The sequence below is a fragment of the Ostrinia furnacalis genome, unplaced genomic scaffold (genome assembly GCF_004193835.3).
Source record: "Ostrinia furnacalis isolate ACB-3 unplaced genomic scaffold, ASM419383v2 OfSCF5758, whole genome shotgun sequence".
In the NCBI taxonomy this organism is placed as follows: Eukaryota; Metazoa; Arthropoda; class Insecta; order Lepidoptera; family Crambidae; genus Ostrinia; species Ostrinia furnacalis.
Window position 1 is genome coordinate 443,391 of NW_021135997.1, and position 144,179 is coordinate 587,569.

The window sequence follows — 144,179 nt, forward strand, 5'->3', positions numbered from 1 at the left end:
GCATAATTAACTCAGTTCCAGTGTTCGTTTGTAAAGTACCTAGTAATTAAAACTTTCGTACCTAATTAACTAATATTCAACTAATATTCTACTAACTAGCCGTGAATCATTTACGCTCTATGTAGATACAGGATGTACATTTACCTATGCAGCATATAAAAAAAACCGGCCAAGTGCGAGTCGGGCTCGCACACCGAGGGTTCCGCCGTACAAACGTAGCGGTTTACAATTTATGACGTATTAAATCAAATTACTTACTTGATTCCGTTGCGAGTAGTGGCACAAAATATGCGGTATGATTTTTTTTTATTTATTTATTTTTCCTATATTTGCAATATAGGTAGGTACTATCGGGGACTCTTCCGCCTGACCACTTTGTAGAAATTTTAGCGTAAGCGCATCGCTCCGGTCACGTGCTCACCCCGTCTCTAATTGGTTACGCATTTTACTATATTTTTACTACGACCAATAAGAGACAATCAGGGCTTAGGTTGCAATACGAAATACCATTGTGCACTTTATTGTCATACGGTTNCTTCAATGATTGGTTTCGTGTATTGAAAAATGTGTCAAATTTCGCGGAGAATACTTTAAAAAGCAATAAATACATTTTTAAATAGTAATGTTGTTTCACTTCCTTGATTCCCGAAATTTTCAGTGCCGCCCTCGTATACTTTCAATTTTTATTTTATAAAAAAATATTCACCACAGCACCAAATATCACAATGGTTCCAGACTGGAACTGGTCTATAATGGTGCTTGATTAATAAAGTAATTGCAAACATACTGTAATTTGTATAGCATTATTTCTATAATATTGTGTTTAATTTTGAAAGGTCTGAGCCCAATGAGGAAAAAGGTAGGTAATAGAATAATTGTTAGAATTATTGTAGAGCAGTAGAAACTTAAAAAAATGTTTCTTCTAGAATATCCTTATCGAACATGACGGCAGATGTGAATGTTGGGCTGGTGCTGGAAGACGACGCCTTCTCGTTTGTGAACCCTGGTATAGACTTCATGCATGACGAGGTTCTGGTCAAGGTAATTTCGACATGATAAAGTTCAATGATAGGCCTGCCATAATTTATATTTTCTCCAAATATTTTACATTCTGATTTTGCACTAGTCATAAGTCTATTCATATAATGAATTTTATTTTTATTTGTAAAAAGAAATATTTTTTATAAGTGAAAATGTGAATAAACCAACTACTTATAATTAAGGTTTGAATCAAATTTGAAATGGTTGATTAATTAATTTTTAATTCTTGCAATAGCTGTCGTGGCCTTCGCCACAAAAGAGCGGGGGCTATGACTTCGCTACGACAGAACAATTGGCAAAACATATTGGTAAGTTTTTATTACAACCTTTAGGGCTCCTGCACACGACGCCGCCACCGCGCCGTCGCCGCGCCGCTACACTGTTTATAGGTACGCGCCGCGTGAACACCGCTGCCGCGCCGCGGGCGAAATTATGCTTTGATGGCGCGGTGGCGGCGCGGCGGCGGTTTTACTCGGTGCGTATGAACAGTGCAAAGGCGCGGCGACGGCGCGGCGGCGGCGCGGTAGCGGCGTCGTGTGCAGGAGCGCTTATTACCCTTTTTCTGTGATGCGGGTTTCGGCAAGCGTGCGGAACTGGTCCACTTTTCACGGACGGGGACCAGTTACACGCACACGGAATTGCCGAAAACCACGTCACAAGAAAAAGGCACTATTATAGAGGTCTTATTTTATTCGAATTAAGGCAAGAACCTACTAAGTTATGCGCGACAGTAATATTAATGTATTCTTTTAGTTTCGTTTCCTCTACGATGCTAAAAGTGACAATCGTGCCTAATTCGAGGCCATGTTAACACCATATTATGTCGTTAACTCGCTCCTGCGCCTACGGTAGAGATAAGTAACACGATGTATAATGGCAACGCCCCACTTGCATCTGCTTATGAGAGCGATAATGATGTGTTTATTGTTGTTACTCCACTGGTGTTAATAAACTTGTGAGAGAGATAGTAAACGGTATTGTATGGCACATACAACTTTATTGGATATCTACTAATTTTTTTCCCCATCCTCTCTGAATAATAATTCGATTTTACTATACAAACTTTCATTGCCCTATTTTATTACCTTTACGATCTATTTTTAGGACAAAAGAGTCCCACCCTCAGATCATATTCCCTTCTATGATCTGAGGTCCCACCTAACTCTATTGCCCAAATTATCAAAATTGGTCTAGCTAGAAAACTTCGCATTGATAATAATACATCATCGTGGATCGTTTCATGCACGAAGACGCGCCCCACCATTCTTCCGCTAATGTTTGAGTGTTATCGGTCACGCTAAATCATCCATTATCTTGCCACATTATTGGAATAAAGAATATAAATTCCAGACGACTTACCGCTCACGGCGGCGATATCATTGCCGCTATACGCGCTGCTCCGGGACAAACTGCAAAGGCACCTCGCGGTGGTGCTGAGACAGGCCACCAGCGTCTCTGAGGTCGTCTGCTGCAACCCCAGCCTTCTGGAAGCTTACAGGTAATAACGGTTGCCATTCATTACTCTTCCCGCGGGTGTCGTAAGAGGCGACTTAGGGACTACATATCAAACAGAAAACGGGCAGCAGCACTCTCTGAAAAACATCAATCTTTTAAACTGCGATCTCCAACCTGCCTGCCAAGCGTGGAGATTATGGCAAAACCCTCCACTATAGTGGAGGAGGCTCATAGTCTAGCAGTGGAGAGTAAAGGGCTGTTGATGATGATTCATTACCATTATAAAGATAATGGTTCGCGTACCTGACTATACCTGAGGTCGCGGGTTCGACTCTTGCCCAGTACAAACATTTGTGCGCATGGAGACATTTGTTTGTATTGGTCTGGGTGTTTTCCTAAGAAAAAAGTATTTAAGTAAATTTTTACATTGTCTGGTAATATTTGGTAGTATTTTATATATTTCTTGATATTGTTAAGCATAAGTTAAACATAACTTTAACATTAACTAGCGATCATGCTTCGTCATTAAACATAATAATATGACATAAAAAAGTGGCTTTCCTAACTGAAGGACACGACTGTTACCGCGACGACCGCTGCACTGTGACCTACTTTTTCAGTCGACCATATCAATTCTGTGGCTTTTTATTTAGTTGTCATAATAATTAAAATCATTACTTCACTTGCAAACAGTCTAGTTGTTAATGAACTACCTAATTAGTTTTCTGAGATAAAAACATATGACAAAAATCATGTGAATCGCTGCGTTCACTTTGACCGGTCCGGTATCAGATACATCTCTAGCTTGAAAAACCTTCGACTTCGAGGTATCGAATTTCGAATACGCAAATGATTCAAAGACGAAAGTTGTTCGTACTAGAGGTACTAACCGTTACCCGCAAAATTAGGTGTGAAAGCAAGACAGACATACAGAGTTACTTTCGCATTTATAATATTAGTATAGATTAAAGTCCGGTCGCCGAGCATAGTATATAATTTCGTCCAATGACCCCAAGCTATCCATCCTTTCGCTCGCGCGTAATTCGTCGCGAAAGAAATAAAATTACACGCGGGCGAGAAGGGTGAGTAAAGCCTGGTCCATGAGCACTGAGCACGTAGAATTTTGTCCAATGACCCCAAGCTGCCCATCCTTATCGCTCGCGCGTAATTATATTGCTGTCGCGACTGTGCGACGGGCGCCCGCAGTGAGTGTGCGACCAGGCTTTAGCTTGAGGTCATTGGACGAAATTCTGTCTGCTCGGCGACCGGACTTTAGTATAGTATAGAGATAATTTTATGGTCGTAGCGACATGGCGGCGTGCCTGGCCGAGAGCGGCAACAAGGTGGTGGACATGGTGCTGATCAACATGCGGCGCACGCTACTGCAGAGCTGTCACGAGGTGCTCGAGCTGCCGCCTCTGCATGCCACCTTCATGCACAAAGTAAGGCCTTCTTCATGGCATCCTGTTTGCAGTTTCTCCCAAAACCCGATCTATTCGAATTGGTTCGAACTTCAAACTTTAAAATGCTGCAAAATAGCACTATTGGCTCCGTGCACGATTACAGCGCCAACTAGCGTCCACAACTTTGTGGGCTCTGTCACATTGACATTTAGGTCGTATATTTGTGAAAAAATATCGAAATGAAAAAATAACAAATAGTCCAGTCATTACGTACATTCAAAAAAGAAAATGAATTTGCGCTTCTAATTTTTTAATATGTTGTAGGGGATACCTAGAAAAGCTTAACTTGAGATTGTCGACCAAGCTTTCCTAGGAGCTTTCGCCGCCATGTTGAAAAAGGGGGTAAAATTTGTTTTTTGGCAATAACTCGGCTATCCGATGAGACTCGAAAATTTTTGTAGGACACTTTTTGTAGCTTTCTTTCTGCTCTACAATAACGCCCGAACCATTTTTAGCGTATCATGCATCGTTATCGAGATATCGATCGATAAAGTCAAAAATTTTGGACACAAATTATTTCGGAATAATTAAATAATTAACGTCAGATACGTACAACATAACTTCGAAGGAAAAGTTGCAATCATATTCGACGGTTATCCGACTGATATGACACTCGCTGGAACGAAAACTTCGGAAAGAGTACGACGTTCGAGAAAAAACCAATCGCCGGAGTTCACATTCGATGAGACAACTACTCCAAAAGTTAGCCAGGAGAAGTTTCTCACAAGGGATCAAAACAAGAACCAACTAATACAAATGCTTTGCCGTTACTTAAAAAAAAGTAATTAAAAGTAATTAAATTTTACTTTTTAATTAATTATTTAATTATTTCGGAATTTTTCATATTTATTTAGACCTGAAAAAAAAAGAAAAAAACAAAAATTGTGTCCAAAATTTTTGACTTTATCGATCGATATCTCGATAACGATGCATGATACGCTAAAAATGGTTCGGGCGTTATTGTAGAGCACAAAGAAAGCTACAAAAAGTGTCCTACAAAAATTTTCGAGTCTCATCGGATAGCCGAGTTATTGCCTTAAATATCGTTTTCAGATCGAAATGAGTATCGTTTTGAAGACCGGGTTTGTGAGAGTTACAATATCAAATTCCAACCACAAACCGTATTTAAAGGAAAGTTGTTGGTATTGGCTGGACAAGTCCGAGATGTAGAAGAATTAAGAACAAAACAAGGGCAGAGTTCAATAATTCACGCTCTCATCATAAGGCAAACATCTGTGCACAACAACTACTGTGACTCATTTTTGTACTACCACGTTGTATAGTTTAGTTATTTCCAAATTGTAAACGGCTATTAAAACAGCCCTATCGAAATACAGTCCACTCTTTTATTTAAGTTCCCAGTAGGACCCTTTTCATGCGATTAATTAATGATATTAAAATGTATTATGTAGAATCGCTTTGCCATTGACAGATACATCTGATGACAGAGCTAACATTATTTCTACTTTTGACCACCATGAGCGCTGCGATAGATTATGTCCCCCCCACCTAGTACTTCGCACCCAGCGAATAGTCTATCCAATATAGCTTGATTAGAATGACAGCTGCCATCAAAAGTAACGACATAACTTTGTAGTAGCGATCAATGAGAGCTAAATATTGGCGGACAAGAAATAATTCACGTCTGACCTACAAACAATATTTTCGACGACAGTGCTTCCAATAAGAATGTTAATTTCGTGTAAATGTAGCGTTAAATTACACCAATAAGTAGTAATTCGAAATTATAAAAATCAAGCTAGAGTATTAACGACGTCTCTACAAGGTTATCTCGAGTTACAAAAATGTTAGTGTTGGGACATATCGACAAATGTCATATTAAATTAAAACTATTATAGTCTATCCAATATAGCTTGATTAGAATGACAGCTGCCATCAAAAGTAACGACATAACTTTGTAGTAGCGATCAATGAGAGCTAAATATTGGCGGACAAGAAATAATTCACGTCTGACCTACAAACAATATTTTCGACGACAGTGCTTCCAATAAAAATGTTAATTTCGTGTAAATGTAGCGTTAAATTACACCAATAAGTAGTAATTCGAAATTATAAAAATCAAGCTAGAGTATTAACGACGTCTCTACAAGGTTATCTCGAGTTACAAAAATGTTAGTGTTGGGACATATCGACAAATGTCATATTAAATTAAAACTATTTTTTAACATATTTAACAAAAAAAATTTCTAACTAATTTTTTAACATATTTAAGTCAAGTTGTACGTTTTTCTAAATGTTCACTATTAAAAACCAAAAAACATTTCATTCTTAAATAATCAAACATCGGAAATCAATCACCGGTAATTTTTTGGGTATTCATAGCACCGTTGCTCTAGAAGAGATGCCCACCGCCCTCTAGCGAGAGGAAAAAACCACTGAAGAACACTGATGATAATGACTACGACTTAAGTTGTACACCCTTGACATGAATTTTAAATTTTACTGTCTTTAAATTTAAATCATAATTGTCATTTTTATGAATAAAGATATGAAGAAAAATTGGGTGCATTTTTTTATATCATTTTTTCGAAAACTTATCGATACATCTATGTGAACCGTACGAAACATACACAGCACTAGTCACATTCGTTTGACAGCCGTCATTCTAATCAAGCTATATTGGATAGACTATAAAGTACGGCCAACTAGCAGCGATACAAAAGGTCGATACGACTGTCGAGTTGACAATATATTCTGTCTCTTCCTATCTTGTGTATTTGTCGTAATGTCTCGTTCTCCCGCCAAAATATGTCAAAGTCAGACGGGTTCACCCATGACTTTGGGTTTGTTTACATTTGGTATCGCTTCTCGTTGGCCGTACTTTAATTTCTATTGCAATAAGTGCGTGCGTGTGTAATGTACAGCGTCTTTTTTAGATCCTGGATAAAAAGAAGTTGCAATAGTAATGAGTTTTCCCTGTATCCAGAATTCCAGATTAATTTTTTTTATCTTTATGTATTTATTTTAGATATAAAAAAAATAATGGATCTGGTATTCTGGATACAGGAAAAAATTCTCAGCTTTTCTCGCGTCATTTCTTCGATTTTACCCGATAAGCCCATACGTTTGTCGTCTTAATCATCGATAAGATTTTATCATGGCGCCCATCCTATCCCGGCTTATATCTGATACCACCTCGTAGAAGTTAGTAAATACTTAAGTAATGATTAATCTTTTGACAGATTAATATTTTGATTCTCCTAGTGCTTATTATGTTCCAGATAGGGTCGATATCGTTTATAGGCAAGTTCGAAACCGACACGGGCTGGGTCAAGAACCTGGCCACCATCAACCGCGTGAGTGACGTCAGCGTCAGCCGCCCCGACCCCGTCAAGACTTGCTTTCATTTCACGCTAAGGATAAAGGACTTACAGGTATGGACATGTAGAAATTAGAACAGACGCTGACTAAGAGAGAAGCCACGCGGTGCGGTCGCGGCGCGGCGCCGGAGCGGTGTCGCTGCGGCGTCCTGCATATAAAAATCAATGATATGCCAGACGGTGCGTTCCGGCGCCGCACCGCAGGCACACCGCACTTAGATTGAGCGAGACGGGGGTCCATATTCAGTTGCATAAAAAATATTGACATAATTTAAGAGTGCGTAAAGTTTTTTGGCATACTCATCATTTCGCATAACATTCATACAGAATAAATCATAAGGCATAATTTTTTTGACATAACCACTTTTATTATAATAATATTTTAGTATATATTTTTTCTGTATACTTGTTTTTTTAATAACGATTTCTAAGCATAACATTTATTGGCATCTAAACCAATGCCATAAATATTACCATTCATAATATACAAAATACCATAATGTTAACAAATATGAAACATAAAAACGTTATACATATAAAATATTAGTTAACAAATATAAATAGACAAGCAAGCATGCAAACAAGCATGCAAGCAAGCAGCAAGAATGCAATCAAACAGCAAGCACGCAATCATGCAAGCAAGCTGCAAGGAAGCATGCATGCAAACAAGGATGCAAACAAGCAAGCCTGCAAACAAGCAGCAAGCATGCAAGCAATCAATTAAGCAAGTAAGCAAGCAAGCAGCAAGCATTCAATCAAGCAGCAAGCATGCAAGCAAGCAGCAAGGAAGCATGCATGCAAGCAAGGATGCAAGCAAGCAAGGATGCAAGCAAGCAAGCATGCAAGCAAGCATTAGGATTGCCTTATCTCCGGCGCTGCGGGAAGTGCGGTCCTTCCGCTCTGGCGTAACATATACCCGGCATGCCATGCTCACTTCCGCAGCTTCGGCTTGCTGGTCGCCTTTGGCGAGCGAGCGAGGACCGCACTCCCTCCGCGCCTCCGGCTTTTAAATTACACTCTAGTATAGGGCAGACTAGTACCACGTGGAAGAGACCACGGCCAGTCGGGATCTACATAATTCCAGACCAGGCAAGCTTAATGTTGTAAAAGAAATGTGGACTGTATAATATGTGCGTTATAATAATAGATAAGAGGAATTCGAGACAAACAGAATGTATTTTCACGAGCTTAAGTTTTTTAAGAGACAGGTCAAAAATGAAGAACAAAAATGACAATGACACAGAGAATTTAGTTTTACAAATCTATAGGCCGAAAGAGTATAAAGGTGGAAGGAGGATCGTTCGCAACATCACAAATACATAATTATTTACTCTTCAATGTTGGTTGCTCTTATAGACAATATTTATGACTTTAAATGTTATAAATAATTACATTATGTTTATCGTATTTTATTAAAAACAAACTTTAGGAATATAAAAATTATGTTCTTTACATTTATGATTATTTAAATTATGGTATTGAAAATTAGAGAAAGTTATTGTTATGCCTAAGAAACCATTATGCATTTAGAAAACTATGCATATCAAAGTTTATGCGAAAAAACTTTATGCAAATACTGTTATGCCAAACTAAATTATGATGAAAAATGTTATGCGTCTGAGAGGGCACCCCTTCTCACCAAGGCTGGGTTGCATTGCATCCCCTTACTTACTTAATCAAACTTTAAGAGTCTGTCAAACTCCATACAAAAACATCGGTTATCGTCAAAAAGCTACGGTCAAAGATAAGTGAAATCTTTGCGGTGCAGCGCCGAAACTCCTCGTGTACTTGGCTCTTATGTGATCTGAAAATTTTAATGCTAGATTTAAACAATTTAGTATTATGATTAAGTAAGTGACTTTTTAGTCTTGAGCTACTTATCTGTCTGTATCTTATGGGTTCCTATTGTCATTTCAGATCGGCTACGACGACTACCGGATAAAGGCGATGGGCGTGTCTTGTAGCGGGCGGCTCGCGGCTGCCTTCGCGCACAGCTCCTTGCACGTGGCGCTGACGGTCGGGCTCGCGCGTTGGGAGCCCTACGCGCAATTAGATGACCTACGCGTGCAGCATATGGAGTGAGTTTCTGATATTTCTCGCTTATTCCCATCGTGTCGTATAGTGCCGAATTGCAGAATGAACATGGACAAGACAAAAATCATGTCTAATGTCCGTATTGCATGCACCCACTCTATTGAAGGTTGGAGACTATACACTCGAAGTTGTTGACAATTATGTATACCTGGGACAAACAGTCCAGTTAGGTAGGGTCAACTTCAAGAAAGAGGTCAATCGTTGAATCCAACTTAGCTGGGCAGCGTTCGGGAAGCTACGTGACATACGTCCAAAATACCGCAGTGTCTCAAGACAAAAGTCTTTGATCAGTGTGTGTTGCCAGTGATGGTATTTGGATCTGAAACGTGGTCGCTTACTATGGGCCATACACCCAAAGGGCGATGGAGCGGGCTATGCTTGGAGTTTCCCTGCGTGATCGAATCAGAAATGAGGAGATCAGTAGGAGAACCAAAGTAACCGACATAGCTCGCAGAATTGCTAAAATCAAGTGCCAGTGGGCGGGGCACATAGCTCATAGAGACGATGGCCGTTGGGACAGAAAAGTTCTCGAGTGGCGACCACGGGTTGGAAGACGTAGCGTGGGCAGGCCTCCTACTAGGTGGACCGACGATCTGGTAAAGGTCGCGGGAAGAGCCTGGATGCGGGCAGCGCAGGACCGTGCATTGTGGAAAACCTTGGAGGAGGCCTTTGTCCAGCGGTGGACGTCATTTGGCTGAAACGAACGATATCGTTCGCCGCGCTTGCTTGGGCGAAGCGTGCCACGCCAGTTGCAATCATTGCCATTTCATCCAACTGCAATCGTTGTTAGACCTTCCAGCAAGGTGCTTCTTCTTGCTAAATGTTTGTCTCGAAGCGCTGATAGGGCATAAAAAGAATGGGACACGTATAGGCTCCTTTAATAGCATTTGGCGATTTGTAAGTACTAATTTAATTAGTCTATACAAATAAAGATAATTTTGATTTTGAACACTAAAGTACGCTCTTAGCAGATATAGTCTGGTCTGTGAGCATGTAGAATTTTATCCAATGACCCCAAGCTACCCATCCTTATCACTCGCGCGTAATTATGTTGCTATCGCGCTCGCACACCCACTGCGGGTGCCAGTCGCACAGTCGCGACAGCAATATAATTACGCGCGAGCGATAAGGATGGGTAGCTAGGGGTCATTGGACAAAATTATATGTGCTCACAGACCGGGCTTTAGCTTGTATTGTGAGGTCCATAGACTTGGAGGCTCGCTATTTTTGCCATAGCTTCATTCAAATGATTTCCCGTCTGTCCCAGCTCAATGGACCTGCACATCACGGGTCTGGGCCCGCTGAGCGGCGTGTGCCCACTGGTGGGCGCGTGGGCACGCGGCGCGGGCGTGGCTCAGGCGGCGCCGGCTCTGGCCAGGCAGCTGCAACGGGAGTTACACGCGGCGCTCGCTGAACTACCGTTATGGGACATGCTGCACGGGAAGCAGTGAGCTGTGAGATGCTAACCATTCATTAATAATTCACTAGTTGCAACACTTAACACAAGGCAATAAAGTTCAATATAATTTAGTTAGTATTATCAGGCCTGTTCATCTCCGCGAGTTTGCATCGAAAACAAAACACGCGCGACTACCCCTCCTGAGATACCAAATCGACAGGACAATCACGCACGCACGTACGTATTCTTCACCCATTTGCATTGTAAAGACAATAAACCATAATGTAAAAACGGTGGTGCAATTAATACTCTACAGTATTTTTTAACTGCCTGAATAATATTAGAAACACAAAATATAATTCATGCTTATTCATGTATTTCCTCCGCCATTTTTCGCAGTTTGGCACCTCACGTCACACATCATTTTACCGAAGTCAGCCCTATGTCTTCGGCGCAGTACCGATCACTGACGTTTGTCAACAAAATGGTGCTCGACTCTTGAGACAAGCTAAATTACACCATATTGTTAACGACATTGAGCATACATTTTTTTAAATACCTTCGCGAAAAAAATCTTCTGTACGAAGTACTTATTATTATTCTGTGGTATTATAGATAATGCCATCCACGAATACGCTTTTCGCCAATTTTTGGTCGACAGATGCGCGGTGTTATTTGCAAAATTATTGTAGTGTGCGTGTGCACTCATGGATAATAATTAGCGTGGACGCGACTTCGTGGATGGCACTATCTATACCACTGACTGGTTAAAGATTAAAATCCACGAACAGGACGACACGTGTTTCAAGCGTTCTGTAAGATATTTAATATACCCTTAAACAGTTGGCGCTCGCGAGGCAGCTGCAACGAGAGTTACATGCAGCGCTCGCTGAACTACCGCTGTGGGACATGCTGCACGGGAAGCAGTGAGCTGTGAGATGCTAACCTTTAAGCAGCGTCCAAACGAGCATAGTTTACGACGCGTTTCTTGAGTCTACACTAAAGTTCAGTGTGAACTTCACAACGACGTAAAATGTGTTGGAATTTGAAATCACGCTACAAAAATTACGCTCTTTGGCGTTAGATTTTTCACTAATTTAAGTCCTTGACAAGGAAACTTGGACGTACAGAGAATTAGGGGGGTATAATAGCTCTATTTATAATACAATCCACTGCTCTCATTTCGACGTTTCCATGTTGAGTTCCCTACATTTTGGTCCTTCGAGCCGGACACACCTATGAACCAGAATGGGGAACCCTGCATAAAAGAAAACCCACCCCCTGCAGACGCCCATATAAAGCAATAATATCGTCAATGACTGGTTAAAGATTAAAACCCATGCGCACCACGTTTAAAGTGCGTTTTTCAAGCAATCGGAATGCCTTTTTTAAATTTAACAGAGCAGAAAACGCGACGTGCATATACAGTGCCTACAACCCGGCCGAGTAAACTGCGCACTTGGCAGCTTGGGTTGTATAACAAACACCATGTGCATTGGCCCTTAGGGCAAACAGAACGCGTTCCTAGCGCTAAAGCTATACGAAACTCATGTCCTGATACCGTTTTTGAGACAACCTGTATTTGATGTGTTCACCTCCGAATTTCAATCTTAGGCGAATTTATGGAATAATCGTACTGATAAATTATTTTGATTTCGTCGTATTGTTAAATGTTTTTTTTTTCTTTCTTGTTACGTAACTTGTGTTACTTTTATATTATTTTGTGAAAATCATTTCTTATGTATATTTTGGTTTTATTTTTAGTTAAATTCCTATGTATGAGTGAGTATAAGTAATTAATTATATTTTTTGTTTTTGTAGTAATTTATATTAAAAAATATAACGTAAGCAATAATTTTCATATGACTGTTTATTATTTAGTAAATAGAATCACTTAGTGCCTTTTTACATAACTGAAAGCCATATATTTAAAATGTCTTATACCTACTAGAGTTGTGTATATTTTTGACTATTTTAAATGGATTGGATAAATGTATATTCCGCTCTTTAATGATCGTACACGCAGCTCGCATTACATAAATTGTAAGATATTTTTTTGATATTTTTATGTCAAATGTTAGTACTAGACTAGACATGTTACCATCTTGATGTTTGAATCTGAAGGTTTTCTTTGTAATTCTAAGTCTTCTGTAAATGCTTCCACACTGCCTTGTAACAGTTAAAACTTCACATTAATTACACAATATATTTTCACTTTATTATACATTTTTGTTTGATATACATCTGAATGAATCAAAACAAAAACCACTTTCTAGCTTTTTTACTGTAATCATGAAGGCAGTGTCAGTACTTGAACCATGAAATTCCTTTTGGATAATAGTATTGGTTGTGAAAACTTTTATCTTTTGAGACTGTTGTAATGTATTTTTACTGCAATTTCGTTAAATAAAATTTGTTTATAAAATGAAACTTTTTTTTTATTACACAAACGTTGTAATGCTCAAAATTTACGCCTTTTTATGGCCAATTAGAAATGACGTTTCGGGGATTTCGGATATGTAAGTTGCTATCGCATATTCGCTCTATAGGTAGTGCTTAAGAGTAGGCGCACACCGTTGATTTTTAGTTGGCCGATAGTTGTGCCCGATTTTAAATTGCATGAAGAATCGGCCAAATCGAATCGGCGTAGTGTGCGCACTCCCATACATGCCCATACTGATCAACTGCCCGACTAAACTATCGGCCGACGAAAAATCAACGGTGTGCGCCTACTCTAACTCAGTGCCTGAGGTATATAAGCGGCACGGGAAGGTGTTTTTGAGGCGTCAATGTCAGCGTTTGTATAGTTCCAAAATACTGGACTGTCCTGTCGATGTCATTAACAGTGGGGCGCCACCGTCAATACCGGATCGCTGGTTCCGATTTTTGCCATGTTGGAAACCATATAGTTGAACGATGGTAGCGCCCCCCTGTCATTGAGTTTGGTGGGACAGTTCAGCGTGGGTCATCTATATGCTCTGTCACGTCATAATATGTCAATGTAACTCCTCCCGTACTGCTCCCATACCTCAGGCACTTACTGAGTTTAGCGATAGACCTATAGTTGTGAGTGAGAGTGATAAACCATACACCACCATTGAGGACAGCCTGCAGAACAGCTAGGAGTGAGTAGAAAATATGTGCAAGTGCCAGCCACCAATGAATGACCATGTAAAATGACAAAAAAGATTTGAAACACTTTTCAATTTTACTTTTTTTTTTCAAACTGGCAGCAAACTGTTTGACTTTTATATAAATATCTCCTGTATATTCCTCATTTTCCTGATCATTAATTCCTTTCCAAATTCCGAAAGTAGGCATTTTTCCTTTTAATTCCCGTTTCCCCGTTTTTAACTCGACACTGGCAAGAGGCATAGCATTGCCATAAAAAAAAAAAAAAAAATACTGTTTGACTTGACATACGTTATTGGGACTTTGTCTGTGGGAGTGTTAGTTTCTACACGTGTTTTGACAAATATTTTGTGTTATCGTAATTGTTTTTCCAAATTTACCATATTTTCGTTAAGTTAACCTTAGTTATAGTCTTAATTAAGGTGGTGGTCGATTGTTTTACGGGTAAGTACCGTTCTTAGGAATGGAACCTTGCCCCCCTGATCCTCCTGATCCTCCAGATAGGGCCGCAACCCCTATGGAGCTTTCCCCTCCTCTTTTCACCCAAACGGGGACAAAAAGACGATCGGAAGTGGAATCCACTTCGGACGTAGAACCTGCCAAGAGACCTAGTACAACTCCAACTTTGCTAACCTCTTCTAGCAGCCAACCAATATACACTCATCCATCTTTGGTAATTGCCCCCAAAATTTATGACGACCAGGACAAAGGTCCCTTCATTGTACATGTGTCCAGATTGGAATCTGAAACCTCCCAGGGATCTTACATACACCCAATGAGATTCGGTCAATTCCTCGTGAAAAACAAAATTCCTAACATNGAAGACATACGTTATTGTGACGTTTAGAAGAATGGTCTCTTCGCCGTTTTATGGTTTTGATTAATCCTATTATTTATCAGTGTTTTATATCAAACAATGTTATTCAAGACAGACTGCTCATCTGCTGATTAGTTTTATCATATTATGAGGTATATCCAGTATTTATTTACTTTGAACTTATTGTGTCAAATCAATTTTATTTAATATTTTTTCGTTACAGCGTTGTCTGCATTCTTTTCGATCGAGGTTGAATTTTGGTAAAACAAATCAAAGATAAACAGCAATCATGGGTCTGGTACAGTCAGTATTTTGTTCCATGACATTTTGCGTTGAAAGGTAAGCAAACTTGTACAAAACAAGAGGAAACATCAAGCGGAATTATTGCACTGCCAAAGTCTTTAATATTCCGTAGAGAATAAGGGCGATCTTAAGGTCAACATATCACGCCTGGTGTATCCTTGTGAACAAACATACATAAATTGGCAGAAAGAGCCTGTTCTCTACTTAAACCAACTTGTATTTCATTTTCAGAGTATTAACCTGGACTTGTTGTGCATTCGTGCTGATGCTTCTCATGTTCACAATTATTTTACTAATGATATACGGTATATCAGTGGGCTATCATTACGCTCAGAAAGAACTGGCGTCCTTTGCAAGTAAGTTTGGACATAATTTAAAAAAATATCAGTTAATAGTCCTCGCGTTTATCTGTAAATACCAAAACCTGTGGTTTTGTTTGAATAAACAACTATCGCCTCAATATAATAACCAATAGCTACTTACATGCCCCCTGCCGCGTGCTGCACTGTAGCAGGCCTGGCTCACTCCGCGCGGTAATCGAGGCTCAGAGCCCCGATTACGGTAATATTTAAAGTCTACAATCCAGACACGCTTCTCGATTCTGCGATACGATTGGTCGTTCAACAGCGTACGTCAGCTGTTTTGACCAATCGTATCGCAGAATCAGAAACGCGTCTGGATTGTAGACGTTATAAAAGTTACCGTAATCGGGGCTCTGATTTGTCCAATATCAGGTGTCAGACAATCACACAACATAGATTCCGTTTTACGTTAATTTTGCGTTCCGTTCTACAGAGTAAAATGTCTAAAAATAAATCCTAAAGCATAAAGTTAAAGGAAATAAAACACTATGTAAAAGTAAATATCCCGTTTTGAAACGGCTAATTGGTATAGTGTAAATATTTGTATTGTAAATATCCTCTCTTGTTATGAAATGAAAAATAACTATTTCTTTTTAATTTTGTAAGTGTAAATATCCTGTTCTGAAATGAACACTTATATTTGAAGCTGCTTTACTTGGGAGAATATCCCGTTTTGATTAAGATTCAAGTGACGAAAGTGAGTATTCAGCACTAAGAACAAGACTGCATACTCAGTTTAATAAATAATAAAAATGTAAATATCCCCTTTTGAATAGACACTCCTCAATTGCTAAGGGATTTTGCAACAAAACACTTAGGTAAACAGATATTTACCCACCCGACGTTTCAACTCGGTTGCACGTATCATAGTCGCAGGCAGACTGAAGAGATGCGGCGTCGTCTGCTCGGGCGCGATGAATTTTCTTCACCCACCCGCATTTGCACAATATTTTTGTCAATGGTACATTTCGTAGCAGTGATAATTTATAGAAAATGCAACTTTTACTGCTACCCACATAAACTTGCTTACCACTTACGACAATGTAACGTGCTTGACAATCGCGGCACCCTATAGAAATTGCTGCCAAGCAGGCTATATTACCAAAAGTGACAAAATAATATTTTTCCAGTGTCTTCGAGATCGACAACAGAGCCGACGATGCTTCGCGCCGGGCCGGAGTCGCAGCCCGTGGTGCGCCTCGTGGCCGTCAACCGATCCGAAGTCGAACACGCACCACATCCACTTCTTGGTATGAAGGAGGATTATAATCATTTTTTTACATATTTCACCTTCTGCTATTTACGTAGCAAAGTTTATTGATGCCTTTTATCACATTCTACTCAAACGTTGTCTGCTTCCATTTAGCTAGTTTTGCGATATCCGTCCCTGCTTAGTGTGATTTATACAAAATAATTTCGCGCTCTGAATGGAATATTGCTCGATCTGGTTTGCATACGGGTTTAAAGCGTGCTTTTTTGATAGTTGGTAATAATATGAATTTAATGTTTCCAGAGGTGTATCAAACCAAGAAACCAGGAGAAAGTCTTTTCATGGAATCCACGGAGACACCGATTGTCGTTTTGGAAACTGAAAGGTAGTGTCTGATTGTTTTAACGCATGGTCGCATTAATATTAAGATTTAAAGCATAGTTAACATGTCGCATGGGTCGTCTGTTACATGATTTATGTCACCATTTGGAGTCTCTTAACGGCCGTTGTAACTACCACTACCGACAGTGTAGACATGATAATAGCTAGCGACAAAGGCTAGAACTCGGTCGGGAGTTGTTTTTCTGATCCGAGACAATCTGCTTTTTTCTGGTCCCATAAGTTTTGTGTGTTTCTATAGGCCACCAAAGGAGCCAGAGCTGCTGCCCCACGAACGGGAATTGGCGCGAAAGTTGATAGGCCGCTTCCGTCGCTCGCGGAACAACACCACCAGCGAGCCCTTCCTGCGGCCTTTGAGAAACAGTTCGGAGCCCGCGCCACTTCAGCTATTAACCTGACCTCGTTGAAGAGAAATTTACTGTTTCTCTGTACGAAATGACCTGAATGAGAACTCGATGCTAGCGAAGCACATCAATAAAACTTAAGCATTTTTACAACATGTTTAATTTATATCCCAATGCATACAACTGTCATTTTGATATGAAATTCGTAAAATTTGTTCGATCTGATATGAAATTCGTAAGGTTTGTTCGATTTGTGATGGCAATTTCTTGGAGGAGACCTTCGTTGGTGTTATTTTGAGGGGTGGGGCCATCAATGTCGCGGCGAGACAGGCGGTGAGCGAACCCTCGCTTGATGGCCTTGTCTACGGATCGCATCACATGGCCCGGTGTTCTTTCTGGGCCCGACCGCAAAGCGCCAGCTGCCTTGGCAGCCTTTGCTATAAAATACATGAGAATGTATGTTAATATTATGAATATATGAATAGGACAAAGATCTTTTTGAGCTGATTTAATCATTTAAATCAGCTCAAAAAGATCTTTGTCCTAATAAATATGTAATATAACTTTTTAAGCTTACCCATAGCTTCCACAGAATTGGATACAAAACAGTAATGGTACCCGATACCGATTCCCATGACCATTACAGTTATGATTGTGAACAGAAGACAACAAGTTAACATGGCACATACTGTGCATAGAGAGATTCTGCAAACAAGGACTTATCGGATGAAGGGTCTCATCTTAAAACAAAAATCTCAACACAAAACCAAGCTTACCTTTCTAAAGCATCTAAGACGATTGAAACGAATGAACTGAGAGAACAACACACACAACCCATTTTGTGAGACTAACATTAATGTTACAGGAATTTAAGAACTACCTACGTCTGAGAAATCATGAGGATTTAGATTTTCTACATCCCCAAGAACATAACAATAAGGATTACAAGTTCATCATTTAAAAATAACCGAATTGATGAAACACATAATCCAAAACGTCTATCTTCTATCGAATTGACAACTTTTCCGTCAATTAATTTAATTTTTTTTGCAATTTTTCTTTTACAGAATAAAGAATAGAAGTAAGTAGAGAATACCAGGTATTCTCATTCTCAAAAGTTTATTGGCAAAAAACTGTGAAAGTTATTTTTCTTTTAACGGATTTTAGCAATACAATAATCCGTTACCCTATGCTATGCATATCCACCTTTCTGCAGTCGGGTAAGAACATTCCGGTGCGGTGTTTTCTGCGTGAGGTACTGGCGGTACGCACCCTCTCCTTCATACAAAATGTGCTCGAAGTATTTTTTTTTTGGAGCTCGGAAATCAACGACGGCACATCACTAGTGTCAATGTCAACAAACTGTCAATCTCAACGTGTTACCAACTGTCAAATTTGTTGAAAATATGGCAGATGAAAACATTCCGCAAAAGAAAGAAGAATCTAAAAAAAAGCACTTTAAACGCCCCAATAAAAATTATGCTGTGAAAAAACGACTACCAGTAAGACCAATCGAAGGAAACAATGTTATATTCATTACCAAAAAAACTAATTTTAAGGTAAGTTCACTTTGTCCCATTAAAACACACGGCATATGTGAGTAAGAATAAAATGTAAGAACTTACTCTATTCAACTTCTTTTTAGGCACAGCTAGATAAATGCTGCGATCTTCTAACAAAGGGTGAAAAGGAAATCATATTACACGGTCTTGGAGCTGCTATTCAGAGATGCTGTAACTTGGCATTGCAACTGGAGATATTATTCTCTGGGACTTGTCAAATTGAAGTCAACACTGGCACTGTAGATTTAGTTGGTAAGTTTATTGTTCAATATTTGCTAGGATATTATTCATGTTTGATGTGCAAAACTCTAAACTATCAAACATTTATACAGATGATCTGGAACCACTGTCTGATGAACTGGATTTCGGCGCGCAAGTGAGGCACTCGTCATCTATCCACATTAGGGTATTCCGGACTGCAATGCTTGGTGCAAATCAAAGTTAATAAACATAGAAATGTTTTTTAAATTGAATGAAATTGTGCAATGGATTGGACTGACTGTGTTTGAGATATGGATAAACTTGATAACTATAACTATATTCTCAGTGCTATTAGCATTAAAGGTAGATGGAGTGGTAAATAGTGCTTGGTGGACCATATTTGCACCTTTGTTTGTAAGTGATGCAATGAATGCGTACTTCTGCTGTATTGTATGTATTAGAATGAATCTAGAGAACTCCTACAAAGCTTCTATGTATAGAGCATCTTGGAGTGCAATATTTCTAGGTTTAACCTTTGTTTTTAAGTTTTTATTGTGTAGAAAGCTACAGGGAGATTCAGCCATAGAATACAGTGAAGTATTTGCACCTTTGTTCATATTACTTCAGTTAATAGCAGTAAGAGCATGCCAATTACATCAATGAGTACTAAATGATATTGTCATTTTAAATAAAAAAATTTCATAATCTCAAACTAATTTTTTATTTAAATTATCTTGAGTATCAGAGTATCAATTTTGAAACATAAAGCTTTATGAAAATCATTATAATAGTATTAGATCAATCAATGTTATATTTGCCTATCAGCAGAAAAAATTAACGAAACATACTAAACAGTCCTCCTCTTGCTTTCTTCTCATCTCCACCAAAATTGAAATTAAAATTGTTTCCTTGAGTGTGGCCACTTAAATCAGGCTTAGTATCTGTAGTTGCAGATTGACCAAAAAAGGAAAGTCCTGTTTTTCTTAGACCTACATAATTTTAAAATGTAATAATGTTAATTTAATTTCATTCATCAACAAAGATAGGTTTACTTTACACAATTGTAATAATAATCTTCAATAAGAATATTTTACCTGAGAGAAAATTAGGAACTTCTTGTGAACCCACATCAATATTATCTGAACCCATTGCCATAGGAAGATCTGCTTTTGGAGACAGTAGCAAACTTGAATCTAGAAAAGACATCATAAATTACCCATACTTTATACATAAAACACAATGATCATAAGATTTAATTAATCTTACCAATGCACTGTGGAAAGTCTGCATCACCCTCTTCAAATCCTGTTGTACTTATAGAGACATTCAGAGAGTCAGGTATACCCTGAGTACCATGGCTAAACAGCAACCCAGCAACAGACCTTTCCTTAGGGGTGGGTTTCAACTAAAAATTACATTAAATTACATGTAAATATTTTGCAAACATTTTCCTGACAGGTCTTCTAGAGAAGAGAGAGAATCTATAAACCACAGTAACATTTATTAACCCTATCGATTTTTGAAAGTTTGGAGGGATTTGAGTAATAAATTGCAACCTTGGGACTTGATACAACAATGTCATCTACATCCATGGCATTCTCAATGACTTCATTGATTTTAATATCTTGTTTATTAGGTGGTTCTTCTTCATTATCACATTCCTTTGTAGTTTTTTCTCTTTCTATAGCTTCAGTATTTTCAACTATTTTATCATCATCTTTTTCAATACTAGCCTTACTTGGTTGAAAGAACTTAGATGTTATAATTTTTTCATCATTATTCTGAAAAAAAAAGCGCGAGTTCATTTAATATTCCTAATAATAATATGTAATAATTTTATTTATTCTACTTTTTGTACAATTTTCATCATAATAATCACCATTTGCATTAACTTATTCTTAGCATACACAAATTGTGGTGACAAATCCAAGTTATGTTTTCTCATTATCATGTCTTTTATTTTGATGTAGCTTTCTTCACTAGTTAAACTTATATTAACTTGGCTATCTACAGTCTCATTTGCTTCATTTTCCTCCAACGACTTTTCTTTCATTTCGTCTTCACACACTTTACTAGTAATTTCTTGTGAAAGTGGCACATCAAATGTTACTTTTTTCCTGCTAACTGCTTCTTGCGAATTCTTGAAAGTCTGACTTAACTTTCCTGGCGATTGTTCTGACATAGACATGTGCACTATTACCTCTACTTGCTGTTGAGAGTTGTTAAAAATCTTTTCCTGTAATAATTGTTTCAATTACGTAAATATTATCTATAAACCCTAAAATCTAGAAAGAAGTAAATCTAAAATGTACCTGAGTTAAATCCAAAAACTGTGTAGGTGGTATTAATATATTGCTATCCGATTTATTCTTAGTTAAATCAATTTCTTCTATTATTTCACTATCCTGCATGTTTAAACATTAAAAATTTACGAAAATCAATAAATAATCATTATAATTAACCGTAAACCCTAGTATCAGTTACCTTATCGTTTCCTGCTTTAAGCTCTTGTTCATTATCTTTTGCAACATCTCTTCCAATCATATCAACTCCCTTCAACTTATCAATTTGAACTTTCGATACTAGATTGTAAGTATCAACTCTATCAAGTTTAACATCCTCCAGAATATTAATAAGTCTTCTATTAGAGAAATGATCATCTTTCTTTTCGGTTTCGGAATCAATTCTATGGTTATTGAAAAATATTGAGAACTCATCATCCTTCTTAATCCGTTTGCTGGATATTTCGGAAACTAATTCTATATGATCTACTCTTTTTCCCGAAGAACTATTCAGAGCTTCAACTTTCCTTATTTTAATCTAAAATATAGAAAGATTATTGTTTGTTATACAGTGTGTCCGGGCATGTAGTGATCAAACTTAAAAGGCGAAATCTAGGGACAATTTTATCGATAAAAATACTTCAAATTTGGGGCTTGACCCTTTTATCGCAAAATTACAAGGATTTAAGTTATTAATTTTTAGTTTTCACCTCTTCCTTCAAAAACAAGTGAAAGCGTGGGTAGCTTAACATTAATAAGCAAATATTTTATATCATTTGATAGCCAATAAAATTATCTTTTAGTAGAAGTAGAAAACAAACACAAGTTTTATAAATTTTATGGGAGTAAGAATGGATTTATTTAGAAAAATACATGATATTTTTCACTTCTTTTTCAGTTCTTTTCCAACACAAGAAAAACCAGGTCGTTAAAGTATGTTTTATTTGCATTGTATTATTAGTGTTTGAGCTATTCTACAAAACGAATGTAAGTTTATTAGTCTACGTTTATTAGTTTCGACGCAATTGTTGAACAAAGATACCCATGCCCAGCGGTTTCCATAGTAATCGGAATAGGTTGTGTGATTCTTTCAGGCAGTGCATTTTCGCATGTCGCGTGCGCTATGGAAACCGCTGGGAAGGGGTATCTTTGTTCAACAATTACGTCAAAACTAATAGACGTAGACTAATAAATTTACATTCGTTTTGTAGAATAGCTCAAATACTAATAATAAAATGCAAATAAAACATACCTTAACGACCTGGTTTTTCTTGTGTTGGGAAATAACTGAAAAAGATGTGAAAAAAATCATGTTTATTTCTAATTAAATCCATTCTTACATCCTTAAAATGTATGAAACTTGTATCTGTTTTCTACTTCTACTAATAGATAATTTTATTGGCTATCGCATGATATAATTTTTTTGTTTATAAATGTTAAACTACCCACGCTATCGCTTGTTTTTGAAGGAAGAGGTGAAAACTTAAAATTAAAAACTTAAATCCTTGTAAATATGCGAGAAATGGGTCAAGCCCCAAATTTAAAGTATTTTCACCGATAAAATTGTCCATAGATTACGCCCTTAAAGTTTGATCACTACATGCCCGGACACACTGTATAGGTAAGAGATATTTATTGTCTCTATTATTAATTTAAACATCAGTGGATCGTTACCTCGTCCAGTTTTGCACTCAGCACATCAAAATCCGAATTTATAAACTGCAAACGCGGCATCTATACAACAAAAATTAAGTGTAAGCTAAGTACACGAAGAAAAAATACAAGATACTGCGAATTAATATATTACGAAAATTTTTGCTGACCATTAACGTGTCACGTTCATTGTTTTGGTAGATATTTAGCCAGCCGTCGTCTACCGTTATTTCACGTCTGTTTTCTGCCGTCACCGGCTCTTTCTCCTTTGGAATGGGAACATTAGGATTGTTTGCCAATTCATGGTCTTTTAGAAAACTTTCGATTTCGCTGGTCATGTTATTTATGGCTGTAGACTTTTCCTGTAATATTTTAACGCTATTTGGTAATTCGTAGACCATGTATTCTGCTAATTTAACAATACGTTCACGGTCTAATTTGGCCAGCAATTGTTTTTTGGTTTCATATTCTTTACTCAATTTTTGTGATTGATTTCCTAGAGCCACGATGTTATCTTTTAATATTTGAGTGTTATTTGTCGCAGCGAGCAATTTCTGCACATAGGGAATACTCTCATATCTTTTTTTAGCCTGCATCCAAAGGTCTTCATATTTCTTCTCGCCGTTGGTAATACGTTCTTCAATTTCCAATTTGCGTTCTTTAGCTAGCAATACTTCTTTTTTTAGTTCTACGTTTGAAGTTTTGATTGTTTCGTGAGCTTTGATTAAACTGAAAAATTGGCAATTAATTGATATTATAAATGCTTAGGGAGGCCTATGTTCAGCAGTGGATGGCCTATGGCTGAAATGATGATGATAATTGATAAATGCGTAAGTAAGTAAATAAATATATCTGTCAGGTAATTGAGGTAATGATTTCCCGCCTAATTGGCTGAAAAGTAAAGTTTCTGTTTGAAACCAATTAATATTTTTAAGTAGGTAACAGATCTGTTAATTTTATGTAATTACCTACTCTTAAAAGTGTGCGAGAGTGAGAATACTAAGTAATATTTTTACGACCGACTAAATAAACTTTCTGCGACAGACTGTCGACCAACGCGACGACTAGGCGAGCAGTACTTACTTAGGTAAAAGGGCAGAGGAGGTGTACTGTGTACATTTATATTTTATTTCACTTAACTAAAATATAGCCACCACACCACAAGTAGGTATTCTGTTTGTCTTACCTTTTGATTTCTAATTCAGCTTGTTTTATTTCTGTTTGCAGTTTCAAATTGCTGCTATTAACGAAATTACAAATCTCCTTTTGACGTTCAGATTGCTTTCTCAATTTATCAACTAAAAATCCTTGAGCTAAAATGTAATTATACATGCATTAAAATTACAAAATAACTCGATTAATAGGTAACACATGAAAAGGTAGAGCATAAATTTCGTTGCACGAATGAACTTACCCTTTATGCACTGGCTTGACAGTGTAATTTTAATTTGAGATTCACCAACTTCAGTTGATATTTTCTCTAAAGCTTGAACTTCGCTTGAATCTGCCATTTTTTAATTATTCGCGCAAATTATATGTGCATTTGAAAATTAATCACGAAAAATAAAGCGGAAGCGGAGTATCTGCCGCGAGACTGATTTGGCGGGAAACCATACTTTTTTTTAAGTAACCCTACAGAGTCAGGTCCAGGAATCACTTGAAGTAAATCCTCATTATGTAGTTTTTCTTTTTTACATTGATAAAGATATAAATGATATAAATCCTTAGGGGAGGCCTTTGTCCAGAAGTAGACGTCATAAGGTTTAAAGAACATTAAAATTTATTTCTCATTAACCTTCCTATACCCGCGCGTTGGTCTCTCAGACCGACGAACTAATAATTCGAAGTTTTTTCAAAAAGTATTAACTCTATGACTTTGCGGTTTTTAGTAGCTTCATGATTTGTGGCCTGCCATTGTTTAGTGTTGGGCGATCGCTGCTACCAAGTGTATGTGTGTCACTTTTTGCTGTTATTCGGTCTGGGAGACCGACGCGGGTATACGTGTAACTACTTCAGGTATGTTACTATTGTTTTATTTTACAATATTACTCAATAAAATGCATTGTCATATTTTAGTGGCGTTTCATATCAATTAAATATTACTGTATTTTATTATTACTAATTTGTTTTAACCATTTTTGTCGTCTTAATGAACGAAGAAAGGATAAGGGCGCTGTTAGAATGTAAAGATTCGGACTCCAACTAAGATGACCAGAGTGACAGTGATGAGGTGGTGGATGATTTAGAAGTGCAGGAGAAGAACACCTATTCTGAGCAAAAGGGTGATTTGTCACATGCAAAAAGTATTATTGTCATTATACGAGCATAAAGTTATGGTATGTTCCGGTTATTATTCCATTGAAACCACTAGTGATAAATACTGTTTTGTTCTTTTATATTACTAAGGATACTTCCATTAACTATATTTTATAGTAATTTTTTAGGCTTCAAAAGAAAAAAAGTTTATTTTTGTTATTAAATTTAGACTGATGTAAAATTTTGTGTAAATTTTAAGTCTGATTTAAAGGCTGATTAAACCAAAATATCTATAAATATAAAATTTGTTTTAATTTTTTTATGCAATTAATACCTTAACGTATAATTTAAAGCAAATTATAGTACAATACAGTACACAATTATACTATAAAACACGAGCTCAACTTTCGGTCTGAGAGACCGTGCGCGGGTATATGTGTAATGCTTTTTGGCGCGGGTATACGAAGGTTAAAAACCTTACAGTCACATGAGAAATTAACAAATTTTATGTAGGTAGGTAATTTATAAGGCCGAAACATAAATGTTTGAATAGGGTATTTGCCACCACCAATCAATTAACGTACCTACTTTTTAAAACTGTCAAAACGAAACTCCCAAAGATTTTGTATGGCAATACTAGCCAGTGACGTCACTAAATTTGACAACTCAAACAACTTTTTCGATTACAATGCAACCAAAAATCTAAATTTACAGCTAATTTAAAATGAATTAAGTTTTTAAAACCAGAATGTAGTGCCTTTTAAAAAAAATGCGCTTTAGAATTATTAGCGAGTGGTGGCAAATACCCAATTATTCTGTGCTGGCTGAACGAACGAACGAAAGGTATAAAATTCAATTCTTAACAAAATAAAAAAACTCGCTCTTGATGTCGATGGCTGCTATTTAATATATCTAAATAAAATTGTGTTTGATTAAATGAAAATAAAACGAAAAAATTAAATGTTATAAAATGTAAAGATGTTCCCATAAGTTCACATTAAAAAAAATGATGTTCTCTCCATTCCTCGTAAAGATCTATCTACAGTCTATAGCTGCGTTGCGTTGCTTTATGTATATTGTATGGTACAGATGGATGAAAAGTAGTGTAAATAAAACCAATAATTTAATACCTAAAATTTATTTAACAAAATAGTGTCATACAGTTATTTAAAATAACAGACATAAATGATAATTTGCAATACAACCTAGCATCCTAATTAAACCAGGTACTTTTCATAAATTTATCACTCTAATAAAAATAAAGTAAAGGACAAACAATGACGAATGCAGCACGAAGGAATGTTGGCTAACACTATGGTCAATCGCTGCGGACCGCCCGCCCGCTCAGACTCGCTAAAGGCCCCTGCACACAGTTGCGATCTCAGTCCACACATAATATTCGAACGAGCACGCAACATACAGAAGGTTGGCGGCCGCAACGATCTAGTTATCGCAGCTGTGTGCAACCACCTTTATGGAACATCTCTCGTACGAAACGAGAATATTTACAACCGCTTCACTTCCCATCAACACCAGACTGCATACTGACACTCCATTACAAATATATTTACACAAACAAACGCTCATTCTCACTTACAATTTCCATAATACTGTTTGCGAAATTATAACTGTTGTCACATGCGTGTGAGGTGTGCTATTTTAGGTACAAAACAATGTTTGGCACACTCATTCCGCAAAATATACTAAATTTGTCTTTGTTAGTTACATTCTGGAAAAGCAGTTACTACTTAAATTACAATAATGGCTCACAAACAACGGTTTGGATGTCAGATAAATATGTTTAAGTCTAGTACTTCAAATCTACTTCAAGAGCACTAGACTCCTAACAGTTGTTCTTTGAATTATTTCTAGTAAGTATTACTTTGGCTTCATTGACTGGGAACAATTAGTACCTTTGTGATCGAACACGATAATGTTATCAATGACGACGGCGAGTGTGCGGGTCAATGTTAATTCATTTTAACAAACGTGTGAAACTAAATGCAAACCGAAAAGGGTTAATCGCAAAATCTACAATCTTTGTGTATTCCAATCATAGGTATAAAAGAATTCAATAAACCGACAGGGAATGTCTATGCAATAATTAGGTAAAATAATTTACAGAACCAACTCATAGACAAAGTAAAGCGACTCGGACAAATCAAAAGCACGTCAATCTGGAATAACTTAATAGTAATACTTAAAAATACGAGATATAAGAATACCTACTGGGTCCCACTTTGAAAGTATAATATGTTAAACGTAAAATTAAAATATTTTGTACCGCCAACATTCACTTGGTGCAACGGTCGCCGGACGGTCCCACAGGGGGAGCCTCGACGGCGAGCGCAAAGCGAACGGAACACCTGCGGACGTCCGCCCTGTGCGAACGCGCGGCGACAGTTTCCCGATAAAATTACATACATCAGTCGAACAGTTTAAAATTTCCGAAGAGAACGGTTCCGACTCAGGCGCCCCTCGAGGTCGTCTCGGCGGGCGCGCCGGCGCGGGGTCGGCGTCGGAGCCCCTCAGAATTCGTCCGAAAGGTTGGTTTTTAGTTTTTTCTAGTGCGGCCCGCCCGGCTCATTAGCTGTAGGGCTGCGGCGGGAGGATCTCGGTGAGCAGGCGCTTGAGGCTGTCGACGCCGGTGAGGAAGCCGCAGTCGGGCCCGTGGTGCGGCGTGGCGGTGGCCAGCGGCGACTCGGCGGCGGCGCCGGCGTAGGCGGTGTGCGCGAAGTCGATCATGCGGATGTCCACGCGCGCCTCGGGCGGCGGCGCGGGCCACGTGCGCGCGCGCTTGCGCTCCGCCTCCGCCTCCGCCGCCGCCTCCGCCTCCGCCTCCGCCTCGCCGCGCCACGACTCGCTGCTCGTGGACGAGTACGCCATCCAGCTGTCCGTCGAGTCCGGGCTGGGCGGCTGCCGGCGCGGCGAGTGACCGGCCACCTCGCCCTGGGAACGAAGGTACGCTCAATGAATGATAACGCTAGTAGTGAGTACCTTAGTCTCATATCAATGCAGGAGGCGACATGTCGTGCGATTTTTGTCTAATGTCGCGCGACATTCGACACTCATGAAAATATCAGGTTTCACGCTTAACCTGCACGTGATACGTTCTGCTACATGGTGCGTATCCGTGCAGAACCGACATACGGCAAGATAATTTCGTGCATGACTAGAATGATTGCACATGACTCGACTCGGGCCCGCTCTTGCGGTCAGATCCGGTGTTCGGTGTGTAAATAGGCCACTTTTGTGCAAGCGCAATAATATTTACTTCAACGGAGAAAGCGTGGAAAATTTTAATTACGAGTATTTTCAACTCGAAACACATGTCATATGACATGCTAAGTGCACGGACGATTTATTTTCGATATGATCAACAAATGTCTTTCCTGTTGTTACACAAAATGACTCACTTGTTATCAACTAAAAAGTTTTGACGATCGGCCAGTGTTCGTATCCATATATTTATTTGACTAACATTGACGTCAACGCATACCAAAATTATAGAAAAGATATCTTCGCATAAGTGCTATTATATATACTGCGGGCAGCGCAGGACCGTTCATTGTGGAAAACCTTGGGGGAGGCCTTTGTCCAGCAGTGGACGTCATTTGGCTGAAAACGAAGTGCTATTACCACGCAATTAAATTTTGTGGGATTTTGAGAGACAGTTCTGTTCTATTCTTACCTCTCCCTCCTCATATCCTCCCATGGTCTCCTCAGAGTGCGGGCGGAAGGGCTCGCGCGCGGGCGCGTCAGTCGAGATCTCGTCGTGCAGCGTGGACATATCAAAGTGTCCCGGCGCCGGCAGCTCCGCGGAACTACTTGACGCGTCCGCATCGTACTCCGCACCGGGCGCCTCCGCTGGCCGCAGGTCGCCCTCGTACACAATCAGCAGCGAGCTGCGGACATATAATTTGGTTACCTTTTGCACCAACCGACCGTGAAGGAGGTCACGAGATTAGCTTGTGTACGCTACGATGCACTCTGTTGGGCATTTCTCGATCTCAGAAGCTGCTCGGTCGGTCAATGTTTTTATCTCAAATTAATTATCGAACACGATTCTTCTGATTAAATTCGCTGCTGTTTCAAGAACCTTAGTCTATAGTTTTCATTGTCTCCTTCCTTGGAATACAAGAGTCACCCATAATTTGAAACCCGATTTTATAACTCTGAATTCAGTCAATATTGATTTGTGAAGTTCGCTCATTACATACAACGTAAAATTTTTAAGTTATCAATATTTAGTACATAAGCCCTCAATGTTACTGTTTGTTGTCCCAAAGAAAGATAAAAAAAATGGTTGATTGTCAATTCCAATCAATCTTCATACAAAGCAAGATAATACCCAATAATGACTGAGAATAATGATTTTAAAAATTAGATCCCAAACGGGACAAATCGGAATCTAAATTCAAATTCAAATTATTTATTGCATGTCACATGGGTAAGGGTTGACAGGAACATAATATTGAACATGTGACGCCCAGTGAAGGCGTTGCAAAAACTTAAAAATAACATTAAATAAAATAGAGAATTATTACCTAAAATAAAATTAAATAAACATTAAAATTATAAAATCAAATAAACATTAAAATTAGAAAACTAAATACTATTAAATTATACAATTACATTATTATTATTATTATATAAACAAAGACAGACCATTGCAAATAAACAATTATTCTATTCTATTCTATTCTACATAATATTTTCATTAAAAAAATCTACATGGAATATCAGTGAGCACTCACCAGGAGTAGAACCTGTAGCTGGTTTGCTTGGCGATGGCACGCCGCAGTGCATCCAAGTCGCGCAGCACGCGGCGCACGACCCGCGCGCGTATCCCCGCGCCGCCCGCGAAGAAGTCTCGCAGCGCCTCGCGAAGCCCCGCCTCCGATAATGCGCGGCCCCAGTACTTGTCGCGGCGCACGCACGCGCCCGTCTCAGGCACGAACACCTAAGGGAAGAAAGAAAGAAACATTTATTACGATGAACGAGAGAAACACTTAGAAAGAAACACTTATACATGACAGAGAAAGTATACAGAAAAAAAGACAGAAATAGCACATAAATATTACAAGGAAATAAAAAATGAACTGAGCAGTGCTATCCTGTCGCAACAGCGCACGGTGGATCGAGCCCATACAAGGTGTTGGACATGGCGCTTTAAATGCAACTACTTAAAACAAGATTGATTTGCATAAAAATTGAAAGATGAGACTTCATTCTATCAAATATCATTAATATCAAGTCATGATCTACTATCACAGCTATGTGGTGCGACCGTAAAGTGAACAAAGTCAAAATCATGGATTTTCTGACTTCTGTTTGTATTGTCAATATATCCAATTTCGTTCACTGGTTTTATGCTAGTACTTAATAATGTATTAGTTTATACCTTTATCTTAATCTGTTTGTTAAAATGAGTGCCTAAAAAACTTCTAGCTTGGCTATTTTGACGTAATTTTAAAAGGTATTTTTTTAAATGAAAACTGCGTGTTTTAGTTGACATCTTGGGCGATCTTTAACAAACCATGAATGAGAGATGATAGATGACAATGTGGGCGATATTATTACTCAGTTTTTGGACCCTTGTTCATCCATATTTTGGAGAAAATCACAAAAAACTAAATAAAAGCGCCTTATTTTTCCGCATAGCAAAATTAACTTAGGTAAAATTCGTTACACTAAAATAATGTCAGGTAAACCAAAGATGTTTATTTTGGTTTATGAGTTATTTATCGTGTGCAATTCAGTAAAAAATACTCATTAAAATGGAAAACCTCAAGGCAAATAGAGATTTGTATGCATTATTAAAAACCACGATGAAAGATCGCGCTAGTTCTTTAGCTAGGATACTAGAGCTGTTTTCCCATACACTCTCTTCAGATAAACAGAGGTAAGTACTAACGTAGTTAATACTTTATGAACATAAAGAAATACTATAAAACAGACATAGTAAAAAAATCACACTGTCATCATCTCAAAAGATTGTCGTCGTTGAATTTAGTACATACCATACATACATTTTGTATGTATTTTTTTCTTAATTTATGATTGTGTTAGGTAGGTACTAAGTTACACATTTTATTTATCAGATAACTATCGAAAAAAATCAATAATTTCATTGACACTGTTTGTCGCAAGAAGAAGCAGTGTCATTATAATGAGAACCAGTTTTTAGCTACAAACGTATATTGGCGTATATAAACGTATAATCTGTTGATTGGAGTCAGTTTTGTAGTCCGCCAAGTTCCTATAAAATCGAACAAAGTGATTGTGTGCAATGAAAAATCAGGCGTTTACAAAAAAAAATCTTTCATAATTTTAACACTTAATGAGAATAAATTTAGAGTATTGTTAGATTATGTATCTAACAGTTAACAGAATATGAAATCAAGCTCGACAAAATCGAACAAACTGATTGTGTGCAATGAAAAATCAGGCGTTTACAAAAATATTTCTTTAAAAATTTTAACACTTAATGAGAATAAATTTAGAGTATTGTTAGATTATGTTACTCTTTAAATATGGAAATAGACCAAAATGAGTGAGTATTTGCTTTTCATTGAACAATAAATACAAGTTTTTCATCACTATATTTTAAGAATTTTTTTCACTTATATTAATTGCCATCTAATAAGTAAAACCTATCACATTAGAAAGATAAACTTATCAACCTTACACTGTAAAAATTTGAAGTTACTACGTTGACGCAATCTCATTTTATTTTAAAAACACTGAGTAAGGAAGCGATGTCCAACGCTTTGTATGGGCTCGATCCAGTGTGCAGCGATGCCCATCGCAATGGGACTCCACTCTGCATATGCCGTGGCCCACGGTGGGGAAGGCCACGACGCTGGTTTTCAGTGGGCCCCATGCCGAGTGGAAGTCACGGACACTAACCTAAGGGACACAACTTATTAGAGACGCCGGATATTAGAAAATATCGATAGTGTAGCGACTATTGTACCTTATTACACCCTAGACTTTTTGATCGCTCCGGAAATCGAATTTCTTCATAGAGCGAATAGCTCCATACAAAACGCCGAAACGAAGGCCTTTCGATTTGACAACTATCAAGTTTTACCACGTCTACGGTTTAATACTGTTGAAACTGTTGCAAGTTAGATAGTTTTACCTTATTTTGTGCTTTCGATTGACCAGTTCAAAGTGGCCTGAATCCAATGGTTATGAAGCTTTGCAAGATTGCAAGAGCAACCTTTATAAGATTACCACCTTGGCGGCCATCTGAGGTAAGGGAGCATACCAAGGAACTGTCCGCCCATAAAGTAGACTTTATAAAGGTTGCAACCTGCCAATCTGGAAATCATTGGGGTTGCCTATGTTCAGCAATGAACGTCCTGTGGCTGAAAGGATGATATTAAGGAAGGAGTAAACCTTGTAAGTCTAAAAGTGTTTTGTTACCTGCATGCCACAGAGCCTGACGCCCAGCGTGGCCGAGGTGCTGGCAGCGCATTTGGCGATCTGCTTGGTGCGCTTCTCGGCAGACGCATCGTCGCCGTGCTGCCGCGTGCCCATCTTCAGATCTAGCACGCACGGCCGCCGGTACGACGACGTTATGTTCTCCATCATCAGGAAATCTGGATGAACAGAAAAAAGATGGTAAGACTCAGATGTTCTGCAGTTTAACAATCAAGCGTGAAATGTTATAGATCAGAAACTTACACTGCTTATTTGAATTGTCCATGTGTGCAATGCTCTTAAGCACTTCGCTTGCATTGCCATTGCGGTGAACTTTAAATCTGCAATAGGAAAAGTGGCGGTTATAGTCACGGCTCGCAGTCACCAAGTTTGGCCATCGAACATATAGATGTAGGAGCTAATTGAAACACAGAGTAGGTGTTATCTGTTATATTGTTACATTGCAATCAAATTTATATTATTACCACGACTCCACGACGCAAGTCATCGGAGGCTCGCAGAGTGTGAATGGGTCGTGCATCGCTCACGCGTTAGTGGGATAGTCATGTAAGTATTGCGATCGTATGAATTAATGGCGACGTCGGGCGTCGGTCCGGCGTACGTCAAAGCTTCTGAAATATGATAAAGGACACATGACAAGTGTCAAGGAGTGTCAGCCTTGGCGGCGCGGCGGGGCCGGATACGCACTTGAACACGTCGTCGCGCTTGCGCTTGCCGCCCAGCGACTGCTTGCGGCCGTTCTCGTCGCGGAAACATGGCGAGTACCGCTTGTCCAATTTGGTGCTTCCCGTGTTAGAAGCCTGCATCACGCCTGAAACAAACAGCTTCTTCATCAGCGAGGGGACCACAGCGCACAACACGATAAACACTAATCTCATTTCTATATTTGATCAACAATTCACTCGCTTCCAAAGCGGAGCGCACAAGAATCAGTTTATCAAGTTAAAAATGAATCATTTACTTTCACATGAAAGATGTAAAGCGATAGAAGATTGAGGACACTCAAGCTATGCCCAGCCGGGGCTTGAACCCGGATCTCTGGAAGTTCCAGCGTGCTATTTACACCACTGGGATGTTTGAGTTCTGTAATCTACTATCTACGTTGTAAAGTCAATATTAACTTACTATAGTGCAAGTTGCCAGCGTTAAATCTGATGGAAAAAAAGTGATAAAGTTTGACGTTTTATAAGAGGGTTTGTATATCTTTTGTGGTGTGTCTCGTGTAACAGATGGGCAGTGTGTTTCTGGATTAAAATGTAGTGTGGCAAACTGTCAGTGTCGCTGAGTTTGCGTTTCGTGTGAGTGTGGTGTTGAATGCGTATGTAGTTTAAGTAAAGGTTTACAAACCCAAAATGTAAATTTACCGCTAGGGCGCAATTAGGGGCGGTCGAGTGGTGGTGTGCCGGCGCCGCTCCGCCCGCCGCCGCGCCGCAGCCCTTGCGACAACAAGGAAACTAATATTGTGTCCTGACCCTGCCGGCGCGCCCGCGCAAACCCGCCGCCCCGCACCCTCACCCCTCACCGCGACCCGCGCCGCCTGCGCCGCCCGCGGTCAACTGACCGAGGCTACTACGCAAAACTTACGTAATTCCATTACGTTTTGAACTTTTACCAATGTTTTGCTAAAATATTTACATAATAGAGCGAGTTCTCGCAACTTGTTTACTGAATAACAAAATGAAAATTATGAATCAATTCAACTCATAAATAGTAAAAACAGGTATGTATTTGTAAGATACTTACCCACTTTTATCTCTATGCTCTATACCTAAGTCTAACTCTTCTAGTAAAGATACCATAATATTTATTTGCAAATATAATTTCCTGAGTGTTTGAATGCGGATCTATTTATGAGTATTGATAAGGAGTTAATTAAATTGAAATCTAAATGATTCATCAATCGATTTTGATAAAACAATGGAAATACCAATGTACTGAAATAATTTAAGTATGTATGTACAGTCACGGAATGAAAAGGTTCGTCAGTTTTCAAATTGATTCCTTCAACGAATCGCGAGCACATATTACCTTTTGAAACTATGTTACAGAATAATCTCGAGTTAGAGAAAATAATCTTTAACTGTTCGTCAGTAAAGTTCAAAATTATTCAGATCAAAGTTGTTTGAAAATTTATCTTGTCAAGAAGATTATTATGATTGATAAACTAAAACCTTCTTGTTGGTTCAACCTGCCATTATTATTTATATTAAATAAAAAAAACTATTGTCAATTGGTCAATGTCATCATTGCATTGCACTGATGGGATAGAAAAATAAACAAGCAAAACCTTATTTGTTAGCAAACGTCATATTTATTTAAATGTTAGCAGCACTGTTTCTTGCACTGTTATGTTGGCAGGTTTGACTCTTACAGTACCTAGTGCAAGCGAAAACCGACACTAAGGTGACGAACCTTTTCATTCTGCGACTGTACGTACAAATATTATTTACAGTGTATAATTGAATAAATAAAAATAACAACAGTAAAAGTTCAATACATCATAATGCACAATATTGGCCAACTGGTAACATGTAATAAATTCTATGAACTTTTTTATCACAATATTTCATATTTTTTTTTACAATTAAAAACGTTAAGCAGTCTTTCTAGCCATATTGTGCATGTGGAAAATCGGTAAGATGATGCGTTTTAACGCAAGTTTTTTAGAAATAAATAAATAGTTTATTATCACTTGGTTATTGGGTGTGAGGTGCGTTCAACGTCATAGACAAATCAGAGAGAAATTTTGAAAAAATGGAGAGCCATTATTAAATTTTAATTGCCAAAAATTATCTAAACATAAGTAGGTACATATAACGTAAACATTTTCATTATCATAGCGTAGTATTTTTGTTGTTTAATCTAAAAATATTTTCACAATAATAATCAGTGCAAAATGTAACATCGACAAGAGAAAACACTGACGACTACATAGAAAGTAGTCGTTATCGCCCATATATTAGCGGTCGGCGGGTTTGTATGACATCAATAAGCACACGTCTCTACCATCCACATTCTCTATAATGTAATGATGATCACGATTACGAGCAGCAAGGAAAACATCATTGTATATTTTTAATCATTTACAGTCACCTGAACTAACAAGTAGCATGAAAATAGATTAGATACCGATATTGCGTACATTATTCTAATGCTGACGCAAGTCTTAACAATCTCATCACACCATAATTATTATTCACCAAGCCAGCAAATCAACACAATAAAAATGTGTCACTGACGTTATTTTAACTCATTTAGATAAGCCTTATTTTCAACCTTATCTAGCGCGATAAATTAGATTAAATCATAATAAACGAAAAACAAAGTTTCCTTAGTGCTCCAAATGCAATAACATAAAACAACACAAATTGACATCTAAATAAAAAACAGACAACGTCATTATTGTAAAAGAAAAATAAAATGTAAGATGCAATGAATGATTATGAGGCATTCAACGAATCGTAAAAAGCGTACCGAGCATTATAAAAGTAACTTGTAGGGCATCAAAATGATTCTCACCTTTGTATCGGGGCACAAAGTTCTGGATGTCCTCGGGAATGTTCTGATAGAAATGCAACTCGCGTATGTTGAGCGGTTTGATGACGGTGCTGTCGTTTAGCACCAGCAATCGCGTGTGCCCGCCCACCTGTGGGCAAACAACACCAATGTCAGTTTGCTTTCAGTGACAAATTCATGAGAACCACCCTTTATTGTTTGTATTGTTAGTGATAGTGAATAGTAGGTGTGCATTTTATAATCTTAGCTGACGGCCCTCGTAAAGGTTAGAGATGCGGAGGTTCTGGATCAATTCCACCCTGATACCTTTTTAAATTTTGCCTTGGTGGCTTATTAAGTTTAGTTTATTAGTTGTTCCTATAAAGAAACGAGATATTGTCTGCATTTGTATCGCAGCTTGTACAGATACATTTGCCCATAAGGGAGTCGTCGTCTATATTGCGATTTATGTCCTGACAAAGCTATGCTTAAAGCCGATGGGACATCAGGCTAAACACTGCATCTTATCACAAAATATTTATGTAGTTGTAATAAGGGTGACTTTGCTACTAATATGCAATCGATTGTACCAGCTGTGGTACGCATGCACCGGGGCGCACCAATCAGTCTCGCCCAGTAAAACTGTCACAATCTCATTATACTAATTGGGCGAAAATGAAAAATTGCAAAAGCGTGAATCGAATTATAGTCATATCTGCCAAATCCAATGTTTTATCGTTAATGAACTACTTAAGTTTTGTTTGCATGATAATAGAATGAACGATGATGCCTGCTTCGGACATATTTATAGAATGTATTTTTTTAACTTGCTAGAATCGTGGAATGTTACATTAAAAGCTCTCTCTTTGATCCGGTAGCTAATCGTAATTCACAACAACACAGTGTAATGGAAGCTTTGACCACGGCCACGGTACAAACAACTTATTTTCAGCATACTCGTCTATTATTAACGAGACAGGTATAACAAGCTCCGTTCTAGTTAGCCTCCATACATTAAAGTAACATGACGTCATAACAATAAACATTTCAGTCTAAGTAGCTTCATTAGGCAGATACTATGTTAGATAAATCGACGACGTAATGTATTGACGCTGTGTCTAGTCTATTAAACGATGTAACATGAATGACACTGATTACAACAATGTTTATTAAAGGTTGTAATTTACATAAAGTCAGCGTCAAATAGTTCTTGACACCCCAAAGTGGCCAAAACTTACAAACAACCAAAATAAGTTATTTTTAAAATCTGTTTCGATTTGAGCGTTTTCGTATGCGAAATCGAAATTCGAGAATATTCCATGTTACCTATAGGGTTAGGTTTAAACTTGATAAACTATCAGTCCGTAAAGAAAACATTTCAGATAGCATAGCATTGATATCGAATCAATCAATATTTCATTGTTCCAGTTTGTCGTATCTAATGAATCTTTTCCAGATTAGTGTAGGTTTGGGAAACCCAATGTAAACATGTGCTCGTACTGTCAATAAACTTTATTCATTGTTATTGACTGATAAAGTCACGCCACTGATTATGAAATGAACAATGACCTTCAACTATCGAATTATTTTAAGCGTTGTGATACTTTTTTCGGCTCTATCAAGGTCGAAATCTATGAAAACTTCAGTTTGCTACTTGCTATTGCAACCAATAAATAAATAATTAAATATAATCGCATAAATTATAGAGCCAATAACAGATATTCTATACATTGTAATATTATTGCTTGTAAACAAGTTTAAACTGCAACTTGAATCTGTTTGTGAGCTGCATGGCAGGCAAATGGACAAAAAAGTAGTTGTCATGCTGTTTTCGATTGTAATAGCGTGTACACAAGTGTGCATTGACTCGATGGGGTGCTGTTCTTTGTTTGCAGACTCACACACCGAAAGCGGTGCAGCACGCGACTCGGCGTAGGGCACTAGCGATCGGATATCATGCCACGGGGAAAATAAAAAATATCCGAGACGTTGACCCGGGCACGCACGGCGGGCCCGCGGCGCGTCGACCCCAACAGTGGTCTGACTGAGGTCTAAAACACCGTTGTTTTTGTTTAGAAGGATTTAACAGAAGAGTTAATGTTACTACTTGAAACATTTGAAAATTGTTGGCGTTATTGATACTAAGAACTATCAAGACAAGTAACAAATACATTTCATGTAAAATCTGCATCATTCATCAATGATCCATCAAAGAATTTCACTTGCATGTGATCAACTTCCTGACACGTAGAGATTAATAATTCAAATGTTGTCTGACTCAGTCAAATACTTTCGTGATTCCAACCCTAGAAATGCCAACATACCGATGGCCGGCATGCAGGAAGCCTGAGATTTATTGAGTCTTTTTATATCTTACAACAGGAGTTTCTGTTCCAAATTGTCTCGCGACAATTTTCCGGCAGTATGGACTGAATACTTATGATATTAATGACAAAACTAACACGCGATCAACAATTAAACTTGACAAAAGCCAGAGCAATTCGTCATCTTTGATAAATTGCACCACACGCATCAAATGGTACGCTTAGCGTAGCGCACCTGCTCTGCAGATTTCATTCCGGCACGCTCCGTTAGTCATGCAGACCACGATTGCATTGAGTATTGTCGGAACAGTTATTAATACCGGCCTACAGCAGTTGTCTTGGCAACAATCGGCGTCGCCGGAGTATGACAGGCGCGATCACGCCGTGGGCCATGTCATGGTTCCAAGCGATCTCTAGACTGTAACGAACCGGTCTATTGCCGGAGCGCGCCAGCTTATACTCGCGTAAGGTTAAAACGTTACGTTACCCCACGCACATTGCTCAGTTTCACAACCCAGCGATAGTCCCAGATATGACATGGCCAGTTACTGCAATGTTTCAAGTTTTTAGTCAGTTTCAGGTTAGATTTATCGAAGCAAAATCACACAGTTTATCAGCGTGTATGGAATATTACAAATCTACAACGGATGACGACACCTGTCCTTATATTTACATTGTTCATATCGCTGTTGGTACTAGATTGTGGATTATTTAATTCAACGTGTATATTGCTCCGTTTATCAGTTGAGTACGTAATCCACGCTAGACACATTGGAATATTTCAGGAAAATGTAACCTAACTACCATAAAATACAGTCACGTAAAAGTCAGACTTGATGATGTCTATGAAGCGATAATGTAGAACAGGCAAAAAACACGAATATTTTCCACTTTAGGCAAACTCAGTTACATCCCAAATGACCATACATTCATTAAACTAGATTTTTATGATCATCATTCATGATTCTTCCTAGATTTCCACCGAAATTACGATCAATGGAGTAATGACATGCTCAACTGCTGCTTTAGCGGCAGTTATGTGACGTCATGCCCATCGTCCGTGCTACTAGGGGCCGCCGAGCGCGCTTGCGATCAACGCCGCGACGCGACGCTCCTTGCTGCAGCCGAGAGAGTGCACCACACTTCGAGCTCACCTGATTGTGGAGAGGCAATACGTCGACCTCATGCCCGTCGTCGGGCGACAGCGGCGAGTGCGCTACTGGGGGCGGCTGGGCTCGCTTGCGGTCGGCGCCGCGCCGCTCCGGCTCGCCCATGCCCCAGCCGAGAGAGTGCACCACACTTCGAGCTCACCTGATTGTGGAGAGGCAATACGTCGACCTCATGCCCGTCGTCGGGCGACAGCGGCGAGTGCGCTACTGGGGGCGGCTGGGCTCGCTTGCGGTCGGCGCCGCGCCGCTCCGGCTCGCCCATGCCCCAGCCAAGAGAGTACACCATTACTTCGGCCAAGCCACCGCCACCGCTGTCCACCTGAAAGAGAACAAAAGCTCTAAATAAGAAGGTGTGACAACTGCCATGAGCCCCTGTAAAAATTTACTCTTCGATAGATGATCTTTCCAAAAAAATACATTTTCGAGTTCGAAAATCCCAAATAAGCTAAAATAAATTCGTAGTTTCCTCGGGAAACTTCCTCCTTTAAAACATTGCAGTCATTTTTCAAAATACGCTTATGGAAAGCTCTTGCCCTACCTATTCTTCAATGACAGAAATGTCAAATCTTTTGTAAAGAAATTAGTAATGAACTCTACCCACTAATTGCTAGTAATCAATCATTATGTGACAAGTGTAACTTACCTAAAACACATTTAGATTTGAATTTATTTTAATAGCTATTGCCATTAACATAAAGAGGCTCAGAGCCACGCCTCTGTCCTACTTTTAACTTATTAATGCACTAATTACATTAACAAATATTATGTTTGTAAATTAATGAATACTTATCATCGAATTTACGCGTTTAATCAAAGTGTATCATACGCATACTCATTTAGATTGCAATGGCTCTACATTTTACTTTTCTTACTATATTTCTCTGTAACTCTATATCTTTAACTTTATATTCAGCTCCAGTATCTAATATCATTCATTTATATTGTTTTTCTTTAAGCAAATGTTTAACCAAATAAAACCAAACACTCTACGACTTTCTTATAACAACATCAAGCCGTGATCGCCGCATGAACATATATTAATAAGTTCACATCACTGACCTACTGTAATCAACGTTATGATTCAAAGTCACTGATGTAAGATTAGCATATGTTTACATAACACAGTCAAACAAGTGAATGTATCAGTTACACGCGGTGAAATCCAACCCATTGTCAGTAGGGTCACGATTGGAAAACTCAAGTTCAATTTGATATGACCTTTTTCAATTGGCGGTTAGATTGGTTTTATAACAAAGAGAGAGTTCAGTGGTATCCACGGGTCTGCGAGCGCTGAGAACTAGTTGCAATCGGTGGACGGCAGGTCAGGGAACCGGGGCGCGTGAGTGGTTGTGATTGGCGCGCTGCTCGCACAACTCACTCATTTTGTTTTTAGCCTGCGCCTGCGCCGGACAAGGGCACGCCGAGAAACCATTCTAGGATGCACCGCCTTTGGCAATCATGCAAATAAAAAGGTGGTTCCCCAATTCAGGAAATCCTGAACGTTACGAAAGGTGATGATTGAAGCAAAATATTTTTACGTAAACTGACAAACTCCGCATCAACTCGTTCAAGCAAACATGTTTTGTTATATTTCACGTTCATTGCCAATGACCACGTGGTCAGCTTCCTCCTGTATATCATCGAGGAGCGTTTGTGACGCACGAGCATTCGGGTCGGAGGCAGACGTCGGGCCCGCGGTTGCGTCGGCCGACGTCTCTGCTCCGAGCGCCTGCCAGCGCTTCGGCGTCACCAAATTAGAAGCGCTCCATGGGTATTTGTGACGCGCAAGCCCCGCCCCGGTTCTCGCCTGCTACGAAGTCAGCGAACCAGAGTGCAACACGCCATACGTCAAAACAGGGAACAACGGATATAGAACACTGAAAATAAACGAAGGAATCAAAACAATAATAACCCAGAAACAACCCGATGACTCAAAATATAAAGTTTGTAGAGAGATAGTAACAAGTAAAGGCCATAAACAAACAAATCACATGGTGGGCGCAGCCACGTAGTAAGCTGTAGTTTCAGAACTTACGTAAAATATCAGGAGACTTCCAAAAGTTCAAAATAAATAAACTCGAAATAACTACAACTTCGCCACTCGCCAGATGTTTAATATCTCGTTTCAGGTACCTATTACGAATGCTTTTATCGTATTCGAGCAAGAGCCACGAACAGTGGACATTTGAAAATGTAAGATAATAAGGTCATTCGAGTCAAGAACCGGATAGGGCCAGTTCCAAGAAGATATGAACTCGATGTTGCAAACAGTGTTAAAATTAAATAGTAATAGTGACAACAGCTGTCGCGATATGCGTATTTACCTAAAAGACGTATTGTCTGACGTCACACAACTTTGTTGATTCATTTGTGACTTGGTAAAACAATGTTTTTACAATAACAGATATGATAATTAATTCTGACTGGGCATCAGCCTAGCCGGCCTACTCGATTAAGTAAAGAAAAATACACCTAATAAGGAAATGGACACAATGACCAACGAAGCAAATCAGTGAAAACCAAGGTTATTTAGCTTCTGTTGTTGTTAGTAATTGATTTCCAGTTAACTAACTGACAAGTTATTTACTTAGGTTTAATCAGTTTTCTTCAGTAACTTTATACTTTAACTGTACGTTGATCATTAAAATTCGACCCTGCAAACGCAGCATTCAAATATTTGTGGTATTCAGCGTACGAGTATTTCGGTGAATAACATTGACATCTGCTTGCGAGTCGAGTTTCTGAGCTCACAAAGCCACATCCACAACAATTTTGATTATGAAATTCCGCGGAAAATATACACAGAGAATCTATGAAATGCAATTTTCATCTGCTGGAATTTATCAAAGGGTGCGACAGTAGTGTAGTGCGTGAGATATAGGTCACTGCTAGGTCAGTGGGTCGAACGCGCATACATGTGTGTATATTTCAATCCAGGATCCAGGCACCACGCTCTTGAATTAGGGAACAAGGTGCACACGCCATTTTGAAAACCCACGCGAAATAGTCACGCTTACGAGACATCAGCTGCACGTTATGAAATGTCAACCTCTGCCAACTAGCGCGTAATGGAAATCCTGGAACTATGTGATAGAAACAAATCTGCGGAACAAACATTATACGAGCAATAAGGTGAATCACGCAAACCGAATCAATACTCGCACCTATTAAAATTACTGGGCGGCGCCAAGTTATTAAAAGCGTTTTATTTATAACTGGACTTCACTAGATAGTCGGAAATAAAATGGCAAGGAAAGTCATTGTACTTTTTTCGAGTGCTATTTTTAAATATACTGCCGACAGATAAAATTCGCTCATCAAGTCATCCTTGGCGAGAATCAGGGCGATGTTGTTCGTTTTGTCCGCTGTGATATTGTCTGAATGAAAGCCAGCGGCAGCCAAATGCCTGACTCATCATTTTCATTCATGGAAACATATTTTCCTACGGCACAGTTCTGAATTAAACTATTAATCACACTGAATACGAAGAAAATCAGACTGAAAATGTAATCAACAATCGCCATCTCAGCATTCCTCAGAGCCAAAGTGCAATATCATCGCTTGAATTTACAGTAAAACAAAAAGCAATATTCAAACAATGGCATGTCCAAAACATAAAACTAGCTTTAATGGTTTTTAATGCTCCGATAAAATACTTTCTTTCATACCTTGAGCTTGACCTATTGAAGGTCGCATGAGCCGGAAGTTGCCGGCCGAATTATGTAATTAAGTCTGAAATTCTAAAATGGCTTTGGCGCTAATCAAGAACCAGATTTTTTTTATATGTGTTCGCTGTTCATAGTTGCAATGTTACTTTGATGTATCTATTAATGCTCTACAATTTTAAGTTGTTATGATGTGAAAATCTTTCTTTACAATATTCTACAGTGACGTATTGAAAGTACTTTACAGTGAATGATTATACAGGGTGTTTGGCGCATCGTGTGCCAAAATGATTTGGCGGATAGAAGGGGCCATTTCCTATATTTTCAGCCCCCATAACACGTTCCATGCCAGGCGGCTACTTTTAAATTATTTTTTTTTTGTAATTTCACCAAAATACCCAAATCGCATCGTTTAATTTCGATTTAAAAAAAAACTACTAGGCGTAGCCTCAAAGTAAATATTTTGTTTTGACGTGCATTGATGTAGGGTTGCATCAAATCTAAATTTACTGGCAAATATCATCTAGTTTTTTTTAAATTCAGCTTTAAAGCTTTCCGAAAAGTTAAAAATGGACTGAACATTTAAGTTTATATGGCTATAATTTTTTTTTTTTAAAGAGATAGCGATCTTCTGATTTTATCAAAACTTCTGTAGTCTATCCCCATTCAAACGGTATACTAATCTTGTTTAAATAATAACAACAACTTCACAAATTCCTTAAATTAGTGCATTGACTCTACTCGGACTGATTTGCGAAATTTGTGTTTATAGCCCCTTTTTGTGTGAATAGCACGTTAAACACCTAACAGGTAAAAATTATTTATCTTATGCAATGTAAAAACCTTTTTCCTATCGTTTTTCAATGTGGATTTCTTGAAATTATAGACGATAATAATTATTTTGATCGTTTATTAATTTGTTCAAAATGTCCGCCTCGGCAACGTATAGGTACACTCACGACATCTTCTTTTAATTTCGACTGTTGTCGTATGCAGCCACATTTCTCTTTTTATTACTACAAAGGCGTTTTCTATTCGTTGTTGTAGTTCTTCTATTGTTTGAATCCGTTACGTACACCAGTTCTTTAGTTTGTCCCCAGACGTAAAAATCTAACGGAGTTAGGTCTGGGGAACGTGCAGGCCACTGTATAGGGCCATCTCTTCCAATCCACGAATAGAAAACGCCTTTGTAGTAATAAAAAGAGAAATGTGGTTGCATACGACAACAGTCAAAATTAGTATACGTAGCCGAGGCGGTTATTTTGAACAAAATTTGTAATAATTAATAAACGATCAAAATAATAATTTTCGTCTTTAATTTCAAGAAATCCACATTGAAAAACGATAGGGAAAAGGTTTTTACATTGCATAAGATAAATAATTTTTACCTGTTAGGTGTTGTACGTGCTATTCACACAAAAAGGGGCTATAAACACAAATTTCGCAAATCAGTCCGAGTAGAGTCAATGCACTAATTTAAGGAATTTGTGAAGTTGTTGTTATTATTTAAACAAGATTAGTATACCGTTTGAATGGGGATAGACTACAGAAGTTTTGATAAAATCAGAAGATCGCTCTCTCTTTTTAAAAAAAAATTATAGCCATGTAAACTTAAATATTCAGTCCATTTTTAACTTTTCGGAAAACTTTAAAGCTGAATTTTAAAAAAACTAGATGATATTTGCCAGTAAATTTAAATTTGATGCAACCCTACATCAATGCACGTCAAAACAAAATATTTACTTTGAGGCTACGCCTAGTAGTTTTTTTTTTAAATCGAAATTAAATGATGCGATTTGGGTACTTTGGTGAATTTATTAAAAAAAATAATATAAAAGTAGCCGCCTGGCATGGAACCTGTTATGGGGGCTGAAAATATAGGAAATGGCCCCTTCTATACGCCAAATCATTTTGGCACACGATGCGCCAAACACCCTGTAGAATTTTATGGACATTATTTCTCAGTTAATTTCATTAGTTTTGTCATGTGAAATATTTTCTATGAGCCGCTTTAGACGTAAATTTTGATGGTACGAGAATGGCATTGCAAATGGGTTATAACAATAAAAATAGAATCGAACGCGTAAACAGATTAAATTCCGTTCAGACGCGTGTGTGGAGCAGTCTAGTAGTAAAACCAGAAACTATAATGGTCTGTCACGTGGGACAGCATGCGCTCAGCGTGGAATCACACGCCAATCGCTGTGTGTGCCAGCCATCAATTACTTAACGATATTACTATATTCAGACGATTGTTAATTAGCGCATCAAGTTATACGTCACGTGCCGGCCGATGCTTGCAACTGGGACGAAAGGCCTGATATGCCCGATCAATTAGACGTAAATCAGGTTTATTCGAGGACAGAAGCCGTTGCAGAATATTAATTATTGAGGTCTCAATTCTGTTTCTGGTATGGTACGAGTAACCAGATAAAGGAGAAAATAGCATACAATCTGGCTAATGGAGACGCACAGCAGTTGCATAGACACACAGTTTGTTATCAGGAAGTGTGAGCTGTTATTAAGTGTAATTGTTATGGCACCGCTTCATCTGTTACGAAATCAAGGCGGAACAAAGCAAGAGGTTTTGTTGTTGAAAATTTCATGGAGCTTTCTAGTGCTCCACGGACGAACAGCTTACGACACAAGCGAGGCAGCGCCAGCGGTCGCAGTATAGGTCCCCGGCGCAGGCGCACTTTCACTGCGTCTGTGAATGCGCGTGCGTCGCCAACATGCAGCAGAACTGGCGCCGCTGAACGTGACCTTACACTTTCGACAGCTGTTTCAACAAACCCGCTCGGAAAGTCATACCAATACCCCCGTGCATCAACCGGAGACCAGTCGGCGAGTTCAATGCGGCGAAACGACGCGATTTGTGCACGACAGGAAAAGCAAACCGTGCGGTGCGTCAAGCGACTTGAATATAAATTTGCTTTTAACAAACACCTATTTCACTGTAACAACAAACGACGAAATCAGACAATAGCACAGGTTTGGACTGGTAATGAAATGTATATTCAATACGAAATGGTGTTTGAACAAACTGAAATCTGCCAATCAAAGAGCGACACTTTTGACCCTGAGAGAAAAACAGAATCTTTGAAAATTGACTATACTGAAATACAACCGTATGTTTTTCAGACTCGTTTATAGAAGCCACAGTGAATCAAAAGCATTCGTTCCATATAATACTACTTACATAGATGACCTAAAAACGTATGTAGGTAGTTACTCATAAAAGAAAATAAACAAACCAGCTTTCAATACGTGATGACAAGTCGGTGATAGACAGGCATGATTCGAGTACATCGTCAATTGTAATTGTAAATATATTCTTTACGCAAGCTTTGACCTTCACAAACATATTATAGTAAATACATTACACATTTAACCTACTTCTAACAAAATGTAGACTACTTCTGAACAACACCAATAAAAAAATCAACTTATAGTGGGCGTGCAGTAACTAAGTAGTAATGAGATAAATGGTGAAGGAGTTTAATATTGAATACAAAGAAGAACGGTCACGCCCCATACAAAAAAAACCCAGACCCGACAGAAACGAGACATACCTCAGTTTTTTTGTCATGTCTTAATTAGTTAAATTATATATTTTTTATATTCGAAATCTATGTATAACACCAAAATATTACCCTTTGTTTTTGTTCAGGCGTTATACAAAAACTAATACAAAATGCCTATTTATCACCAAAATTGGTAAATGTATGTACTTAAATGTCTATTACAGCTGCTATGGAATGTATCTAGGTAACCTGGAGATACAACCGGATTATACAGGGTGGTTATACATTTGGAACGATAAGAGATCTCACTCGATTATTTCTAAACTATACAAGATATCGAAAAACAAGTTACTGATTCTGAAAGTGCTTCACGAGCTCTTTCAAATTGTACCAATAATAGGTTACAGATTATGGAAGCTGGTAACATTGAATTTATGGATTTTGTAACTTCTCGTTTCCACCCTGTATAATCCGGCTGCATCTCCAGGTCACCTAGATACATTCCATAGCAGCTGTAATAGACATTTAGGTAGATACATTTACCAATGTTGGTGATAAATAGGCATTTTGTATTAGTTTTTGTATAACGCCTGAACAAAAACAAAGGGTAATATTTTGGTGTTATACATAGATTTCGAATATAAAAAATATATAATTTAACTAATTAAGACATGACAAAAAACTGAGGTATGTCTCGTTTCTGTCGGGCCTGGGTCACAGATGACCGTTCTTCTTTGTTTACAAAACAAAAAACAACATTGGGAATATAAATAAACATAATATTGTAAACTTTTTAAGGAACTCGTGACACAAATAGCATTCAGCAGCAATTTTAAAATAATTGTTATAATATGAGTAGTAACCAGTTACAAGCTGGCCTTACTAAAAATTCACTCATGGTTTCCCCTTATTTACAACAGCTCTTCTGGTCCACGGCCTGAGCATTTGTTGTGCATAAACTACTGTTAGGTTATATTAAGGCAGTTATAAATTACTTGTCAGTTGTAAAAGTGACTAAACCAACATTTTATTATCATTGCAGAATTTAGGGCCAAAATAATTTTCTGTTGCCCGCATATATACATGGTGACGGTGGAAATTGAGGAAATGAACCCAAAAAGGTTACGGGAAATACACAACTCTTACAATTTGAAGGCAAAAGTTATAAATAAAGATCTTTATGTGATGAGGCAAATAGAGGTTCCAATTAACATATCCGGATTGTGTTTTGTTTAGCACGTATTTAACGGCCCACTTAACAATGCGGAGTTGAGCGTAAACGTAGTTATGTTTTCGCGAGTTGTGTCAACTCGTGGCAGAGGCGTCTTCGTCACGTTATACACGTGTAGCGAATGGTTGGAATGGAACATCAAATTGATTCGGCAGTTACGGCGGAGTCGAGGTCGTGCGAGATAAGAGCGGGCGTTTCGAGAGCGGCACTCCGCAGCACTCGCGTTCGTGACGTGGTGATGCACGACGCCACTTGACTACAACCGACGGCAGACCATCCATCATCCGATAAAGGCCAATGCACATTCGGTGCACAGCGCTACGATACCAGTAAGAAACACAGCAATAGAAAGCTAAGATCACATAATGAAATACAGTGGTAATAACATCATTAAATCACAATATGCCAACAGCTGAAACAACTGTAAAAAATATTTTCATTCAACTCACTTGACTATAAACTTCCTTGAGCCCGCTCGTGGTGAAATCCCAAATTGGAACACGTTCGCGATGAAATCGTCTGATTCTATCACAAGCACAAACACTACAACTGACACAGAATATTACTCAACACACAGGAACCGAAGTAGGTAGAGAGCCAAACGATGTAACACGAGTTTACAGTAACAGTATGCAAATCTTTGCCGTTCACAGAAGAGTGATACATGAGCAATATAAAACAGGTTATCTTGTGGAAGCTCAAGAGTTGCACAAAAAAAAATTAACGCAAAAATAAAAGTAGCGCTACCGAGCGCTGAACACTTGCTTCTCGTTGCGTTGCGCACTGGTGACTGACGGTCGCGCACCGAACCACGAATCAATGTTGCGCAGCGGTTCATTGTGTGCCGAGCCCGCGACGCGAGCTCGCGCACACAGCCGCGGGCCGCCGCCGGGACTCGGGAACATTGTCTGCGGCCGCGGGACCCGAGCCCGGACCTACCTGTTCGACCACTCCAGTGAACGAACTCTACTTGACCTACACGAGCTCTCACAGTAAAACACTGACACAAACATAAATAAACAAAAAGAACAAAACCCAGAAAAACGGACCTATAAAATGACTTATTTAATTACACAATTGAATGAAATTATTTTGAAACAAGCATAAAGTCATAAACACAATAATAATGATACGAAACGTCCACTCGACGTCATTAATGTGATAGGGAGAGACAAATCCGAATAAGAATTTAGAGATCCGAAATAACGCTAATAAGACGTCTGACAATAAAAAACTTGAACACTATTTGCACATTGTAGAACCGGTTAATACCAGACAGACCATGCGAATGAGCGCGTGCGAACTCTTAGTTATTGCAATAAGTTTTTCTTTTATTATAAACACATCATAAAGCAAAGCATGTAGGGTCTAACTGAAACTACTGGATCTTCTCATTTTGTTAAATAAACACAACGCATTCAAAGAAAACTCGAAAATAGAAATTAAACGCAGATGGAATAGAACGAAAATAGACAAGTACCTATACCTGGATTTAAATAATACGCAAACACCGGAATAATTCCTCTCAAACGAAGCAGAAGCTGGAAAATTGATGACAGCCAAAACAAACACCTTTCAGATAAAAGCTGGACTCTATCAAAATGCCGGTGTGTAAATTTACGAGTGAAACAATATTCCGCTCATAACTCTTTGGTCTAGGGAGGTGGTAAACAGGAGAAACTAGACGATGCTGAATTAAATTCCACAACAAAAAATATTTTATAGCCAAAGACAGTTTTATAGGTAAATAGAGTGGTAAGTAAGCTCACAAAACTGCGACTCTACATTTTTGTTATATCTGGGCTTAAGAATATTTTGCAACCACTTTCAAAGCATCAGTATTAACACTCACCATATAAATTTGCTTAGCAACATCGGAGACGTATTCGTTGTTCCCCCGTCAGCATAGCTCCTATAATAACGAAATAATTTCGGGAATCGAGAATTGCTAATGGAATATACTAGACTGGAACTTTGATATACGCCTACAGTTTATTTGCCATCCAATCAGGGCTGCGATGTTCATTATTGATTAAATCTTTCAATGTAGTCTGACGTGGGTACCGAACAAAACACTCCCCTCGCATAATAGGCGACAGAGATATGATTACAATAGTCTGGGTATATTTTATTCAAATCGCGTCAGAAATAGCTTACATTTACATTTTCGGCATTGAAATAATTTCAATGAGCAGACTTCGTAACTACAGCATACCTAATTTTGATATTATGTTGTTGTTATCGTTTATCGCTTATTGATTAAAATTTTGTTTTTTTGCGATCGCTTTGTTTATTATGATTAATAAAACGAGTAGGCATTGAAATGAAAACTTAATCCTTGTTTGTTTTCTGCTATGTACTAGGTACAATCATATACTTTACATAGATTTATCAAACGTTAATCTTGTCGATATGAATGAGTGATTGCAATTATCCCTTAAGTGCATGGAAATCTGCATTATCACAATACCTGTAGCTGCACATAATGCTAATGTTTCTGATTTATCGGCATGACGCCATAGATACAGCTATTTCTACGATAACCATTGTGATTACTGATTAGATTTTCCCGTTAATGTTTTACTAAGGGGAATTATCTTTATCATTATTAAGTTGCTTAAATCTGTGATTAACGAGTTTACATAAAATATAAGTTTACATTAAGTTAATAGAAACAGTTTTTCATGAAAATATCGTAAAAGAAGACTTAAGTATTTTGTACGCACGTCAAAAGTTTTCCGGTACAAGAATTGTGAATTTCCAAACTTCTTTTAAAATGTTAGATTCTATACCAGAAAAGCATAGCTGGAAAAATATTAATTTAATCGGTTTTGACAGCCACGAAGACCCAAAATGCTTGAGGATTGACTTGAATATACGAGTCATAATTTTACTACATTAAGCTAATTAATTTAAATAAAACTTACCTCTTCCAAGGGTTTATGTATCGAAGTGTTCGCGCCACCGTCCAAGAGGAGAGCGTTTGGCAGAGACGTGCGTCGTGTACCTGAGACCAACATGGTTTACCGAATCAACAACAGCTCTTACACTGCATAGAACTTGGTGAGTTGGTACCTTACTTAAAAGATAAGATAACAGTGTACACATTGTGCCAACGCTGCAAATACACACTCGATTTATTGACAGCTCTCGCTTCTCAAATTTGGAATCGATCATGATTTCACGAATGTCGTTACGGAAATCAGGATTCGATATTTCGATAAGTCAACTAGCATTATCAGTGTCGATATAGCATGCAATTTCGAGATAACTGATTTTGTACATTGATTATAGCATCGATACCAATATACATAATAAGCAAGAGTTACATAATGAATACATGCAATAAATATTTTGTCAGTTTAATTCACGCATATTTTATACGATAGGTACTTTACGAAGTTAAACAAAAGTATGGAAATAAATGGAATCGAAAAGAGTAGAAATCGGTAACGAATTACGAGTATACAAACTAATCTAAATTTAGCTAAAATAGATTTTAAGTTAGAAACAAGTTACTAATAAAGCAAAAATTAGATAAAAATAGCTCTCTAAAATATGTATGTAATTACTATGTGATCAATTAAACGTCCATTAATTAGTGTAATAATCTTAGAGACAGACAGCTTCTCAGTTTTTAGAAACTAACCTATTTGAGCACGCTACTTTCGCCAGTATACCGTCTCCACGTAATCTATTTCTGCGTGTTTCAGAAGAACATTCGGCCAAAGATTTAATTCCAGATTTAGGTTAAGACTTCGCTCTACATTTCGTAACATCTACGAACGTGTTAAAAGTTAAACCCTACCAAACACAAAGTTTACATTGCCAACAATTTATATGTGTTATGCAAGTAAACCAATATTTGTAGTACAATAAATCGTCATGGTCGCAGGTTAGCCAGTATTTCACAATATGCCCTATTGGTTTTACCTAGATTAGCCACTTTGTCTAACAACAAGTGGATGCGATAACGGTTGTAGAACCAGATTTATAATTTTCCAATGTTTAAACTAGTCGGAAGGCTGAAAACATTACTGAGAATCCATACTTCAGGTGGGTCAAAGCCTGATGACTAGGTTATTTTCTTCAGTCAAAAAAGGCAGTCACCTTACCACTTTAACATAATAAAGAAATTCAATTATTATTATCCTTTTGCCTACCTAGAAATAAAACTAGTGTTCGCCACTGCTCTCTATGCGGTATAAAATAAAATAATAATGGATTATCACAGCTCTACACGGAATAATAATAGCCTTATCACAGGAAAAATATATTTAAAACAATTTATCGTGGTGTCGTGACATCATTAGTCATGGATATAGCCAGTGTTAGAATATTTTTAATTAATTTCCTTTTGTATGCACGCATAATTATAAGAATCGTATAATGCAATGACAAATGTTCATTTACCTATTGTTTATTCTTTTACAGTTAATCAATTAATATATTTTTTATATTTTTTTCTTTAAATTAAACTGATAAATCCTAATCTAAAGTTATGTTTTAAATAGAACATGATAAATCGAATTGGTGACGTAAAATGATAAATTCAACTTTGTTACACGCGTTGATGTCGAAAGAATGCACGATAAGTGATTTATGTTCCACAATAAAAATATTTGAAACTAGTAACAAAAGGGACTTACAAGATAATACGTTTGGCGATCGTCCAAACCCCGCCCATTTGTGTTAATTAAAGTATGTGACGACACAGAGCGACCCAGACCGAGCCCAAAATTTTCCCTTACAGCTTGCATTATGAACAAAAGACTTTTTGTCAGATATTACGGAAAAGACCGCTTTGTTTACATTCAAGTCCGATGACTGTAAACGGTCCTGAAACTCTAAATTCTTCGGTCGATGACCAGAACGCATTTATAACTTCTTAAAATGCACCACAGGCAATAAAAGTAAATTCGCGGACATGGAGTTAAAACTGTTCGCAAATATGCAGCACTAACAAATCTGTGAAATTTCCATCAACGCCTCAGTAGTAACGACTAAAGAGTACTACTGTCGGTCTCGAGTTTGATATTAAACAAAAGAAATATAATTTATTGTTATACGAACACATAATATTTGTTCAATAAACTCCGTCTTCTTGGAAAGTATAAGTATTGACGCTATTTTGAAACGTTTATTTATACTACTGGCAACTTTTAGTTAGTCTATTTTAAAACGGCTCCGGGTAAACGCTATGCACATATTGTGCCTGAAATTAACATATTTAAATTTATCTGAGTACTGTAACAGCTTCACATACTAACAATTGTTTAATGACTAATTTTTTTTTATTTTCACTGTCTGGAATATTTATGTGAAGTATGTATTATTTCAGTATAAATAGAAACGAACGAAACATTAAATGTTTCGTAAATTTTACAACTTACTTTAAATTCTTAAGATATCTTTATTTCAATTTGTAGCTATCGGAAGAGAACCTTGAACCGCTATTTGATTCAGCCCTAAATAAACAGAGGTCTTATTTGATTGAAAACAACTTCCACGCGTGCGAAGTAGCAGACACAGCCAAGTGTAAACAAATATGGATGCTGCTTCTGGATAAATCCAACGTAAAGCGATACCCATATTTCAGCAGCGGAGTTCAAGGGCAGCACTGAAATACGGTACAAACTCTACAGAACCCGACAATGAGAGGGCCTGAATATTTCATGAGGGCGCGGGTCTGAAGCGTCTACCAACATTATCCCCCTCGACCCTCGTAGTCGGTTGGCCCAGTTTCCGCGTTACGTAACTAAGTGCTACGACGTGCCATTTTCTTACTCCTCTGTGGTTTCTAAATTATACTAAGATCGATTGATCCAATTTTGTATGTAACCCTTTCTTGAAGAATTAGAAGAAGAAACTCTTTTATCATATGTGCTAATAATATAGAAGCTGTCATTCCACTGCAAAGTGAGAGTAATATTCTAGTGTGTTACCTAAAGTCTGCACTCTAATTAGCAAAACAATGAGACTCGACTAACATTGACACTGAACTTTCTTCGCCACACGTAGTTTGAGCAAATAGTAAATACACCTTTATTTACTCAATACAAAAAATATGAGATTCTTTTCGCAGAAGCTTTTCGGAAATATGCGAGGCCAATTAGTTACATATTTCATAAATTTTATACAGCTCTAGAATACGTGACCTTTACCTTTGGGCAGTTATTATTGCACGTGGTTTTGCATACCTATAATAAAAGATTTTAATATCAGAACACTAAAATGCGACCTGAGGCAGCACCGGCCGCCCACGCGCCGCCTACACAAAGCCGCTGCCCACGCAGCTACCCTCTTGATCCACCCGCGCATTTCAACTTCAACCTAAGATAAGGTATTTTGCGAAAATCCCTGACACTTTAATGAATATGCCAGACTCAGGCAGATTTGAAAACTGAAATCTTTATCCCAGGAAAGTGTCATCGAAAGATAAATTATGGTATCGCTCGATCTCAAGGCTACTCCCGAAAATGCCGCATTGCGTTCACCGTCGCCCGATAAATCGGCTAGCTGCAAGGTCAAGCAAGCGTTATCCCACTTAGCACTTCGGTTATTATGGTGAACGAACGACTATTCTGTTCGATACGGGTTACGCAACGAGAGATTTCCAGAATATTAATATGATGGTCAACATGTTATGGCGATAAGAATGATTTAAAAGCACATCTTTACTTTTACAGCATCAGCTTCATAAAAATAATGTAATCTTAAGAAAGCAACTGATTTACCGGGTTGCTTACGGAAATAATCCATTGGGTACACATTACATTTAAATTTTTCCATAAGCGTATCTTGTACATACTGAAACGGTTTCGTGACTTGGTGGTGTGCTAGCGACAACGGTAGTAGCACGCCACGCTTCAACTAAATAATTTACGATTGAGTCGATGCGACCTGATACAGTCGACGCTAAGTTTTTGAAATCACCTTCACCTTACGATATTGAAATAGAAGTGCCTCGTCCATACAATGTCAAGTGTAGTCAAGGGTCGAAGTATGTTAGAACCTTGGCCTCGGGGTGCGTAGGGAGTGTCGTCACGCAAGCCATGACGTCACCGATTCAAGGACTCCGGGACATGCGCTCTCAGCACCCAGACAATGCGTCGCCATACAAACAAATCCATTCTCATACCTTGAATGTAATGTCAGTCATAGACGGTAACGATATGAATAACCAAGATCATATTTGATACACTTCCTGCCAAGTAAAGGTTATGCTTAACTGCACCCAAATAGGATGAAGGTTACGGTGTGTTTGAAAATAGACAATTAGGACACAGAGTGGGCCACCAAACATGCATGTGCGCAGTTTTTTATTACGCTTTTTTATTTTAAAACATACTAGCGAAAATAGATCGAACGTAGAGCTGCGTATTAGTTGTGTGTATTACCAGTTTTGTTTATGAGTATGCCGAAATATAGAATCAAAATGAACTAGTTTTTGCAGGTGGTGTTAAAAATAAGGCTCGAAACAACGCTAGAACATTCTGGCACCAAAAGTATCGTATCAGATACATTACGCATGTAGATTATATACAGACAGACCCAAATTCGCAAACATCTTTTGTGTCGTATTTTTCTTTTGTGTGATCTTATTGTATCTTTATTTGGCCGATTATGATCATGTTTTTATTGTAAGCATGAAAAAAAAACACGCATGTCAACGTCGAAAATAAAAATCGAGATAATTTTACATCATCATAAAACCATTTTAATGTTGATTAACTGATTAATATACACGATTAACTGAATAACTTTTAAAAAAAATAAAACCGACTTCAAATGCGTGAACACAAAAAAAAACTAAAAATTGAAAATATTGCGTATAAAAAAGTTCATCCCCAATTTTCCACCCTTGGGGGTGAAATATTTTCTTCAAATTCGCATGAAACCACCCTTTTGATAATACCTATTCAACAAAAAAATAATCGTTCAAATTGATTTATAATCGGCGGAGATATTGCGTATAAAAAAGTTCATCCCCAATTTTCCACCCTTGGGGGTTGTTTTTTCTATTATTAAATTTAAATGGGACCACCCTTGAGGTATTACCTATACGCCGAAAAAAGATTTGTTCAAATCGGTTCATAATTGGCGGAGTTATCGCGTAACAAACATAGAAAAAAAAAAATATGATCAATGAATGTTATGAAGAAAAAATATCTGAAAATAAAAATTATGTATTTTAAATGGTTCTTGGTAGTAACAGTATTGATAAAAAAATTATGATTACTAACTGTTATGAGCTCCGATGGTAGTAATAAAAATGTATGAACAAAAAAAGTATGAAAAATAAAATTATGAAGAGAGATTATTATGAACACAGATCGGTAGTAAGACAAAGAATAGGATTTAGAATTTTATGTGAGCCAATATAGAACCATTTGTTACTATACTGATATCTGAGGCCGAGTCTATAAACTATATTGTGCTTTACTTTAGTAAGATTGAACCAATCCTATTGAGACTGTAGCGGTGTTTTCAGGAAAATTTTATGCAAGGATTATAATTACCTATTATAATTCTTACGAAGATATTATGTTTGTTTAAATACACTGTCACTATTATTTGTTGTCTTGTCACTTTGTCCGTAATTAATATGTAGAGCAAAAGGCATGAATTAGTCATTACCCATTTTACGTAACAAATTATGTTTTTAGTCATTTAGGTAAGTACAATTACTATAATTATTTTCATTTACTAGTGTAATTGTTTCATTAGTAGGTCAATGTATTTTACTGCGAACCAATTTTCAAAATCAGTGCAGTAGTTCCAGAATTACTTCCATAACTCACAAACTTATAAACTCTACCTCTTTATAACATTATAACCTATAAATTTGGAGCAACGAAAATATTATCTATAACGTTTTATTAGAAATTCTTTAAATTATACCGCGTCTGCTTCATTTCAAGTGTGACTTTGTGTAAAAACATTTCAACATTATATTTAACACGGGCGACGCGCAAAATATTATTTAAAGTGACACTTTTTTAATAGTAGAATAAATGATATCACATATCCCGTTACATTTTAGTACTCTTTCTATCTTCCCCTGTAATACTCGTTGTCAAAAAATTGGATAACTTATTGAAGCAGAATACTCGTTTATGTGAACCAGGAGACTGATGAACGTTTTGAAAGCGACAACCTTGGACAAAAATCCAGTAATTTATCAAAGCCATACAACGTCAACACAAGGCTCTTCAAAAGGCTAAATACAAACGATTCGTGCCTACACTTAGATCAGACGCACACGAATAGTAAAACAGCGTATTGCGATGCAACCCGAATTGATGTTATCGACAATCGCTAAGGCATCGAACTTTGACTTTCTTTTGGCATGCATCAAAGATTTGCCGCTGCCGAACGACAACTTGGCATATTTCCAATGAAATGTAATAAATAGCAATCGCGGGCGCCAGCTCCCATCACACTGAACGATCGCGACTGAAATAGTGCACTTTCCGTAAAATTATCTGATCCGACATCGTAAATTAAAAAATATAACGCGAATACAAATTTACGGCCTCATGCCACATGAGTGACGTCCGGTTTAGACGTTCCACACCTGCAACTTTATATGTGGACGATTATTTTTATTTATCGTAAAATTATATCTGATGCCCTAAAAATATTTCGCAAAATTTTCATCGGGAGACCACAGGGGTGACGCACGATGATCGCATAACTGTCAGTGGTCGACTTCTTTATTTGAAAGGTATTTTATTTAATAGTTACTACAGTCAAAATAATAATATATTCACAATTTCTTGAAGTATTTTAAATTTTATCTGTATTACGGATGTACCACTAGAAGAACTGAATAGCTCTATTGGATTAACAATAAAAACTTAGCCAACAGTTTCGTAGCCTTGATACTAATTTTATCGGATTACTAATGTTTGGCCAAAAAACGTTTCCCAAATTATCACATCGCAAACAACGTTTCGCAAATTTTCATTTGGCAAATTCTCATTTGGCAAAGCAACTTATTGCAAACTTTTAATTTGCAAATGTTTTTTTTGGCATATTATTGTTTAGCAAATTATTGTTTGGCAAAGTATGGTTTGCCAAATGTTTCATTAGGCAAAAATATTTCACGATAAACTATTTACAAAATAATTTGAGTGGTGCATAGAATGGTATACAAATTCGCTTGTGGTTATTATTTTGTTTAGTGGGGAGTTAATATAAAATTTGTTCTACATTAATTTCCTTATTTCATTCTTTGTATCGAAATTTCCAAATGATTCTTTAACAATAGAGGTGATTCTAGCGCTCGGCGGCCGCTGCCGCGGCACGCTTCGCTCGCCTTCGCGCATTAAGGGTCACTGTTCTAACCTAACCTAACCTACTATTTTCTGCAATACCTACTTTTTGCAACCATACTATTTTCTGCAATGTTTTACATAAAATTATTGTGAAAACCATGATCATGTGCCTTATGCTTTGATTTGTGGGTAACGGTGGGTAAGTATGTGAAGTGTCAATTTGACCAAACAAATTATTTGGGATATAATATTTGGCAACATAAAACATTTGCTAAATAAACATTTGCCATGTAAAATTTGGCGAAATGATAATTTGACCAAATGAATTAGTTGCGAAAAGTACAGTTGCTAAAAGTTCATTTGGGAAATGAAACTTTGACGATAAGTTGTTTGCGAAGTGAAATTTGGCGAAAAGTAATTTGGCCAAACGGAAGGATACCAATTTTATCATTGTTTTACAAACGCGGTTGCTAACCTAACTAACCTACAACGTTGCAGTTTGCACTTGATAACGGACACCAACAGCTTGGACTGAAAAACTAAAATATTGAGGTTGACTAAGCTTGCTAGACCTTTTTATTACACTTCCGTACTAATATTTAAAAGTAAACGAAGAAAGATGTAACACAATGTAAGAAAAGCAAATAGACGAACTGAAAACCAACCTCATTGTTATGCGTCGAAACTTCAGAACAAGAGATAAACCACAAACTAAGGCTTTTCAGAAAATTCATAGATTAGAATGAAAAAAACATAGCAGTAATTGAGACGGTAGAGAACGTTCAAGAAATACTTGTGTTTACTTACGTCAGCCATTTCCATTAATTAATTGCAATGGTATAATGATTACGTGAAAATACGAAGGTGTCTTGAGATCAGACAGACTTTTGGATGCGGAATATTCAAATTAAAGATAAGCAGCTCTACATCTAAAAACCTTTGTATTTCCAGTTAGTTCAAATATACCTAGCTAAAACCGCACGAAACAATAATCATAATTTCATCATTCTCAACTTGATCTCGAATTCCCGATTACGAAGCGCGCTGAGAATTTTAGTAGCGAACTCAATCTGGGTGAAGACAGAATCAAGACCGAAACATCGAGCGATAATTCGAAAACCATTCGAAATAATAATCTAGCCAATAATGTTGAATCCGTAGATATGTACTTCTGCCCACGCACCAGTAACTTAAGACTATCAAGTAACGGTTCCGTGAACACAATCGGCCGATGCAACATAGTAAGACCCCATTGCAACAGTATTTGCACTGCCATCGGGAACAGACACGTGTCGCCTTCGGTGACACACACTGCAAACCAAACATTGTTTGCGTGTAAACAACACATTGTTTGCGATTTTCGTACGTCCCTATTGTTTCTAATGTGAGCCGGTAGATCAGCAAGGATCTCAATTCCGGTGAAGCGTGATCGATCATGTTAACAATAAAACTAGAGTTATTTAGATAAAAATACAATAACCGATTCACAATGAGGCTAGGTATTTGAATATAATAAGACGAGACGCGACAGCAAAATCACTGACTTGTCGAAATAAATGAAATTCCTTGATATCCGTTTTGAAACGTGTCAGCCATCGCCGTCGCGTGACGGCGGGCGCATAAATATAATTTCATGAATTTTATCGCGTAAACAATGTAGGTACCTACCAATACCAACAGTTTTTTAAATCGATTCTATAGAGTCCTTAATAGAGCTATGTTTTGGAAAACATCATGCTCTACAAAGATCCTGCATAAGTGAGCAAAGAATTTGAATTTGATATTAGGACCTAGAGGTGGGCGCCACGCCGGCGCGCCGCCGCCGCCGCGAATTTTTTCACGCCGCCGCCGCCGACGACCAGCTGTCGGCGCGCCGATACTGATATTGAACCAACTATTTGCAATTAATTCCTCTCCTATACTGTACTTTCTGGATTTGTGTTTCAAACGCAGAAGAACTAACTATAATATTTATTCTTTAATGCCATATAAATTGCTACACAAGGCGCAGTTAATGCCGTTGATATACTAATAAATTGATTGAATAACTTAATACTAACTATATTACCAGTCTCAAGGTCACCCAAAGGGCGATGGAGCGGGCTATGCTCGGAGTTTCCCTGCGTGATCGAATCAGAAATGAGGAGATCCGCAGGAGAACCAAAGTAACCGACATAGCTCGCAGAATTGCTAAAATCAAGTGGCAGTGGGCGGGGCACATAGCTCGTAGAGACGATGGCCGTTGGGGCAGGAAAGTTCTCGAGTGGCGACCACGGGCTGGAAGACGTAGCGTGGGCAGGCCTCCTACTAGGTGGACCGACGATCTGGTAAAGGTCGCGGGAAGAGCCTGGATGCGGGCAGCGCAGGACCGTTCATTGTGGAAAACCTTGGGGGAGGCCTTTGTCCAGCAGTGGACGTCATTTGGCTGAAAAGAAGAAGAAAGAAGAAGATATTAACAGTTAATCCAGTACATCATTCAAGTTTCTGCTTGGTCTAGTAAATAATTGATCGCGAGAGGCGCCGCTCCCTCTTGCTATCGATCGACTATACTTTAAGAGAATCACTCACACAGAGAATGCAAATGGGAACCACAAACTCTGGAAGGCAACAAAGTACATCCCTCAAAGTGTTCTCCGCCTATTAGGTTCGGTAATATATGGGTGCGAACTGACAAGAAAAATCTCAGACCTATGCTACATGACAAGCCGGTTTATTAAACCCAACGACACTTCAATTCAAGAAATAAGATCAAGTATTGAACTTGATCCGAGACTTGCAGCTATGCCTGCCCTTAATTCCTACTGATAATGATGATTCTTTCGACCAATTTTGGTCATAAGAACACTTCGTTCGACTTAGCTGTCTTGGCGGCGCTGGTGCGCCCGAAGATAGCTTACATAGCCGATCTTCGCGGCAAAACTCCTCGCACATTGAGAGTATCTGAGCACGCCGCCAACATAATTATAGTGAATGGCGGCAGATGGACGAGATTTGCATCATCGCTTTTCGCGTCGAGTTCAGGTGTGCGCTGCACTTTGAACTCGCGGACTCGCCTCTTCACAATCTCCCGTCATTCTAGGCGCTATGCTCCCAAACCTTCCCATTGTGATTTTAGAAGGCCTATTTTGCATCTTTTCTGATCTGGACATTTTTTGCTGATCTGGACATCTTTGTACCTCTCACAGGAGTTGACCGCCATGTTTCCGCTTACCCTCCTCAAATTAAAAGTAGAAGATTGATTCCTACTACGCTAAGAGAGGACGAAAGACGCAGGAGGACCAAAGTGACTGACATAGCCCGCAGAATCGCTAAAATCGCTAAAAGTGGGCAGGGCACATAGCTCGTAGAGCTGATGGCCACTGGGGCAGGAAAGTTCTTGAGTGGCAACCACGAGCCGGAAGACGTAGAGTAGGCAGGCCTCCCACTAGCTGGACCGACGATTTGGTGAGGGTTGCGGGAGGTACCTGGATGCGAGCGGCGCAAGACCAGTCTTTGGGGAAGGCCTTTGTCCAGGAGTGGACGTCTTTTGGCTGAAACGAATGAACGAACGCTAAAAGAGTTGGCTAAGCTAAAGAAATAGTCAAAATGGACCCTCGTAAAGCATCTTCATTTGATCTGATCACCATGCAGTCCATGTTCTTGACAATGACACACTAAGTGAGATCCTCGCAAGTCTCTTAACTTTGAAAATGATCCATAAGCCTGGCAAGTCGCCTTACGAAATCTCCGCCTATCGCTCAATTAATCTGACATTTTTATTGTTAAAATTATGGGAAAGGATCATTCTTGCTCGTTTATTCCCTGGCCTAAGTATGACGATAAATTTTGGCAGAAACCATACCAACCATAATACAATATTTGAAAAAGAAAGAACCCTGTACGGCTGCTTTCGCTGTGGCTTCAGCTGGGTTTAGCATAAAGGACTACTCTATGAATTTAAAAAGTACCTTCCAGCACACTTCTACTACCTACTGATGGAGTATTATCTCAGTGACAGACAGTTTTAAATCAAACTCCGTGACAAAATCTTCTCTTTTTAGCTGCAGAGCTGGAGTACCCCAGGTCTCTGTACTTGGTCCGGTACTCTACAACATTTACTAGTAAAACAGCCCAGACACCAGAAAGCTTCGGCTTTCTTCAAATGTAACTGTGATCTTAAAGCGACTACACTGTTGCAAAGTCATTTAAATGCCAATAATGCTTGGCTGACTAAGTGGCGCATGTAAGCAATCCCCGAAGTCTCACCATATTATTATTTTAAGACGTCGTCAATTTATCTTCCGGCCAATTTCAAATCAAATCTCAAATCTCTCTCGCTCGACATATTGCTGCAATCAACCTACTTTAAAAATCTGGACCATAGGATGACATGGAAAGACCATAAATATAAATAAAACAGATCTGAACCTAATATTATGGCATCTAACTTTGGTCGACCGACAGTCAGCTAATCCATAATCAAAAATACATGCTAAGGGCACATTGGTACGCTCGCCTTTAGGAAATACACGAAAACCTGATCTCAGCCAAACCTGGTATCCAAATATCAAAGTATCTATGATCAAGAGAGCTGATTTACTAGGTTAAACCACTGCTCTAGTAGCTCTACCGTGTCAAACCCTAACTAACTGTAAATCACCTGATTAGTATTGACAAAACATACTAAAAAAGCAGATTTTTAAAAATACCTAATTAATAAAGGTCAAACAAGGTCACGCCGCCGACGCCGCCGCCGCCGAAGTCAAAAAGTCGGCGCCCACCTCTATTAGGACCTAGTGAAACTTCACGAAGTCTCTTTGTCATTGCATTTGCTTTACATTGCGTGGATGAGGTCCTGATTGGTAGTCCGAGTTCAGCTGAGAAACCGATAACAATATCGTTCTAATAATAAATGTTGAAACGTGTGAAAAGTACATTGTTTTGTAAACAAAGCGTAAATGTGACGACCGCTATCAATGTTTATACATGGTCTCGTTCAAAATAGAGACGCGATTTCCACAAAAGGTCGTCTCCAACGAACTGAAGTTTACAAACATTACCTGTTTAATAAGACAAGTGAACTTCATCCATTCTATAACTGATTTCATATTCACAGTCTTTTGTGCAACAACATGAAACGATCGATTGGGATTGCATGCGGAAAAGAATAAAACGAACAACAATTACTGAGAATTGATGATAGAAACGTAGATCGTTAGACCATTATGTCATATATCGATTTTATGTTGGTTTGTTACCAAAATAAAACCATTTATCTAAATATAATTTAACGTTAAAAGATGTACTTATGATTCAGCAGCAGAGCGTATAAAATTATTGTTCTGCTAGTCGACATTTAGCACTTCGGCTTTGTCCACAAAGCAGTAAATTGGTCCAATTAAAGCAGAAGAACTAGTTGACACAACAACTAGATGGAAGCCAGCCAACTGGGACAGGTATCAGAAGATCTTATATCTAACTTTCTTTTTTGCATAGCAAAGAACTTTGGGAGGTGAAACCGAACCAAAAATACTAGTAAGATACGATATCTGACAGATGGCTTGCTACAATGAAAGGAGAAAAATGTATGGGACAGGATTTATTTTTCTTCATTTTCCAATATTCTTCGTTTTCGTTTTTCCAAGCAATAGCAATGTCAATGATTCTGGTACTTTTCCAGTAATATCTTGTCAGTGAAAAACGAACCGTGATCTGTATTGAAAATGTATTCACTTCACTGAATACTAAAGAGTTCGGTCGGAACAATTGCATATGAATTGGCATGTTCTTAACATCTCTTGTTGTGTCTGGGTGTGAACAGATCGAAATGCATTATGGACTTTAAATCGATAGTGTTAACAGGAAAATGGTACAGAATGGTACCGTCGACATTGGCGGTATTGGCACCTACACCGTTCAGGTGGAAATTTTCCTTTACTACTGCAAGCTAGGAAATGAATCTTCTGCAATTTACAGCAAACAATAAAATCTGTGATTGGTACAGTAATAATTTCATAAATAGATATAACAGGAGAAAACGGAGAATAAATTAAAGCCCTGTTTTCACATATACCTAAACTTCTTGCTTTCTGTCTAGAGGGCATATAATCGTACATACTAGAGGACGGTCATTCGCAGTGGCAAAATTACACATTAGATAATGGAAAATTACATAAAAATTGAACCGAAACAAACCAGTTTCAACTAAGACATTCATATCTTTTACGATATGTTTATAATAACACAAGGATAATGAGATAAGGATAATTATTTACGACACGAGAGATCAATGGAACTACATACAATACATCGATTATATTCCAACTGTCTTATTTAATTAGTCTCATATCCATAACATAATTGGTCTTGTACTGTGATGATGTTCAGAAATTATACCGTCATAAGTCACTGAGTATTCTGTGGTATTTACGTTTCTTGCTTATGATGAGATTAAAACGAAAAGATTGATCAAAGAATGCACATGAGTCGTAATCCAGCATATTATCAAGTTAAAGCTGTAGCAAACATGAACATTACATTATAGGGGACGTTGCCACTACTATGTATAATAACAATGTTTCTTTAAATTATTTTTAATTTACTGTCATTACAAGTCCAGTGTCAAAGAGATAACACCAATTATGTGTCATCACTCGAGTAATCGTAAGAATAAGTGAACTCAAGGCAAGCATCCACCTGGTTTAGCAGATAAAACAAAAGGCACAAAAGCACGTACTAAATATTACACAATCCTTATACAGGGTGTTAGGTAAATGGGTATATGAGCCGACACTAATCCATGTTAACATGGTCATATAAATGGTATGGTGAAGTCAGAAAATGGATATCTTCATTTTAATTATTTTAATTTTCATACAAATCGGATTTTATAAAAAAAAATTGTATGAAAATTAAAAAAAGTAAAATGATGAAATCAAATTTCTGACTTCACCATACCATTTATATGACCATGTTAACATGGGCTAGTGTCGGCTCATATACCCATTTACCTAACACCCTGTATAACCTGTGAAAAATTTCACTGTACATAAGACTTATTTTTTATTTTATTTTTATTTATTGGTTTACCAACAATTGTACAATAATACATACAATATAACAAAAAAAATCCATTGATACTATGTTCTAAGAGTACAATATATAATAGTAGGTAAACACTGCATGCGTTTATATAAACCAAACCATTCAAAGAAAGTAAGTACTTAGTCTAAAAACTGAATTGCAAAGCAACGAGCAACCACAAGGAGGCTAGTGAGTGCCAAGATAGACAATAGTTAGCTAATTAATTAAGTTAGGTTATTTGGTTAATCTGACGACGGAATTTAGAAATATTTGTGCCAAACAAATTAACATCAGCGCTGAGATTATTATATGACTTACACAGTCTTGAAACAGGGGAGTTGGATCCTGATACAGTTTTACGGTAAGGAGGGCATAGCAGTTTAATATGGTACCTTGGGTATCTGTGAGGGATTTTAAGTTTAAATTTAGAAAGTAGATTGGTGCTATCAACCTTACAGTTTAAAATTCTGAACAAAAAAGTTAAATCATGGGTAGATCTACGTGCTTCTAGGGATTTTATTTTAAAGTGAGCAAGACGCTTGTTATGTGTTTGCATATTTAATTAATATTAATTTTAGGTTAAATTCGTTTTGGGAAGCCTATATTGTAAATTATATTAGATTTAAATTTTTAACTTTACCTTAGTTTATATCATGCAAAAATGTTTCAGTCTTGTCATAGCTCCAAGTTTTCAGCAATGTCGTAAGATGCATTTTGCAAGCATAGTGATTCATAGGGTAGATGTTCATAAGCTTGTTAAATTTATTATACAAGTGTGCAGATCGTACCACAAACTGTCTCTGAGCATAGAGTGTTTTGATTCTAGGAGAAGGAGCTACGTTATGTTTACGTCTTTTTGATAGTTTTGTAGGTTCATAAGGTAACGTTCTATGAACCCTCAAGGTAGAATTAAGCATATAGAGTTGCCGAACCGTCAAGATATCACTTAATTTATAAAGCGTTTCTGTTGGGAATCTATAAGGTTTAAAGTTCATTACTTTTAGGAGTGCCCTTTGCGCTCTTTCCAATTCAAGGAACTTAGTCTTACTAGCACCTCCCCAGACTGGAATGCAGTAAGCCAAAAGCGATTGTGCCAGAGCAATGTATATTTGGTTTAATAGCTTTTTATTAGCAACATGTCGGAGTTTTTTAAAAATCCACATAAGCTTCCTGATCCTACCCATCATTAGATCTATTTGGGCATGCCAAGACAGCCTCTGGTCAACCACAACTCCTAAATATTTTGTATCTGTCACCTTACTAATAGCCTTACACGAGCACGTATTATATTGAGTATGACAAGAATGAATGCGAATATTAAAATGACTGTCGGGTTGAGATGAGTTATAATTAGTGAATGCTATATAGTTTGTTTTATCAGTATTTAGTGTCAGTAGATTGTCTTTTAACCAGGTAGCTATATCCGCAAGTCCCACTTCTGCATTATGACGTACACCCTCCCACGTGTTACCCACAAAGACAATGGCAGTGTCGTCTGCATATGAAAATACACGTCCAAAATTAATAGTCATATTGCAGAGGCTATTGATATAAATCAAAAATAACGTTGGGCCGAGGACACTGCCCTGTGGGACACCATACGTCACGCTGCTTTCGTCACTAATGTACTGGCCTATTTTAACCTGCTGTTTGCGCTCGCTGAGATAATCTACAAACAGTGACAAAGCGACTCCTCTAATGCCAATATTTTCCAGCCTTTGTATAAGAATGGGAACAGAGACAGTATCGAATGCCTTTTTCAAGTCTAAAAATGTTGCAATACATTTCTGTCCCTTATCAACACTTTCTACAACATGAGACGTTAGTGCCGTGACTGCATCTTCAGTCGAAAGATTTCTCCGAAAGCCGTACTGTGATTCTGATAGAAAATCAATTTTGTTTAAATAATTTACTAGTCTTTTATTTACTAATTTCTCTACTAATTTAGATATTGCTGTTAAAACTGAGATTGGCCTATAATTCGAGACGTCACTCTTGTTCCCATTCTTATAGACAGGCGTAATAACTGCTCTCTTTAATGCCGCTGGAAAAGTCCCCCTTTCAAAACATAAATTAACCAAGTGGGAAATTATAGGTACTACTATTTCATTTGCTAATTTCAAAAATCTAGTGGGTATGTTGTCAGAACCCGGGGCACTCTCGGATTTAAGGCTCATTAGGGTTAAGTATATCTCTTCAGGATCCGTTTCCAGAAAAACAAAAGATGCAACTGGTGAGCTGTGCAACTGGTTCAAATTACAGGGTTTTTGCAAAGAGGGATCTGGTGTAATTTTACGAGCTAGAGTTTTGCCAATGTTTGCGAAGAACATATTCACGTGGTTAACTGCTAGTAGTGGAGTTTCTTTCGAATCCAATAAATCTAGATTACTTGTTTTATTTGTGTTACGGCTGGTTATATCATTTATTGTCTTCCAAAGGGTTTTTGAATTTTTACTATTTTTTGCTAAAAGTTCTCGTTCATATTTAGTCTTTACCTTTCTAATTAAATTAACACAAAAATTTCGATACCTTTTGTAGGTGATTTTTAAAATTTCGTTAAACGGGTCAGATCGTGATTTTTGCTGCAAGTCATTTCTATTTCGGATACATTTTAATAGTCCTGGTGTAATCCAAGGTTTAATCAAGCGGTTTTTGGAAACTATAGGCTTTGTAGTAGTGCTATTAATTAAACATTTTTGTAATATAGTTATTAGGGTATCAGTCAGTTCAGCAGGATTATTATATGTAATAAGATCATTTATGTTACTTTCTTTCAGGCAAAGGATTGCCTTTTCGTAGTTAACAATTGTCTGATATTTTGTTTTATGGATTTCAGGTTTCATGGTACTGCTTAATTTTAAAAATATCATACGATGGTCTGTTACAGTGCTATCAAATACCACAATAGATGCCGAAAATATGCTACTATCTATTTTTAACATGAAGTGATCAAGACAAGTGTGTTCCCTTGTGGGCAGTACGTGGCCTGGAAGGAGACCATGCATAGCAAGCATATTGAGATATGACAGCTTATTAGAACGTTCATGTGAGCTCATGGGACGTTTTTCAGTAGCGTTAATATTTATATTGATGTCGCCAGTAACAATTACATTTTTATTGTTTTTCAAACTTTCCAAATGACTGTTCAGCGAGTTTAAGAAACTGTCTGTATTTGTGGTCGAAGGAGAGCGATAAATACAGAGAATTGTGTGATTAGGTAAAGTCACCTGCACGCACGATGCATCCGTCAGTTTAATTTCTTTTATGCTGCTTTTGAGTGAGGTTTTCAGATAAACGACTACTCCGTCACATTGGTTGAGATGGTTAGTAGTAGAAAACGATGTATAATTATTCAATGCCGGAATTGGTTTACTTGTGTCAAGCCAACACTCGCTTAACACAATCAAATCGGTCTCAAATTTTAAATTAGATAAAGACACACATAAGTTGTCAAAATTTTTATATATACTACGGATGTTTTGTGCAATTATAGTGAAGTCCGTTGATATAACGTTCTGTGGTGTATTTGCAAAATTTTGAATGCTGTCGGCTCTTGATTGTGCTATCTCAATTTTATCTATTACTTGTAAATTATTCAGAGAATTATTCATAATTATTTTTGTTAAAAGAACCGAGAACTATTTCTACATTTCTAATATTATTTATGTAAATATTATGTCGAATTGAGGCTCCTGAACTCAATATAAGCTGTGTAAAAATCTGATTTGTATGTGTATTTGTGTTTTGTGTGTGTGTGTGTGTAATTTTTGGAGAAATTATATAAAGTAATACTAACAAGATTAATTTTGTAAACAAAAAATTAACAGTAATATTACAAACTAATAAAGAAAATAAAATTCTTCTTTCTACCGAACAGCGCCCAAGCATGCCTAGTCAGGTTTTCTGCATCAAGCTGTTTATTTGGGCTTCATTGGTTACTGTAATGACAGGAGACGTGTCATGCTCTCGCAGGTACACTCGGCCAAACGCAGTCCAACAATATTTGTAATTGTTTGTCCTTGCCAGGTCACGCGCCAGGAAAAACAATCGGGCGCCTTTGATGGTTAGTTGCTCCGAGACAAAAACAGGAGTATCTCCATTGCTTTTACACCCAAGATGTTTGGCACAGAGCTTTTGTTTCGTTCTCCTGTTGAAGGCCTTACACATTGTCAGTAACTCTGTTTTCAGTATCGCAGATGAGGTTTCAACTATAATGGGCGAGTCGCTCTTTGCGCCCTTTTTTCCTTTGATTCTATAAACATCCGTAATATCTCTCTCATCAAGCTTGCATCCAACTGTTTTCGATAAGGTCTTTACCATGTCAATCAAGGTTTCTCTCGTTTCATCGTTCTGTCTAGGTGCATTTTTAATTTCAAAGTTTTTTTTCCGTCCCTCTCTCTGAATGTCTTCCAGTTTTTGCTCTAAAATAGTTATTTGTTCCTTATCTTTCTTGTTTTGGCTTTCCAGGTTTTCTATTTTTCTTTTCAGTTCATCATTCTGCGAAGCAAGGAATGATATCGTGGTTTCTATGTTTGTGTTTGTATTTTTTATGTCCAATATATGTTGCTCAAGTGTGTCTAAGCGTAAAATTTGTTGTGATTGAAGAGACTGCAAAACATCGCTAAGTTCTTCTCGTATGATTGTTCGAATATCAGTTTTTTTACTTTCTGTGGCTGTGTCCGCCAAGCGCGGGCGCTTGCAGTCTCTCTGTGTAACATTTTCCTCAAATGAAAAATCGCAGTCCCTTAGGTCGACATTTGCCAAGTCAGTCTCTGACATGCTGTGTGACTTGTTAAGCAGCGGGGAACGCATCAAATTAGGCATTACGTAGCACGTTATTGTATCACAAGAGCGAATGCAGCGAATAGTATGCAGGCGGGGCCTCGNTTTAAAAATATCATACGATGGTCTGTTACAGTGCTATCAAATACCACAATAGATGCCGAAAATATGCTACTATCTATTTTTAACATGAAGTGATCAAGACAAGTGTGTTCCCTTGTGGGCAGTACGTGGCCTGGAAGGAGACCATGCATAGCAAGCATATTGAGATATGACAGCTTATTAGAACGTTCATGTGAGCTCATGGGACGTTTTTCAGTAGCGTTAATATTTATATTGATGTCGCCAGTAACAATTACATTTTTATTGTTTTTCAAACTTTCCAAATGACTGTTCAGCGAGTTTAAGAAACTGTCTGTATTTGTGGTCGAAGGAGAGCGATAAATACAGAGAATTGTGTGATTAGGTAAAGTCACCTGCACGCACGATGCATCCGTCAGTTTAATTTCTTTTATGCTGCTTTTGAGTGAGGTTTTCAGATAAACGACTACTCCGTCACATTGGTTGAGATGGTTAGTAGTAGAAAACGATGTATAATTATTCAATGCCGGAATTGGTTTACTTGTGTCAAGCCAACACTCGCTTAACACAATCAAATCGGTCTCAAATTTTAAATTAGATAAAGACACACATAAGTTGTCAAAATTTTTATATATACTACGGATGTTTTGTGCAATTATAGTGAAGTCCGTTGATATAACGTTCTGTGGTGTATTTGCAAAATTTTGAATGCTGTCGGCTCTTGATTGTGCTATCTCAATTTTATCTATTACTTGTAAATTATTCAGAGAATTATTCATAATTATTTTTGTTAAAAGAACCGAGAACTATTTCTACATTTCTAATATTATTTATGTAAATATTATGTCGAATTGAGGCTCCTGAACTCAATATAAGCTGTGTAAAAATCTGATTTGTATGTGTATTTGTGTTTTGTGTGTGTGTGTGTGTAATTTTTGGAGAAATTATATAAAGTAATACTAACAAGATTAATTTTGTAAACAAAAAATTAACAGTAATATTACAAACTAATAAAGAAAATAAAATTCTTCTTTCTACCGAACAGCGCCCAAGCATGCCTAGTCAGGTTTTCTGCATCAAGCTGTTTATTTGGGCTTCATTGGTTACTGTAATGACAGGAGACGTGTCATGCTCTCGCAGGTACACTCGGCCAAACGCAGTCCAACAATATTTGTAATTGTTTGTCCTTGCCAGGTCACGCGCCAGGAAAAACAATCGGGCGCCTTTGATGGTTAGTTGCTCCGAGACAAAAACAGGAGTATCTCCATTGCTTTTACACCCAAGATGTTTGGCACAGAGCTTTTGTTTCGTTCTCCTGTTGAAGGCCTTACACATTGTCAGTAACTCTGTTTTCAGTATCGCAGATGAGGTTTCAACTATAATGGGCGAGTCGCTCTTTGCGCCCTTTTTTCCTTTGATTCTATAAACATCCGTAATATCTCTCTCATCAAGCTTGCATCCAACTGTTTTCGATAAGGTCTTTACCATGTCAATCAAGGTTTCTCTCGTTTCATCGTTCTGTCTAGGTGCATTTTTAATTTCAAAGTTTTTTTTCCGTCCCTCTCTCTGAATGTCTTCCAGTTTTTGCTCTAAAATAGTTATTTGTTCCTTATCTTTCTTGTTTTGGCTTTCCAGGTTTTCTATTTTTCTTTTCAGTTCATCATTCTGCGAAGCAAGGAATGATATCGTGGTTTCTATGTTTGTGTTTGTATTTTTTATGTCCAATATATGTTGCTCAAGTGTGTCTAAGCGTAAAATTTGTTGTGATTGAAGAGACTGCAAAACATCGCTAAGTTCTTCTCGTATGATTGTTCGAATATCAGTTTTTTTACTTTCTGTGGCTGTGTCCGCCAAGCGCGGGCGCTTGCAGTCTCTCTGTGTAACATTTTCCTCAAATGAAAAATCGCAGTCCCTTAGGTCGACATTTGCCAAGTCAGTCTCTGACATGCTGTGTGACTTGTTAAGCAGCGGGGAACGCATCAAATTAGGCATTACGTAGCACGTTATTGTATCACAAGAGCGAATGCAGCGAATAGTATGCAGGCGGGGCCTCGTAGCACATAGACCGCTTCGTATACTCGTAGTTCCGTAGCAGAGTTCGTAGTCGACACTGGTAGTAGCCGTAGCACGGAGGGCAGCCAAGTAGGATGGTGAATTTCGAGGCGGCGCGTTATCGCTTTGGTAGCCGAATGGTCCGGGCACTCGCACAACACGCACGAAGACACAAGTTCAAATCCACACAGTCCAAATTATTTTTCGTTTAAAATTTTAAAACATTTACGAGACACAAGCCCACGCGCACACGTCCGCTCACCGCAGCGTCCGAGGGGGAAGAGGACATTAACTATGTCTAGAATAGAACCATTTATATGATAGTTATTGGCAACCGGGTTCAATTTACGCGTAAAAGTAATCTGGCAACATTTCTTGACGTTAAGATTCATATTGTTTAATGAGCACCATTCTACAAGTCTGTCAATATCACTTTGAAGAAGCAGTGCGTCAGTTTGATCGTGAACCACTCGAGCAATTTTGAGATCGTCAGCAAACATGTATGGAATGGAGTGGATAAAACAATGTGGAAGATCATTGATGAATATGTTGAAAAGAATTGGCCCTAGGTGTGAACCTTGTGGTACACCTGAAGATATTTTATAGGAATTAGACCTGTATCCATCGGCAACCACGTAAAATGATCTGTTACTCAAATATGATTTTAGCCAATTGAGAAGTGCACCAGCAAATCCATACACCTCAAGTTTTTGAATAAGCAAATCGTGAGAGACCCTGTCGAAAGCTTTGCTAAAGTCGGTGTAAATAGTGTCCACTTGTTTACCGGAGTCTACAGCATCTATCGTGTCTTCGATAAAAGTTACTAAATTGGTGCATGTTGACCTAGAAGGAGTGAAACCATGTTGGCAAGGTGACAAATATTTACTGAAATAATTTTGGATCAATGGACATACCAATGCCTCAAATGCCTTGGCCATAGCAGGCAAGATTGAGATCGGCCTGTAATTTTCAACGTGCTCCTTTGAGTCACCTTTGTAGATGGGAATTACTTTTGCTAGTTTCCATTGGTCAGGGAAGATTCCAGATTCAAGAGATCTGTTGAAAATCATGGTGAGTGGGATAGCCAGTTCACTAGCACAGTTGACTATAAAAACTATTGGGATGTCGTCAGAGCCAGGTCCTTTTGTGATATTTAAGCCTTTGATAAAGTCGGTTACAGTCTCCAGATCCAAAGTCAAGCATGAAAAAATATCAGAGCTTGATTTTAGGCTTCTTAAGTAAGAGGACTTAATGACGGCGTCATATGTGCTGGTTGTCAAAGAATAAACAGACGAAAAATATGACGCGAACATGTTGCATACATCGAAACCATCACTGACAACACTGCTACCATGAGTTAATGAAGCTGGATAATTGCTAGTTACTTTCCGTTTAGCTTTAATATAGGACCAGAGGAATTTTGGGTTGGAAGAGATTTTTTGCTCCATATGATCTAAATATGAGTTAAAACATAGTTTAGATAATTTTTCACAGCGCTTGCTAATTAACCGAAAAGATATTTTATCCATTGGATTTTTATAGGTATTGTAACGTTTTCTGTATTTATCCCTTTCTCGTAACAAATTTTGCAAGTTTTTAGTAATCCATGGTGGCCTAGATGCACGTTTAATCGTAGAAGAAGGAGGAACGAATTGTACGATCATATCATTAACAATCTGGTAAAAAGCAGTAAGCATTACATTTGGATCAATCATACCTGAAAAAGTCTGATACCAGTCCACCTTAGCCAATTTGCCCCTTATAGCCTCATAGTCAGCTTTGTGGAAGTTTAATTTTGTAACAATATTAGGCGTTAGGGTGCAAGTTGTATTAACTTGGATAAGAATTTCAAGAGGAGGATGGTAAGGGTCGACATTACATAGGCCGTTGGCCGCTTCTGATACGCTACAGTCAGGCAAATCAACCAAAACCAAATCAAGTATCTTATTATTAACATTAGAGACCTCGTTGCATTGCCTTAGATTATTTAGATGTACAAAATCAATTAAATCACAACATTGCTTTGGGTACAGTTGTGTACTCGTAGCACATTCTACCTGCCTCCAGTCGATAATGCTCATATTAAAATCACCAATTAGTATTGTGTAGTAGTCATTGTTATTCTTGTCGGTAATTGCATTGTAGTTATCTAAAAAATGTTCGACGAGCGATCGTGAGACCGGTGGTGGCAAGTAGACTGCGCAAATCGCTATTTTCAAACCAGGTTCAGGTTCTACAGTAACCCATAAGTCTTCGCAATTACTCTCCCAATCTGGCACTCGAGTTGCAGTGAACCTTTTGCTGACAGCGACCAGCACTCCACCGCCATCTTTTTTATTGTTAAAATTAGAAACTACTCTGTCTCTTCTAAATACATGGTAACTGCCATCAAAAAGCTCACTACTGAGGATGTTACAATTCAACCATGTTTCAGTTAAAACTACTATGTCGTAGTTAGAACAAATTGAATTTCTATAAAAATCTAATGTTTTTGAACGTAAGCCTCGGGTGTTTTGATAGAATAGCGTGAGATTGAATTTTAAACAAAACAGAAACTATAAATTAAGTACTTTTTTATTTATTACAACGATAAAAGAATCAACCTATTTTATTTAAAGAATCCATGTCTCTAACGAATATATACTCGGAATCATCAGACTTTCTAGCATAAATACGACCGCCTCGAACCCAGACATACTTATAGCCTTTTTCTTTCGCTTTCAATCGCGTTGCAGCATGCAAAGCTCTGTTAGCGGGACTGAGATGTTCAGTAATAAAGACAGGTGTCTTTTCACCTCCAAATCCTAGATGGGATGTGTTCAATTTATCGATCATTGGTTTAGATCTGTTAAAGTTTATGCTTGCAGCTAAGAAGGTGTCTCGGAGACGTGGTGTATTAAACTGGACAACAATCGCCTTGGGCCGATTGCTACCATTGTTGATTTTCATCACACGGGAGCAGCTTGAGATATTTTCCTCCTTGACATCACAATTGATGACTTTACCAAGTTGTTGGATGAGTGTGATAAGATTTTCATTATTTTTCTGGGGAACGCATTGAATTTCAATATTGCTTGATCGTGCATGTTGTTCCATATTGTTCATACGTACTGACAAGTCTTTCACAGTAAGGGATAATTTGGTGTTTATTTCTTGAAGCTCCTTCATCTTTTCTCTAGTCTCTCTGTTCTCCTTTAAGACATCTTCAAATTGATTGTTCATGTAGTCCATAGAATTTCTAACATCCTTTAATTCATCTCGGATTGATGTTAATTGTGTATTAAACATTGCGCTGAAAGACGCAGTGAAGTTTTCAAATTGTTGCTGCAACACTTCCTGTACTATAGTACGCACGCCATCCTCGGTGACTGGCCCGGCAGATGTACCAGGAGGGGACTGAAGGGCTGGCCNTGATAAGATTTTCATTATTTTTCTGGGGAACGCATTGAATTTCAATATTTATAATATTAGTATAGATATAGATTTGTTATTGCACAAATTACTATATTACCGTTAGCCCCTCGTACTAAACTGAATATGCTTGTCACGAGTTTCAATAATATTTTCCGTTTTTGCAACATTTTTCTTTACTGCTCCGCCCCTATTAGTCCAGTCAATGAATGCCTTAACGACGGTGTAGAGAGAAATCCGTGGAACACAATTTCTGACCTCGGGACTTTATATAGACTAGTTAGGAGGTGAACATAGCAAAAGTCCCCGCCCTTAGCCCTTGAGCCGGCAGGAAGAGGGGGGTTTAAAGGTACCACTTTTCGGTTTTTTGCTTAATCCTCGGAAACTATGCGTCCTAGTGACATGACTACTATGAACCAAAAAAAGCTTATTCAATTTGCTACAGGTGAGATACTCAATTTTTTCTATATCTTGTATAGTTTTCGCGGCATCTGCTCTAGAAGGTCTGTAATATTGGAAATTTTATTTTTGTCTTACATGTTTCCATCAGGTGAAAATCGACTTAATTAACATTGAGCAAACATTCTAGATATGCGGGAGCATGTTAAGCCTAGTTCCAGGGAGGGGACTGCACCGTGCGTATATTTAGACGAACCATTTGCAGCCACTTTTGACTCCTCATCACTCAAAAACTACTGTGCGTTAACACTTCAAATTTGGCTCATGTATTGAGACTTACGAGATAAACATCAACATCAAATTTCATAAATATACCTCAAACGGTTATTTAGGTATTGACATTCAAAAATCGACATTTAGAACACTAAAATCTATCTATTACCTGTGAAATGTTAAAATTTACTGGTTTTTTGTTTCTTCCTTTGTATTTACACATCTACCTATCTGTATGCCAAATTTGAACCTTCAAAGTTATCTGGAAGTGGTTAGAATTTGGTCTATAGGTCAGACATGTAGATTTTTGGACGTCAATACCTAAAGAACCGTTTGATGTATATTTGTGAAATTTGAAGCTGATGTTTATCTCGTAAGTTTCAACACATGAGCCAAATTTGAAGTGTTAACGCACAGTAGTTTTTGAGTGATGAGGAGTCAAAAGTGGCTGCAAGTGGTTCGTCTAAATATACGCACGGTGCAGTCCCCTCCCTGGAACTAGGCTTAACATGCTCCCGCATGTCTAGAATGTTTGCTCAATGTTGATTAAGTCGATTTTCTCCTGATGGGAACATGTAAGACAAAAATAAAATTTCCAATATTACAGACCTTCTAGAGCAGATGCCGCGAAAACTATACAAGATATAGAAAAACTTGAGTATCTCACCTGTAGCAAATTGAATAAGCTTTTTTCGGTTCATAGTAGTCATGTCACTAGGATGCATAGTTTCCGAGGATTAAGCGAAAAACCGAAAAGTGGTACCTTTAAACCCCCCTCTCCCCGCCGGCTCAAGGGCTAAGGGCGGGGACTTTTCAACCGACTTCAAAAAAGGAGGAGGTTCTCAATTCGACCCGTATGTTTTTTTTTTTTTTTTTTTTTTTTTTTTTCTATGTTTGTTACGCGATAACACCGTCAATTATGAACCGATTTGAACAAATCTTTTTTCGGCGTATAGGTAATACCTCAAGGGTGGTCCCATTTAAATTTAATAATAAAAAAAACAACCCCCAAGGGTGGAAAATTGGGGATGAACTTTTTTATACGCAATATCTCCGCCGATTATAAACCAATTTGAACGATTATTTTTTTGTTGAATAGGTATTATCANAGTGACTGGCCCGGCAGATGTACCAGGAGGGGACTGAAGGGCTGGCCTTTTCTTCGTGCGGGCCGTAACATTTGGGTTAAAACGGACTGGAGTATCGTCCTTATTCTTTGTTTTTGGGGCCTTTGCCACGCACATAGGACAGGTCCACGATGTCGGGTCGCATTTCGAATCAGTAGCCAAGCAAGCGCGATGAAAGGCTTTTTTGCATATGTTGCATAGCAAAAAGTTGTCGTTCTCATCTGATTCTTCAGTGCAGCAGCCCCAATCAGGATTTGGTGCACTCATCATCTTGTTTCCTTTTTTTCCTTTTCTTCTTTAAAAGTAATAAGCAAAAAAAAAAAAAAAAAGAAGAAAAAGAAGTAAAAAAAAACGAAAAGAAAAAAAATATAAACAACAAAAAGTGAGCGTCGATTTGATCCCTGGCTGGCCGCGATTAACTCGACTCTCAACACCACCACACCAGTTGTACAGTACGTCACACGGCGAATTAAACAGTCAGATCATCCCAGTAAGCGACCGGTCGGTAAAACAGCTCGAACAGTGACAGGATCGATACGTCTCACACTGTTGGTTTGTAATTTTGAATGTTGAAATACCGTCACAATACAGCACTTGTTATCAATTATCTCTGTCACAAAATGATTAAAACTGATGGTTTAGCACTAATATCACCGCAACAAACTATTGTTTATGCAATTTTTAGTTTTTTGTGTCGATAAAATGCTTGATACAGGTTGGTTTACTATTTTTAAGAGCTCAAGATCGAGGAGCGTGTATACTGAGATGTTAACCGCACGGGCGGTGTTCGCGAAAAAGACTTCGTATCAAAGAAGGCTAGATTAATCAAATCAGAGACCTGCCCAGCAAATCAATCCTGTGTTAATCTTTGTCTCTCTCTCTCTGTCAGATGAGATGGCCTAATTCTGAGTGAGATAGACGGATGAAGCTGAAAATACGGAAAACTTGCGGCAGAACCGATGGAAAAAAGGAAAAACAGTTTAATCTACAATTGCTAGAAGTACGATTGTTGCTATGCAAAATACAAAGCGCAACGTGCGAAGGCAAAATATAATAAGGCCACCGGATGGCTTCAATAAGCGCATTTTAGTAAAGGCAGACGTCACTAGCTGAAAACGAAAGTTATACTTTTACTCATTGCTATCATTGACACACTTGTACACTTTTTGCTCTAACTGGAAATTGACCTTTCGAGTAGGAAAAGCCTTTGTTAAGGAAACGTCGTTACCCAATGGATGGGAGGAGTGAAAAACTTTTTCGCTGCTGACCTATTTTTACAAATATAAAACAGTTGCTTGCTTAACTGCGAAGCCTAAACTAAAAAGACCAGTAGCTCATTATAGTAATTAATCATACGAAACAGTATATAAAATTATGCCTTTTATTGAGTTTCACGTATTCATCATAATTTTAACGACAAGTATGGCCTGTTTCATGGGTACGCGTGTCTAATGATCACGGACCACGTAACTGCGAATTAGTCGTTCACTGCAATTATGGAAAATTACAGCTACGCCGCTCGAGAACAACTTCAGAAATACGCAAGTGAACGGCAATATAATCGTCCATTGATTTGTAAATATTTGAAGTGAATACAGTATGCTACGGACGTGTTGCCAGGCTGTAACTGCATACGCCTACAGGGATTTCTGAAACTAATCTACGAGTATGACCAACAGAAACCGTGAAAAACATTTTCTTTGGGTTTATTTCCATAAAATGTAGAACTCTATTACGTAACATTCACTTTAGAAACAAACAAAACCTTACCTTTTCTAGAACTAGTACCTGCATTATGTAAAACATTTACATTCTTGTAAAATACCTAAGCATTCGTACCTATGTAAGTATTCTTGTAAACAAAACCTAGTTTTATGTGATGACTCTATCTCTATGCTACGTCATTTGTATGCAGCTCATTTCCAGACATATTGGTTATGGTAATAAATACAATGGTTGTTTTTTCTAATACGCTAAATCGCAATTGAATACCAGTAACTACTTTTGGCTCCATATTTGAGTGTTTTTATCGTAGAGTCGACACTTCTATTTTTAAACTAAACTCGTCTAGAGTCAGTTTTGTTTTATTTCATTGTACGAGTACAGTTTACTCTATTTAAATTACTCAAATATGTAAATTGTGATAACGGACAAAGTAAGCCTCTTTTGCCTTTGACTCTGCAAATCGGAACAGAAGGAAGTTACAAGCTTTATGACACAACGGTTCAACCGAATCAGTGGCGTTTGTCTTGGAAATATCACGCATATTGACGCTGGCAACAAGGCTCCTCGAACAAAGGCTGTCGTCACGGCATTGATCCGATGACTACCAGCCAGAGTGTCGCCTGTCACCCGCTATCGAAGTAATCGCGCCCGGTCAAGTGAATAATCACGAATATACAAGTTTTTATCAACACAGCTGAGTTCGGCCGCAATTAAAAACGCTTAAATGCTTTTTATCTGATTATAGGCTATCTAGATTCTAGAATTTGAAGCGATAACCTTCAGATAATAATGGGTTACGATAATAACAGTGCTTTTAACAACACGCTGACACTTTTAGAGATATTTTTCTTCATAATATTGTGATGTTACTTTGTAACGTCAGGCCAGTCCAAACCTTTAGTATTAGAGGATCTTTTAAGTGTAAAATTAACTGAATTATCTTACTCTACTTAAAGTCTGACATCATTTCAAATTAGGAGATTTCAATTAAATTGTGAAGTTCTGTGGTTTTTGTACAATAACATACCCTGCGGCAAATGATGCCACTTCTTATGTAAAACGATCAGAATAGGTAGATACATTGCGTCATTAGCACAAGAGAGGTTAACTATTGCTATTTTAATTATGTCTCTACCTAACACTTGTATACTTTTGTAAGTAAACATGACAAATAAATACAACACGCTCTATCAGCCACGTGGCCACGTTTTAGTGAAAAGCATTTACGCTACTCTGAATACATCTAAAATGTAATAAGTTATGTTCTACACAAATACAAAAATTTCTTGATGTGATCGGATAATTTTTAAGCTCATTAACGTTAGCTTATTTAGGTCTAATGAACCTGAACGAACCAGCTTTTATAAATGCATTAGCAGACCGATCGATATTTTCCTTAGTACCTAATACCTATGACCTATGTTTAAGTCGTTCAATGCACTTTAGCGGCACGATAACATGTTTTCTTGATTCTTCGTGAGTGTAATAAGTTATTTCATCATTATAGTTCCCACGGCCTCCCACATGCACAGGGCAGATTGCTGAAGCTGCTATAGTTAGCATAAACGCCTAAACGACAAGCGTCATTATATCGTGTTACATAGACATTCCGAATCGCATTTTTAATGCTTTCGTTTTTGTAATTTGAAACCATGCTGCTGCGTGACATCCTGTTTCTTAAAATGCTATTGATGCAAACCACTAGTACGTAAGTGTCATTACAATGTTCTGATTAGACATAAGTGGGCGCCCTTTCAGAAAATTACTTTCGTCTTATTTAGGTTTAGATTTTTATAATTTACTTAACTAATTGGCAAAAGTACCCCTGTAGCATAGTATAATAATGAGTATTGGCTCTAGTTTGAGATAGAAATTGATGCTGTAAAGTTCAGTTTATGTATGCAGGTCCTACTGATAAACCAGAACTTAGTTATAAACTTTATACATAACTAAGTAGCGCAAAAATTAATAATGCGTATTAACCAAGAAAGTGGTTACTGCGTAAATATAAACGCCTAGAGAGTTAATGAATCATCCCTTAGTGCATTTTATTACCACACTATACACAATGCAATGATTATGCGCATTCATGTTGCTCACATTTACTCTGTAAATAATATACAATGCGATTGTAAATAGTTCAATTGTAAACGGCGATTGGAATAAACAGAATTAACTGGTACGAACTAGAAAATTAAATGTCGATTACTGTTCTAAATAACATGAATCAGTGTTTACTGGAGTAGACAGTATTTAATGTTGTCTAGAGTTGTACTTTTTTTTTCTACAAAAGGATAACTGCATTACCAGTACACTTGACTCTATATTTAAATCAAACCTAATTATACGACTATTAGTCGATATTATTATAACCAATATTATTTAATGCTGTTGTTTCTATAAATCAAATAAAACAGATAAATATCGTAAGTGAAAAAAAAAGTGGTACCCACAGACACTCTAATATTGGTTTCTAATACTTCGCATTTTCTAATTTATTGAAGTCCGATTAATTTATTGTCAGTTTTTAACTTGACACTCAATAATCTATACTTATATTAAACATGCTTTCACTGTAGGTATACAGGATGTTAGGTAAATGGGTATATGAGCCGACACTAGCCCATGTTAACATGGTCATATAAATGGTATGGTGAACTCAGAAAATTTATATCTTCATTTTTATTATTTAAATTTTCATACAAATCTGAATTAATAAAATTTATTTTGTATGAAAATTAAAAAAAATAAAATCATGATATCAAATTTCTGACTTCACCATACCATTTATATGACCATGTTAACATGGGCTAGTGTCGGCTCATATACCCATTTACCTAACACCCTGTATACGTTTACTAAATTTTTTAAATTTTCATTATGTAGAGATAAAGGAGAATGGTCATGGTCATGATCAATGGTCTTTTTGAGCTAAAATCCTTAACAGAAAAAGATGAAATATAGGGACCGAGAATTTGTAACCAATAAAAAAGAATGACATTGAATTAGCACGAAAGGGTGAGAAAGGGAGTACCATACAGTGAGTAGAATTTTCAGTATAAGCTGGTATGGAAATGTTTGTGTTAAAATCAATCATAATTGTTTGTTAAATTGAGTCATGCATGCATGCATAGTGCATACTATTGAATACATAATCTTATGTCTATTTACTTACAAGTCACTAACAAAAGTAAAATGTCGCATTCATGTGTTAAATGAAGCCTTTCTGTTGATGTGTGGGCATTCAGTGCAGAATAAATGAAGTGCACATGCAATGATGCAATGCAGTCAATAATTGAGGTGTACATAGAGATAAATGTCACTGTAACGTTCAGTTCACGATTTATGCATACAAGCAATACAACTCAATTTGCACGCTGCACAGAATGTCCCTATAATGATTTATAACTCACACAAGTAGGTATTTGAAAGTTAAAGTTGACTTGCGGAGCGTCACAATGACACAAACATTTGCCATGCGTTCAGTGGTATTTTAGTCTTATCTAGACCAATAAGAATAATCCACCAATAAGCTCTTCAAACAAAAACTAGCCAAGAATAACAAGATGACGCTGGTTACAAAGTTGTAAGTCCACAATTTGCAGTTTATGGTTTAGAGTAGCGTAAAAACACTACAGGCCATATTCTTAACGCTTAAAACTCACTCGACAGGTTTGGAACTATTCTTGAGTATCAATCAATTCATACTTAATCGTCATTTCTAGTACGAGTAGTAATTACTAATACTAGTAATATTGTTAAATCGAATTAATTAGCAATTAAAAAATCTTATTAGAAGACTTACGACGTCGAAAGCAGCATGTGGTAATTGAACAAACACTTTTTATGAACCTGACCAATGACCATGCAAGACGTTTTTATCATTTAAGATTTAAGACAATAAAACTAAGAGCGTCATCTTGTTCTTGGAAGATTTCTAATGAATGAAGACAAATGGTTGTGATGAAGCGGCATCACAAAGAGTCCTATTTCTTTACTTACAATGAGATCACAAAGCTAATGCCTAGAAAAACATTGTACATCTTGAAATGATCATTAAAAAGCTTAAAGTTCCCCAGTTTTTGCTAAGCCACGTCATGCCTTTTCTCTGAGTTATCTGGGGACACGGCAGTGCCCCCACCAAGTCGAGCAAAAAAGCGGCACGGCCGTACCATCCTTTTCTCGAAGCCATTCAGGCCATTTTCGACCGCCTGTAACTTCGTTGTGGATAAAACTAGAAGGCTGAATTTTCATTAGCTATGCAGGCATTGTAAAGACACGGTATATTTAAAATTTCATTCAATTTGAACCAGTAGTTTAAGAATTATAACGGGTCAAAGTTACTTAATTTCGTCACTCACTGACTCACTGACTCACCGATCATCTAAACTCTAAGGCACTTCTAGCAGACCTAGAAGCTTCAAATTTGGAATATAAGTAGTGTTTGGTGTATGAATCAAGGAAAAACTAAAATATTTGGGGGCACGGTAGTGCAACCGCCAAGTCGAGTAAAATTTTTCAATTTCGGTCCAGTTTTCTAGATACATAACTGCTGTCTACAAAATACAAAAAGAAATGAGATCCCATCAAAAACAATACTTGTTCAAAAAAACCAAGTCTCGCAACTCAGTTGTTCTACGGTAAAAAGTTGTGAGATCCATGTAATACCAAGTCCAGGCCAGGAAATCTTTAACGTTTTACATAAATATATTGACTTGGCCATCGCATGAAAACACGTGTAAATTAAATTATTTAGTGCGATGGCCAAGTCAATAATTTATGTAAAACGTTAAAGATTTCCTGGCCTGGACTTGGTATTACATGGATCTGGATCAATATTTCGGATCGTTAAAGAATGACTACTTTGCTTCTCGTTTTTGTTTGAGATTGCGGAAAGTCTTGCTTACGCATTAGTTGTTACATAGACAATTTTAGAAAAAATTAAAACCTCTGGATGCGGCCATCGCAAGACCGGTCGTTGTGGAAATCCTTGGGAGGCCTTTGACCAGCAGTAGACGTAATTTTTTGACTGAAACGAACGAACGATTGCATTTGAAATTGTATTATCGGATTGAGATGAGATTTATATCATCACATGAATCAGAAATTGCGACGACCATAACAAGACAGAAGAGCAAGAATGTATCGCGTTGGCACCGAGCCACGGAGTGGGATACCGGAAAATATCATTTAGTTTGCACTTTGTCGAATCTTTCATTGATGTTTTTATTGAGAGGATAATTATAAATTGTTTATCGCTTTTGCTAAGTAGGTAGAGGTACCTACTACCTACTCTTATTTGGCACTTTTTGGTAAAAAAATAAGGGATTTATGATGACAAAAAAACGTACAACACTAACCTACAACCACTAATTCATTTCGCCTGCGCACAAATTGATCAGCCTGTACAGATGACTCATGATTATTAAAAATTGCACCTATTATTAACTATAAAATGTTATGTTCGAGCTCTGGAGACATAATTACAACAAATAACCCAAAATTAGCAGATAATAGCAGTTCTTCTAACAACGTTCCTTCATCAAACGACTTTTTTGGCAGAGATCTAACTTTAATTGACTACTTATGTAATTGCTTTTAATATGTACAATGAAGGCCCAATTTACTGGTTATACAATATAATGAGGGCTGAATTAACATCAAGGGAGAGAGTAGCCCCGCTGGTTTATAGTTCGCTCTCCAGACTGCGGAGCAAACTTTGGGACTGTGATTTTAAGATCAAGTCAATCAAAAATGTCTTTGTCTGGACTAATTAAAATACATACTTGCAAATCGTCAATTTCCCTTATGTTAACGGATTTAATAGAGAACGCCTTGTCACCTTGTAGCTCTACTCTTTAAAGCGGCATGTATTCGGTTTGTTGCTAAACTAATGCAGTTTCTCCATTAAGATCCAGTAAGATTAAACGACAGGGCAAAGTAGTAAGCAGCGGTTGAAAAGAACCGGTCCTGGGATACGGACTCAGTGTCGTGCATTATAGAAGGCCCCTTAGTCAGTCAACTGACGTAGACTGAGAATCGCTTTTAGAAGACTATGGGTAATTTATATTTTAGCCAAGTACTAGTAGATATTGTTCTGTCCATCAAATACACGTGTCGTATTATAAACATACGTAGGTACAAAGAGTTTGCAATACATATATACGTAGTTTGCAAAAAAGTGAATAGGTAACAAGTTGCAAAATTCAATCCACCTTACAAATAAAACTAGTTGAACTAGTTGTTTAGTGACATTTAGTATGGAAATACATACAGGGTGTCCCAAAAAGTAGTGCGGAACATACATGGGGGTGATTTGGATAGCCCTAGTGATGCTCTACCTCTGGGCTTCGGCTTGACACTACTTTTTGGGACTCTAATTTTAAACAAGTGTTCAACATGCGTGTTGTAGTAACGTTTTGTCAGTCAGTAAAGACTCTCTTCATATTTACATACTTAGTTTAATCAACGTCGCTCCCGCTGTCTGTTCGCTTAGTTAGATCTTTCAAACTACGCAACGAATTTTAATATAGTTTTCAGCAATAGAGGAGTGATTCAAGAGGAAGGTTTCTATGTATAATATCACTCGTGCTAACCTGGTGCGGGTCGCTAGTCGGAGAAGTAACATAAGTTGCTTTTTATTCTATTTCAACATAAAATTGCGACCCAAAACCTATTACGTATTCCGCTGCTGTATTCCTATTTCTGTAATAACGTAAGTTATAAATGAAGCGAGATACGCGGAAGCGATGGTCACATAATCAATATTAGATTAGAAGACCTATGAGCGCAGTTATTATGGCGCACAAAGAAAGGGCTTTCGTGACGTCAATCAGTCAGTAAGAAGGGCAACACATACAATAAAAGAATGGCTAGCTTATTAGAATGCAAAAAAAACAAATATGTACAAAACTTAATACAGTTTTCCCACCAGGGTTACTGCAATAATTTTGTTTGGACTTAAATAATAATAGATACCTATTTCAGTGCAGTTTTTTTTTTATTTACTGTGTTATGAAATATTAATTACAATAAAATGGCATAAACTGAAAATACTATCATAATGACGACAAAAATGGTGCCAAAACTCCACTTAATGCAGAACACACCCTTTGTTATTGACTTTTCAAAATTGTCAGTACAAAATTAACTGAATCAGTGGCTTGAGTAACCAAGTAATTTTCAATAAACTTTTGGTACATACCTGCATGTCTTCACAAGTCCATTATACAGGGTGTTACTTTGCATTCTTGCCATATTTACAGAGGTTACTATATTACTGATACTGAACACAAATCCGTAAAAAAATAATGCCCGAAAAAATTTTTTTTTAATCTTCTGTATTTTATTTTATCGACAATCTGTTAAACACACCACTAATTATCGTAACGCATGCACATCACTTGTTGGCGATGGCGATGGAGACTTTTTTACTTTTTATTGTATTTTTAAATATCTATTGCAATCTATTGTCTTTAAAATGTCTTTTTGACACTTGTAAAAAACTGAGAAATCCATCAAACACAAATCACGTTATAAATAATACAAAAATGACTGAAGTGTATTCAAACAACGAATAATGTAATCAAAATGGTGCTTGGAGTGTCTGCAAGACGTCTTAGACGAAATGCTTGATGACGTACTCTTAGCGTTACACCAAATGCTCTACTACCAGCAGGATGGTGCTCCCCCACAATAAGGACGTCAAGTGCGCGAATAATACGTTTGGTGAACAGTGGATTGGACGAGGGGTCCAGTAGCTTGGCCACCACGATCCTCGGACCTGACACCAATGGATTTTTGGAGTGACTTGAAACGACTGGTATGCGCAGAAGAGATAACATCATCAAGGCGCTGGCCAGCAAGTGAGTATACAGGCCACTGCTGGACTAATACAGTCCACTGCTGGACTAGACACAGATCATATCAGCAGCCGCGGAGTACTCCGACCTGTGCATCCGGCACCGCGAGGAGAACATCATCAAGGCGCTGGCCAGCAAGTGAGTATACAGGCCACTGCTGGACTAATACAGTCCACTGCTGGACTAGACACAGATCATATCAGCAGCCGCGGAGTACTCCGACCTGTGCATCCGGCACCGCGAGGAGAACATCATCAAGGCGCTGGCCAGCACGGGAGTGCAGGCCACTGCTGGACTAAAACGTTTATGTGTTGCGAAAACTAAAGCGAAAAACCTACGCTTCGCCGTGCTAGACTGTGCCTTCATGAGAACGGAGGACACTTTGAACACTTGCTTCGCAGTACGTAAAATTGGTAAGTAGGAACTTATGAATAAATAATCAATTGTGAATGAGGTGATTTCATTTCATACTTAATTTATTAATTTGTAAAAATAGGGTACAATGTTGTAAATTAATTGTCGGTCCTAATCCCGTAAAGTAGAAAGGAAAATCTGAAATCAACTGAAGAGTATTTTAAAATACTTATTATGACTGGATAAAAAGGCTGGTACCCAAAGCCATAAAATTAAGAACTAGGCCACGCCCACTAGGTTTATTCCACTTGCACCTGTAGAATGTGCGAGACAAAATTGGTTTATTCCAATTTGTACTAAAAAACCAAATTTACTAAAATCTTAGTGTACTTTCTTTATGGGAGTCTCTTGTTTATCTTAAATAATAGGTATTGTTCCCTACTTTTATCTCTGTGAATATGGCAAGAATGCAAAGTAACACGGTGTATTTTTCTTAAAAAGTTAAATTGATTCATCATTATATTGAAATACAGGTAATTAGCAATTAGTTATATGTATGTAGATAAATAAATACTTCAAAAGTAGAATCACTAGCCATGAGAATTATCAATAAATTAAAATTACACAACCTATCATACTAATTTCAACAGAGAAAATTTATAATCACAATAGGGAACAAGCAAACACAAGAAACAATTAACGCATGCACACATTCACATAAACCCACACACACAATATCTCATACTCACACAACTTTTGGTACTAATTAATTTGGTGTTAAAAAGTAAAAAATCATGTAAATTTTTATTTTATTTTCTTATTATGTAAAGCTGATCGAAAGAGTGGGCATCTCCTAATACAGGTTATTTAAACTTAAAAGGAGACTCCCAACCCCTGTAAATGTGTCTTATAAGAAAATAAAGATTTTTGAATTTAATATTATAAAGTGACAAGATTTGTAACTGTTCTGGTTTGATTTAAAACATTGTTATTTCCTAAAGTAAAATCCCTGAGTAAAATAGGTTATTGCAGATCAAAATTCGACCGAGGAAAAGCTAGTTATATTATCGGGTTATAAACTGCTGGAACTAGGTTGTAATTAATAAAATAAGGAGATTATGTATTTGTTTTTTTATTTTGCCTTTATAGTTTTTGATTTTTATAAGTGTTTAAAATTGAATCTCATGTCTCACCAATGTTATTATTATTCTGTCTAATAATGAGTTGTAATAAAAAGTACAATTATTCTGCAACTTAGGGAGGCCCAAAGCAAATTCAATAATTTTAATAATTATTTTTACATCTTGGCAAGGTCTTTCTATACCAGACCATACCCAAACTCATCAGTCCTAGAAAATTAAAAGATAAAATGGGTTCTTTAGAATTATGCCAATTTTACTTCAAGTTTTAATAAATATTAAAAAAATTAACTCACCTTGTTAATTTACTCGGGGAACACCTCAAATTGTTGACTGAGAAATCACTTCTTGTCGAGACAATTTAAATGTCAGAATGGTATTCACTTTGTAGTAGAATAATTTAGATGAGTAGATTTTTAGATTTAAATTAATAATTTGGTTAATTAATCCAAAATTATCCACGTAAAATCACGGAAAATTAAATTTTACGGCTAAATTAATACCGAAAATTACCTGTTTGACTTGAATGACGAAATTTCTGTCAAACGTCAGTCAATTCTGTCACTCAAATGTCAGTGTCAACCATGTTTCTTCTTCTTTTTTGATGATGTTGGCAATACACGTCGAGGTCGACTTGATTTGTGCCATTTTTCAAGTATACAGTGTGAGTCACGTTAAAGTGTACATATGGAAATAGATGAAACTNAATTTCTTACTATTTTGTGCACCAAAAAGCGCTTAATACTATAAATTTTACTTTTTATATGAATAATTGTTTTAATTTAATGCCTCTACCTTAAATTGGCAATGTTCACCCCAATGAACAGTTAAAATTCTCCATATATTTGGCAGTGTTCATTGGGATGAACATTGTTTTTTTTTCTATTTGGTGAAGTTCTGATTTTTTATATATTTTTTTCTGACCTATAAATAACCCTAAGAACATAAATCTGACGATGTATTTTTATTTCTTGATAAATAATGAGTCTGCCAAATTAAAGGTTATCGCCCAAACACGAATTTGAGGAAATAAAACAAAACCGCTAACATGACGCTTCAGATTCCCGCCAAGAAGTCCTCAACCATGTTTATCCCTTATTCGGGGAAATAATTTCCCACTTAGCCAGGATTGACAATTTTTTTAGCTGAGAAACATCTCTGAAATATTTATATATTCCCTTTAATCTTCATAGCAGATTAAAGGGAATTTTTTCCCACCATGTATCATGTATATACGTAGATGCACAGTCTCCGTTTTTTTTTTATTGAAAATTAATCCAAAAATACTTGAAGCATAAAGAAGTAAGAATAGATCTTACTTTTAAGGGTTAATGCACAGTGGGTCTAGACAAAGTGCAAATTATAATCGCAAACCAGTCGAAAAGTGGTCGAAAAGCCCCTTTTTTGTATGGAGTCTAGGGGGGCAGTGGGTCTAGTCAAAACGCACTTTTTGATCGAATCGAAAATCGAATCCGTCAAAACTCCATACAAAAAAGGGGCTTTTCGACCACTTTTCGACTGGTTTGCGAACGCACTTTTTGATCGAATCGAAAATCGAATCCGTCAAAACTCCATACAAAAAAGGGGCTTTTCGACCACTTTTCGACTGGTTTGCGATTATAATTTGCACTTTGTCTAGACCCACAGGTTAACGCATGTCTTTGTCCGACATTTGAATTAGGAATATAATGTCAATTTGATAGATTGATTGAAAATATTTCACTGACAGGTGCAGAATCCAGATATTTTTCAAAAATGTATTTATAAATGTAAAAATGCCTGCAGAAATTCCATGTACTTGCAGTACCCCAAGTGATTGCCAGGTATGTCATTAATTAACTAATTAACTTATTTAATGTAAGTAAATAACATAAGTAACCAAATCAAATAAATTCTCGTTGATCGAAATTTTGTTTGGGTGCTTATGTGCATAGCATTGCATTCAATTTAAAATACGTGTAAAAAACCCTTTAGGGATTTAAAACCACTCAGACTTTGATGAAGCGACAAAAAGTACACGACACAGCACTCCACTTTGATGGAATTCCATTCCAAAAAAATCCAATATCATGGACCTATAAAAAAAGTCGGACGGATTCTCATCAACAAAATACTGTGACATTAGGATACACCAGCTTGCCTGTACGTACAGGCCGGCACGCACACATTCACACCCTGTTACACCACTTCGAGTGCAAACTTCACACAGTTGACACATTTAAGCAGCGAAAAAACAACACGAATTCGACATGTCTTGTGTGATGAAATTGTGTAAAAACCGTTCTGTTCGAACAAACAAAAATTAAGGAATCACATTTCACAGGCAAAATAATAATCCAATCACTTATTTCCCGACATTAAAATATTGAAATTAATTGAAATCAAACGTCATTCACTCGAAAAAATAATACGTCAAAGACCAGTGTTCTCAGTTATTTACGTGGGAAAATTACCCTAATTTATCATAATAATTGTGTTTTAATGGGATATATTTTCATAGGCAAATTTGATCCTTCCCAAAAATGTGGAACTGCAAAATTCAAATTTTCTTACATTGATTTCAAGTCAGTGTCAGGTTGTATGTTAAAAAAAATCTATCAGAGATAATAATAATATATTGATGATGCATAAGATTATGATTATAGCTAATATACACAAGATTCGTAATTTGTAACTGCGTGAATCATTTTTGATCAACATTATGTACATAACTACATACCCTGACACACTGACTTGCAAACAATGTAAGAAAATTTGAACATTGAAAATTTCGCGCCTACCTCAACGCACCTTTCATCCTTTTAAAATGGCACGGAATAATTCTGTCTACATTTCCAAGTAACATCTGCCGATCTATGTTTTTATTAAAATAAATGGGTAAAATGTTTTGGCTAACATGGCATCCCTAAATTCACTCACACAATAGACAAACGCCAAAATTTTGCGTCACAGTTTTGTTGTAGCGCGAGTTCCGTCCGCCTTTTTTTATAGGTCCATGTCCAATATGTTGTTGAACCGCAACTTTAGAAAAAAAACAATACTTTTTGTCTATGATTTAAGACCCTGCCCCCTGCCTTCCCCTCTCTCTTGATCTTTCTTTTTGTCCTCGATTGTCTTTGGTTTGGTTGATGGAGTGAGTGAAGTGGTGGTTGGTTGAATTTTGGAGTTTTTGTGCTCGCTCGCGCTCGCTCGTGGTATTTAATCGATCGTAATTTAGTTATTGTGCACACATCTAGTTCGTGAAATTAAACACGAACCTAAACGTGTAAAAGACGTATTTGGACTACGTAATATGATTACGGATTTGACTGATGAATTGGATCAAAGCGACAGCGGTATGGAATCACTGATTGCGAGCAAGGATGACACTCCTGAACGTAGACCTGAAGACAGTTTCATAATCCCTTCGGTATGTAGTGTAATTCGACCTCGGCATAAAAAAATTACCATCTGCATTATGTACATTTTCTTCGTAATTGACGTTTATTGCATTATATTTGCAGCTAGGATCATCCCCCAGCGCAGGTACACCAATAGGAACTTTGAAAGAATACGACGATGTGAGTAGCTATTTCATAATGTCAAATTTTATAGCATACTAACCTAAAATAATATAACAACCATCACATTGCAATGTTAAGATTATTAGAGAGGTTATCTGAAATGACTTGTTATTTTAGGAGCCTGATGAAACTCTTTCCGAAAGACTATGGGGATTGACTGAGATGTTTCCGGAGTGTGTCCGGAATGGCACATACACAGTTACTACTACAACTTGGTAAGTATCTTGTGTATTTAATATGTAACTAGCTGACTGCACGCATAGAAAACCCTTATCACCTAAGGATATAAACGATAGTTTATTTACATCCTATTCTCAAACCTACTAAATATACAGTCAAAGTTTTATAATAATCGGTCAAGCCATTTTGGAGAAGTTTTGTGTGGAAAGATACAAACTCTGGCACAAGAATTTTATAATTAGATTCACACACAAAAGGAATGTGACTTATTTTTAACGAATTACTGATATTTGACTAGATTTACCAAGATCAGACAGCTATTTATTATTCAAGCAATTAACTTCTTTACATAGTCATTGTATGTAATTCTAATATTATTACAGATTTTTTAATATCCACACAAACTAAACATTTTTAGATGTCTCTCGAATTCCATTAGCATCTAGTTTAAAAGTAATTATGCAGATGGTTTACTTACAACAAGTGATAATTTGTTCTAAAAGAGAAACAAATATGACTATGCTCTATGCAGTTGCACTTTGGTCAGTGTACATTAGAATCAAATGATTAGGTAACCTGCTTATTCAAATAAAAAGTTTTTAACTGAAGTAAAATGTTATGCACATGAGAAACTTTTATATAGCAATATTACATTGTGTGTTATTTGCAGGTCTGGCGTAAAGTCCTTGTATGGTCTATCCCGCTCAGTCATGTGGATCGTGGCGAGTTCATCCGTAATTCTATTTGCCCCAGTCATCTTTGAGGTAGAGCGAGCACAAGTGGAAGAAATGCAAAAATCACAGCAAAAACAGGTAATATTTTCATATTGATTCAAACTATGTCAAATAGTAGTCAGCAACCTTTTTATTTGCATCTTGGTCTAATGGTTAAATCCTAAAATATAAAATAATAATTATTTATTGGTACATAGTGATAATAATTATGATCTTCACCTTATGAAAAGGTCTTTAGTACAGTCACGGAATGAAAAGGTTCGTCAGTTTTCAAATTGATTCCTTCAACGAATCGCGAGCACATATTACCTTTTGAAACTATGTTACAGAATAATCTCGAGTTAGAGAAAATAATCTTTAACTGTTCGTCAGTAAAGTTCAAAATTATTCAGATCAAAATTGTTTGACGATTTATCTTGTCAAGAAGATTATGATTGATAAACTAAAACCTTCTTGTTGGTTCAACCTTCCATTATTATTTCTATTAAATAAAAAAAACTATTGTCAATTGGTCAATGTCATCATTGCATTGCACTGATGGGATAGAAAAATAAACAAGCAAAACCTTATTCGTTAGCAAACGTCATATTTATTTAAATGTTAGCAGCACTGTTTCTTGCACTGTTATGTTGGCAGGTTTGACTCTTACAGTACCTAGTGCAAGCGAAAACCGACACTAAGGTGACGAACCTTTTCATTCTGCGACTGTACATAAGAGAAGTTGTTGTTTTATTCTTGTATTTCAAGTCTACATGTTTCATTTCAGGTCTTATTGGGAACTAATACTGCCCTGTCCGGTCCAATGCCCAACATGCCACCAATGCCGCGATAAGCCAAAAAATTTAACATAATAATTTACATCCATCTATGTATGACACACTATAGGACACAAAATGTCATCCTAAATGCTTTAATGTTAGTTTTTTAGATTAATTAAATAGGTACTTTTATTGTAATATTTGAAATAATTTTATTGAAGTTTATTATTTCCTGTTAAAAATTCTAGCATGTTCTGAAGATTTCTATTGATCTGTGTACTAATTGCATTTAATTAAGATATCAATCAAATATCAGTCTGCAAGAATTGGAGAGAGAACACAAGCTTATTATCTTTTCTTTGCTTTTACACTACCTATACTCTTTTTATATAAAATAATCGTTTGGTCATTGTTGGTGTAAGTAGGTACCTTATTAATGGAATGTATAGGATAGACATGAAATAAATAGTCATGATAGTTAATAAAAGTACTGTTATAAAATATAAATTTGTTTTATTGCTTGTTTGTTGGTATGTACTTAGATAGGTAAGTTTATGTTCTGAGATTTGGAGTAGTGTTTGGATTAAAATAAGAGTAAATACAAAATTGAATTAACTATGTAAAAAAAGTGCGATCAAGCCAGTGTAAGATTTTAATTCAATTTTATGTATACTAAGAAGAAGAACTACACGATTATTATGACTACTCGCCTAGAACACAAATAGAAATTAAAATGTTTTTTGGCCATGACCATAACGTAGGTAAGCCAAGAGCTATATAGGGGGTGGAGAAATGCAACCGGTAGAAAAAAAAAAAGAAACTACGTGAAGTTAGCTAATGACATAGACAATACCGGTCACGTACCAGAGCCCCGATTACGGTAATTTTTAACGTCAACAATCCAGACACGCTTCTCGATTCTGCGATACGATTGGTCGTTCAACAGCGTACGTCAGCTGTTTTGACCAATCGTATCGCAGAATCACAAACGCGTCTGGATTGTAGACGTTATAAAAGTTACCGTAATCGGGGCTCTGCATTGTGAACATGAAGCTAAAGATAAAAATGGAGGCCAGACTTAGAATACCTACTTGAAGCACAACCTATGTATCACTATCTCGCTCTCTGTGGGCAGGCTCTCTCTTTCTAAGTAGGGTAACCTTTTATTTATTTTTCTCAGGACGACAAAGACTGATTTACGTTTAAACAGTGTGTCTTGATAAAGTGCACTTAATATGATTATGAAAAAAGGTTTTCGATGTTTTTGTTTTAAGATGAATTACAACATTAAGAAAGTGTAAAGGCATCGAAAACTGTGGATATTTGATAGAAAACAGATTTTAATTTGGCAGTTGACAGACGGATTTGGATATGGATTGATTACAGTAAACGGCCGTAGAAAACATTATGCAAAATTAGATAAGTAAGGTCCCACAGAAAGTCCCAGATATATCCTCAATATGGTCATACTACTTCAAAATGTCTTATAGAAACAAAAATTTTAAATTTGCTCAAAGTCAATGAAACTCAATGTAAAATCTTCTTTTTCTTGACATATGTAACATTTAATAATAAGTTTAAATACTGGTAAAACGTTTTAGGAAGTAATTACTGTGAAAATACAAAGAAATATGTTAACAATGATCCACTGTCAGAAATCACGAAATAAACACTTACGCGTGGAATTTTATATCACTTCCAGGACAACACGAACTACCGCAACCACGCACTATACAATTTTGCACCATTTCTTCAGACAAAACAATGATAAGGTCCCTTGAAAAATCTCAAACGAAATCAACTGCATAGTAAACAACCGCCATGATGGGCCGGATTCGGCCGATGTTGCCACATTACCGATACCTCAGAAATTGGGATTGTAATTCCCTGATTCGCCAACACATTAAGCCTAAATGGCCGACAATTTTGTGATTTTTTATTTAACTAGGTAATCTAAGTTTCAAATATTAATTATTTATTTATTTAACTTCTTATTTGGTTAGTGAATTGGCTAATTCGAAGAATTTACAAGGAGATTTAAATAAGAAGATAGCAATACTACAGTTCACACTAAAAAGAGAGGTAGGGCCACAGAGAGCGAGATAGATATAAGTAGGTATTTGACTCAAGTTTTGTTCCCAACTTTGCCCTCCATTTTTATCTGTAGCTTCATGATTGTGAATTACTTTTTTTTTTTGGTTGGTACAATCGTAAATGTCAAAAAGTCTCATCAACTCAGCTGTCAAATTGATCGAGTAAAAGAAGATGAAGTGGAGAAGTTTCTGTATTTCTGATAATAAACTTGTATAAACATGGCAAACACAGGGTTATTGCCATTTGTTCGTGGCGTTGATTTCACTAGTAACGATTTCAGCGTAAGTGCTATCTCAATAAACTAAATGAATTCACATTTACACTAAAGAAAGATGATATCATACCTCTAACCTCTGTTTACTATTTTTAATTTATTGGCCTAAATGTTTTGTTTCAGGATGAAAAATTCCCAGATGCTATTAGATATATGACTGGCCTGCAATGGCTTAGATTGGACAAAACTAATTTGACAGACATACCTGAAGAATTAGGAAAGCTAATGAAATTGGTAAACATTCTTTGTCATTAATAAATTGAGACAGATTATCAAGAGCAATAAAAGTTTAATGCTTCCGTGATACAAATTGTAGTTCATCAGTAATTATTAGGGCAGTAATTACTAATTAACTATAATTTATTATAACACTACATACAATAGCTTGACCCTAATCTTGCTACAACAAGCTTCCTTAATTGATTATTAATTCTGTGAGGAAGTTATGTTAAAATGATGCCACCCATTGACTGTACCTTTTAATATTACAGGAAAATTTGTCATTAAAAAAGAATAGCTTGGAGAAATTGTTTGGAGAATTGACAGAGCTAAAATGTTTGCGCTCATTGAATGTGAGACACAACAAAGTGAAAAGCTCTGGGATTCCCGCAGAGTTGTTCCGCCTGGAAGAACTCACCACCCTAGATCTATCTCACAATAGATTAAAGGAAGTACCTGAAGGACTTGAAAAGGCTAAATCATTGTTGGTTTTGAACCTTAGTCACAATATGTGAGTACTTATAATATTTTATTTTATTTTACAAGGAAAACAATACAGTGTATATACTATGTAGACAAATGTTTTAGGAAACTTTTAACCATTAACATGTTTCACATTATAGCTAAGTACCTAATGCTTGTTTGTTATGTACCTTATATTAGTTTTACCTTTATAAAAGTGTTTTTGTTGCCAAATCCCATGATAGTGATAATTTATATGTGAGTACATTTTATTTATGTTATCATCAAACTATACAGCTATCGCCGAACCTTAAAACTCTTGTTCCACTGATTACAGCAATAATAAAGGAATATTTTGTAATTATCACAGCTGAGGCTGAAATAATAGTAGCCAGCTTATTTACTCTGCTAAAACACTTTTATACCTGACATCAAAATCATAATTAATAGTTAAAATAATATAATCCTGTAAAAATATTGAGTTTTTGAGTTATACAAAGTTTCATTGTTTCAATATAAAGGCATAATATCTGTTTCCCAATAAGAATTTACGTATTGATCAGTGTCATTTTAAATTTTGACAACATATTTACACTCGCAATACTTCATTCCTTCTTTTCCAGGATCGAAAGCATACCACCGACTCTATTTGTACAACTGACAGATTTGTTGTTTCTGGATTTATCTAACAACCGCCTGGAGACTCTGCCACCTCAGACCAGAAGGCTGGCTAACCTGCAGACTCTAATCCTCAATGACAATCCACTGGGCCTATTCCAGCTTAGGTAATACTTTAAAATTATTTTTTGGATATCATTATTACTCCATAATTGATAAACTGTGACATTAAATATTATTTTATTATGTATTCAGTATATTTGTAGAAGGTATATTCTAATATTTAAGTTGAACTCTTCCCTACTATTTACTGAAATTTTAAGTAACATTAAACAAATAAACATTAATTATTGAGGCATTACTATTAATGCCTTTGTTTCTTGTAGTATAATATTTATTAAACAGTTAGTCAAATAAATACATGTAATCGAAAAATAGCAATAAAATGTAATAAATCAATTAATTAATGGTAGATGTTTATGAATGTATGTGATCCTTATTTTAATTTATATACTCAATTTCGTTTTAATCATTTTATACAGGGTGTCCCGTAATGTAACGTCAAGCCGGAACTGGGTGTTGAGGCAAGTTATGCTGGTTATCAGAAAAATATAAAAAAAAATCTATGTGGCATATTTTCAAAATAATGGGCATTTAAAAAAAATCAAAAATTTCTACTCTAGATGACGGTCTTTTTACTCGTGTTGCCACAAATCTTCACTTTTTCCAAATTTTTTTTTTGTTATGTAACCCTGAATAATGCTTCTCTAAATTGTTATCAAAATAACAAAACCAGCTGCTCCAGCTTGGATAAAAAAAATACATTATTCCCAAAAAAATTTTCAAAATAAAAATTTTGTCTCGTTTAAACTGACTGTACTGAAAAAAAAAAGTACTACGCAAGTGTGGCATGTGACGTCATAATTAGGCGCATTTAGTAAGGATTCCAAAATGGTATAACACTTGGTAAATTCTTGCTGCATTTGTCGACAATTTTTGGTTTTTTGGAAATAATCCCGTTTTTAACTTTATCTACCTTGGTTAAAAATTATTATTCTAATGTGCCCAAAATTCAAGTTTCTGTGACTGACTACCGTACAGTCAGTCACAGAAACTTTTGTCACCATGACAGTAATTAGTAGTTGACATACTGTGACAAAAGTCACCCGTGCGTGCGCGCCGTTACTACCTGCTCTGCCTGCACTTGTACTTGGTAACAGGGATAATAAGGATATGAAGTTTCGGTTATGGATACGGTTACGGATATTAGAATAATATTATACCGGTTTCGGTTACGGTCACGGATATAAAATCATTTCAGATTATCCGAAAGTTTCGGATAATTTCGGTTACGGAATTATTAGAATTTCAAAAATGTAGGTATAATTCAAATAGCAAGATGCTGCGTGACCCACATAGCTACTTTATGTACCAACTAAGACGACACCTATGTATGATAAAGGTTAAACAGGCTGGCATATTAGATGGTGCCAGGGAATGCCAGACAAGTTGGTAACAAATATTAAGATTTAAGGTACAATTCCAAGACGGGCCGCAGACCGCAAACTGCAAAACTCTATGAAATCGGCAGCGCGGCATTGCTGCTGCGGCGTGTATACTGCAGATTTCATAGAGTTTTGCAGTTTGGAATAATTGTACCCTTAGACTCCGCCTTTATCCGAAACTATCCGTAACTTTTGAATCAGTTTCGGTTACGGTTATGGATATTTTTTTATTTCGGATATCCGATAGTTTCGGTTACGGTTACGGATATCCATAACATCCCTGCTTGGTAAGATGGCCCTCTCCGTCCCGCTCATACCTTTTAAAATGGCTTCTCCACCTCATTTAAGCCAGAAACTTGAATTTTGGGCACATTAGAATAATAATTTTTAACCAAGGTAGATAAAGTTAAAAACGGGATTATTTCCAAAAAAACAAAAATTGTCGACAATTACAGCAAGAATTTACCAAGTGTTATACCATTTTGGAATCCTTACTAAATGCGCCAAATTATGACGTCACTTGCCACACTCGCGTAGTTCAATTTTTTTTCAGTACAGTCAGTTTAAACTAGGCAAAATTTTTATTTTGAAAATTTTTTTGGGAAAAATGTATTTTTTTCATCCAAGCTGGAGCAGCTGGTTTTGTAATTTTGATAACAATTTAGAGAAGCATTATTCAGGGTTACATAACAAAAAAAAAATTTGGAAAAAGTGAAGATTTGTGGCAACACGAGTAAAAAGACCGTCACCTGGAGTAAAAATTTTTGATTTTTTTTAAATGCCCATTATTTTGAAAATATGCCACATAGATGTTTTTTTATATTTTTCTGATAACCAGCATAACTTGCCTCAACACCCAGTTCCGGCTTGACGTTACATTACGGGACACCCTGTATACTGCTACTTTCATTTTATTACAACTGCAAGGAAGTGAATTACCAATTTGGTGTTAACTTTCCTATTAATAGGAAGCAAAGAGCCTGTAAAATATTTTAATGCCTGCTCACATGTATAAGCTTAGCAGTAAATTACTTTACTTAATTGTCTCATCCATTTTAATTAAATTAAATGTGCAAAAACATCATATCAATTACAAAACACAGATTTCTTATCAATTTATATCAAATAATGTTCATAATGCATTATTGGACTCACAATTAATTTATAGTTATATTATAAAGATCCTGTATATAAAACTTTTACTACAATTTTGGTAAACCAGAAATAGCATTACAAGCCACATATGATCTTGTGATAGTATCCTAAAAGTTAAATTTTTAATTTTTTAGACAATTACCATCCTTGCAAAGTTTGGAAACGTTACACATGCGCAACACACAGCGCACTGTAGCAAACCTGCCGACCTCTCTGGACACATTGTCCAACCTTTCTGACGTGGACCTGTCCAAAAACGCTTTGACCAAAGTGCCCGACGCATTGTACTCTCTGCAAAGTCTCAAGAGGCTTAACTTGAGTGACAACGAAATCACTGAAGTGTCTTCAGGTAAGTGCCCAGTTAAGCGGATAAGTATAATGTATCTGAGATAGATCAGTTCACTGGAGAACTTTAGCTTCAATTATTTGTTGTGTTTATTACTGTGTTACCTATTGATAGCCCAATAAATAAATTTACGAGTAAGTAGATCTGATTACAATTTAAAATTAATGTACTACCTGAATTGAAATGATTTCGTGCCACCCATCATTTAAGTCTGAAACTATAGCTGTGTGAAACTCAAGAATGGTTTTCTAGTATTTTCGAGATGCAATAGATAGTCTAAAACTATCTCCACTATTTAGATACAGTGAATGACTATCGTTCACGCAATGATTACCATCGACGTGCGAAGTCGTGCATATTTTCACTTAATTACATGGGTACGACAGAGTTATTGTGGTGCGGCGTAATATAAAACAGGCTTCATTACGTTACGAGATTATATGGGAAACACTATATATAAATAAATAAATAAAATAAAAAAAGCTTTTATTTCCACAAGTTTACAATTTTAAATATTAAGTTAGAAGCATTTGTCTTCGCTCTTGTGGCACCCCTGTATGGGCAAAAGCCTCCTCCATTCCGCTCCATTTCTTCCTGTCCTGGGCTAGGTCGAGCCAATTTTCTCCCGCTACTCTCATTATATCATCAGCCCACCTTTCTTTGGGTCTCCCAACATTCCTCTTCCCCTTCGGTCCCTTCCATTCTGTTGATGTTATAGTCCATCTTCTATCTTTGTACCTTGCTAGGTGTCCAGCCCACTGCCATTTTAGTTTTAAAGCTTTTTGGAGGGCATCTGTTAGTTTTGTTTGTTGTCTAATTTTGTTGTTTCTGATTTTTGGAATTTTTCTTATTTTCAGAATGCTCCTCTCCATCGCATGTTGACATGATTCTATTTTTGCTCTATTTTTGGTCTGGTACACCCAAGTAATAATAAACACTATATATAGCGATATGTAATTACAAGACTTGTGCTTTCATTGTTTACTCTTCCCTATTTTTTTCTAGGTAAAAAGTTGTACGAAACTAACGCAATGTTTTTGAATTAATGGTAGTGTGTCTGGTCGAGAAATCACTTGTAAGCTGCATAGAGATCCATTACCTGCATTAATACACACATGAATATAAAGATCAATCTGTATTCTTGTACGCATAATACTGATAATACCCATATCTCGTCCTCGAATCTGGCACTTCTATCCTTTTCGGAGTGAAGTGATAGTGAAAATAATGTTACTTTACACATTTTTAATTGTTTAAGCTTATAATATAAACATTTCACAGCAATGGACATCTGGCAGAAGCTGGAAAGTCTAAACCTATCGCGCAACAAGCTAACCTCGCTCCCGGCGTCTCTGTGCAAGCTGCAGAACCTCAGAAGACTTCACGTGGACGACAACAAACTAGACTTCGAGGGCATTCCCTCTGGCATCGGCAAGTTGGGAAACTTGGAGGTGTTCTCTGCGGCTAATAACTATTTGGAGATGATCCCTGAAGGGCTTTGCAGGTTAGTCATGATCAGGTCATTAGTCTTCACTGAAGAAGCACAACCCTTTAGTTAGAGAGGCAAATGGTGGATTTGGCTCACACTCCCCATGCTGGCCAGACAGTGGCCTAATTCACGTATTTTGACAGTCAAGATCTCGCTGGACGTTCAGAAGTCGTCCCATTGAAAAACAGTTCTAAATCCGTATACACAAGGGTCATTTTGATAGAACGATTACTCGATAGGATCGCAACTCAGTGTTTTGTTGTCGTTGAAGTTTTGTTACGTGAATAAGTTGTAGGTTGCGGATAGGGATTGCAATCCGGTATCATTTTCAATCCGGCCGGATTTCACCGGATTGACGCTAATCCGGCCGGATCCGTCCGGATTGCAAAGTAACTTGGTCTAGTATTTAGTGATTTTTAGTTTTGATAATAGTACATAAAAAGAACAAGAAAATACGTATTTATGGAAAATAAAGTCACTTTTATTGATATTTTTCGGTATTAATTGTAATTTTTGGTAAGTACTAATTTGTACTAATAAAATTATGAAAATTCCAAATAATAAAGTTAGTAATCAGTCTGACTCTCACTTATTGCTGTATGTAAGTATCTGAAAGTACTTAGTAATAATACTATTAAACTCTTATTAATAATCTAGGTACACATACTTAAATCAACAAAACAGTATTTTAAAATTGTACTTATAAATTCAACTTCAGTTCTTTTTAAGAAACAATATGACTCCTAAGAAACAATAAAACAAGAAGCATTTATATTTTGCAAAGGAAAATACAATGTAGTGTCGCGGCACGTCTAGCGATCTGGCAAATGCGCGCGCGCTCGACTTTCCCAGTTCACGTTCGCGTATTTTTTGCTTTACCGGATCCGCCACCGGATCCGGCGCCGACTCACCGGATCCGGTAGGTCCAAAAACACGCCGGATCCGCCGGATTACCGGATCCGCCGGACCGAATTGCAATCCCTAGTTGCGGAGCAGGATTTCAGATTTATATGCTCCGTCACGTCATAATATGTCAATGTTACCCCTCCCGTGCCGCTCCCATACCTCAGGCAATGACTGAATGACTGAGTTAAACGCTGGACCTATAGTTCATCATCATCATCATTTCAGCCATAGGACGTCCACTGCTGAACATAGGCCTCCCCCAATGCTTTCCACGTTGATCGATTGGTAGCGTCCTGCGTCCAGCGCTTCCCTGCTACCTTTACGATGTTGTCGGTCCACCTATAGATATAGTAGGTCCACCTATAGTCGGACCTATAGTTAATTCGGTTGAAATTTGTAATCTTGAGACAAAAGATTGTTTCGACCTAACATGTTAAATTGCTTGCAATCTGATAATTTAAGACTTAACTGATACATATTTTGCTTCGAAATGAGTATTTATCGCATCTATAAAAACTTATCGCTGTTAGATGAATCTAAAAGCATCATGTTTAATTGTTATGTTGCGCTTTACGGTCGAACGTTTATGTTTCTTTATGACTATCTGCAGCGAAAGTGATCGGGTTCATTATCTGAGTTTCTCTTTTATTTACTCCACTAGTATTTAATGTTATGTATGCACATATCAATTAATTGAACACTGTAAAAACGGTTGTAGTGCTTTCGATTTTATTGGTATTAGAACTTGTAATTTTTTATGCGCGTTTATAAACACACTAGACCTAAAATGTTCATGCCTTTATATACTTTCCTCATTAGCAACCGAAAATAGATGAAACAGTATAATTTGGGTAGTCAATTTAGTACATATATTGTCTTCTTTTCTAATCTACAAAATCTACTAAAAAACATTGTTATTAGATACAGATTGATATTGTGCTGTGTACTATCCGTAATAAATAAATAAATAAATAATAGACCTGAGTTGATAGAAGAAAAAATCTTACGAATAAGTCAAGTTGAGAGGCTGAGTTCAGAATGAACGGTTAATAAATAAGCCAATTACGTAAAGTTATCATACATAGGGACATAGACATAGCTCGTAGAGATGATGGCCGCTGGGGCAGGAAAGTTCTTGAGTGGCGACCACGAGCCGAAAGACGTAGTAGCGTGAGCAGGCCTCCCACTAGATGGACCGACTATCTGGTGAAGGTCGCGGGAGGTGCTTGGATGCGAGCGGCGCAGGGTCGGTTTTTGTGGAAATCCTAGGGGGACGCCTTTGTCCAGCAGTGGACGTCTTTCTGCTGAAACGAAGTCATCAGCTGCTACTATGACAGTATTGGCCTAATTTGATTGTATTATTGATCGCTCACAGGTGCGGCTCCCTCAAGAAACTGAACTTAAGTTGGAACAAGTTAATCACGTTGCCCGACGCGATCCACTTGCTGAGTGACTTGGAAAGTCTTCAGTTGCACGGCAACCCGGAGCTGGTGATGCCGCCGAAGCCGGTGGAGCGCGCGCGCGGCGCCGGCCTGCAGTACTACAACATCGACTTCTCGCTGCAGGCCCAGCTGCAGCTGGCGGGCGCGGCCACCGCCGAGCCCACCACTCCCAGCAGTGAGTAGCACAGGTTCAATGACCACAGGCGCCAGTGGCCGTGGCCTGAGAGACCACAGTTCCAAGCGACCTGAGAGCCTCTAGCTGCACGGCAACCCGGAGCTGGTGATGCCGCCGAAGCCGGTGGAGCGCGCGCGCGGCGCCGGCCTGCAGTACTACAACATCGACTTCTCGCTGCAGGCCCAGCTGCAGCTGGCGGGCGCGGCCACCGCCGAGCCCACCACTCCCAGCAGTGAGTAGCACAGGTTCAATGACCACAGGCGCCAGTGGCCGTGGCCTGAGAGACCACAGTTCCAAGCGACCTGAGAGCCTCTAGCTGCACGGCAACCCGGAGCTGGTGATGCCGCCGAAGCCGGTGGAGCGCGCGCGCGGCGCCGGCCTGCAGTACTACAACATCGACTTCTCGCTGCAGGCCCAGCTGCAGCTGGCGGGCGCGGCCACCGCCGAGCCCACCACTCCCAGCAGTGAGTAGCACAGGTTCAATGACCACAGGCGCCAGTGGCCGTGGCCTGAGAGACCACAGTTCCAAGCGACCTGAGAGCCTCTAGCTGCACGGCAACCCGGAGCTGGTGATGCCGCCGAAGCCGGTGGAGCGCGCGCGCGGCGCCGGCCTGCAGTACTACAACATCGACTTCTCGCTGCAGGCCCAGCTGCAGCTGGCGGGCGCGGCCACCGCCGAGCCCACCACTCCCAGCAGTGAGTAGCACAGGTTCAATGACCACAGGCGCCAGTGGCCGTGGCCTGAGAGACCACAGTTCCAAGCGACCTGAGAGCCTCTAGCTGCACGGCAACCCGGAGCTGGTGATGCCGCCGAAGCCGGTGGAGCGCGCGCGCGGCGCCGGCCTGCAGTACTACAACATCGACTTCTCGCTGCAGGCCCAGCTGCAGCTGGCGNCTGCAGCTCCAGTGAGCCGCAGCCGGTGATTCCGCCGAAGCCTGCAGTACTACAACATCGATTTCTCGCTGCAATGTCGGGCGCGGCTACCACCACTTCTAGCAGTAAAGTCCACGCAAGCAGACCACTTACCCACTAGTACTTAGCCATGAGTGGCTGTGGCCTACTAAGAGACCACAGTTCCAATCGACCCGAGAGCCTCCAGCTGCCAACCCGGAGCTGGTGATGCCTCTGAAGCCGGCCTGCAGTACTATAACATTAACTTCTCGCAGCCCACCACTCCCAGCAGTAAGTAACGCTCCCGCGGTCTTTGACTGCAGCTCCAGTGAGCCGCAGCCGGTGATTCCGCCGAAGCCTGCAGTACTACAACATCGATTTCTCGCTGCAATGTCGGGCGCGGCTACCACCACTTCTAGCAGTAAAGTCCACGCAAGCAGACCACTTACCCACTAGTACTTAGCCATGAGTGGCTGTGGCCTACTAAGAGACCACAGTTCCAATCGACCCGAGAGCCTCCAGCTGCCAACCCGGAGCTGGTGATGCCTCTGAAGCCGGCCTGCAGTACTATAACATTAACTTCTCGCAGCCCACCACTCCCAGCAGTAAGTAACGCTCCCGCGGTCTTTGACTGCAGCTCCAGTGAGCCGCAGCCGGTGATTCCGCCGAAGCCTGCAGTACTACAACATCGATTTCTCGCTGCAATGTCGGGCGCGGCTACCACCACTTCTAGCAGTAAAGTCCACGCAAGCAGACCACTTACCCACTAGTACTTAGCCATGAGTGGCTGTGGCCTACTAAGAGACCACAGTTCCAATCGACCCGAGAGCCTCCAGCTGCCAACCCGGAGCTGGTGATGCCTCTGAAGCCGGCCTGCAGTACTATAACATTAACTTCTCGCAGCCCACCACTCCCAGCAGTAAGTAACGCTCCCGCGGTCTTTGACTGCAGCTCCAGTGAGCCGCAGCCGGTGATTCCGCCGAAGCCTGCAGTACTACAACATCGATTTCTCGCTGCAATGTCGGGCGCGGCTACCACCACTTCTAGCAGTAAAGTCCACGCAAGCAGACCACTTACCCACTAGTACTTAGCCATGAGTGGCTGTGGCCTACTAAGAGACCACAGTTCCAATCGACCCGAGAGCCTCCAGCTGCCAACCCGGAGCTGGTGATGCCTCTGAAGCCGGCCTGCAGTACTATAACATTAACTTCTCGCAGCCCACCACTCCCAGCAGTAAGTAACGCTCCCGCGGTCTTTGACTGCAGCTCCAGTGAGCCGCAGCCGGTGATTCCGCCGAAGCCTGCAGTACTACAACATCGATTTCTCGCTGCAATGTCGGGCGCGGCTACCACCACTTCTAGCAGTAAAGTCCACGCAAGCAGACCACTTACCCACTAGTACTTAGCCATGAGTGGCTGTGGCCTACTAAGAGACCACAGTTCCAATCGACCCGAGAGCCTCCAGCTGCCAACCCGGAGCTGGTGATGCCTCTGAAGCCGGCCTGCAGTACTATAACATTAACTTCTCGCAGCCCACCACTCCCAGCAGTAAGTAACGCTCCCGCGGTCTTTGACTGCAGCTCCAGTGAGCCGCAGCCGGTGATTCCGCCGAAGCCTGCAGTACTACAACATCGATTTCTCGCTGCAATGTCGGGCGCGGCTACCACCACTTCTAGCAGTAAAGTCCACGCAAGCAGACCACTTACCCACTAGTACTTAGCCATGAGTGGCTGTGGCCTACTAAGAGACCACAGTTCCAATCGACCCGAGAGCCTCCAGCTGCCAACCCGGAGCTGGTGATGCCTCTGAAGCCGGCCTGCAGTACTATAACATTAACTTCTCGCAGCCCACCACTCCCAGCAGTAAGTAACGCTCCCGCGGTCTTTGACTGCAGCTCCAGTGAGCCGCAGCCGGTGATTCCGCCGAAGCCTGCAGTACTACAACATCGATTTCTCGCTGCAATNTGCACGGCAACCCGGAGCTGGTGATGCCGCCGAAGCCGGTGGAGCGCGCGCGCGGCGCCGGCCTGCAGTACTACAACATCGACTTCTCGCTGCAGGCCCAGCTGCAGCTGGCGGGCGCGGCCACCGCCGAGCCCACCACTCCCAGCAGTGAGTAGCACAGGATCAATGACCACAGCCGCCAGTGGCCGTGGCCTAAGAGACCTCACTCCTGAGCGACTTGGAAAGTCTCCAGCTGCACGGCAACCCGGAGCTGGTAATGCATCCGAAGCCTTTCTGCGGTACTATAACATTGACTTCTCGCAGCCCACCACTCCCAGCAGTAGTAACGCACCCGTAGTTTTGCAGCTTGCAGCTCTAGCGACCCGCAGCCGGTGATTCCGCCGAAGTCTGCAGTACTACAACATCGACTTCTAGCTGGCGGGCGCGGCCACCGCCGCCACTCCCAGCAGTGAGTAGCACAGGTTCAACGACCACAGCCGTCAGTGGCCGTGCCCTGAGGGACCACACTTCTGAGCAACCTGAAAGCCTCTAACTCCATGGAAACCCGGAACTGGTGATGCATCCGAAGCCTTTCTGCAGTACTATAACATTGACTTCTCGCAGCCCACCACTCCCAGCAGTAGTAACGCTCCCGCGGTCTTAGGCTGCAGCTCCAGTGAGCCGCAGCCGGTGATTCCGCCGAAGCCTGCAGTACTACAACATCGATTTCTCGCTGCAATGTCGGGCGCGGCTACCACCACTTCTAGCAGTAAAGTCCACGCAAGCAGACCACTTACCCACTAGTACTTAGCCATGAGTGGCTGTGGCCTACTAAGAGACCACAGTTCCAATCGACCCGAGAGCCTCCAGCTGCCAACCCGGAGCTGGTGATGCCTCTGAAGCCGGCCTGCAGTACTATAACATTAACTTCTCGCAGCCCACCACTCCCAGCAGTAAGTAACGCTCCCGCGGTCTTTGACTGCAGCTCCAGTGAGCCGCAGCCGGTGATTCCGCCGAAGCCTGCAGTACTACAACATCGATTTCTCGCTGCAATGTCGGGCGCGGCTACCACCACTTCTAGCAGTAAAGTCCACGCAAGCAGACCACTTACCCACTAGTACTTAGCCATGAGTGGTCGTGGCCTACTAAGCGACCACAGTTCCAAGCAACCTGAGAGCCTCCAGCTTCACGGCAACTCGGAGCTGGTGATGCCTTCGAAGCCGGCCTGCAGTACTACAACATCGACTTCTCGCTGCAGGCCCAGCTGCAGCTGGCGGTAAGTCATTTAAACAGCTTGTACCCAGCCTCCAGTGTCGCTGGTGGTCTGTGGCCCGTTTTCGCGGAGCCTAAGTGACCACAAACGCGGTGAGGAAGACGGAGGACTAAAGTATGCATCGTGCGGTCCACACAGCTTATGACCGCAGTCTATGGCGGAGCGCTGTATGTGGTCGCGATCCTCATCAGAGAAGGACTGAGGAAGAAGAAGTGACCTTGTGGTCACTCCAGCACGGGGTTGTCCCCGAGCGACCTGAGAGTCCGGAGCTGGAAGCTCCAACGGCAACCCAGAAATGATGATGCCGCATGAAGTACGTAGTATACATGTCATACAGAGCCACACATTTCATAGTTCTATTATACATATTATTAAATTTTGTGTGAGTGAGGCTATTCATTCTTCATTGTTCCAGGTGTAAAATCAGACCCGATCGCCCGCAAGCTACGCCTCCGCCGCGGGCGAGCGGAGCCCGAGCAGCGCGACTCGGCGCTGATCCTGCGCGGCATGCAGGAGCAGGCCAACACGCAGCACGGCGACGAGCGCCTGGACCAGAGGAACAGCGAGCTCAAGTGAGTGTCGCAGCTGTGACGTCAGAGCCGACAGCCCGCGAGGCCGGCCGGAGCCCGAGCAGCAGGTGTGACGTCAGAGCTGATAACCACCAGCAGGTCTTTTAGTCTCCACTGCTAAGGAGCACGATCCACTCTAATGGTAATCCTCTCGGGAAAATTTACACTTCGTCTATGGGGAACGATTGCGGTTTCTGCTGCCATCCCGATATGCTGGGATTCAACTGACCATATAAGGCAATAGTCGACACCACGAACGAAACCATTGCCGTCTAATGGTGGTGATGGCCTATGCATCATAGGCGGAGAAGCCCTCTCACCTCCAGTCCTCTGATCACCAGAGATTAAGCGAACGGCAATAAAACCACCTGGACACTCCTATCCTCCGTTGCAAGGCGTGGTGTGTCATTATCTCACTAACTTCCGCTACACCGCAGATATTGTAACAGGTCAAATGTTTCACCTGATGTTATGTTGGCCGTGTTAATTCGATCCAATTCCTGTAGCAGGTAATATTTTATAAGAACCCATTGAGAGGTAGCTGTCTGTCATTCATCAGTCAGTGAATGTTACATTCTTGATATTGTTTTCTAAACATAAATCTTATTTGTAAATAATATTCACAAACAATGAAACCGCTAAAAATTCTCAAAGAGAGATCAGAAGTTCACAGTAGAAGCATCAGAATTGGTGTGTACAAAGTTTCGTGTTTTATTAGAGTATGGTATGGTGCATGTGGGAAGAGCCTGGATGCGGGCAGCGCAGGACCGTGCATTGTGGAAAGCCTTGGAGGAGGCCTTTGTCCAGCAGTGGACGTCATTTGGCTGAAACGAACGAACGATGGTGCATGTAACTTTCTGACATCTCAGGTTAAAGACATTTCGACGGGCTTACCAAATGTCTCTGTTGCTCAGCGGTTAGAGCAATTTCCCGGTAAGCGAAATGTCTAAAAAGAATATTCCCACCTCTCTTTCCCACCGCTGCAAATCCTGTGTAGCTAGGATTTACAGCTTTAAAACCAATAAAAAACCCTAACCAGACAACCAGTGAAAGTCAAGTTTGACAAGCGAAAGATCTGACGCAAATCGTAGTTTAATTACTTGTTTGTATTAATATTATAAAGAGCTGTGGTTTTCTGAATAAAGAAAAATAAAATACTCAGTTCACGTGTTTGTCGTAGGCCGAAGCGCTGGGACGAAACGCTGGAGAAACCTCCGCTGGACTACTCGGAGTTTTTCGACGAGGACACCGGCCAGACGCCTGGTCTCCAGGTCTGGGAGATCGAGAACTTCATCCCGGCGCCCGTGGATGAGGTAAAGTTGACATTCACCTTTTTTTTACTCTCAATAAATATCTTGTACCTTATCTCATAAACCTCAAATGATATTTTACTGTATAAATACATAATATATCCTTACATAAAAAAATAGAAAATAAATCGCAACGAGAGATGGTGTGACGTCTTGCGTAGTTTTACTTATCAGATTCTGTCTCGCTTGCAAACATTTAGCAAGACCAAGGTAGCTTCAGTTAAATTCATTCTAGTGACTACTCTTAAATCCGAGAGGATTCCAGATCCATATCGGTCGAACCATTGTTAAGTGATGTGTCCGTCACCATGTGGAATTACTTTTAATTCCAACTAAGTAAGTAATCAAAAGTAAAATATTTTCATTTTTATTACAGGTAGCGCATGGAAAGTTCTTCGAGGGCGATTGTTACATCATCCTGAAGACTGCGATCGAAGAGCAAGGACAGTTATCTTGGGACATTCACTTCTGGATCGGCTCAAAAGCCACCGTAAGTATTTGCAAAGGGTTTATTTAAACAAGGCGGTGTATCGATATGTGGACTTTGGTTTGAATAAGGAAGAACAGAGCTTCTTGTCACTGTTATGCGTAATGTAACAATTTGTAACATAACAACTGTTTTATAATTTTACTGTAGACTTCTCAAACGATTCTCAAACCCTTCTTTAAAATCAAGCATATAATTTATTCATGTCGATTTTTAGTTGTAAACAAATCACAGTCTTGATATATTCTTGATTGTCGTTTTAGAATAGGCGCACACCGTTGATTTTTAGTTGGCCGATAGTTGCGCCCGATTTTAAATTGTATGAAGAATCGGCCAAATCGAATCGGCGTAGTGTGCGCACTCCCATACATGCCCATACTGATCAACTGCCCGACTAAACTATCGGCCGACGAAAAATCAACGGTGTGCGCCTACTCTTAAAGTGCGAGCAGAAACTGATTATCACTGATCACCGATCTTGATTGTGTATATTTATTGTTCGCAGCTGGACAAAGGCGCGTGCGCAGCTATGCACGCCGTGAACCTCCGTAACCTCCTGGGCGCCAAGCGGACACAGCGCCACGAGCAAGGCGACGAGACGCCCGAGTTCCTGGCGCTGTTTCCCGCGCCGCCCGTCTATATCCAGGGCAGCCATACGCCTTCTGGCTTCTTCACCGTAGATGACCCGGTCAGTGGCATGCTGTTCTTTTAGCCCAACGACTTGCTGTCTCCCATTCTCCTGCGGCGAGTCCTGGCGCGGTTCGTCGCCCGTCTATGGCATATAGGCACCCACACGCCTTCTGGCTTCTTCACCGTCGACGACCCGGTAAGTAGCTCTATCCCTCTCTCCCTTGCAGCCAGGCGACGTGCCGTCTCCCTCTCTCCTGCCACAAGACGCCCGAGTTCCTGGCGCTGTTCCCCGCGCCGCCCGTCTATATCCAGGGCAGCCATACGCCTTCTGGCTTCTTCACCGTTGATGACCCGGTCAGTGGCATGCTGTCTCTTTCAGCCCCTGCAGCCATGTGACGTGCCGTCTTCCTCTCTCCTGGGACGAGACGCCCGTCTACATCCAAGGCAGCCACACGCCTTCTGGCTTCTTCACCGTTGATGACCCGGTCAGTGGCATGCTGTCTCTTTCCTCCCAGCAGCCAGGTGACGTGCCGTCTCCCATTCTCCTGCGGCGAGTCCTGGCGCTGTTCGTCGCCCGTCTATACATCCAGGGCAGCCATACGCCTTCTGGCTTCTTCACTGTGGACGACCCGGTCAGTAGCGCTCTATCAAACAGCCAGAGCGCTCTATCCTGTTCTATCCATCCTAGCGACGAGTCCTGGCGCTGTTCGTCGCCCGTCTATATCCAGGGCAGCCACACGCCTTCTTGCTTCTTCACCGTCGACGACCCGGTCAGTGGCATGCTGTCTCTTTCAGCCCCTACAGCCATGTGACGTGCCGTCTCCCTCTCTCCTGCGACGAGACGCCCGTCTACATCCAAGGCAGCCACACGCCTTCTGGCTTCTTCACCGTGGACGACCCGGTCAGTAGCGCGCTGTCTCTTTCCTCCCAGCAGCCAGGTGACGTGCCGTCTCCCATTCTCCTGCGGCGAGTACTGGCGCTGTTCGTCGCCCGTCTATACCCAGGGCAGCCATACGCCTTCTGGCTTCTTCACTGTGGACGACCCGGTCAGTAGCGCTCTATCAAACAGCCAGAGCGCTCTATCCTGTTCTATCCATCCTAGCGACGAGTCCTGGCGCTGTTCGTCGCCCGTCTATATCCAGGGCAGCCACACGCCTTCTGGCTTCTTCACCGTCGACGACCCGGTCAGTAGCGCGCTGTCTCTTTCCTCCCCTGCAGCCAGTAGACACACTGTCTCCCTCTATCCTGCGACGAGTCCTGGCGCTGTTCGTCGCCCGTCTATATCCAGGGCAGCCATACGCCTTCTAGCTTCTTCACCGTCGACGACCCGGTTAGTAGCGCGCTGTCTCTTTCCTCCCCTGCAGCCAGGCGACGTGCTGTCTCCCTCTCTCCTGCGCCGCCCGTACATGCAATGTATCTACACTAATATCCAATCTTGCGTGATAACCTATTGATAAAACTATCGCTTAGTGCGTCATCCCTAACGTCATTCCCGTTGCGTGTTACAGCACTACGTGACGCGGCTGTACCGCGTGCACGCGGCGGGGCACAGCATACACCTGGAGCCGGTGGCGGTGCGCTACGACTCGCTCGACCCGCGCCTCGTGTTCGTGCTGGACGCCGGCCTCACTATCTACTTGTGGTGAGTGTCGCAGCACTAGTGACTGTACCACCACAGAATAATAATAAGTACTACGTACAGAAGTTTTAATTCGCGAAGGTATTTAAAAAAATATATGCTCAATGTCATTAACAATATGGTGTAATTTAGCCTGTCTCAAGAGTCAAGCACCATTTTGTTGACAAACGTCAGTGATCGGCACTGCGCCGAAGCTATAGGGCTGACTTCGGTAAAATGATGTGACGTGAGGTGCCAAACTGCGGAAAATGGCGGACATGATTTAGCATGAATTTTCATGAATAATATTAACTACTTATTTACCTCTCAGTGTCTTGAGGCAACTTAAACGAGTACATTCTGTGTTTTTATTATTATTTAGGCAGTTAAATACTGCACAGTATTTAGTACACCATTTTCTTCATTTTCTTCCATCATACACAAGAATACGCGTGCGTGAGTCAATGTTCGCTCGTATGTGAGGCCTTGTCGAATAGTATCCTGTAGGTGGGCCATCGTGCGTGTTTTGTTTTCGATGTAAACTCGCGGAGATGAACAGGCCTGGTACCACTGTAAACGCTAAAAGTCAGCGCACACAAAGACGGGTAAGGCGATCCAGCGCAAAGCGGTGGATGCGTATCGCGATGGGAGGTATCCGCTTTCTATGTACCTAACTGATTTTATACAAACTATAACATTACAAAAAATATCGTTCCGGTTCGTGACCGCTGTGTGCGCTGACCTTAACGTGCACGTTGTCGTGCGCATCCAGTAACTTATTTGCGCGTTACACATTGTGCGTTGTGCGTTGCCACGTAATATTTTTTCGTAGCATTAATTTTAACTGCTATCATATTATTATTAAATCTTCTAGGAACGGCAAGAAAGCCAAAAACACGTTGAAATCCAAAGCTCGCCTGTTCGCCGAGAAGATCAACAAAGAAGAGCGCAAGAACAAGGCTGAGCTGGTGGCCGAGCCGCCCGGGAAGGAACCCGCGGCTTTCTGGAAGCTGCTCGAGTACGACGGCGACACGCCCTACGTGCCCGAGGTAAGCTGTACTGTATATAAAATGTCAACGTGAAATTGTGAACTCTGTCTGTGTGTTTATAATATAACGCGTTTGATTGTAAACAAACAGTGGGTTAGGTTAGGTTAGATTGTAATTTAACTACGTCAGATTATAATCAGACGGAATTCACAATTTTACGGTGACATACACTGCAATGTTAGTCATCATCATGTCATTTAGTCTCCATTACAGGAAGAGAGATTTTTTGGAAGACGTAGCGTGGGCAGGCTTCCTACTAAGTGGACCGACCATCTGGTAAAGGTCACGGGAAGAACCAGTATGCGGGCAATGGAAAAATTGGGAGAGGCCTTTGTCCAGCAGTGGACGTCATTTGGCTGAAACGACGACGATTGGAAAAGAACGACTCTCTATAATTAACCCAAGCAAAAGAGAGGATTTAGCCTAGCCGGGTTGGGAAGTATTTCTCCTTCACTCGTCTCTCACGACATTCGTGAGAAGAATAAAGATGGTCCTATTTTACACTGCCAAATCCACACGGCTAAGGTACAGGCGACAGCACATCAGACTACCCATTTTAGTTGAAAATTCGCTCTTATTACAGCTGCATAAAATCCCAGTGACTACCTTAACGTGCTGTTATCTGTACGTATGCAAACAACACAATATCACTTACCCGATACCTACTACGCAACTGCAACTAAAGCGACTGTGCGACGCGCGCCCGCAGTGAGTGTGCGAGCGCGACAGCAACATAATTACGCGCGAGCAATAAGAATGGGTAGCTTGGGGTCATTGGACAAAATTCTACGTGCTCACGGACCAGGCTTTAGTGACAACACTATACGGTACAAACCGTAAACCGCCGTACATACACAAAGTCAGATTTCTTATATTCGCAGGAGCACGTGCCGAACGACTTTGCGTGGGCGAGCCCGCGTCTATACCGTGTGGAATTAGGGATGGGCTACTTAGAGCTGCCGCAGCCCGAGGCATGTGCCTTAGCACGCGGCGTTCTAGCCACGCGCAACGTTTACATACTGGACGCGCACGTCGACTTGTTCGTGTGGTGAGTGCATAAAAAATCATAAAAGTTGTTATTTTATTAAAATAGACTCTTTAAAAGCGCTTTTACATATCCCAATATTACTTACATGTTACACCCTACCACTGCTTTGGGACAATAAATGGGCCAGTTCTGAGAAGCAGCAAGAAACTCAGTAACCTTTGTCAGACTCCAAACAGAAACTAAACTAGAAACAATTACCTAAAAAAAAGTCTCTACTTAGAGTTTAGACCAAGATAGCGATCCCGCTGACCCGTCAGCTATTCCTTCTTAGATTCAAACAGAAAGAAATGCCTGAACAAACGTAGCTTTTTTTTCACACAGTGGCAGCTAGCCCCAAAGTAAACAATTGAATCTAGGTCAAAGATTCAGTCTTGTGATTTGTCTAAATATTCAAATCAGAAGCCGTTATTTATGTTTGAGCCGTCGAATAAAAAAAACTCATAGGGGAGAGTTCGGTATATTGTACCGCCGGGTAAATTGTACCACCCTCATATCTCGTAAAATATTTATTGAATGTCTGTAATTGCAACACTCAGCGATACACAACTAAAATCAATTAATATCGGCCATGTGGTTTTTGCCGTGACAACAAACACGTGTGTTTTATTTTGAAAAGTATTTTTTCATTGTTTTCAAGTAACTTTTGACAATACATGTTTAGTTTGTAATTTTGTTAAATTTAATCACAGGGTGTTTCTAATATATTATTTAGAAGCGTAAATTAGTGTGGATTACAATTATTTGAAACATTTTTCGGTATTTATAAGCTATATTTTTTACCGATTTTTTAAAAGCACTATCACCTAGTCGGCTAAATTGGGTGGCCATCGTCAACATCCTCCCCCCTAGTGTCGCTTTGCGACACTCATAACCAAGGTTAAAACTACGCGCGTCACTCACTGGTCACTTCTTCGCAGCCATAGCTGTTGGTCCCAGACCTTAGTTCCAGTTGGCTCAAGCACGGTTAGCGTTGCGCGGTTCCAACAAGTTTCCAATATGTAGGTATTGGGATAGGACGATGTCGTANTTTTTCATACTTATTAGAATTAGATTTTAAATATGTTTCTTCGCGAAAATACCACAATAAAAAATAACACCTGTAACGCCCCTGGGTCTGCGGGTGTCTATGGGTGACGGTAATCATTTACCAACAGGTGATCCGTTTGCTCATTTGCCTCCTGTCACATTAAAAAAAAATAAGATAAAGTGGTATTGAATTGTTCTATAGAGCTTGTAGACGATGGGTGAACGTAGGTGATGAATGAAATGAAAGTCCAGGTAGGTACGTTGAAAATGAAGGCGCGTCCGGGTGTGCGCACTAGTACGTTCGCAGAGGGTGAGAGTTCGACGACGACTGGCGGCTCTCGGTCGGCCGCGTGTGCGGCGCGTGGCGGCGCGGTGAGCCGCTAGAAGCTTCTCACCATAAAAGGCGAGAGCGCGCACCCAGATTCGCTTACTTATTTAATGTTCCAAAATCACATACAGTGTAAGTTATGTGGTCGGCTTACAGTTTACATATTATTACTACGATGTAAATATACTCATAGCTTAAACATAGATACATTTCAGGCTATACAAACAAAATGCAAGGTAAGTCACAGGACTTCGGTAAGTTTAGTAGGTTAATAATAATAAGTAGATTAGTTTGTAATTTTCAGGTATACAAAATACGAAGTTATAGCTTAAGTACCTACTTCTGGTGGCCATCGTCAACAGAGCTTATTTAAAATTTGGATACTGATTACAAAATTAGCCATTTTCGGAGTCGGTGTCGGTGTCCTACCTTTTGGTGATTCGTTTTGGAGTTGGTTTTAATTTTTAGTGAAATTAATCTATTTCATGCCTTTAGTAGACTATAGGTACCCAGTAGACCTTGTTGTTGTTGTTGCCACTGANTCCTCCCCCCTAGTGTCGCTTTGCGACACTCATAACCAAGATTAAAACTACGCGCGTCACTCACTGGTCACTTCATCACACCCGTTGTTGGTCCCAGACCATAGTGCCAGTTGCCTCAAGCGCGGCTTAGCCAAACGTCGCGCGGTTCTAACAAAGTTTCCATAAGTAGGTAGGTATTAGGATAGGACGAATGTCTTAAAAACGCGGTAACATGTAAACAAATACAATAACATCTAAATTAGCACGCAGTAAACGTGACAAAATATTTTTTTCATTAAATTAAAACTTATACAAAATAATCATAATAACCTAGTCATAGATAGAACAAAATAAGAGTCCGGCAAGTTAGTGACGTCATGCGTCCACGGCAAACCCTCGGTCCAAAGACCGTCAACAAGTTTACCTAAACTTTCTAAAATATTAATCACTCAAGTAAATCATCTTTATATTTACACTGTTTAACTATTCCTATCGATTCCAATGAGACATAATTTCTAACTAACTCATGCAACTGAAGCAAGTCATGTACATGTCGATCATGTTTTAAACAATCAACAAATCTATTATTACTACATTTGACAGTGTCAAATGTTCGCGGCAACGATTCTCCGTTCGTACATTTCGTAACTAAACAAGTTGATAAGTTCTCTACTACATTGCCTAAAATCTCGTCGTCGCAAGTAAGATCGAGCGCGCGCGCCACCGTAGGTATGTAAGCGGCGTCCGCAGACGCGTGGGGCCCGAGTGGGGGCGGCTCGTACACACCGAGTGCGAGTGAGGCCGCGCTATCGGCCAGCGCGTTGCTATGCGCGCGGGGCGCGACTGGGGGCTGCTCGCACGCAACGAGTGCGAGCGGGACCGCGATACCGGCCAGCGCGTCGGTATTATTACAACAGGCGGCGGCGACGGTTTGAGTTGGTTCACAGGATTCAACAAAACACAAGTTTGTGGTAAAGCAAACAGATGAATCAATTACCTTGTTTGTTGTCCCGTGCACGCACCATCCTAGGCACGTCTTTGTCATGTATGGCTCACCTGGATTTCCCCTTATGCACTCAATAGGAGCGATTAAGTCGCAATTGTCTTGCCCGATTAGTAACATAGGCTGGGCATTACACTTACACAAATCAATATTTACACATTCATATTTACAAAAATCAACATTAACTACACTTTGCATTGGTAAATTGAGTTGGGAAATCTTTTTAGCTTGTAAACTGAAACGCTTATTGTCTCTATTCGCTATTTCAAAGTTCACTATCTCTGTTTCACACGATAGTTCATTGTCCCATGCACCACGAGCGCGCATGGTATGAGGTACTCCTTGCAGTCCAACCTCATCCGCGAGTCGCGACGCGATTAACGACACGGTCGAACCGTCGTCTAGCAAGGCGTGCGTGTGCACACTGCCCTTCGGACCGAACACTGTAACCGGCACTATTTTCAGTAGTACTTGGGACTCGTTGTTGCACTGAAGCGCGGTGGTATGGTTTACGGTTTCGCAGTCACTCTCACTGAGACGCTGTTCGTCGCGTTCTGATGCCGTCTGCAGCTGGGGTCGCGGGTTCGACCAATGAAGAAGGCGATGGTGGCCGAGTCCGCAACCGTCGACGTCACACTCGGGGGCTGTGCACGTAGTATCGGCGTGTCGTGGTAGTAGGCATTGAAAACACAGTTTTTCTGTACGTGCGAAGCGCCAGCGATCCTTGCGTAGGGCTCGCTTGAACTTTAGGCATTGTTCAAGTGAGTGTGTTTGTGTTTTACAAAAGTTACACTTGTCGTTGTGGTCGTAGTTGGTAGACACGAGTATATTTTTGTGTGAGCTTCTGATGTACTCTGGCTTACGTCTGGGCTCCGAATGGTTGTTGTGTACGAAGCTAACACCGGCCGCGGCTACTTTCTGTGCTTCTAGGTATAGAAAGTCTGATAAGCACTCTAACTTAGGTTTCTCGTGTAACTCGCGGTTGGTGTATGCGTAGTCAGCCCACTTGGTCACGAGTAGTGTAGGTAACTTTGACACGATGATGTTTACGAGTTCGGGGCTCTGTAGGTACTCGCGTTGCTTTATCGCTCGGGCGGCTGCTACGTGGTTTTTGATGGTTATTGCGAACTGCACCAATTCAGTGTGGTAACTTTCAGCTAGTGGTTTTACTTTCTTCAACTGTGACACAATTTTGTTTATTATAATTTCGGGTCGGCCAAACCGAAGCTCTAACATGTCGATTATCTCGTTAGGTGACGTGCAATCGATGAGTAGCGAAGATACTGCGTCTTTAGCTTCGCCTCGTAGGCATTTACGAAGGCGCCACATGTTCTCGGTGTCGGTGTATTTACAGATCTCGGTGGACTCGAAGTAGGCATTCCGGAACTGTAACCAGTCGAGGGGGTCACCGTAGTAAATTGGCAAGTCTTTGGAGGTGGCCAATCTCGACAACAGTTGGTCGTTTTGATTAATTGCAGCGGCGTTGGAGATCGCAACTGTGAGTGCAGCCGCCAGCTCTTGAATTTCAGTACGCTGCTGGGGCGCGGTGTAAGTGACTTTCTCCTCCCGATGTGTCGTTGCAATGTGGGATGTGTCAATCCAGGCCTCAACTTTCTCCGACGATGATATCACAGACCTCTCCGAGCCGAGCTCGGCAAGGTCGGCGTTCAGCTCAATGTCAATCAGAGACTTACGGATCGCCGCCTTCTTCGCGGCGGCTTCCGCGGCGGCTTGTGCGGCTGCTTCTGCGGCTTCGATCGCTTCGATCTCAATTTCCGCCCTCTTACGTGCAGCTTCAATAGTGAGTCGCCGTGCTGCAGACGATGTGCGCGTGGACGGGCTGCCCNCGCGGCTTAGCCAAGCCAAGCGTCGCGCGGTTCTAACAGTTTCCATAAGTAGGTAGGTATTAGGATAGGACGATGTCTTAAAAACGCGGTAACATGTAAACAAATACAATAACATCTAAATTAGCACGCAGTAAACGTGACACAATAATTTTTTCATTAAATTAAAACTTATACAAAATAATCATAATAACCTAGTCAATAAGATAGATAGAACAAAATAAGAGTCCGGCAAGTTAGTGACGTCATGCGTCCACGGCAAGNCGGATCACTGTGTTCACAATTCACAATCGATGATTCGGCTCGTTGGACCACTTTGTAGACGATGTAGGTCGATGGGTGAACGTAGGTGATAGATGAAATGAAAGTCCAGGTAGGTACGTTGAAAAATAAGGCGCGTCCGGGTGTGCGCACTAGTACGTTCGCAGAGGGTGAGAGTTCGACGACGACTGGCGGCTCTCGGCCGCGTGTGCGGCGCGGTGAGCCGCTAGAAGCTTCTCACCATAAAAGGCGAGAGGCCTCCGGCCAATCAGCGGGCCGCATTGCTAACGGCTAGCTCGGAATGTTCTAGGCGCGCGATAATATTATTACCTACGCGCGCACCCAGATTCGCTTACTTTTCTTTAATAAATTACCACAAACTGTTGTAGAACTACCCATTCATAAATTCAAAGCACATGTTAAAAGTACCTTAATGAAAAAGGGCTACTATAAAGTCGATGATTATTTAAAAGATAAAAATGTTTGGGATACTTTACTGCCTAGCTCGCATAAATATTTATAACTTTGTACATTTTAAAGCATGTAAACCTTTGAAAAAGAGGCTGACAATAGTGACTGAGTTTCTTGCGTTGCTTCTTCTCAGCACTGGCCCATTTATTGTCCTGAAGCAGTGGTAGGGTTAATACTGGGACGTGTAAAAGTGCTTTTTTTAAGCCTATTTACAGAAAAAAAAAAAAAAAAAAAAACTCATGTTAAAATGACTGATTTCTACGTCAAATCTATTTAACAGCATATTGGGGATTGTACCAAGTGTTAAACAGTTTGTCTTAACCATCTCGGGAAATAACAAAGAGTTAAGGTACTTCGCTCATGCACTCTTTGGATGGCCTTGGCAACAACAATACAGTTAAATAAACTAAACTGCAATAAACTCAGAGTATCAGGAATATAATGTTGCTTTTATAACGTCGTACCTATTATTATTCTATGACTTTTTAACAGTGTGTCTTAATCACAAAAATATGAATCTAATAAAATGGAGATTGTACCAAGTGACTGTTAAACAGTGTGTTTTCACGATATCATGTTACTGAGAAGGGTTTTACCTCAGTACTTCCCTCATGATCACTTTGGATGGCTTTGGTTTGAAGCAAATAAGCAAAAAACGGGTTATTGCGTCTTCTAACCTAAATACAGCTGACCTAGAATAGCACAACCGCCATGTGTACTATGTCGCCACCCCGTGGGTGTCGTAAGCGACTAAGGGATCAAGATGTTCAAGGTGCAATAAGAAATATATTACATGATAAAGTGTCATTCAAATAATTTGTTACTTTTTATAGATACGAGAACTAAATCTAAATAAATCAAAAACAAACCCCAGGAACTAAACGGTACTAAACACTACGCCTCAACTAGGTATTTCAGTTCCTCACAAAACGTCAACTAATATTCATAACTCTAAAAAGTATACCAACTGGAACGAACATGAAGACTCGCTGTTAAAATGACTGATTTCTACGTCAAATCTATTTAACGGCTTATTGGGGATTGTACCAAGTGTTTAACAGTTTGTCTTAACTATATCTCCGCTTACCGTTCCCAGCTTCAATGGTTGCCTCTCCCACTTCGACGCAAAGTCAGAATTCTCTGTACCCTTTTTTCAATTCTAAATGATCCCAACTCTCCTTCATATCTTAAGTCTCAGTTTAATCTTCTCAGCTCTACGCACTCACGTCAGCTCCGTTCCTCCAACAAATCCGTTCTTTCCACCCCTCTTCACCGAACTGGTTTTCTCTCCGACTCCTTCCGTCTCCAGGCCATAAGGCTCTGGAACTCTCTGCCTGAAGAGACCAGGCAAGCGTCTAGTAAGTTTTCTTTTAAAAAATCTGTCCATAATCACTTCCTCAAAATGATCTCATCTTCATGAATTGTAATTTCAGTTTAACTCAATCATCTATTTTATGTATGTATTTATTTATTATATATTTTATATATTATTTATGTATGTAGCATATTTGTTTTTGTTTTTCTTTCCTGCACTAGAAGTACTGCCAACAAATTTCTTTTCTGCTCAACCCAAAGGTAAACTGGTCGAGAATGCTTTAGTGCATTAAGTTCGCCTTATGTTCAAATTTATTTTGGCATAAAAGTTTAAATAAATAAATAATAAATAAACCATCTCGGGAAATCACTAAGAGTTTAATTTGGTACTTCGCTCATGCACACTTTGGATGGCCTTGGCAACAACAATAGAGTTAAATAAACTAAATTGCAATAAACTCAAAGTAACAGGAATATAATATTGCTTTTATTATTCTAATTATTATTATTCTACGATTTTTTTAACAGTGTGTCTTATACGACAACATCACAAAAATATGAATCTAACAAAATGGAGTTTGTACCAAGTGTTAAACAGTGTGTTTTCACGATCTCACGTCACTGAAAAGGGTTTTACCTCAGTACTTCCCTCATGAACACTTTGGATGGCTTTGGTTTGAAGCAAACAACAAAAAAACGGGTTATTGCGTCTTCTAACCTAAATACAGCTGACCTAGAATAGCATAACCGCCATGAGATGTCGCCACCACGTGGGTGTCATAAGCGACTAAGGATCAAGATGTTCAACATGCAATAAGAATACTTTTTAATCCATGTTAAAATGTCATTCAAATAATTTGTTACTTTTTATAGATACGAGAACTAAATCCAAATAAATCAAAAACAAACCCCAGGAACTGAACGGTACTAAACACCACGCCCCAACTATTTCGGTTCCTTACAAAACGTCAACTAACATCCATAACTCTAAAAGCATGCAGTATACCAACTGAACATGAAGACTCGCTATTAAAATGACTGATTTCTACGTCAAATCTATTTAACGGCATATTGGGGATTGTACCAAGTGTTAAACAGTTGGTCTTAACCATCTCGGGAAATCACAAAGAGTTAAGGTACTTCGCTCATGCACACTTTGGATGGCCTTGGCAATAACAATACAGTTAAATAAACTAAACTACAATAAACTTAAAGTAACTACAATAAACTTGAAGTAAAGGAATATAATATTGCTTTTATAACGTACGATTTTTTAACAGTGTGTCTTAAACGACATCACAAAAAAATTATCAAACAAAATGGAGTTTGTACCAAGTGTTAAACAGTGTGTTTTCGCGATCTCATGTCACTGAGAAGGGTTTTACCTCAGTACTTCCCTCATGAACATTTTGGATGGCTTTGGTTTGGTAACAACAATACAGTTTAATAAACTAAACTACAATAAACTCAAACTAACAGGAATATAAATTGCTGCTTTTATAACGTACGTATTTTTAATCTACGATTTTTTAACAATGTGTCTTAAACGACATCACAAAAAATTTATCAAACAAAATGGAGTTTGTACCAAGTGTTAAACAGTGTATTTTCACGATCTCATGTCACTAAGAAGGGTTTAACTTCAGTACTTCCCTCAAGAACACTTTGGATGGCTTTGGTTTGAAGCAAACAACCAAAAAACGGGTTATTGCATCTTTTAACCTAAATACAGCTGACCTAGAATAGCATAACTACCATCTCTCCCCATGGGTGTCGTAAGCGACTAAGGGATCAAGATGTTCAACATGCAATAAAAATTCTTTTTAATCGTTAAAGTGCCAAATATACTATTGAATAACTAAAATATTATAAGTTTATTGGGAATTGTACCGAGTGTTAAACAGAATCCCTTTTATTACAAAACGTAGACTTAATAAAACTGGATTTAAAATTGGTCTTATTTATGGACTAGAAAAATTCTTATTACAAAATAAGTTTTATAAATCACTCATTCTGGAACTATGTGTCGTAGTTACTAAATACTTTTGTCTTTTTAAGGTCCTCAAAGAATGTCGACGTCAATGAGGATCATTTCGATTTTTAGCTGTGAATGCAGATTTATAGGGCTAAGAAATCCTTAATACACAGTGCAAAAATTTTTGTTCTACGACAAAAATTGACGAAGTTATGGCCAAATTACTAAAAAAGTTCACTGACCGCCCGGCGCNTCCTCCCCCCTAGTGTCGCTTTGCGACACTCATAACCTAAGTTATACTACGCGCGTCACTGGTCACTTCATCACAGCTGTTGGTCCCAGACCTTAGTGCCAGTTGCCTCAAGCACGGCTCAGCCAAGCGTTGCGCGGTTCTAATACAGTTTCCATGTGGTAGGGATAGGATCATAAAACGATGTCGTTAAAGTGGTAAAGAATAAAAAATAACATTTTCAGTAGCACGCTGTAAACGTGATCAATCGTCAAACCCAAAGAAAAGAAAGATAATCTAATACGGTGGTAAGCTACTAAATATAAATTAAAGATAACAAATTAACTTTTTACAAAACTTAATCATTAGGTAATATTTATTTCTGTTAAGTACCTATCTATTCCTGTACTATTGCGAGATCTTTTTCGTGGCCACCACGAGCGATCTTCGCGAAGAAACAAATTTCTGAGCACAGATTCCAAACGGTCAAAGACATTTCGATAAAAATTCGGCAAAGTAATGACGTCATGCGTCAACGGCAAGCCCTCAGTCCAAAAACTGTCAACAAGTTTACCTAAACTTTCTAACATATTAATCACAAGTGAATCATCTTTATATTTACAAGGTTCATTGATTATTCCTAATGATTCTAAAGACAAAATTTGCAACTGTAACAAACCATGTTCGTATTGTGAACAAAATAATCTATCAATAATATTACATTCGACAGGAGGCACATCATGTATGCGCGGCAACGATTCTCTGTTTGTACATTCGCTAAATAAAGTTGGTGAATCTACAGTGCCTAAACACTCATCGCTAGTGAGATGGAGCGCGCGCGCTGCCGTAGGTATGTAAGCAGCGGCGTCGGCAGATGCGTGGGGCCTGAGTGGGGGCGGCTCGCACGCAACGAGTGCGAGGGAGGCCGCGTTATCGGCCAGCGCGTCGCTATGCACGCGGGGCCCAACTGGGGCCTGCTCGCACGCAACGAGTGCGAGCGGGACCGCGCTACCAGGCAGCGCGTCGATATTATTACAATAGGCGACGCACGGTGGGCCAGAAATCGACCTCCCCTTTCATAGGATTTTTAAAAAAAAAATTTTACTTTTTGGCACTTTAAAGTATGCAGGTGTTTTGAACACATTATAACATTAAATTAAATAGTATTCTCGGGCCTCGTCTCGTCTTGTACACCACGTAATGTGTCATTTTGTGTTTCAAATGTATGAAAATGAAAACTAATTACCTCATAACTTTTTCCGGTCTTGCTCGGTCAGGCTGAAACTTTCAGGTATTGTTACCGAGTCTGTAAGGAAGCTGCACGATCTTTTACTTTGATCCCGAACGGTCCCGATTAGGAGTTACGAATGAAAATAACATGCGATTTTTTTCTGATATTCCCGTTTAAATAATGTATTACTTCGGTACGACAGTCAGAAAAATAATAAGTATGAGCTAGCTCCATTACACAACAAATACCAAATCACATAAAACAAATGAAAACATACCTATCGTTGGTATATGATAAAATAAAAAAATAAAAATTTAAGTGATTATTTCAAAATCAAATTTACCAAAGCATTTAAAGTTGTCCAACACCGAGCTATGGCGCTATTAAAGGAAGGCACTATCAATACTGGGTTATTAGTTAAAAAATTTACCATTTGACATTTCAGAATCGTTTCACTGTACATTTTACTGTTGTCAAATGTTTATTGCTTAAAACTTAAAAACAATTTTATTCTTTAACTATCCCCGTAAACTTAAATGAAGGTAGGTAATGTTTACAACATTATCTCATCAAATGCGGGTAGTAATTTATTACCATACTGTTAGTGAGGGTATTTAATAACGCTGTACTCTTAATATTTACCCTCGTAATACACTGATAATAATAAAATGTCACTTCACTTATCATTACTGGTACTTAATACCTTAACGTTATCCTTACGCAAATTTTTAATTATTGAAAATGGAAGGACTTTTTTCTAATCTCGACGTGTTTGTGTACATGAGACAAACATCCNATGTTAATATAAAAGGAACGAAAATTGAACAAGTTAGTGATACACGATTTTTGGGAGTCACTGTTGATACAAATTTAAATTGGAAAGCACATATCGAATCCATTAATAAAAGAATCTCTAGTAGTTGTTATGCTATCTCAATATTGACAAATATATCATCAATTGACGTTGCGAAAAACGCTTACTATGGATATGTGTACCCCCTCTTGACTTATGGCATAATTTTTTGGGGTAACTCTGTAAATGTTGAGTCCACTTTTATACTCCAAAAAAAATGTCTGCGTATTATGTATAATATAAATAAATATGTATCATTAAGAAATGTATTCAAAGACTATAAATTCTTAACTGTGACGTGTATATATATACTAGAAATATGTGTTTTTGTCAAAGACCATAAATATTTGTTTTGTAAAAAAAGTGATACTAAGCACAATCTACGTTCGCAACATAAATATAATATGTGTGTTGTAAAACCCTCTAGTTACATTTATGAAAAAAGTACATACGTAACTGGAATAAAAATATTCAATCGATTGCCAAATAATATAAAACAATTAGAGGGAATCAAATTTAAACGAACGCTCAAAGACTGGTTATTTGACAAATCTTTTTATAATTTAAATGAATATTTTAATGTAATGTAATGAATAATTTTATAATAACTGACATTGCAAAATAATAATCCAATTAATAATTAATTATGTTTTTGACAATTTATATTGTACGTCCGAAATGGATAAATTGTGTACTTTAGCATTATGTGCCTTTTATGTACCACCACTGTATCAACACAATTAACAATAAATGCTTATCTTATCTTATCTTATCTAAAAAAGCGAAGGTAATAGCCAGTTTTTTGCGGAACAAATTAAAAGCAACATCCTATCATAAAGGGACATACATATTTCGGAGAAGTATGAATTTTGAAGTTACATAAAACCTTATACGATTGCTGTCAATCTGCATGAGAATTGGACTCGAAATGCTTCAAAAATACATGATTTAAAATACGAGTAAATATGTACTTTATACCAACCGGGCAACATGGAAAGCATTGGGGGAGGCCTATGTTCAGCAGTGGACGTCCTATGGCTGAGATGATGATAATAAAATACTTTATCCGATTAATGTCTTTGCCCCATCAATACTTAAAATTGTATTGTCCTCATCGCACCGTATAAACGGTCTCTAGACCCGTTGCAGTAGTTATCAATCTAATCGCCTGATCGGCCGCTAGCCGCAATCGCATTCTAGGTTTTAGAGGGAGCTGCAGCCGTGTGGGACGATGTTACGTAGTGCTTAATCATAGATTGTAATCCTAATAGAAAGTGGGGGCGATTCCGAGGTATTTGAAAGGAAAGATTCGACTCTACATTCATAATTTTTGGAAATTCGTCAGAATTTTTCACGCTATAAAGACAGCGAGGAAAAATTGAGATTTTATTTTAAAATTGTATCGTTTCACGTGTGATTGTTAAGGAAAAAGGAGGGGTAAGACTAAAGTTCTTGAGGGCTTAACACTATCTAAACAAAACACAATCAGCACGATATCGTAAGTGCATCTGTGACAATTTATTAGAACTTAGTACATAAATTGTCCCCCAAAATTTGATATTAAAATATAGCTTTCCCGAGTGCCCGTAGTTAGATAATTTATTGTATTGTGGACAAAACAAACGAAGACGGTAAGCTGGCTCTGACGCGCGCTAAATCACGAAACTAACCGATTACGTTGTCCAATGTACAGACGGCAGATCAAGCTGAACACTCTTATGTAGTTGTGATAGAGACGATTTTGGAACAAAAATGTAGAGTCTGATGTGCTGTCGACGGTACAACTATCTATTGTAATACCGGCTGGCTCGGATCGCACTTGATCGCACGTGCTCGGACATTCGCACTATTATTCAATGATTTAAACTTAAAGTAATAAAAATATTTATTTGTGAAAAGTTACAGTCGATTGCCGTAGGCTGATAGCAGATAGCTGATGAGTTCTTGAGCAGAGATCGCGTGTTATCAAACGAAACTAAAGAGCAATTTAAGTACTTGCAAGAATCTATTCTTAGAATTAGATTCACCTTCGACGTTGCCTGTCAGTGCCAAAATGGGATCACTGCTGGATAAAGGCCTTCCTCAAGAATTTGGGTGCTTTCAAATGCTTTTCACAGAGACTCTTACTAAATACTAATTAAGGGCCGATATACCCAAAGAAAGATGGTTAAAAAAGTCGGATGATTTTTGTTAAGCAGTGGATTGCTCTGACCATGTTTATTTCATAACTAGCTTACCGCAGCAGCTTCGCCCGCGTGGAATTTTGTCTGTCACAGAAAAACATTATCGCGCGCGTCTCTGTTTCAAAAACCGTGATAAAAACTATCCTATGTCCTTTCCCGGGACCCAAACTATCTCTATGCCAAATTTTATCAAAATCGGTTCAGTGGTTTAGTAGGCGTGAAAGCAAGACAGACAATCAGAGTTACTTTCGCATTTATAATATACATATAGATTAGTATAGATTAATTGCTACGTAATCCATTGGGGTTATAAGTATACTGTTTAATAATTAGGTCAAGTATAGATATATTTCGCCAGGTGCTATAAAGAGGGCCCGGACAAGGAGATTGATGTCGAAAGTAATTAGAACGCACGGAGACTACACAAGCGGTATCGACCATCCATTGCGGTGCCGCCAGGGGTGCATGCATGGAATTTGGAAGACTACTTGGAGTAAGGTCTTTTCTTTAAGACCATTTCAATTCTTCACAGCACTGGCCCATTTATTGTCCTGAAGCAGTGGTAGGGTTAGTACTGGTACGTGTAAAAGTGCTTTTTTAAAGCCTATTTACAGAAATAAATGAGTTTAATGAGTTCAATAAATCGACGTTGTCATACCTATCTCAACATCCCAATTTAGTGTATTCTTTCTACATACAGACTGGTATGTCAGCATGCAGCCCAAACTACGCATGGGATTAGTAAAACTCATAAAACTCATTTATTTCGGTAAATAGGCTTAAAAAAAGCACTTTTACACGTCCCAGTATTAACCCAACCACTGCTTCAGGACAATAAATGGGCAAGTGCTGAGAAGAAGCAGCGCAAGAAACTCAGTCACTATTGTCAGCCTCTTTTTTCAAAGGTTTACAGGCTTTAAAATATTATACAAAGTTATAAGTCACCCAAAGAGCGATAGAGCGTGCTGTGCTCGGAGTTTCCCTGCGTGATCGAATCAGAAATGAGGAGATCCGTAGGAGAACCAGAGTGACTGAAATAGCCCGCAGAATCGCTAAAATCAAGTGGCAGTGGCGGGGCACATAGCTCGGAGGGCTGATGGCCGCTGGGGCAGGAAAGTTCTTGAGTGGCGACCACGAGCCGGAAGACGTAATATTTATTCTAAAATTGAGGGCATCTGTACTGAAAGTGTTGGTACTAGTAGGTTAAAGGCACAAGTTTGTAGCTGACTCCACACAGCAGCAGCGACTGTGTCACACTATGCCTCACTATGAAATAGCATTTCATAGAAATACATAGAAAGCAGTGTGTTGCGACGACGCATAAAAACATTAATTATTTATAGGATATCTTTATCCAGCGCGGCAGCCCTGGCCCGGGCGCTCGCATCGTCACCGATTGATTAATCGTGCTCGCCAAGATCGACAGTGAACTTAATTGAAAAGTCAACATCCCATCGGTTATTACGATATGTCCGGTTAATTCGTTATTTGTGGACCAATTGCTCGAACAGTTCGTTTAAATTAGGGCTTTCTTTTACGATGGATGGGAACGCTGTGTTCTGGATATATCCTGTTTATTTAAAACTAGTGGCCGCCCGCGACTTCGTACGCGTAGATCCCGTTTTACCCCCTTAGAGGTGGAGTTTCGTAAAATCCTTTCTTAGCGGATGTCTAAATCATAACATCTACCTGCATGCCAAATTTTAGCCCGATTCGTCCATTGGTTTGGGCTGTGTTGATATATTACTATGTCAGTCAGCCAGTCAGTCAGTCACCTTTGAGTTTTATATAGATAGTGGGAAATTTCTTTGGCATGGATTTTGAAGAAGACATTTCAATTAATATTATGCTGGGTGCAGGCTGCTACCAACCGGGTAATATGGAAATTATTGTGGGAGGTCTATGTTCAGCAGTGGACGTCCTGTGGCTGAAATGGTAATGATGATGATTTCAATTAATGAATGAGACTAAGGGACAGTAGGTACCTACATTAAGTATTTAACTACTATGTAATTAAATTATCAAGACGTCGAATTTCGGACGACATTTCTTAGTTTTTGGTATCTCTTAGAACTTTTAAGTAGGACACTGGCTCTATGTAATATAACGACTTCGAGGACATTTTTACGTCTGAAATAGATTACATTTTTGTCCAAAGATACACTGAAATTAGAAGAAATTGTCGCGGATATAAATATAACGGAACGTCAGATGTTTTTTTGCTGTAGTTTGTTAGTAATCTTATCTAAATATTACTGAATAGTTTCTGGTTAACACATTAAGGGTGGGTTGCACCATCCTACTTTAACTTTGACAAACGTCAAACTCCATACAAAAAGCATCGGTTATCGTCTTAGTTACCGTTAAAGTTAGGTGGTGCAACTCAGCCTAAAATTCGTACCATCGTTGTACGATCTGTTAAGAATTGAACCACTCATTATGTCTGTAGGCGATGTAGGTCGATGGGTGAACGAAAGATGATGAAAAGATGAAATGAAAGTCCAGTTTGTAAGTAAAAAACCGAAAGGCGCGTCCGGGGGTGCGTACGTGCGTTCGCGGAAGTTGTTGGATCACGACTGGCGCGGCTCTCGGCCGCGTGTGCGGCGCGGTGGGCCGCGAGTGGCTTCTGGCCATAAAAGGACAGAGGCCTCCGGCCAATCAGCGGGCCGCATCGCTAACGGCTAGCTCTAGCATGTTCTAGGCGCGACAATATTATTACCTACGCGCACCCGGAGTTGCGTATTATTTATTGATCCCAAAATCAAACAAACATTGTAGGTAAACAACCGTATTAAACATTTGGATATAGTATAGGTAACATTTTAGTTTTGTAAGAATAGATAATTGCACATAGGTACATATAGCATTCTAAGGACATATTTCAGTTACTCAAAGAGGCAAATCTAGTAACAGATAAGTTTCATAAACAAAACACAAAGATAATTAATAATTATTTTAGTTACATATTTCTCAAGGTACATAAATACGTAGATCTAGCTACCTAGTATCTACTCTTGATGGCCATCGTCAACANTATTTTATTATAGACTAAAAAAAATGTTTCACTATTGTAACTAGGCATCTACATATATGTTCTCAGTGTAGGTGTATTTACATACCGCAGTGGACTCGTAATAAGCGTTGCGGAACTGTAGCCAGTCGAGGGGGTCACCGTAGTAGATGGGTAGGTCTTTAGAGGTGGCCAATCTTGACAACAGTTGGTCATTACGGCTCGTTACAGCAGCGTTGGAGATTGCACCTGTGAGTGCCGCCGCCAGCTCTTGGATATCAGTACGCTGCTGGGGCGCGGTGCAGGTGGCATTCTCCTCCCGACGTGTCGCTTCAACGTGTGATGTGTCAAGCCAGGCCTCAACTTTCTCAGACGATGATATCACAGATCTCTCCGAGCCGAGCTCGGCAAGGTCGGCGTTCAGCTCCATATCAATGAGCGACTTACGAATTGCCGCTCTTTTAGAGGCGGCTTCCGCGGCGGCTTTCGCGGCGGCTTCCGCGGCGGCTTCTGCGGCTTCAATGGCTTCCAATTCGACTTCAGCCCTCTTTCGTGCAGCTTCAATTGTGAGCCGTCGTGCTGCAGAGGATGTGCGCGTGGACCGGCTACCCTCACTTTTCAGCCTTTCACTCCCCACTTTCACTTCAGTGCCAACCTTCAGTGCCTCGTCTTCGTCCTTCAACTGTCGGCGTGTTTTGACTCCGGCGCCGCGGGGGGTGCGAAGCAGAGACATATTGTTGACGTATCACTGAGTTCACATATCGATGATTCGGCTCGTAGGACCACTTTGTAGGCGATGTAGGTCGATGGGTGAACGATGATATGAATAAATGAAATGAAAGTCCAGTTTGTAAGTGAAAATAACCGAAAGGCGCGTCCGGGGGTGCGTACGTGCGTTCGCGGAAGTTGTTGGATCACGATTGGCGGCTCTCGGCCGCGTGTGCGCGCGGTGGGCCGCGAGTGGCTTCTGACCATAAAAGGACAGAGGCCTCCGGCCAATCAGCGGGCCGCATCGCTAACGGCTAGCTCTAGCATGTTCTAGGCGCGACAATATTATTACCTACGCGTACCCGGAGTTGCGTATTATTTATTGATACCAAAATCAAACATAAACATTGTAGGTAAAAAAACCTACACTAAAAAGTAGAAAAATAATTACTAATTACCTACTTATTTATAAGGACGAATTAATATTTATGTAGGTATACCATGATTGATACTTCTGGAGTCGGTGCCAAGATTATGAAACATGTAAGGTTTGCCTGCACCGACTCCAAAGGTATCAATCATGGTATACCTACATAAATATTAATTCGTCCTTATAAATAAGTAGGTAATTAGTAATTATTTTTCTACTTTGTAGTGTAGGTTTTTTNTTTATTGATCCCAAAATCAAACATAAACATGTAGGTAAACAACCGTATTAAACATTTGGATATAGGTAATATTTTAGTTTTGTAAGAATAGATAATTGCACATACATATAGCATTCTAAGGACATATTTCAGTTACTCAAAGAGGCAAATCTAGTAACAGATAAGTTTCATAAACAAAAACACAAGGTCAATTAATAATTATTTTAGTTACATTACGTATAAATATATCTCAAAGAACATAAATACGTAGGTCTAGCTACCTAGCATCTACTCTTGGTGGCCATCGTCAACANATAATTATTTTAGTTACATTACGTATAATATCTCAAAGCACATAAATACGTAGATCTAGCTACCTAGCATCTACTCTTGGTGGCCATCGTCAACAACCAGGCTTGACTGATATCAGTTAAAACTTTTTTTAAGTACAGTAATCCATATCAAGTTCCAGCACTGGCCCATTTATTGTCCCGAAGCAGTTGTAGGGTTAATATTGGGACGTGTAAAAGTGCTTTTTAAAAGCCCATTTGCAAAAATAAATGAGTTGTATGAGTTTTTTTATAAGTCAACCGCACCACAGCAAAACATCATAAGTTCGGAAGCAAGCGTTGTTATCTCAGTATATCTCGCACCTCAGGGCTCCAACAAAGGGCGCAATAGCCGTCCGCGTGAGATACGCGCGCGTAAACATTCGCACCGAAATTAAAATCCGCTTGCCCTAATATGTGAAAGTCTTTTACGTTATAACGTTATGTCGACGACACGTTATTTTGTCCTAAATTATACGTCTATTTACTCTGTAGCTGTTTTAGAAATTATTTTGTGTGTGTATTTTCTTTAATAAACGTTCAGTTATGAGAATGGCATTTATTTCTAGGCGATACCAATAAACTGCCGTCCTCAATATGAGCTTACGAGACTTAATTCTAGTTAGGTATTCTCGGCAAAGGAAACTACAAAAACTTGCAATAACAGCGACAAACAGCGACACAGCAACATTATTGGGAGGAACATCTGTCGCTGCGAGATGAAATTTTAGACGTCACTAGTACGACTTATTGTCGTAATGGAACACTGTTGTCCCTTTAGGGCGAGTTTACAAGGCTGGACGTGTCCTGCATGGTTAAATTTACAAATATGAGCATGAAAAGAGAGGAGCTGTTTAGTAACTTAGAAGTAAGTCACAAACTTGTTGCTTATGCTAGGGCACGCTTAAGGGTAACAGAGAGAACTCTAGGTTGCTCATACAATATTAATTAACATTATATCATGGCAAGCAATTAAAAATAATAATAACGCTGCTAATCAAACGTCACTCAGTAAATTTGTAAAAAATATTATCTGTTTCCGGCCTTCTTTCAACAGTTAAAACATACCCTATGGATTAGGTGAGATTTTGACACTATCAGATGGGGTGAAAATTGACACGGCCCATTTTAGTGGTGTCTGAGCCTTCGCGATCCTTTTGAATAACGAACAATATGAGAGGCGGGGGGTCAGTTTACCTACTAATGTACTGTCAGCGACAAAATAACAAAACCCTATCTAATAAGCTGCTAGTTTAGTTATTACATTTGTAAAAAATAAAACTCGTTAAGCTTCAGTAATTCGTATACGTATGCATTCCCGCCCCACTTAACGACCCTAGGGGAAAGTTAAATATTTTTGAATCACAGTTAATGACAATACCATAGCTTTAAAAAAATTAAGTGTAAATTAAAAAGACATCTGTCGCAATTAATCGTCCCACCATCTGGTACACAAAAGTAATGTTTCTACTGTATTAAGCGCGTGGCCTCACTTCCAGCGTTAATAACGTTGACAAGGTTTTAGTTTACACAACGTTATTCCTATTAAGAAGGTAAGAAACCCATCTAATTTACGGATTCGCTACTTCAAAAGACAAATACAAATAGATATCATTAGCAAGTGGTGGCCCATTGACTGAACCTCTGTGTGACACTGTTTAGTTTTTATTGTGAAAAATGCTTGTAAACCATGAAGTATATTCATAAAGATAAACAAATGAGCTTTATTAGTGTAACTGCACTATTAAATATTATCCGCTGCGCTTAAGGACACACCCTAAACTCGATACAGCAGACAATGCTCTGGACAAAAGTGAAAGGACGGTTCTTGAGCGAAATACCAAGTAAGTAATAAGAGACGCAAGGAAATCCGCCGTTGATCCCGCTCGCCGCAAAAAGCTGCGGTATTGTGCACCAACAATACAATCCCACAATTCCGGCTATATACGAAGACGGGGTTTGAAACGATATTTTATCTGAGTATTCTGAAAAGTCTATTCAATCAAAATCCGACTTTTATTTGATACATTTTTAGAAAAATAATAAACATCAAATAAAGTTAGTTTAAAAATAATATGAACTGAAACCTTTTTCGAGGAAAGGAACATAAGCCTTTGCATATTAATATTTTTTGTTCAATAAACTAGGTATAGAATTTAAAATTAGATTACATTTTATAACTAAGTTAACAATAATCACATCAATATTGTTTTAGCCTAAATTGTTCGCATGAAATTGAATTAGAATTTAATTTCATTGTATAATCTAATCCTATGCGATCTTCAGATCGTCACCTTTACAAACTAAAGTGTTCTAAAGTGTGACTGTCTCTTGAAAGCTAATTTAATGCATTTTCAGCGCCGAGTTTTGTTCTCAAACACTCGTAAATTAGGTTTTGAGCCGTAAAATTAAGTGCGTTGAATAAACAGCTCTGATTGTTCGTTACTGGAATTAATTACCATTGTTTGACGACCAACTTTGGGTTTTAGGCACAACTAAGACACGCATAGTGGGTTCTTTAACTTCAAGAGATAGCCACGTTCTTGAAATCAGTCAATCATTCAGTACGATGTAAGTAAATCCATTATTTGTTGTACCGCATTATGATTAAGTCTAGCAAGAATTCCTATGGAAATCCTTGGGGGGAGGCCTTTGTCCAGTAGTGGACGTTCTTTTGTGATGTTACATATCAATTTTGCCATTGCACCTCCAAATACTATCAAATAGAAAAAAGTGCCAAACCACAGAAAAATGTGAATTGTAAATATTTAACCAAAATATTAGTTATATTATGATTTAAATCTAGTTCGTCGTCGTTTCAGCCAAATGACGTCCACTGCTGGAAAAAGGCCTCCCCCAAGCTCTAAAGTTAAATCTAGTTACGAATAGGTTTATGGACTCAATTAATTGTAAGCTTACGGAACATCATTTATTTGGATGGTAGGTTTAATCAAAACCGCAAATCTAGATAAAGTTATTTCAGATAGCTGTTATGAAAATGGATGATGTTTAATGTGAGTCTATTACTATCTCAATTAGAACTAATGCTTTTAACAATGAAATCAAGTCACTCATCCCATGACGGTTTCGAATTTATTTGTTATACTGATGGATAATATAATAATATTTAAATTACTTGTGAAATTGTGGGCAATAATTTTGAAGATAAAGTTATAATATTAGTAATTTAAGTAACCAGTGGGCTGGTTTTGTAGGTGGATAACTGTTTCGTAAGTCTACCTGTTAAGGTAATTATGATCATAAATTTAAACCTACGATATAATTATCACCGAATACAAATCCTTAATAGGGGGTCTAGAGATATCAAGTTACTTTCACGTGTAAGAAAATATAAAATTTTGTAAGCATAGCGTGTCTACGGTTCATCGTCATCGAGAACTAGAGTTAAGTTGAAGTAAAAACAAACAGATTCGTCACGAAGGCGGCCGCGCGGAGTGAACGAAGTAAATTTGATGAAACGCAAACAATTAGCGCCGGTGTCGTGCTGCGGCTTAATACACAATGTACACTCGGATAAATATATCTGAGTTTTTTGATTGCCCAATAATGTACTTCCTCAGTACCATTTTACCGATTACTACAAAAATAGTTCGCAGCAACCTACCTACTTACTTCAATTTTTAATGCTCTGAAAGAATCTTTACGCAGGACTATGAAAATCATAATGCAACAAAAAATCATAATACACATTTTGCAAACTGGCCTCGGTGAAAATCTTTTCATCTGAATAAAAAGTTTGATTACCTTATAATACTAAACTACTGTAAAAACATTGTAGCCTGACTGTACCAAAAATTAAAACTCATAGCGTTTGGTTCGGCGCGTTAGAAGAACGAACCATGGAGCTGTGCGTAATGTAGGGTTACCGTGTACAATCGGAATTATGTTAAAGCCATGTTTACGTAAGCTGACATTCTTGGCATATTTGTAGCATAAGGTTTTTGAGCAATGTTTGTATAAAAATTACAGCGTTTTTTCTAATGAGAGGTTTTATTATTCCTTGTTGGTGAAAGTCAAGCTGTTCACAACATTTTATTGGCATTTTATTGTTATAAAGCTATTGAATGTCAGATTAATTCAATATGGTATGACATGGTGGTTAATAATTATATTAATAATTCAGGCCTTTGAGCATCATCCGAATGACTGAACAACAGACTTTCTCATGAAAATTGGTGCGTTTTCAGGTGTCATTATTTAATCTTACGCAGATGAGGTTTGTCATTCCATTTCTTTTGCTACGCTTGACTGCGCGTGTAGACGCTAATTAAGCACACTGAATTTCAGCACTTCTTCACTTCAAAGCGCTCGATTCAAACACATAATTCGAGTTCATTTGTCAACTCCTTTGCTTAATTTACAAACCTATCAACGAACTTTGCGAGCAGGTGTCGTTGCCAAGAATGCGGTCGTTTTCGCATCATCAGGCCAACAATCACAATGGAAAATAACAACAAAGTAAAACTGACCGAAGTGTTTTTATTAAAAAGTGTACAAACAAATCCCTAATGTTTTAGTTGTGTATTATCAACCCTGTTTTGATATTAGTCGGGCCATTAGCCACAGTTGTGAAACGAATCCGTTTTAGTCACACACTCTAACTGCCAGTTAGGGCTTGTTACAGTATAAAAAGAACGATCAAACCTTTCCAAACAAACCCGCAAAATGTTCACAAAATATCAGTCGTATAGGTATAGGTAACAACAAATTTACATTTAATCGCACCAATTATTATAATAATAAAATTAAATTTATACATATAGCGAAGCCAATTAAAATTGACATAAATGGTAGAGCCATTAAAAAGTTTACAAAATGAATGTTTGATAAATTCTTAAAATGTAAAACTTTGTAAAATATTTCTAGCCATATGCCTACTTGTGAGTTTTTGCAAAAGTTCATAATTTTGTTGAATTCACTAGCAAGTTGTCTGGCTGTAGTCGTTCGACTACGAGTCGTTGGCACCCACAACGAACTATGTAATGAAGACATGCCATTACCGTTATTAAACTATAAAACTCGAGTTAGTGAAGAGGCGCCAAATTTAATAACACGATGATTTGTCTTGATTAGTCGAAACTTGTAATGTGTGTATTTACAAGAGACGAAAAGAGATCAATCATTTGTAACTGTGCATTTAGCTGATAACGCTATATACGGTGTTGATGTAGCTAATGCATATGTTTTTTGTAGATATAAAATATCTTAAATCTACGAAAGAAGTCCAATTCTATTATTATTTTGACTTATTTGCATAAGTTTAATTAAACAGCTCTAAAGGAAGCATCGCCAAATTAACCAATATATTTTCTCTTTTTAATACAAACTAAAACCAACATACGATGCGCAAAGAAAACTAATCCGCATTGCAAACAGACTACAATAAAGTCAACACCCCAGCTCAAAGTATTTCAGGAGTAACAAAAAACGGAGCAGAAGCTGCGCAAACAAGGCTGTGCTGCGCTCGTTCGGACTGGAAGTATTTATGCTCGAGTATTTTCAGAATTTCAAAGTATTTTCAACCATTACAAAAATGTAGGTTTGGACTGTGCTTTTTTTTCGGGTACGCGAGCAAACTAGAGATGTGAAACAATGCGAAAATTAAAGCTGACATTGTCTCCTGAAAGTCGAATATCATAAAATTAGTACTATACCTACTCGTAATAGGTACCTACTTGAACTCATTTTGGAAAATGGTAAATGATGAACCATTTTGCTAATTAATGCATTTACCTCCTTTCAAATATGTTATATTCAAAAATATTCTGGTCGAAACATCCATTGATCGAACTCAGTGGCATGCATAAGGATAAGCCTATCTAGTAAAGTAAATGATAGTGAGTTGATGCTGATTGAAAAGAGGCAATAAATTGCCACACAAACTGATGTCCATTTCCGATTTCATTGAATCCATCAATTGGTTTGCATTTTAAATCCTGCCCAGCTACATTCATACTCTGCGTTTCAAATTAGCGTCGGTGCAGGCACATCACTACGTCAAGTGGCGAGCACGAATTCAAATAGGGTTTGAAAGAGAGCTGGCTGTTTTGTGTACAAATATTGGACTTTTTGTTATGCAAATTGAAAAGATGCACTAATGCAGCTGCGCGTTGGGCAATGAGCCGCAAAGCGGACAAACACAACGGTTTACAAAACAGCTATTTTAATACTTCAAAGGGAAATAAAGTTTAGCATATAAATAACACAATATCACTTTTTGATATGTATTTAAACGGGTTTATTCTGAATTAAATTCACCTTCAAAGTAATAACAAAATAAAATACGACTAGAATAAAAGTCGAATTCTTTGTGAAACTCGGTCACAAGATTTATGGTTGCAATCGTCTCTCTCATACTCATATACTTTCTGTAGTACAAAGTAGAGATGCATCAGAAGAAAACACTCGAGTCTGGAAGTAAGGAACTAATCTAAATATATAAAAGGAGAAACTGACTGACTGACTGACAGATCAACGCACAGCCTAAACGGCTAAACGTAGGCACTTGAAATTTGGAAGGGACGTAGCTTAGGTACCGTAGAGGTGCACTAAGAAAGGAATTTCCGAAATTCCCACGGGAACGGGAATTAGCGGGAAAAACGGGATTCACGCGTACGAAGTCGCGGGCGGCCGCTAGTATGCTATAAGAGAAACAATAATAATAATAATCTTTATAAATAGCAGTATCGCAAACAAGTTTGCAAACCGATTTAAAATATTATTGCTGTTGCTCTATCCACAATAAGTGATAAAGCTTTTAGGCCTCTCTATCTACACTGGCGCACGCCGCACCTCTCTCACAAAAGCAATAATGCAACAACTATTTTATAATCGAGTTGGAAAGCAAAGGGTTGCCCGAATCTGTGCCGATGACGATTTTATAATCGAATGCGAAGGGCTATCCGCGCCCCTGCGGGGTCATCGTCCCCGCACAATGCCGCGTGTGCTGACCAAACACACACTCGCGGATCAACCGACCCCATCCGATGCGATGCGATTTTGTTTTCCCATGGAAACTGACGTAAGTATCAATAATTTTGGTAGAGTCAGTTAATGAGGCAACTTATTAGATAGAACAGGACTTTAAGTTCACTACCCACAATATTGTCGAGTGAAACGATGACATGTTGCTCAAAGTGGACATATTGAGTCATACAAACAATGCTCTCTCATTTTTAAACGTATCTATAATTGTTGTAATTTTTGGAAACCCACCTATCACTTTTGATGCTTAAAACGTTGCCAGAAAGAAATAGGGATTTTATCAGGAGTTAACGATAAAATAGCTTGCTAATGTATTTTAATGACATGAGTTTCGCGAAGATGTGCTAGCAAACATCAAAAAGCCTTACTAAGCATTCACTGATACTGACGTATTTCCAATAAACTAGACGTTAATTTATAAAACTCTGTAAGATCAATCAAGCTTAAAACGATACCGAAATTCATTGAACAGGATTTTTCAAAGCTTCTTATTTAGCTCAGTAAACCGGACCTTTTGAGGCAGAATTGGGAGTTACCCCAAATATTAGTAGCCATCCAATCTTTTGTGCTCAATGATTCAATTAGTGCGTTTACTTAGGAGCAAATCCCTTCGCTATGAAGCGGCAATAAAAATGAAAGCTAGCGCCATTGGAAGGGTCCGTGCAGGCGTGGGCCCTCATCCAGCGACAACAGAAAAGCCAGGCAAACACTTGGTGTGTTGGGATTGTAACATTTCATTCTATAAAAATGCTAATAAATGTTAACTTTTGTGAAAAAACAAAGCTTTCGGTTTTTAGGTGAAGTACCTACACTTCTGGCGCAGGCCGCAGCTTTTAATTTTCGCTCCAATTTGGTGGTCTTTTTGGGCTATATCGTTAACAACCGTCAGCTTTGTTTTGTTTTTGGACAGTGATTGGCAACATTTGTCGGTGCGTCGCGTCGATTTTATAGGTGTCACTCAGTGTATGCAAATGGACGACACAAACTGTTACGGTTATGTCGCGGAATAACGAAGCCAGAAATAAAATTGTAGCTCAATTGCTTCGATGAAATTTAGCGATATTGCTTCATATAGGTATCTTTCATGCAGTTATTGTTATTGCACAGATATGTGTTTGATTTCATGCGTATTGAGGATTTTTTTAGCCCCCGATGGAAAAACGACGGGGTGTTAATAATAGTTTTATAGAAGAACAACGAAAATTGAGCTGGATTACTTGAATCTATTTAATGAGCATGTCCAATTTTCCCAAAGCATGACTTTTATCCAATGCTAATCAAAGAGAAAACTTAAGTCTATTGACTGACCCTTTTAGAAACGTTCATCCAATAATGAGCATTATCAACAACTTTCAAGTTAAGGCTACCGTAAGCAACGCGGCCGAAGTGTTAATGTCAATAAGTAGCCGGTAACGACATCATCGCGTTTCACACTTATTGAAGCTTTAGGTAATTAACATATAATTTGATGGTAATGTACGACCCGCCAGCAGGTCAACCCAAAATAATTTCCCCAATGGATTTTGAACTTTTATGTTTTAGTTTGTGATGATAACAACAATTTATGTTTATGTCCTTCTGGTAGGGAGATATTATACAAATCACACTCTATATTAAAAAATAAAATTGAATTCATTAGAAAGCGAATAATATTCTATTAGATGACACGATTAGTGATCGGAATCGGAACGACACATCCTAAACACGATCTTTAAAGTTGTCTTAATTAAGGCAATAGTCCCAAGTATGCGATGTTAACAGCCTCATAACACGATAAATAAACATGTTCGTTAATACATTACGACCACAACATCCGAAGAAGCTGGTAATTAACACATTCCGCTGGATATTCGGGATAAGCAACCAATTAGAGGAACCCACGTGTCTCGCAATCCAAGTGATCTAACCAACCACCTCTCGAATTGATTGGGTCAATATTATTGCTCCTGATGCTCATACTAAATGCTAGATAGCTGACCAGTTCGTGAACTTATACGAGAAAGCCCTCCCATCGAGATGACTAAGTTGAAAAATCTTCTTGTTTAGTGAGATTGTTTGGCGTTACGTTAATTAATTAAGGATAGAAAGAATTAATTGGCGCAAAGCTCGGCAAACAAAATAAAACAAGTGAATTCTTAAAACTGGAGATCATGTGACACGTGCCAAGATCACTCAATCGGTCGGTATTTCACGACAGTGTTCTAAGATAACACTTACACTTAATGAATACCTTGAAAACCTCTTTACATTTGAACGTTGGCTGAAAATGAATTAGATTTTGATGATTACAATAAAAATGTATCATGTAGTAAAAACAAGATAGAACGGTACTCTATGACATAAGTCACGATCACAACGAGTACTAGGAAACTAAATTAAAGTTGCTACTTATAGTAAGCATTTTTCGTCTGCCCTTGTTAATTGATTCCTTTCGGGTGACCGCGGTATCGAGCCTTGGTCGTATACATTCCCGGAGCATCCGACTGTCAGCGTGGGCCAAGTGTTTGTTTTAAAAACACCTCACTTGAGTGCCCGTTGACATCTTTATTAGTCAAGAGTATGACTTGCGTCTTTATTTAGACGGTGATTCACTTTAGTTATATTGGTCTTTAGAAAGTTTGGTTTGCCAGGTGGTATTGGGTTGGTAATTTGAAAAATTTCTGTGATTATGTATAAAGTAAGGTAAGGTGTGTTACCTTAATAGGAATAACTAGCGAATGTAAATGACAAATGACACTGGTGAGTTGAGTCTTTAAAAAGGCAGTTCATAAGTGTGGTAAGCAAAAAAAAATCCTTAAATTGTTTGGGTTAAAATAGCCTAGTAATAAACTAAATATCCCTAACTCTTAAATCGAACCCCCTTTTTGTTAAAACACGTGTCACCGAAGCGTAACCTGAGCTAGCGAGGACTCCTCGGGGAACCACTTCGATCCCGCCCGCTGATTGATGTTCTTCATTTGTTGTGTCAACGTGTGCGTCTCTGGCGCGAATACTCAAAGTAGGGCTGACACGCATCCGGATCCAAACGAAAATAGGTTTTTAAACGGTTTTCGGTCAAATTAACTGAGAGAACGATTTGACTGATGCCAAATCGGTCGATTTAAGTTTGTTTATAACATTTTTATACTACGTTTATGACATTGAAATTCTTTATTCTTAGAGCCCCCATAAATGTCTCAAATCTATGGCAATTATTCTATTTTTCGAATAGTATCATTGTAAAGTAATGTAATCCTCCCGTGTGGTAGCCCTGTCACCGCCTGATATGCTCTTAACGTTCCCTGGTAATTTACGCAACGCGGCTGTCATCAGAGAGAGATTAACTTATTACTGTTACCGAGAGAGCAAGTGTCATTACCGATAATATGTTTACATTAATAAACTAGGTAAACTGTACTTTGAAGAGATGATGATAGTGATTTTCCCATAAAGATGATCGATTAATCTCATTTATAATATCGATTAATGATCGATCTTGTCGTCCAAACAGACCTTTCTAGAAAAGTATAATTTAGGGAAGGTGGTGATTTTACAAGGAAAGGCATTTCAGATTACACAAATTACACATTTTAGGGGCAAAATAGCGCAAAGAGATTTGAATGAATGCCAGATGAATAAACTGATCATCTCATTATCATTCTTATTTTAAATTAAAGAACTACTCAGATGTTTAGTGGTACTAGTGGACGTAGTGGTAACCCTTGTCGGTAGAATGAGATCAATACACTAGGTATGTCAGGAAACGTTAATACCTGAATTGATTAGTTCAACAAATAAGA

The 144,179-nt window shown here is 38.7% G+C and overlaps 11 protein-coding genes across 21 annotated transcripts; 5 read left to right on the top strand and 6 right to left on the bottom strand.

The window, feature by feature from the left end:
• Nucleotides 1-905: 905 nt before the first annotated feature.
• LOC114361486 (uncharacterized) lies at nt 906-12,029 on the top strand. 2 transcript variants are annotated; one of them, XM_028316535.1, is made up of 8 exons: nt 906-1,041; nt 1,277-1,349; nt 2,392-2,539; nt 3,803-3,938; nt 7,202-7,354; nt 9,218-9,378; nt 10,662-10,853; nt 11,732-12,029. In XM_028316535.1, the coding sequence occupies exons 1-7, from the start codon at nt 943-945 to the stop codon at nt 10,843-10,845; spliced, it is 954 nt and encodes a 317-aa protein (XP_028172336.1). In that variant the 5' UTR covers nt 906-942; the 3' UTR covers nt 10,846-10,853; nt 11,732-12,029. The 2 variants fall into 2 exon arrangements, with proteins under 2 accessions (XP_028172336.1, XP_028172334.1); XM_028316533.1 differs by having other exon boundaries at nt 10,662-10,848; nt 11,637-12,029.
• A 2,779-nt stretch (nt 12,030-14,808) lies between these two features.
• Nucleotides 14,809-17,497, top strand: LOC114361476 (uncharacterized). 2 transcript variants are annotated; one of them, XM_028316520.1, is made up of 6 exons: nt 14,809-14,894; nt 14,966-15,081; nt 15,277-15,401; nt 16,538-16,657; nt 16,921-17,002; nt 17,258-17,497. In XM_028316520.1, the coding sequence occupies exons 2-6, from the start codon at nt 15,032-15,034 to the stop codon at nt 17,412-17,414; spliced, it is 534 nt and encodes a 177-aa protein (XP_028172321.1). In that variant the 5' UTR covers nt 14,809-14,894; nt 14,966-15,031; the 3' UTR covers nt 17,415-17,497. The 2 variants fall into 2 exon arrangements, with proteins under 2 accessions (XP_028172321.1, XP_028172322.1); XM_028316521.1 differs by lacking the exon at nt 14,809-14,894 and having other exon boundaries at nt 15,015-15,081; nt 17,258-17,492.
• Nucleotides 17,484-18,350, bottom strand: LOC114361477 (uncharacterized). The gene is made up of 3 exons (XM_028316522.1): nt 18,137-18,350; nt 17,938-18,065; nt 17,484-17,797 (listed from the first exon to the last, which is right to left on the bottom strand). The coding sequence occupies exons 1-3, from the start codon at nt 18,196-18,198 to the stop codon at nt 17,547-17,549; spliced, it is 441 nt and encodes a 146-aa protein (XP_028172323.1). The 5' UTR covers nt 18,199-18,350; the 3' UTR covers nt 17,484-17,546.
• A 386-nt stretch (nt 18,351-18,736) lies between these two features.
• Nucleotides 18,737-19,835, top strand: Tm (protein). Of its 2 annotated transcripts, XM_028316541.1 has the most exons (3): nt 18,737-18,919; nt 19,006-19,174; nt 19,255-19,754. In XM_028316541.1, the coding sequence occupies exons 1-3, from the start codon at nt 18,767-18,769 to the stop codon at nt 19,365-19,367; spliced, it is 435 nt and encodes a 144-aa protein (XP_028172342.1). In that variant the 5' UTR covers nt 18,737-18,766; the 3' UTR covers nt 19,368-19,754. The 2 variants fall into 2 exon arrangements, with proteins under 2 accessions (XP_028172342.1, XP_028172343.1); XM_028316542.1 differs by lacking the exon at nt 18,737-18,919 and having other exon boundaries at nt 19,004-19,174; nt 19,255-19,835.
• Nucleotides 19,836-19,840: 5 nt separating this feature from the next.
• LOC114361491 (intracellular protein transport protein USO1) lies at nt 19,841-24,720 on the bottom strand. Its single transcript, XM_028316540.1, has 11 exons — nt 24,473-24,720; nt 24,245-24,371; nt 23,229-23,787; nt 23,080-23,139; nt 21,608-21,943; nt 21,436-21,528; nt 21,003-21,359; nt 20,680-20,904; nt 20,390-20,528; nt 20,218-20,316; nt 19,841-20,112 (listed from the first exon to the last, which is right to left on the bottom strand). Exons 1-11 carry the CDS (start codon nt 24,567-24,569, stop codon nt 19,958-19,960), a joined length of 2,247 nt encoding a protein of 748 aa, XP_028172341.1. The 5' UTR covers nt 24,570-24,720; the 3' UTR covers nt 19,841-19,957.
• A 1,716-nt stretch (nt 24,721-26,436) lies between these two features.
• Nucleotides 26,437-89,255, bottom strand: Ip6k (Inositol hexakisphosphate kinase). Of its 5 annotated transcripts, XM_028316509.1 has the most exons (11): nt 89,021-89,255; nt 51,102-51,181; nt 50,027-50,086; nt 39,897-40,073; nt 36,286-36,412; nt 33,454-33,577; nt 33,010-33,086; nt 32,749-32,924; nt 30,072-30,277; nt 29,006-29,219; nt 26,437-28,263 (listed from the first exon to the last, which is right to left on the bottom strand). In XM_028316509.1, exons 3-11 carry the CDS (start codon nt 50,027-50,029, stop codon nt 27,901-27,903), a joined length of 1,467 nt encoding a protein of 488 aa, XP_028172310.1. In that variant the 5' UTR covers nt 50,030-50,086; nt 51,102-51,181; nt 89,021-89,255; the 3' UTR covers nt 26,437-27,900. The 5 variants fall into 5 exon arrangements, with proteins under 5 accessions (XP_028172310.1, XP_028172311.1, XP_028172313.1 ...); XM_028316510.1 differs by lacking the exon at nt 50,027-50,086 and having other exon boundaries at nt 89,021-89,254; XM_028316512.1 differs by lacking the exons at nt 50,027-50,086; nt 51,102-51,181 and having other exon boundaries at nt 89,021-89,254.
• On the bottom strand, nt 68,021-72,465 carry LOC114361470 (myosin-2 heavy chain-like). Its single transcript, XM_028316514.1, has 2 exons — nt 72,426-72,465; nt 68,021-70,394 (listed from the first exon to the last, which is right to left on the bottom strand). The coding sequence occupies exon 2, from the start codon at nt 70,341-70,343 to the stop codon at nt 69,414-69,416; it is 930 nt and encodes a 309-aa protein (XP_028172315.1). The 5' UTR covers nt 70,344-70,394; nt 72,426-72,465; the 3' UTR covers nt 68,021-69,413.
• Nucleotides 71,445-72,374, bottom strand: LOC114361484 (myosin-2 heavy chain-like). Its single transcript, XM_028316531.1, has one exon. The coding sequence runs from the start codon at nt 72,372-72,374 to the stop codon at nt 71,445-71,447; it is 930 nt and encodes a 309-aa protein (XP_028172332.1).
• Nucleotides 89,256-91,824: 2,569 nt separating the features above from the next.
• mge (translocase of outer mitochondrial membrane 22 homolog mge) lies at nt 91,825-94,408 on the top strand. 2 transcript variants are annotated; one of them, XR_003656600.1, is made up of 5 exons: nt 91,825-92,133; nt 92,228-92,284; nt 92,405-92,502; nt 93,138-93,438; nt 93,909-94,408. XR_003656600.1 is itself a non-coding variant. In XM_028316537.1 (5 exons), exons 1-5 carry the CDS (start codon nt 92,017-92,019, stop codon nt 94,031-94,033), a joined length of 480 nt encoding a protein of 159 aa, XP_028172338.1. In that variant the 5' UTR covers nt 91,825-92,016; the 3' UTR covers nt 94,034-94,408. The 2 variants fall into 2 exon arrangements, 1 of the variants encoding a protein (XP_028172338.1); XM_028316537.1 differs by having other exon boundaries at nt 93,138-93,279; nt 93,968-94,408.
• Nucleotides 94,409-96,173: 1,765 nt separating this feature from the next.
• fliI (FLII actin remodeling protein) lies at nt 96,174-115,466 on the top strand. 3 transcript variants are annotated; one of them, XM_028316525.1, is made up of 15 exons: nt 96,174-96,334; nt 96,451-96,561; nt 96,819-97,057; nt 97,632-97,793; nt 100,421-100,635; nt 101,914-102,136; nt 104,403-104,644; nt 109,167-109,323; nt 110,501-110,633; nt 111,007-111,120; nt 111,623-111,727; nt 112,024-112,101; nt 113,256-113,389; nt 114,240-114,414; nt 115,296-115,466. In XM_028316525.1, the coding sequence occupies exons 1-15, from the start codon at nt 96,272-96,274 to the stop codon at nt 115,464-115,466; spliced, it is 2,322 nt and encodes a 773-aa protein (XP_028172326.1). In that variant the 5' UTR covers nt 96,174-96,271. The 3 variants fall into 3 exon arrangements, with proteins under 3 accessions (XP_028172326.1, XP_028172325.1, XP_028172324.1); XM_028316524.1 differs by having other exon boundaries at nt 111,623-111,724; nt 112,021-112,101; XM_028316523.1 differs by lacking the exon at nt 112,024-112,101 and having other exon boundaries at nt 111,623-111,805.
• A 16,309-nt stretch (nt 115,467-131,775) lies between these two features.
• LOC114361485 (uncharacterized) lies at nt 131,776-132,444 on the bottom strand. The gene has a single exon (XM_028316532.1). The coding sequence runs from the start codon at nt 132,442-132,444 to the stop codon at nt 131,776-131,778; it is 669 nt and encodes a 222-aa protein (XP_028172333.1).
• Nucleotides 132,445-144,179: the final 11,735 nt, after the last annotated feature.

Excerpts from the sequence above, each read along its gene's own strand:
- LOC114361486 (XM_028316535.1), top strand. The coding sequence starts at position 943 with ATGACGGCAGATGTGAATGTTGGGCTGGTGCTGGAAGACGACGCCTTC. Across the intron at positions 1,350-2,391 it reads ACAATTGGCAAAACATATTG|ACGACTTACCGCTCACGGCG; the intron begins GTAAGTTTTTAT and ends TATAAATTCCAG. Across the intron at positions 2,540-3,802 it reads AGCCTTCTGGAAGCTTACAG|CGACATGGCGGCGTGCCTGG; the intron begins GTAATAACGGTT and ends TTATGGTCGTAG.
- LOC114361476 (XM_028316520.1), top strand. The coding sequence starts at position 15,032 with ATGGGTCTGGTACAGTCAGTATTTTGTTCCATGACATTTTGCGTTGAA. Across the intron at positions 16,658-16,920 it reads CGCACCACATCCACTTCTTG|AGGTGTATCAAACCAAGAAA; the intron begins GTATGAAGGAGG and ends TAATGTTTCCAG. Across the intron at positions 17,003-17,257 it reads GTCGTTTTGGAAACTGAAAG|GCCACCAAAGGAGCCAGAGC; the intron begins GTAGTGTCTGAT and ends GTGTTTCTATAG.
- LOC114361477 (XM_028316522.1), bottom strand. The coding sequence starts at position 18,198 with ATGGGTTGTGTGTGTTGTTCTCTCAGTTCATTCGTTTCAATCGTCTTA. Across the intron at positions 18,066-18,136 it reads GTCTTAGATGCTTTAGAAAG|AATCTCTCTATGCACAGTAT; the intron begins GTAAGCTTGGTT and ends CCTTGTTTGCAG. Across the intron at positions 17,798-17,937 it reads CAATTCTGTGGAAGCTATGG|CAAAGGCTGCCAAGGCAGCT; the intron begins GTAAGCTTAAAA and ends TGTATTTTATAG.
- Tm (XM_028316541.1), top strand. The coding sequence starts at position 18,767 with ATGGCAGATGAAAACATTCCGCAAAAGAAAGAAGAATCTAAAAAAAAG. Across the intron at positions 18,920-19,005 it reads CCAAAAAAACTAATTTTAAG|GCACAGCTAGATAAATGCTG; the intron begins GTAAGTTCACTT and ends ACTTCTTTTTAG. Across the intron at positions 19,175-19,254 it reads TGGCACTGTAGATTTAGTTG|ATGATCTGGAACCACTGTCT; the intron begins GTAAGTTTATTG and ends ACATTTATACAG.
- LOC114361491 (XM_028316540.1), bottom strand. The coding sequence starts at position 24,569 with ATGGCAGATTCAAGCGAAGTTCAAGCTTTAGAGAAAATATCAACTGAA. Across the intron at positions 24,372-24,472 it reads GTCAAGCCAGTGCATAAAGG|CTCAAGGATTTTTAGTTGAT; the intron begins GTAAGTTCATTC and ends ATTACATTTTAG. Across the intron at positions 21,944-23,079 it reads TGAGTGCAAAACTGGACGAG|ATTAAAATAAGGAAAGTTGA; the intron begins GTAACGATCCAC and ends TCTATATTTTAG.
- Ip6k (XM_028316509.1), bottom strand. Across the intron at positions 36,413-39,896 it reads TATTGCCTCTCCACAATCAG|GTGGGCGGGCACACGCGATT; the intron begins GTGAGCTCGAAG and ends GTTTGCCCACAG. Across the intron at positions 33,087-33,453 it reads AAGCGCGACGACGTGTTCAA|ATTTAAAGTTCACCGCAATG; the intron begins GTGCGTATCCGG and ends TTCCTATTGCAG.
- LOC114361470 (XM_028316514.1), bottom strand. The coding sequence starts at position 70,343 with ATGCCTAATTTGATGCGTTCCCCGCTGCTTAACAAGTCACACAGCATG.
- LOC114361484 (XM_028316531.1), bottom strand. The coding sequence starts at position 72,374 with ATGCCTAATTTGATGCGTTCCCCGCTGCTTAACAAGTCACACAGCATG.
- mge (XM_028316537.1), top strand. The coding sequence starts at position 92,017 with ATGATTACGGATTTGACTGATGAATTGGATCAAAGCGACAGCGGTATG. Across the intron at positions 92,134-92,227 it reads ACAGTTTCATAATCCCTTCG|CTAGGATCATCCCCCAGCGC; the intron begins GTATGTAGTGTA and ends TTATATTTGCAG. Across the intron at positions 93,280-93,967 it reads AAAAATCACAGCAAAAACAG|GTCTTATTGGGAACTAATAC; the intron begins GTAATATTTTCA and ends GTTTCATTTCAG.
- fliI (XM_028316523.1), top strand. The coding sequence starts at position 96,272 with ATGGCAAACACAGGGTTATTGCCATTTGTTCGTGGCGTTGATTTCACT. Across the intron at positions 109,324-110,500 it reads CAGAGGAACAGCGAGCTCAA|GCCGAAGCGCTGGGACGAAA; the intron begins GTGAGTGTCGCA and ends TGTTTGTCGTAG. Across the intron at positions 111,121-111,622 it reads GGATCGGCTCAAAAGCCACC|CTGGACAAAGGCGCGTGCGC; the intron begins GTAAGTATTTGC and ends TATTGTTCGCAG.
- LOC114361485 (XM_028316532.1), bottom strand. The coding sequence starts at position 132,444 with ATGTCTCTGCTTCGCACCCCCCGCGGCGCCGGAGTCAAAACACGCCGA.